General features: G+C 36.4%; 2 protein-coding genes, 2 long non-coding RNA genes and 1 pseudogene across 8 annotated transcripts; 2 read left to right on the top strand and 3 right to left on the bottom strand.

The window, feature by feature from the left end:
- The first annotated feature begins 543 nt into the window (after positions 1–543).
- LOC113344905 (UPF0481 protein At3g47200-like) lies at positions 544–2,655 on the top strand. The gene is made up of 2 exons (XM_026588789.1): positions 544–594; positions 766–2,655. The coding sequence occupies exon 2, from the start codon at positions 1,081–1,083 to the stop codon at positions 2,653–2,655; it is 1,575 nt and encodes a 524-aa protein (XP_026444574.1). The 5' UTR covers positions 544–594; positions 766–1,080.
- Positions 2,656–48,773: 46,118 nt separating this feature from the next.
- On the bottom strand, positions 48,774–51,891 carry LOC113345063 (putative methyltransferase C9orf114 homolog). 4 transcript variants are annotated; one of them, XM_026588926.1, is made up of 8 exons: positions 51,651–51,891; positions 51,425–51,501; positions 50,515–50,631; positions 50,278–50,394; positions 49,768–49,944; positions 49,583–49,657; positions 49,438–49,502; positions 48,774–49,111 (listed from the first exon to the last, which is right to left on the bottom strand). In XM_026588926.1, exons 1-7 carry the CDS (start codon positions 51,658–51,660, stop codon positions 49,443–49,445), a joined length of 633 nt encoding a protein of 210 aa, XP_026444711.1. In that variant the 5' UTR covers positions 51,661–51,891; the 3' UTR covers positions 48,774–49,111; positions 49,438–49,442. The 4 variants fall into 4 exon arrangements, with proteins under 4 accessions (XP_026444711.1, XP_026444712.1, XP_026444710.1 ...); XM_026588927.1 differs by having other exon boundaries at positions 49,592–49,657; XM_026588925.1 differs by having other exon boundaries at positions 49,621–49,657.
- A 23,777-nt stretch (positions 51,892–75,668) lies between these two features.
- Positions 75,669–81,078, bottom strand: LOC113344904 (annotated as a pseudogene).
- Positions 81,079–95,257: 14,179 nt separating this feature from the next.
- LOC113344968 lies at positions 95,258–96,115 on the top strand. The gene is made up of 4 exons (XR_003357958.1): positions 95,258–95,383; positions 95,463–95,593; positions 95,686–95,790; positions 95,885–96,115. It is a non-coding gene; the product is annotated as an uncharacterized LOC113344968 (long non-coding RNA).
- An 898-nt stretch (positions 96,116–97,013) lies between these two features.
- Positions 97,014–100,725, bottom strand: LOC113345088. Of its 2 annotated transcripts, XR_003358000.1 has the most exons (7): positions 100,345–100,725; positions 100,030–100,161; positions 99,863–99,900; positions 98,985–99,354; positions 98,324–98,365; positions 98,046–98,167; positions 97,014–97,812 (listed from the first exon to the last, which is right to left on the bottom strand). It is a non-coding gene; the product is annotated as an uncharacterized LOC113345088 (long non-coding RNA). The 2 variants fall into 2 exon arrangements; XR_003357999.1 differs by having other exon boundaries at positions 98,046–98,365.
- Positions 100,726–111,918: the final 11,193 nt, after the last annotated feature.

The following is a 111,918-nucleotide window of genomic DNA, read 5'->3' as shown; positions in this document are numbered from 1 at the left end:
AAAGTACCTCGTTGAGAGCTTGGGGTAGAGCCCTCTTGGTGGTTTCTTCCGCATAATTGATTCTTGAATGGAGAAAAGTCATTTCCTCTTTGAACCCCACCTGTAAAATATCAGACAAAAGCACCTCATTGACAGCTTGATATTAGAGCTGAATTCCTGGTGGTTTCTTCCGCGTTGTTTGATTTTTTGAAGGATCAAAGTCATTTCCTCTTCCAACCCCAACACTAAGCTAGTATTACTAGTATTCGTGTGAAGATGGCTACCATATTATTTATTTTTTCGATGCATTCTCACTATTAAAAAGAAATAAGAAAATGGACTTGACGAACAAGGAGGAGATGCAATAGGTTCACAATCAAATTGGACATTGTTTCAACCTTTCGAAATTCTGAGGTGTAAATGAGAACTTCATGTTCTGCTACCGGATCCCATGCAACAGGAAATGAATGTCCTTCCAAGAACCATTGTAAAGTAGACCTGATTTTTTATCTCACCTAGAATGTTTACTATATATATAGGGATGTTGCACTCAATGGAAAGGATATATCGATTTTCAAACGGCGGTCTGCCTCTTCTTACCTTTGCTTCTTGCGGGTTAGTAGTCTCTTAAATTATTATCATTGATTAATTTCAGAATAAATTGAGATCTTGAATTGCTTAATTTCAGCATATTAATTAGTAGTTTATTACCTAATTAATAATTATGTTGTAGTCTTTTTTTTTAATATATTTGCCGCTCTAAAAATTTATTTTAACCTTGAACAGCTGAAATGTTATATGCCGAATAAGAAACTTGAAAGATAGATTCCATCTGTGCCCACGCAATTAAATCATCTACCCAGCTGCTAAGTGTGCCACTCTGGATAGTGTGTGAGAAACTCTAAACTGTCGTTTAAAAAAAAAAATTTATATTGTATGCGAGTAGATCTTACTTTCCTATGACGATCTAATTTATTTATTTTTCTTGGTATTATATTTTTTTTCTTCAGATAACTAGTTTGATTTGCAGTTGTTTCTAGTTAGTTGCCTAATTGTGGTTTTCTATCCAAATAGCAAAACAGGTGTTAAAGAATCAACAGAATGGCGTCTTCTACGGCACCAAATGTCCTGATTCGACATGGTGGAGAACACATTTCAATTGAAATGGAGGAGCTGATAGCTAATTCCATAACCAAAAAGCTTGGGCATTGTGCAACTCATTTGCGTTCCGATGGAATTTGTTGTATTCACAGAGTTCCTGATAAATTCCATAAAATGACTGAGCCTAGTGCATACATTCCTGAGGTGTTATCAATTGGTCCGTACCACCGAGGAAAAGAAAGCTTAAAAGCAATGGAAGATCAGAAATTGAGTTATATGCATACTTTACTAGATCGTAAGGCGAAGATGAAGTTCGGGGAAGAAGAAGAAGCGGTAGTAGTAAGGGCAAAAAAAGAAAAAGACGAAGAAGAAGAACAAAGAGTACTAGAGGAAAAACAAAGAGAAGGAGAAGAAGTAGTAAGGAGGAGACAAGTACAAGGAAGAGATGTAGAGGATATAATAAAAGAAGGGGAGCTAGAAGATGTGATAACAACAGCTCGCATTATCCAATCAGAATCGCCGGGATTGACGAGTGCACCAAGTGGGTGGGTTATCATTTTGAAGGATTGTATTGAGGCTATTAAAAAGATGGAAACTGAAATTCGTGAGTGTTATTCGGATCCCATTGAACTAGCAAGCGAGGAATTCATTGAGATGATAGTAGTGGATGGGTTGTTCATTATTGAACATTTGAGAAGACTCCATATGAAAATTAATAATATTGGGACAGGTAGGCATGCGGTTGATTTATATTGGGATATCCTTCTTATGGAAAATCAACTTCCTATCTTTGTTCTTGAGCACTTGTTCATATTAACCGTAGAAGAAAATAAGGCAGGGACCGATGCCTTTTATCAACTTGTTCTTAGCTACTTCCGATTATCATTTTTGAGCGAATCATTTACTAGCTCTGTGGATTTTCAACTATATAAAGATGCCAAACACTTACTGGATCTACTTACTAAAGCACTACAACCTCGTATTCTTAGCAACCATAATGCAGGAAAAGTTATACCTATACCAGGTGCGATGGAGCTAAGTCGTGCAGGAGTCCAGTTCAAGAAGCGTTTCAGTGTTGATCATCATAATATCCTAGATATCAAATTCAACAGTGATGGAACTTTTGAAATCCCTCCTTTGATCATTGATGATTTTACTGAACGTGGGCTAAGAAATCTTGTCGCTTCTGAGCAATTTAGTAAATGTTCTACCCACATTACTTCCTATTCTATCTTGATGGATCGTCTTATAAATTCTGCTGAAGATGTTAATCTGCTTCGTAATCAAGGTATCCTCACAATTCAGTTGGGCAGCGATGAACAAGTCGCTGATATGTTTAATCAACGTTGTGCTTGTGCTCACTTTATTAGGTTTTCTTTTAACTATTATCAACTCTCTAATGAAGTTAACAAGTATTATAAGAAACGTCAGCACAGATGGAAAGCGACTTTGAAGCGTGAATACTTTAACAATCCATGGTCGATCATTTCATTCATTGCTGCAGTTCTACTAATTCTACTTACAATTATATCAACCATGTTCACAACTCTCGCTTGGATTGTTCCCAAGTCGTGAACGAATATATACGGTATATATATAGTTGATTGTTATTTAGCATGTTATCTTCAGATTGTAAACGCATTATATATAATGGTTAATGTCATGGTTTAAAAAGGCGATTGTGGGCCCCGCTTCAAGACGCTTTTTTGCGCTTCAGGTCCTAGGCACTTCTAGAGCGCCGCTTTACGAATTGGTTTATATTAGAAAGTGAAAAGTCGGCCTTTGAAGTCACGTAGGGCCTGTTTCACGTTTTCTAACTAAATACTAATGAACCTAATTTATAGGGCATGGTGATCATGATGACTATTTACACGATGATATGAATGATGCAGACTTTCGTGGCTAGTATATTTAAATAGCTCTTGGGTAGAATATACAATATCAGTATGTCATATGCTTAGTTAGTATAATTGTCCCTTTCATTATGTCTGAACTTCATAGTTTTCGTTTACTAGGTTGATAACTCCTTATTTTTGTATAGTATTATATATTTCAAAAAGCTTTACGCTTTGGTATGAGAGCGCTTCGCCCCCACGCTTTCGCTTTTTAAAACCTTGGTTAATGTGGAAGGACAATAATCCTACATCACTAGTTTCCGCGTAATGAACTTAAAATATAATATGAAAGGGCCGCTCCACTCATTGCAAATTGGTTTCGAATTGGATGCCCGTATTCTAATTTGGTATCAGAGCTAGGCCCGTGTGTGGCGTCAAAATATATCTGCCAGTATACAATACAGGTCTGGCAATCCTGCATAGTGGTTTATCGGAAACGGATAGCCTCTCAGTGACGGTTAGTGAATAACCTTTATCTTTGAAAGGACAAAAAAGGAACCAACACTGGCACTACAACAAAACAATTCAGATATTACCTGATGGTTCCCATCACCCAGGTCATTTGGAAGGATAAAACAATTCAGATATTACCTGATGGTTCCCATCACCCAGGTCATTTGGAAGGATGCCAAGCTTGGCTTTTGCGCATTTGCTCCAAAAAGTTGCGAAACAGGATAGTGAATAAAACTTTATCCGCGGAAGATGAGCAACAAAGACGGGGAATTTGAACTTTCTTCATTTCCCTGCAATTCAGTGGCAATGCATACAATAAAAAACAAGGTGCGTTATATCGAGGAACCTTGAGATGAGTAGCTCAACATCATTATAAGCTGGATTTTTAGGCTCTCGATATGGGAAAAGAAGATTGGAAAATAAATATGTGAACTTCATTTAGCTCAAATAACTGACACCAGTATCTTTTGCAGAGAATCAGCTGTTATGAATCTTAAGTTCATAAGAGCAAGGATTGCTTGTTTTAATGAACAGAAAACATAGTGACGGAACAGCAAACACTAATCAAAGCTACTGATACTAAAACATTGAACATGGATAGGATTATCCACCAATATGCTAATTTACAGGTAAGAGGCATGTGTGGTTAAAAGAGGAACTACAGCTGTTGAGACGGTTTAAAGATATGATTTTCAATAGACTGGAGAAACAGAAGCTAGAAAATCGAAAGTCCTACAAATAAACAGATGAAAAATTATCATTCTCAAGCATATAGATTCTCCTTTTCCTTTTTCCTGAATTGATCATCTGAAACACTTAAAGTACAACACATACCAAATTGCAAAAGAAAAAAGGAAAAGGAGAAATTCAGGGCCTGTATTAGTATATGTTGCGCACACTCACAATACTAAGAATGAAATAGCAGTAATCATATACCTTCTTTTCACAACCCATTTCAAGAATTCTACCACTTTCACGATGTCATACACCTTAATTTTTAGATGATCGCTTCACAGTTCTGTGCACAAATTTAAGGAAATTAAACAGACATGTGTAGAAACATACACATGATAATAAAACAAAAGTATAGATATACTCTTTGCCATAGGTAACAACTAACAATTGAATAAGTACACGCTAACAAAGGACAAGAAGAAATACTTTCTTAAAAAGACTAATTTGGAAGCAGTTCTACATTTCAAATTCATAACATTGACAAGTTCTCAATTTTAGCTTCACATTATGAGCAGACTATTAACACCTCTATTCTAACCTTCCATATCTATCATTATCTCTTCACCTAATTCTTTCACACACACTTACCATATTATGTTAGCTTCCTCCCCCTAGTGTACCCAAAAAACAACATTCTTACTGTACAGCTGAGAATCCTTAGCCCGATTACTTTCTCCATATGCTGCATTTAAAGCATATATTGACACCAGTAAGTAATATATAAAGCAGTAACTGTTTTGGTAGATTAATCAAATATTTGCGGAAATAAGACCTCTAGCATTGCATACCTTTATAATTGTGTTAGTAGATCACTTTCTACTGTAGTCTTCACTGGCTAGAGTAACTCAGTATTGCTCCCCAATCTAGTCTTGAGAATTGTAGAAAATCTCAAAATCATTTCGCAACATCTTCTTTAGGTTCTAATGTAAGATACTCAAAATCACTTTGCAATTTTTCCTTCTCCTTACTGAGTACCTCAGTATCACAACCGAATTTAGTCTTCTCATTGATGAGTGATTCAATATCTCTTCTGAGTTCCGACTTATTCTTGCCAAGTATAGCTTTCTCTTGTGAGTTTCGACTTCTCCATATTTGACCAAAGTTCAGCATTAACGGAGAAGATTGCAGATTACGAAACTGTACGGCAACAACATTAGTTTGTCCATCCATGATGTTTGTGCCACTGGTATTCCTGATTTGAGAAGACGATTGCACATCTTTCAGTAATGATGCGAAGTTACTGGAATTTCGATAGATCTGTCCCCATCCTCTTGATTGCTTCTCACCATCTTCGCAACCTTTTCTTGAACTTGATGTACCAGACGTGACTGTACTCTGGCCGTTTTCTGTTCTCCTTTTCTTTTGGTGTGGGAAAAGAACGGGAATAGTTAAGGGTGCACAGGAACCGAGCCGGACCGAACCGGAACCGATGGAACCGTACCTGATTTTGGACCGAACCGAGGTACAAGGTACAGGTACCGGTCCCAAAAATAGGAACCGAGGTATGGGAGGTACAGGTACACGGTCCAGTACAAGTACCGTGCCGTACCGGACCGAAAGTCCCGAATTATATAAACCGTTAGATTTGGGGGATAAGGATCAGTATTAGCCGTTAGATTAAAGGGGATATATAAACTAAGGGTTAGCCGGTTAGGGTTTCAGTTTCCTACTTCCCTTTCTTTCTTCTTCTGTTCTTCGCCTCTGGCGATTCTGAAAGTTTTGACAGATGAAATTAAATTATGAGATCGTGAAGGTTGAGCAGAGATCAAGGCATATTTGAGGATGAAGATTAGGGTTTCTGATTCGGGAGTTTGATTTGAGAAATTGAAGGGTTAGGGTTCATGTGTTCTTCCCCAACTTGAGATAAGGGTTTGAGAAGAATTGTTAACGATACCGAGTATCTGTTGCACGCAGAATCAATGGGTTGTTGTTTAAATTGATGTTCAGAAGCTGTTGATGTTAGGTTGAAGAGTTAGGGTTTCACAAGAGGAACTCAAATGAGATTTAGAAGTTGAATTTAAGGTTCTACATGGATTATTAGAGACTGGGTTTGGTCGAATTGAAGAGTTTGAATGCATGTTATAAACTTGAATTGGAAATTCAGCTTTTCAGAGGATTCTAACGCTTGGGTAAGATTCCTTTTTCGATTAAGTTTAGTATTTTCGTTTCAATTGGTAGATTATTGATTATCTTGAGTGTATATGAATGTATGTGAATCTGTGAGTTATAGTTAAGATAGTTGTTTGGTATAAATGGCTCTAGTTGTCAGAGTTGGAGATGATTGAATTGGTTAAGTGTTTGAGAAATTGAATTGTATTAGGTTTAGTGATTTATTGTATTGCTGAAGGTAATGAAATTGTTGAGCTGAGTTGTAGTTCGGGAAAAAGAGGAGTTGAGTATGCAGTTGAACTTTAGTTCCAGGGATGGTGGTGCAGATTATGTGAATGGAGCTGTAATTTCTTAGAGTTGCAGTGAGGTTTAGATTAATGGAATAAACTAGTGTTGGGATGATGTTGTTAGTGATGCAGAAATGGAGATAGTGGGATAAAATAGTTAAGCTGAAGCTACAGGTGGAGTTATAGTGAAGATTTGGTAGTGATTCTATTAATGGGGGCGATGATGATGTTATAGTGAAGATTGCAATTGAATTTTATCATGTTCAGAGATTAGAGGTGGTGGTGTTTGCTGTTGAAATGAAGAGATGGGGTTCGAATGTTGGTGGTGTTCGATGGGGTTGCTGATGATTTCCGATAATAATTGATGTTCTTGAGTTGCAAGGGAATGGTGTTTGCTGTAGAGAAGTTAATGGCTTTGATGGGCACATCGTATTTTCTTTCTTTTATGTGGTTTCGGTATAGATTTATCTGATTAATCTGTTCCTTCTTTTATATGCAGAAAGGCTGATTTCATGCGGTAGGCAATGTGGAAAATGTACGGCGAAACATGCTAAGAAAGGTACATAGTAGATAGTGAAAAAACTCTTATGTCAACAAGTGAAGCTGGCATCATTGACCATGTATATCCTGTTTAATTGCAATCATCCGCCATATTTAGTACAAGGGAAGTTGCCATATTGAGTTTGCAACTGAAGAAGCTGCAAAGAAGGTAGACTTCTCAGTTTGTGCTCCGTAATTTGTTGAAAGTTCTGTGTTAGCTTTTACTCTATGAATAATTTATTATTGCAGGCATTGGAGTTGGATGGCCAAAACTTGTGTAACATGGAAATTGTAATTGACTGATATGGAACCGAAACCACTGGAGCATCAAAAACACTTATTGCCAAGCACCTATCTTTGTCCATTACTAAATCAGATGTGTGCGTATATATCCTATTTTTACTTTTTAACCTTCGCCACATTTCATTGTCTCAACACTCTTTTTTCGCTGTTGTTGTAGGATCAAGTTCTTTAAAAGGGCTGGGAAAATTATCGATGTGCGTTTCTCTTCACTTGATAATGGAAAATTCAGTGGACATTGCCATATTGAGTTTGCAACTGAAGAAGGTGCGGAGAAGGTAACCTCCCCAGCTTATCACTGCCAAGCTCCAATTCCAACAGTCTCAGAAACCAAGCTCAACTTCGAAAGTCAATGACAGCAACACCACTGATACGTCACCCTCTTCATTGGCAGTAATCATCATTCTCTCAACTGTGATCATCATGATCAACAATGGCAGATGGGATCTTCCCTGTTTTGTCGAGTTGTTCTCCATTCCTCGGCTGCAACTCTCCCAACCATCTTAGTCTTCATTATCCATCATCAACATCATCATTCTCGTTTGCTACCGACGTCCATCCATCGCAACCATCACAACCACCTATCTCTATCATTCTTCATCAACGATGAGCAGAAGCATCATCAGTTCAACACACTAGTCATTATAGCAATTGCACAACTGCACTAGCATATGACTTGTTATTGTACCACAGTTTAGGAAGTTAATTACTACTCAAACTGCAGTTATAGTTTGTTTGCGAACACCACACCTCTCTGAAGTTAATTAGTACCGATAGGTACCGGTACCGTACCTGGTACCGTACGTGTACCGAATGGTACCGGAACCGAGGTACAAGGTACAGGTACCGATCCAAAATTTTGGAACCGAGGCTAAGGAGGTACAGGTACTCGGCCTCGGCAAAAACCGAGCCGAACCGTACCGTGTGCACCCTTAGGAATAGTGTCCTTTCGAAGATCCTTTCCTTTAAACACTTTTGAACACATAAGCATAGAGTTCAACTGAGACCCATTCATATTCATAGAATGAGGAGGTGTTTTGTCGACAACTTGGTAGCACTGTCTCTTTTCCCCTCTCGATTGAGGCATATGTGAATATCCGATGCCTCCTTCATAAAAACAGATATTTGCGCCCTTACTGACAGTTTTACTTCTTGAATCTTCGCAACCTTTTCTTGAACTTGATGTACCAGACGTGACTGTACCATGGCCTTTTTTGTTCTCTTCTTCTTAATTTGGTGTGCGCAAAAAATGGGAATTTTTTTATTTTTTTTTTGAAGGAAAATCTTGATTTCATTAACATAACAAGAATGGATACATCCTGTTCAAATACATCAAAGATGAAAACAATGATAAAATACATATATCTGATTTCATAGATGAAACACATATTTGCAAAGTGATCTTTTTCTTTTTCGAGATGAAAAGGGTATATTTATCTGAATATGTAACTAAAAAATGGGAAAATTGGGAATATGTCCCGTTTTCACTAATTCGTTTGGGGATCTGTCCCATAACGGAAAAAATAAAGAAATCTATCCTAACCATCCAAATTTTCTGCTAAGTAGTATATATGGCACACATGCGACTGCACACGTGCGAATAGAAGACAATTAAGCCCTTGATTCATTATATTTCAGATCGAAACTCCCTTTTGTCTCTGTCTTCTTCCTAATCCAAGTGACTCTCCCTAGTTTCCCATACCAAAATCATACTTTCGGAAATGATAAATGTAGTCATACATTAGTATTCACACGGTTGGACATTAGATATCAGAGAACAAGGATAAAGAAAGACGTGCAGCAAATCCAAAAGATAGACAAACACTTTCGATTGCTGGAATTGTATCATCAGGTATACATATAATGTGAAGATGGTTATGGAGATGACAGTTTTGGGGAGGTTTTATAAATGATTTGTGTCTTTTTCAATTTTTGCAATTGATGAATGATTTTGTTTGTAAATGGATGGATGGGTACTGATTTATCATGGTTGATTTCACCAATTCGAACGTTTAGGTCTAGATGATATTAGTTTAATTCCATCATCATCAATCATGGATTTTCCGCGACAACATGTTTAAAGTCCAAGCAATGATTGATTTATCACGAGAAGATTATATAATCGTGTTTGAGTTGTTAATTGAAGATGAACAGGGAGGATTGTGGTTTCTGCCATGGCCATGGAAAATGGTTCCGAGAAATGAAGACAGAAACTTCATGGTAAGGGTATACACGTCAATTTGTGAGAGTCTAGATGATATTTTGGCCGGTCAATAGTTCATATTGACTACTTAACAGAAAATTTAGATGGGTGGGATAGATTCCTTAATTTTTTCGGTTATGGGATAGATCCCCAAACGAATTAGTGTAAACGGGACATGTATCCAATTTTCCCCTAAAAAATAACATAAGCAATAGAAATTGTCTGAATTTGTAACTAAAAAATGACATTAAACTGAATTGTCTGAATCTTAAATAGCTTTTTATGTAAAAACTTACTTCTGAGATAATTTGTGTTGGTAAAGCAGTCTGCAGAGACACTGACTAACATGATTAGCAACCGATGAAAACCTCCATACCTTAGCCGAGAACCGAAACCCATTTTCCAGTAGCACGTACCGGGTTTGGGTAGGAGACAATGTTACCTCCATACCTTAGCCATCAGTGTAAATCTTGACTGGCCATGCTGGATAATCTAAAATATTCATCTATTTTGTTGTCATTGAATTTTCCATAAGAACTTAATCTCACAGAAGTATACCACTAAGTAGATTCCTGATATCTTCCCTACGCACAATGACTGATCCGGAACTAACATGGGGGTCTAATTCCAATACAGTCCCTTTGGAATTACTTCAGCATCACTAAGAATTACTTCAATACCAATTAGTTTCCCAAAGGGGTTATGGAAGTTTGAATCTCTAATCCATATGTATAAACACTGACGCAATACGATAATGAACATTCTTTGGCATCAAAATGAATCACACAAACAAAACTCAGAAGGTATATTTACCGATACAGTGGATACCATTATTTTCTTAACTATTAACACGGCCAAGTATCCAAATACCCAAACTCTAATTACAAAAATTTCTGGGATCCAAACTCAAAGCTGGTAACGAAGTTAGGACCCAGAGTCCAAATAGATATAGTTTTGCTTAAGAAATAGCCCCACAATATGGAACCAAAATCATGTGTATCCACTAAAGTCACGTAAAAACTAACTCATGACTGTAGCTCTCCTATGAAGTTGGCATTTGAGATCCAAATCCACTATAGTGTACAACAGTACATAAAATCAAAGTCATATAACTACAGTGTATGTGAACTCACCATTCTGGTTCTTTCTCCCTTTTCTTTATCTCTATTGCCGGCTGCTTTACTCACCCCCTGTTCGTTTTCTCTCAGTTCTTTCAGATGTTCTCTCTCTTTCCACTACTATCTCATTCTTAGCATTTTTGCCATTGGCGTGCTTTCTGGACTTGCTTACCTGCGATAATGTTATAAAAATTATACAGTCAATTTATTCATCCAAAATTGTCAATTGGAACAAAATGAGATCTCTAAATAGCTCGACAGCAGTTGAAGTTGAAGGAATGATTAGGGAAGAATATCAAGTGAAAAAGAATTCGTGAGGTTGCCTAAGTTGTGATATATTATTAATCAAGTTAAGAGAATATGCTTCTATAAATAACCCAAGTGGCATAGTATTTAGCTGACACTGGGTCAGTATTTATACATCTAATCATTCCAAAAGCAGTGCGGATCATATTTTATCTTCTTCAAAAGCCATTGCCATTTAGAACAAAGTTGTCATTTATATGCATTATGCATAAAAGAGCAAGAATGCAAGAAAACAACATGACTTTACACAATTACAATAAAAAATATAAATGGAAGAATCTGAACTTGTTTAAAAAGATCAATGGATTACCATGGGTCGTCTTTGTGGTTAAAACTATCACATCCAAAAATGTCATTAGTTCTATATGCTACTAATACTGATAGTCATATTCCAGTAAATACGATCTTAAATACAGTGTATTTGGCATATAGTCCCACCTTCAACAACTAATATAAGAGTTTGTACTGTACAACCCTTTTGGAGAGCTATCTGCCAGCATACAACTTAATATGAATATATCTCTAATGATCTTTTTAAACAGAAGCTTGTTCTTTAATAGATTCAAATGGGCAAGTAACCTGTAAATTCCAACTTTGTTTGTTGGGCATCCAACATTCGGTAATACTGGCATCCAAACAGTCCTGAAAAAAATTAACTGATCCTGCTAAAGATAAAGAATTATTCAAAAATTGTTTAACACTTTATACAGTTATAGATGGATTTTTATTAGAATAGTCACCTCAAGTCCTCAGTTATGTCTTGTTAACTTGTTTCTTTGCTTCAAGCTTGAGATGCTGGAAGTTATGTCTTGTTAACTTGTTTCTTTGCTGCAAGATTAAGATGGTGCAATGCAGTTAATCATTAAGATCACTGATATACATGCTTGGTGATGATTTTGCCTTCACCTATCTCTAAAATGATGAAGTTAAAAAATTAAACACAAATTTTTATATAAGAAGAAGAGCCATAGAAAGTGATATTGAACAGAAAGTTGAATTATTATGAAAGTTCAAACCCAAAACTATCGGAATCAACATGAAATCTTCAAATATTTTTTTTTGATCGAAAATGAGATATTATTGAAATAAGGAATGTACAAAGAGGTCTACCAGAGGTAGAAAAAACGAACAAAGAAAACAGAAACTAAATTACACAAAAATGGCTTACCAATTAGATAACAAAGTATTTGAGAAGTTTAAGTGAACCCTGTGTCCCGCAGCCGCAGCCCATAAAAGGATAGAAGTTTTGATTTCATATATAAGGTCATCATCTGTTTTGAAGATGTATTTTTCTTCGAATCTCCTACAATTTCTTTCTCTCCAAATCGAATTGACGATTGCCGCTGGGATAAGCTTCCAAATATAGATATTATAAAAGTATGAATGCCAAGTCTCTGCCAAACTCCTCATTGAACCCGGTACAACCCAACTCAAACCTGTACTTGGTGTTATTTGACACCAAATTTTATATGCAACTTTACAATGTAGAAAAAGATGATCCCGTGATTCCTCTCCACCACCACATAAAGCACAATTGTTATCGATATTCATACCTTTTTGATGAAGTCTATCTATCGTATTCAACTTGCGGTGAATCACACACCATAACAAGAAACATATTTTTGGAGGTATTTCAGGTTGCCAAATGAAATGATTGGGGAAGTTTGGGATTCCATTAGTTGCCACCGGATGTGAATATAATGACTTGACAGTAAAAATACCTGAGGGATGAAGCTTCCACCTTCGAGTGTCTGACAGGCCATCACGGGGAGGCGGAATGTCTCCAATGACAGTAAGTAAAACAGCATACTCTTGAGATTCAACATTTGTAAGTACCCTCCTGAAGTCAAACTTCCAGTTTCCCTCATAAGAAATCATATCTGCAATGTGAGCATTGTTGTTCCTGGACAACTTAAAAAGATTAGGATAAGCAATTGATAAAGGTTGCTGAACACTACAGCAATCATTCCAGAAAGACATATTTGCTCCTGAATGGAAGAAAATGGTCGAATTCTCACTAATGTGACCAGCAGAAGCAACAATAGCTTTCCAACAAGACACTCCATAAGAATGTTGAACTTTACCCGGTATCCAAATCATATTCTTCAAATATACCCGAGAAGGATTGTTAGTAATCACCAAATCATAAAACCTCGGAACTATCTCACCGTCCCTGATAAACCTCTGCAACCTGAATCTCAATTTCTTTCTTGTACTATTAATGTTTTTGATATCTTCGGTGATGTTTGCTTCGTTACAATTGGACTCCGCAATACAAAAATCATATGAATTAAACCCGAAACCCGTATACAATCATCAAATAGCGAAAGAGTGTCACAGAGATATACATAGAGAGAGAAAAGTTACACCTGGTTCGAACTGATAAAACTCACCTGCAAACACAGCCAGACCAATAAAGAAATCGGAAAGAAAAATGGAAAACCCATTCCCGTCTCACGGTAATGTTTAACGCTTCAGTTTATAAGAACAGGATTGAACAAATAATAGATGTTAAAGTAAAATAGGAAGTCTGAGATTACCTGGTTTCTTTACTTGCAGTGGAAACAGAAACAATAAACATAATAAGATAAAGAAATATCAAATCCACACCCTACGATATAACAAAAAAAGGGATAATTGATTTTGAGAAGAAACCACGAATGAAAGAGATAGACGGAGACCAGAGAAGGCGAAGAAGAAAATAAAAAGTTAGGGTTTGGGAAGAGTTTTATACAACAACGATGGGTAATCGTCACCAAATATATTTGGGTGTGCAGAAAATCGGCCATAAAAATGTAAACTCTCGATTCTTATTGGTCCGGGATCAAGAGCTATAGAATTCAAGTTTTTTGCCTCATTTTAATGTGAGGCCAGCAATTTCACCTCAAATTATATATACAATAATATTTGACTCGAAATTTGACTCGTCTCATACATCTACTTGTATCTGTTTTATATTTGATTCGTTAAGCACATATATCCTGGATCCAAAGTTATAGGATATTCGTTAAGCACATATCTACTGTTTTATATTTTTAAATTCTTCATGTAGATATGATAAGTCAGATTCCAATACAGGGAATCATATCCAGATGAGCCAAATGCAAACGAAATGAGTCAATGAAGTCAGAAGAAAAGATAACATGAGTGCGACATGTACGGTAGTATATCATCGAGGGTGGTCTTGGAATGTGATTCATTAGACATTTTATATATATGGCATCTCTTATAGTTCCTAGTTTTATGGGCTTTTTCCTAAGCACACTTAAATTCCTTAGAACATCTCCAATGTTAGGGGTCAAGGTCTTAAATTGATATAAACCAAAAAAAAAATGAACCGAACTTACCTTCATCTAGGCCAATGTTGAGATTTTGATAGGGACCATAAGATTCCCTCTTGGTGTATTCCTTAGCGTGTCTAGCACCTCTAAAAATTGAAATACTTGTTTTATTTATTTATTTTGGATCATTTATTACGTCTTAGTGATAGGATGCTAATCAACTTGCTAATAAGAAACTCTAGTAATGTTATGAAGTCCTAGACAAGAAACTCTGGCTCACAAGAAACTCTAGTAATGTTATGAAGTCCTAGACACATTGAAATGCATTAGAACCTTTAAAATCTAAATTACGGCACTTAGCTAGGTCCAGGTCTATACCAAATTAAGGATATCATTAAGATGGTCTAGTAATGTACACTTCAACAAAACTAAAGTCTTAGCTCCGACCAAATCAAAATCAATTAACCATTTCATGAACATTAGGCAAGCTGCTAAGGCCAAAAACAAAATTAATTTCATGCGTACAAGATGTAATAAACAGGAAGCTGAACCTAAAAACATTGAGTTTAGAATAAAATGGCTACCACCAACTGTATTTGCTCTGAAAATTAGTGTGGAAGTTTACTTCAATAGATTACTAAATTGTTATGAAATAGGTTTAACTTCGTATGACTTTACAGGGAAGTGCACAGGGGCCAGAGGCATAAGGCACCTTCAAAGGAGCAATCTAGAGACACATCAGATAGTTGCTCAAGGCGACAGAACTAGGGATCAGGATAGAGATTGATTCGAACTCTTGCAACCTAATAAAGCTGACCAGGAAATTTCATGATGAGCAGATTCACAGAAGATTTCAACTCAAGGCAGAAGCGGATACTTATTTTGAGATAGTTGTGTGGAATACCACAAACTCCAACCAAAACTATGTAGCTTCAAATTTAGTAAACTTTATTTCAAGTTATAATATTAATAAACAACAGGGGGATCACAAAACTTATTGCAGCAAATCACGGGAGATTTTGCAGTTTGCGGTAAACAATGGGGAAGGGGAATTAGCAACCAAAACGGTTGGATCTCAGATTAGCAGTAACAATATGTATGAGTACCATGGTTACCCAATGTTTCGGTAGAAGCTCTAGCTAGCTTCCGTTTTCTTATAAAAAAAGGGAGGGGTATACAATATAAGCTTTATAATTAGAATACTTGCAGTACAAATGAACTTTCAGCTTAATGCTTTAGTTTATTCCGTTTCACAGTGATTAATGTATGCTCAAGACACGCTGATTTTGTGGATCATTAAAACTTCATTTGACATTGTATGATCATAATTTTATTGATTTAAAAATTTTCCGGCCACTGTATCAACTTCTTGATCTTACTCTCCAGCACATTTATATGTAGGATACCGCCTGTCAGTTCTAGGTTATTTTTCCAGAGAAGAAAATTTCTTCATAACAAATGTGGTTTAGTTGAGAATTAAGTCCAAATGTAACATATATCTCCTTATTACTTTCAAATGCTTAAGGTGCTAGAGGAAACTAAGTAAAAGTGAGTACAAGTCATAGATAAATTCGAGGATCATTTGAAGAAATTTATTGCCATAAAAAGTCTGGCTAAATTGGGCCTATACCACTTAATTGAGGCCTATAGCTATATGACAAAAAATGTCACTAGAAATCACTTTACACCACCCCTTATCAAAATAATTACCAAACTACCTATTTTACCCCTGATTAATTAGCACTAGTTAATCGTATTAGGAGTTAATTTTATTTTGGATGTGAGATTAACTAATATTATAGAGTTCATCAAAACATCAAACAGTTTGATTTGTTTTTCGTAAAACAATACCCAGAATCGATTTACGTTCATTCACTTGTAAACCGATTCTGGATTGGTGTTTACTAATTAACAGAGGACATCCATAATCGGTTAACTTTGACATGTTTATAACCCGATTTTGGAAATCGGATTTTACTTATGACACATATAAACCGATTGTTTCCTTTTATTACCAATTTTCATTCATTGTATTATTGTTGTAGGATGCATTTAGCACATGCATCAAGCCTTTAAACCCTTAGGCGATCCTAGTGGACGAATTATAGTCTCGTGAGGGTTTACATAGAGGTTTACCCACAAAACCTACACTAAAACTTCTAAAGCCATCAATCTTCCTCCGACGAAGACGATACAGCATCCAAGTAGTCCGGGTTATCCTCCGGGATTCTTTCTGCCAAGAAGTGATAGCTTGCATCGAATGTGAATGTTTTCCCTTTTTCCTCCAAGTAGCACGCTTTCACATTTCGTGCTACAAAAACACAAAAACAAACTTACATTTGTTAGTGGTGTTTCATTGGAAGATAAAACAACATGGGTTACGTAAAATAAACCACAAAATTACTTACAAATTCTGCAATGGACAAGGTGAGGGGCGAGTGTTAAAAATCCGAGGTTGGAGAGATAAAAAAGCAAGTATCGCATTTTCGATGACTAGGTGCCTATCATGGACTTGTTGGACACTTCTTTCATTAGGATTCCCATACTCTTGCCTAAATGTGTTGTGTACCCTAAACCAAAAGGTTGTGAAATCCTCCCTTTCGGAGGATTGACGTCTAAGTCGATTTCCCGCATACCATATTTTGGTGATTTCCAAATCTTCCGCGGAGTCAAACGATGCCATTTCTTGTATGTATATGTATGAAATGAGTAGTTTTGAATTATATGGAGTGAGGGGGAATAAAATGATCAATTTTGGGGCAAATGGGGTCCAAGGGTGAGGTCTCTGTTTATAGAGAAAGTCCCAAACGGCTATTTGTTTTTTCAAAACGTGAAATAATCGGTCTTTTAGAAGGACTGTAAACCCCGATTGTGTTTGTATGCCACAAAGAATCGGACTTTCTTACGACCAAAGTAAACCGGTTAAAAACATTTTAATTCACCGACACTAATCGGTTTATATATATTCATATGTGAATCGATTCTAGCTTGGCATAAAAACATCCAGGAAGAATGGCTTGCACAATCGGTTTATGTTGACATATCGAGTAAACCGATTGTTGGCATGTCAGGCTAGAATCAATTTAAACATTAAGTGCATTAAGTTCAACACAATATCATCCAAAATAAAAACATCAACCACACAAATATCATCCAAAATACAAACATCAACCATCCCAAAATACTTAAAACAACCACAAAAGTTTTAGTATTTAAAAGTTAAACTTAAAAACTTAAGGAGCACCAGGAGCATTTGCAGCAACAACAACATCAGGAGCAGCACCACCACCACCAACACCAGCATCAGGAGCAGCTGCAGCACCACCAGCAGCAGCTTCTGCATCATCCATGGCTATACGTTCAGCCATTTCTTCAAACATACCTTACAACTCATGGTGGAGATCCCTCTCAGCTGAAATAATGTTTCTCCTCATCCTAGTGATCTTCATGACCTCAACAAGCTCTTCCAGTGTAAGCATATCAATCAATGCGAGGGCTTGTTCAAGACGGGTCTCAGCTCCGAAAGAAAACTTATATATGCTTCTCTCTGACACTCTTTGTGGTTTCCTCAGAACATCCTCCAAGGTTACCTCTCTAATATAAAATGCTAAGTGTGTGAAGTCCATTCTACAAAAAAATAAAAAAAAATCAAGTAAGAATTCGGTACATATGGAAACATAAGTAATCCGATTCTGAAGAGACTAAAACAATCGGGTTATGTGGTACATGTATAAAACCCGATTGTGGAAAGGAAGATGAAGAGACTACAGTTATCGGATTATACATATTACATATATAAACCGATTCTGATGATGTATTTTCATATTTCATTTTACCCCAGAATCGGGTTATGTTAATCATCATGCAAACCGATTATTGTGCATGCTCTTCATGGACGAAAATAAAACCCAGAATCGGTTTATTCGATAGGTCAATAAAAACCGATTATGGGTGTAATCAGAATTTTGATTTGTCAACAACGAAGATTTAAACATGTAAATCAACAAGATATGAAGAATCGTAGATTGGGTTGATGGAGATTTATCTTTTTCTTGTGTGGATCGAAGATTCGTTGGAAAAGAAGATGAAAATTAGGGTTTTGAGAATTTGGAAAGATTATGATGGAAATATAAAGTTTTTTTAGGTTTAGGCTTTTTTGTTTTTGGATTTACTGAAAATAGAAAGATTAGAATTTATATGAGAGAGTTTTAGGAATTAATGTGGGGGTAAATTAGTATTTTTAAGAAGTTTGGGTGCCTATATTAATTTGGTGGTGTGGAAGGAAAATTTGATAGGCCCCAATTAAGTGGTATATGCCCCAATTTAGCCAGATTTGTTAAACTGATTCACTTTGGGGTGTTATGTTGTATATTTAGATTTCTTTGTTGTAAAAAATATTTTGATTTCTTGATTGTATATTGTGGAAAAGAAAATATTTAGATTTCTTCGCTGTTAGAGTCTTTTGTTTTTTTATAGAAAAACTTAAACAGTGCCTAAGGGTGTCAAAATGCGGACTTTATAAATGAACAATATACAGTAATTTCATAATATTATTAAGATTGTGTTATTCTTATAGAAAGATTGTTCTTATATGGAGATGAATTTTGCACTGATTAAATCAAGTTAGGACCAAAAGTTCTTATTCATGTGAATTTCTAACCGCCAAAAATGGGCAGTCTGGCACCATCATTTTCCATTTTCCGATGAGCAAAATCTGGTCAATCATAAAGTTCATTTTCGTTTTAGGCAGGCAATTTTTACGTTTGACTTTATTTTATATTATCTTTTTGAAGCAAAAAAATGGAATATATTTCATGGAGTCACTTTTAACCCATATGAAGCTGGCTTGAGCCATATCTCTCACGTATGTCACTTTAGCATATAGCTAGTTATACGTGAAGGGGTTAGGTTTGGGCCTCAATATCATTCGACCTTAGACGCAAATATCTGAAAAATTTACGGAAAATGAGTCATTTGTCCGAATATTTTTAAAACACGGTTTTAATGGACAAGTAGAAATTAATATGGGTAAAATGGACACAAAAAAAATAATAAGGATGATATTGGATTCATCCTGGTTTAAACTTAAAAAATAGCGAGGATGAAACTGGATGCATCCTGTATAAATTAAAAATAAAAGAAAAATATTTAAAAATAGGCAGGATGAAACTGTTTACATCCTGGCTATTTTTACATTTTTGTCCATTTAAACAGTATCAAAATCTAGATGTCTTTTTCGCCCAAAAATTATTGATTTTGATCTTTTTAACCAATTTTGTGAAAAATCTAGCTACAAGTATATTTACTCACTTATCAAGCGGGTCATTCCATGTTTCAAATGTTTGTAGTACCAAATCATTTCGAGGTGTACAAATCCAATGCTTGTGGATGTTTTCATACTGACTTTGATACGACTAAACAATTGATGACTCCATTAGCCGCCACGTGGAAATTAACTTTTGTGTCTGTGGTTTGTAATTTTTTTCTCATTCGGTCCAAATTTAGGTGTTTAAATTGGATTTTACACGTATATTAGAAAACTGATAAAGACTGATTTTTTTTTCCACATACTCTCTTTTACCTAGCTAAATCGGATCATATCCCATTTAATTGGTGCCTATGATTGCAGGACAAAAAAGATCATTAAAAAGTAAAAATGATAACCCTTTATCCAGTTATTTTACATAATGACTGACATATCTCTGATTAATTAGTATTAATCGGGTGATTAATTGATGTTTAATCAATTAAACTAGAAAAAACTAATCTTGATTCATCATCAAAACATGAAAAAAATATTATTTTTATTTTTTTTGAAAAAAACCAAATCAGAATCGGTTTATGTTCATGCCCTCTTAGACCGATCCTAAGAATCGGTTTATAAGGTCCAGAACATAAACCGATTGTGAAATTTAAAAGTTTTTCTGTGATTTTTTTCTGCCATAATCGGTTTATGTTAATGCCCACATAAACCAATTGTAAATCTGGGCATTTCATGAGACTGTTTTGCTCACAACTTCTCAGTCCGATGTCGGAATGATCTCATTCTTTTGTCGTTCAATTCATATTTTCATGCTCTATAATATAAAGATAAAAATTTCAAGATTTATGCAAAAACGCAAACATGGTTGTTGATGTGTGCATTAGCATAAACCAATTGCGCTTGATGTTCATCACATCAACCCAGAATCAGTTTATGTAGGCGTACCATATCTACCGATTTTGGAGAACATCAATAACAATCGGTTTATGGGGACTCTTAAATAATCCGATCATGGGCATAGCGGTTAAGGAATCAAAGGTTGTACAATTGGGTTATATGAACCTACATATAATCCGATTCCAACAAGAAAAACATACAGAAAAACGGTTTATGTCTTTCATACCAGAATCGGGCTATGTGGGCGCTAACGTAGGTCGATTCTGGTTCAATTTTCTCGAATCAAAAAACACATCCAAGATAATAGGTCTTTGTGGGCATGAATATAAACCGTTTCTATATGCAATCGGTTCACAAGTACACTAACGTAAACCGATTCTGGTAAACCCAAAAAATTTTAATTTCAAAAAAATCGGATTCTGAGTGATTGCATGTTGCGATACCTAATTTAGGGGATTGTGTTTGCTAGAAAAGTACTTGGTTCGGGCCTTTTTAGGGGAGAAGAAGAGAAGAAGAATCGAATAAAAGTGGAGATGGAGATGGAAATGAATTTGAATTTGAATTTGATTCAAGTTTTTAGTTATGTGATTTTCATTTTAGTTTTTAGTTTTGTTATTAGGATTTAATGAGGATAAATTGAAAGTATCACTATTTGATAGAGGATAAATTGGTAGTTTCATCTCTTAGTAATCTTTTTTGTCCTGTAGTCATATGGCCTCAATTTAGCCAGGCTCGTTTAAGCACCTATTCCAACAAATTTGGCATACCTAGTTTTTAGTTGCAGAGAAAAACTGAATTAGGAGTAAAATCAGTTTAGTAATATATGGGGTGGCCGTGGCACTTCCATTAGGAAATTGATTTTGCACGGTTATCTAAGATACAGTGATCATAATAAGTATCAGGCTCTTCTTTCATCTTGATTTAATCACATATGCTTTCTGTTGGTGACCTAGATTTCACTAAATAGGAGGTCCCTTTATGGTGTTTTCTTTCGGTAATTATTTTAAAAATAAAATAAAATAATGATTTTTATGGTTTCAATTATTGGAACATTTCTGTCGTAACCGTTCCCCCTCCCGAGAATACTGGTTCTATTTGCTCTACTCCGGCTCAAAAAGATCAATCTGGTCTATATCCGCTACTCTTACTGAAAATAGTTAAGGGAATCCAGGTACAAAATTTCAGAAATTTTCTCTCCTATTGGGCCCGTCCTGATTATTTTTCAATTTTCTAATGCTACTACTTCCCTTATGTGTTCTAAAATCTACTCTATTAATTGATAGCTTATTGCCTGGTATTATTTTTAATTACTTGTTGTTACTTCTCATTAACCTGCATTTTAATCAAATTGGTGTGTGAATCTCTAGCAAGAAGAAATATTGAGCAAGGCATTAGCCGAGCTAAGATTCCTAAAAACCTGAGTGTAAATAGACTAAGAAAAACCTTGAGTTATAAACTTATAATGAAAATTCTATCCTGGAACACACAAGGTTGTGGGAAGAAAAAAATTAACAACATTTGAACACTAAAACCTGATATTTTATTTTTATCTGAGACCAAATCTCAAAGGAGGCTGCTGAAAACAATTCTAAACTATTTTTCTAATACCCACATTGTAGACCCAGACGGCATAGCTGGGGGACTGGCAATTGGTTGGGTTGACAGATTCCATTTTGACATAGTTCAGTGGAATCTGAATATGATAAACGTTATAGTAAAAAAAAACTTTCATTCAAAGGAATGGCTTCTTACATGTTTTTATGGCTTACCAAAACATGATATGAAACTTGGAGTAATGGGATATCTAGAAAACATTGCGCAGAGAGTAAATTTAAACTCAATGCCATGATTAGTAATAGGGAACCTTAACATAATCTTTAATAATGAGGAAAAGGAAGGTGGCTTGTCTTTCGACAGAAATAAAATTGAACCTGTAATGAACCTAATCCAGAGAACAGGTTTGGAAGATTTAGGTTTCAAAGGAAATATCTTCACTTGGAGTAACAAAAGAGAGGGTCTGGAAAATATTAGGCAAAGGCTAGACAGAGCCTTGGCCAATGCTCATTGGAGTTTAGAATTCCAAGAAGCATCTCTTGAGAATCTGGTGGCAGTTGGCTCAGACCATGGGCCAATTTGTCTATCACTAAAACCTTCTTCTTTTCATCTATCTTCTACTTTCAAGTTTTATGATACCTGGCTCAAAGAGCCTACTTGCATTTAGGTTATAAAAAATTCTTGGATATTAAATTCAGGAAACCCTGTCTTATATCTAATTGAAAATATATCTACCTTAGGTGATAATCTCGGTACTTGGAAAAGAGATGTTTTTGGAAAACCTCATAAAAGAATTAAAATTCTCTTAAAAAACATAGAAAGGTTGGCATCAAAACAAACTAATGACACTAATACCAGACTCATTAACAAACAATTACCGGAACTAGAGACAGTGTATGATACACAAGAGGAAATTGCTAAACAACAATCAAGAAATAACACTATAGCTTTGGAGGAAAGAAACACAACCTTCTTTCATGTCACTACTTTGAAAATAAGAAAAAGAAATAACATAGACTGTCTGCATGATGTAAACGATAATGTAGTGTGTTATAGATCTGAAATTGAGGAAGTTTTGACTTCTTACTTTTCTGACTTGTTCTCTGAAAACTCCCCTAGCACTGATGAAAATTTTCTCTCATATCTCTCCATGTATCTCTCTAGAGAGAAATTGTGCTTTAACAACAGTTCCATCTCCAGAAGAGATATGGGAGGTGGTTAAAAAACTCAAACCAAATAAGGCCCCGAGGCCATATGACTTTCCGGTGAGTTTCTTTAAACATAATTGGGACATAGTGGGATCACAATTAGTTGTTGTGATGCAATATTTTTTTAAAAATAAACAGCTGATTGTGGAGCTTAACAAAACTTTCTTATTTCAAATTCCTAAGACAAAAATCCAAAATCGCCTGCTGATTTTAGACCAATTTGTATGTGCGATACCCCTTACAAAATCATTGCTAAACTTATGGCTAATAGAATTAAAAAGTCTGTTGAAAAAATAATTTCTCCTTTACAGTCTTCTTTTCTTTCCTCTAGGCAAATTTCAGACAACATAGTTGTTGCTCATGAAATGATGCACTCAATGAAAAAAAGTAAAAAGAAAACAGGTAATATTGGCCTAAAAATAGACATGTCAAAGGTGTTTGATAGGGTATATTGAACTTTCTGATAAAAACTCTCAAAGCTTTTGGTTTTTCTGAACATTGGTATACATTAATTTATCAATGTTTGTCCACTTCTTTCATTGTTGTTTTACTTAATGGTAATCCCTGCACTGATTTCAAACCAACCAGGGGAATTAGGCAAGGATATCCTCTTTCTCCATACCTATTCATCCTGTGTATGGATATCTTTTCTTGTTTGCTGAGTCATTTAGAATCTACAAAAAAAAGTTCAGGGGATTAAACTATCTCCTAAATCTACTCAAATATTGCACCTTTTTTTCGCATATGATCTTCTGTTGTTCACCAAGGTAAATTTAGGAAGTTGTAAAAACTTACTAGATTCCATATAATTTTTTAGTGCTCCCTCAGGGCAAGTAATAAATTTCACTAAATCTGGTTTTTTCTTCAGTAAAAAAGTACACAGTAAACACCAAGGCATAATCTGCAGACTAATAAAAATCAAAAAAATAAACATAAAAGACACACACTTAGGGGTACCTCTGTTTATAGATAAATCAAAACTAAAAGCTTTCGATAACATAATTAAAAAAAATGGAACAAAAAATAAAAAGCTGGCTAGGAAAGGTATTGTCACAACCAAGTAAAATATTGTTAAACGAAGTTGTTTTATCTAGCATGCCTATTTTCAGTATGGGATGCTTTGTTCTTCCAAAGAAAATAACCAAAAGAATCAATAATATTCAAAGAGAATTTTGGTGGGGAAAACACACAAATTCTAAAGGTATTTACATAAAATCCTTCAATTTTCTATGTAAACCAGTAAAATAAGGAGGCTTAGGCTTTAAGGAGGCAAACAAAGTGAACCAAGCCATGATCAGTAAAATAGCTTGGAGGCTAGTCAGTAGCCCTGATGACCTGTGGGTACATATCTTAAATGGTAAATTCTTTGAGAAAACAGGAACTTTACATTCCAAGAAGAAATCACAAGCTTCTTGGGTTTGGAAATGCATCTTGCAAGGAATAGAACACATCAAAAAGTATAGCATATGGAAAGTGGGTGATGGAAAATCCATAAACATATGGGATGATAAATAGCTACCAGCTAGAGAAGAGACCTTGGCAGAGTCTGTTGTTCTTTTAGGAAACACAACAATAACACTTGTGTCTGAGTTAATCGACTCGGACACCAAAAAGTGAAAAATTGATTTGATACAATAATTATTTGACAGTTCAACAGTGCAAGACATCACCAATATTATACTTTATAACAATGACCAGGGAAGTATAAAAAGAGATAAATTAAGATGGACATTAACAAAGAGCGGCGAATTCACCGTTAAATCTTTATATGCAAAGTTACTGAATCCATCTAACACCATCCATGACAAAACAAAGAAGTTTTGGAAAGGATTATGGAGCATGGATACTTCGCAGAGATCAAACTTTTTATTTGGAAATGCTTGCAAGATGCATTACCTACGAAACAGAAGCTTAAATCAGTGGACAATAAATGCATTTTCTGTAAGACTGCTGTGGAATCTACTTTTCATTTGTTGTTTGACTGTGACTATGCTAAAGCTGTGTGGAATCTACAGCCAATGGCATTTCAGGGAGTACCTCACAACTCAACTTTTGTTAATACTTCTTTCTTGCATAATTATAATGAATGGTTAGCAGGAGATTTGAATTCCATCTCAATGGCACTAGATGCAACCAAGTGCTGGTTTATTTGGAAAGAAAGGTGTCTTAGGATATTTGAAGATAAATCTAGAACATCAATTCAGTTAGCATTAGATATATCAAGACACTATGAGTACTGGCATCCAATGACTTTGAATGTTTTGAGTTAAACACAAGACAAAACTATCTAAAAAAGACCACATTGGACCTTGCCAATCACAAATACTTTCAAACTAAATTGTGATGCTTCTTGGTTGTCCGAAAAAACTAATGCAGGCTTTGGTTTTGTTCTTCGTAATTGGACAGAAACCTTCAAAGGAGCAGAATCAGGCATCTTCAGGACTTCCACTTCTGAAGAAGCAGAAGCACTAGTTCTCGTTCAAGCAGTTAAATGGGTCAAACTACATAACACACAACATCTGATCATAGAAGGAGATAACAGGGAAACAATTAGGTATCTACAAGGAAGGGAATCAACTATCCAATGGAAAAGCATTGCAATTGTAGAAGAAGTTAAGAAGCTAGTAGAACAAATGGTATCTTTTTTGGGTTTCCAATACGTGACAGACGAGCAAACAAAGTGGCAGACCAGTTGGTAAAGAAAGGAAGAAAAAGTACCACCGCAATTTCTTGGTTAGACCAAGCTCCCTTATTTTTAATTCCAACAATTTCTTTTGCACCGTAAAAGCTTATGAATCTTGTAATATAAGTACAAACCTTGTATCAGTTCAAGGGGAGGCTAATCTTATAGACTCAGTCATCAGCATGACAACTCTATCTGAGCTCGCTCCTAATGAGACTGAATCAATGCTTAGCCAACTCTTCCAGTAATATATTTCTACTTTCAAAAAAAAAAAAAACTGATTCCAAAACTTTGGAGAAAGGTGATAAATATTAGTATTAAGGGACAAAAATACCCCGATCTATTCCAAGTTAAAGATGAACAGAAAGTCAAAAAATAAATAAATAATATAGTAATAAATGTATGTGCATCTACCGCATCAATCGTTTAATTGAGTTGTCAAATCCTTATTGTATCGGAAGTTAATGTATCACGTGACTTGGATATCTTTGGCAGAGATACTCTGAGTTACTGGTAAACTCGACTTTTGACTAATCGGGTTTACCAGTAACTCAGAGTATCTCTGCCAAAGATATCCAAACCAGGCGATACATTAACTTCCGATACAATAAGGATTTGACAACTCAATTAAACGATTGATGCGGTATATGCGCATACATTTATCACTATATATATATATATGACTTTTTTTGCATCTTTAACTTGGAATAGATCCGAGCATAGCAGTTTGTCATGATTTTGATACCTCTCTCTTTCCAAATTCATTTTCGCTCATTTTATCCAATCCGCCGTGCCCAACAAAATTTTCAGAGTCAGAAAAATACATATTCCGAAGAGGTGCATATTTCCGAAGAAAAAACCTGGCATTGAATGAGTGATAAGATTGGGAGGATCAGATATAGCAAGGCTCCTAAGGCTGAGTCTAATCGTGGTCCAAGATTCTAGCTTTTTCTTGGATCCACATCATCGAAAATCAACGCCTAGCCATAGCGGTAATCCAAGATCCTACCTTCGTACACCATTTGAAATGGCGCAGCACGCCATTAGAAATGGCGTCAACTTGGAATATGCGAATACGCCATTAGGAATGGCATATTGACTCTGTTGACCGGTCAATACGCCATTCCTAATGGCGTGCCGGGATTGTTACACAGTAAAAGCGCAACAACAAACCTTCTTCTACTTTCTTCTGTTCCTAAAAAAAAACACGAAAACCCCTATTTTGCAATGACGGATTGGTGATGATTTAGTTGGTTTTGGAGCATAATCTTACAAGGGTTCATTCTTGTTGCTGTGGAGATTATATTGATGGTATTTTGGGATATTTTCATCAACAAATCAAGACTAGGTATGAAATTTAAGTTTTGATTGATTTTGTTGATTTTGTGTTTTTGATTTTTGTCATAAACGATTGATGTCGATCCTATTGAATGCATAAACTTTATTATGTTTTCATGGAACAGTAGCAAAATGTTTGAGTCGATTTAAAATTTTTGAATATGAATTTAGGGTTTTGGATATTTGGGTTCATTTAGGTGAAACACAAATTGTTTGATGGATTCATTCTTTAATGATTGTAGTTGAATGATTTAATTGTGTTTTGGCAGGGTTCATGAATTTGTTATTTGTAATTTGATGACAATTTTTTTTTTGAGCTTTTGGTCATGAGTTTGAAGATTAAGTCTATTTAAGTTGATGTAGAGATGATTACATGGGTGAATTTGATGTTGATAATATGAAAACGCTTGATGTTTTTATATGAGCATTGTTCATACCTTACTGTAATATGAATTTGATTCTTCATAGATTAATATATGCGGATGTTTGTTTGTTATTCAAATATTGATTGTACTTATTATTTTCTTTATTAGGTAATGGAGCATATCGATTTTTCTAGGTTTGAGAAGTTTTCCGAAATAACTCAACATAATGGACGTAAACAACATAAATTGAGGACTTGTGTAAGAGATATTTTAAATTTAGGAGTAGTTGGACTATGCTAAATGATATTTACCAGATAGTTGTTGCTGATAACCCTCGTGCACTACTCCTTCTTCTTGTGTGCGGCTTTTTTTCCGTATTTTAATTTAATTTTAAGTATGCGGATAATAGATTATTTGAAGCTATACTTGAGAGGTGGTGGAAGAAGACTAAAACCTTTCATTTTCGTGAGTTTGAGATAGGTTTGACCCCTCTAGATTTCTTTCGGTTGACTGATATTCCAATCGGATGAGGTAAGCCAATCCTAGAATTACCTAACGAAACCCTCACGTCGCAGGAAATTGAAGCTATGGATGATAAGTATTTCCGTGGTGTGTTAGATCATTTGGCATATAGAAAAAATAGGGACAAGAAAAGTGGAGATTATGACTCAAAGAAATGTACCATGCGTCTTTATCACTTGCCTAATTACATTTTAAGTAGGAAACCTCCAGCTGTGAACACCAAAATTGTCGATGAATTGACTAGAATGTTTTTGTTTTGGTGTATTGGGTCTTTTTTGTTTGCAGACTGTGGTGTTAGAGTAGATAAACGATGGTTTTTAGTGTTGGATAATTTGGATGAGTTTGGTTCTTATGATTGGGGTACTCCAACTTTGGGTAATTTGTATAAACATATGGATGAATGGAGTTCATGCGTACAGGCAGATATGGGTGGGATGTGGATGATCTTAGAATTCTAGTATTATTTTTATTTCCATAATTGTCAGCCAGTTCTAAAAGACAATCAAAGAGATGATGAACTTGATGCACACCCTTCTATTTGTTTATTTGATGACTTGAACCTTAAGGGCAGGTGTCAAGTAGATCTTCACAAACACTCTTTAAGTGATTCACGCGCTCAGATAGATATGAGGATGGGAGATGCGGTTATTTGGGACCCCTGGTTCCTGGATAGCTCACAGCGGTAAACTGAACAGTTTCAAACATCACTTGAGATGTCTAAGAGGAGATTTATTTTCAAGAATGTTAAGGACGGAACAAGAGTTACTGCTTATTTGGCCGAGAGATGTATGAGGCAGGTGGTAGGAGCAATAGTTACCCCATGTAATCCCCCTAGTTTGGATATGGTATCTGATCAGACGGTGCTTGTGATTGGTGAGCACTTTTATTATGTCCCGGAAGATTTATATTCCCAGTTTTGGAGAAGTTAGAGCGTGGGAGCTCTTAGGACAGAAACAACTCACATAAATACACGTGATGATCTCGGAGTGGGGCACATTGGTGTACCCCGGACATTGATTCCCCAATACTCACCCCTACCATGGCTTCGCAGTCATACACATACCACCAAGACGGACCGTCCATGACACAACTACCAAACGTACAATGAGATATGCCATTCTACAAAGAGTCGTTTGAAGATCTAGTTCCAATCTCCAGGCAACCAAACCCATACAATTTTTCTAATATGAATGTCTCAAAGGTTAGTCCATTTATATTTCATTCTAATTTTTATTTGAATATTATACATTGTTAGATTAGTATGTTAACAAAGTTAATCTTAATTTTTTAGGAAGAGCAATCCCAGTTTGCGGCGGATACTTACTGGTGCCTCCTATCTACTAGACAGATATCGTTCGATGAGTCTCGTCGTCGAGCGATGTATAACACCCCACCACACATCGTATTCCTGAAACATCTGATGGCCTCTTCACTTCAAGTCAGGAAGAACAAACCTTTCCTAGCACTTATAACGCAGGTGTTTCATTGGAGCAAACCCAACGCCGTTGTAAGCGTCAGGCTAGAGATCCCTCTACATCGAATGCGTGTTATGTCCCTTATGGCCTTGAAAGTAACATTCATGAACAACCCCACATGAAAATGGCGCATGGTCTCCAAACTATAGTGATTTACCAAACTCTAGTGAATTCTTAGGCCTGAGCTTAGGTGGGAGTCGGAAGGGTAGTGTTCATGGTAGTGGCCAGAGAGGTGAAGACAGTGTTGATATGGAAGTAGTGCCAAATACTCAGTTTTTCCTTAGTCTAGTAAAACTAGTTAAAATGGTGTTGATTAGCTCGGGTGTAGTACATGTTTGTTAATGTGTCATTGTTTCGAATGTACTTGATTTCTATTAATCTTTGTTGGACACCGTCTTATCCATATTATGTTTTCTACATGTTTCATATTTAAGGGTATTTTATAGTATATTTTTTGAAAAAATGCACAGTTTTATTGCTATGTTATGGCGTGATTGATAAAAATTAAAATGTTCCTATTATTTTAGCTGTAAAATGGAGTCATCTATCATTAGATATATGCGACGACAGAGGGAGTCGGCATACTGGTAGGAATTTAAAGATGTAAGAAAATAAGACAAAGGATAAGAAGGCCTACATGTTAAACTGCAAGTGCACAGTTGTCATTGTAGTGTGTATGTGCAAGAACAGGTCATCTCCACAGGGACTTGGGGTGTAGTTGAAGTTTCACTATGCTGCTAATTGATGCAAAACTAAATGCAAGGTCACAAGGTTGCAGTGACAGTGAAACAGAGATGGTAAAACAACAAGGAACCAAGGCTATGAGCCAAGGGCAGGGAAGGAAGTGCACTGATTTCAGTGCACAGCAAGATGTGAAGTGCAAAAACAGTGAAGGAAATAACTGATCAGGAAGCAATGTGAGAAGTTACTAAGGCAATTGAATCCACCCTTGTGACCTAGCCAAACAATGCAATTCTAGGTTGAAATTAGGATCTTAAGCATACAAATGGAATGGAAAGAGAATTAGCTTGCTATGAGCACTAATTTCTCCCATTGCTCAATAAAAACAATGCATCCTAAGCATACAACCTAGCATTCCACTACCTAACTGTGCACTAAGGCATCATCTGAGCCTCAGCAATGCAACTTAGCTCATGCTAATCTTGTAAACATGTTAACAGTAATAAATATCATACAAGGTAATTCAAACAACACACATATGATGAGCAAATACAAAAACATGATAAACATATGAACCAACAGTGTAAGCATGAAACAAATGAGAAACTGGCTAGTCCAGTTCTCTACAAGAGTGAAGCTGGCTAATCCAGCATCCCCCTCTAACACACACTAACACCATCTATTTATACCCAATTTCAGTTTAGGGTTCATACACCCAATTTTCCCCAAATCCCCAAAATTCCGTTGAAATTAGGGTTGTTGAACCTCACCTAAATTGATGCAATTTCTTCCAATTGATGTCGACCCATACCTTGTAATCTCTTCCTGCTCCATTCCCACGCGCCAATTGCTTCATCTATCAACCTAATTCACCAAATCCAACCCTAACAGTGATGAGGATGGTGGAGTTGTTGAAATAGATTAATAGGTGATGGGGGTATTGAGGGATATGATGGATTGTGGTTGTTGTGGGGAGTTGTTGATGGAGAAGGAGGTGGCGATGGAACTGGTACGGCAGAGTAGGTGGTGGTGGTTCTGCAAACAGGGTATGGTGGTGAAGGAGAGCTCGATGGAAGAAAGAAGAAGGGGTAGTTTGTTTGGGTTATATGTTTCTGGTACTATGGTGTTAAGCGGGCGTATCGAGTTTGATGATCTGCGACGCTGAGCCGTGGGATGTGGAGTTGATAGAACAATCTGACGGGGAGATGGAGTGAAGCTTGTAGCGACCGCTGGATTATATAATACAACAAAATCAACGACGCCAGATGGAGTTAGGTGTTGTAGTGTTAAGCGGAAATATCGAGTTTGATGATCTGGCAAAGAAGCGACCGTAGGATCTAAATGTGATCTAATCTGAAGGCTTGGAATTTAGGCACTATGGTGTTTTGCAGGAGCTTCAGATTTTGATGCGCGATGAAGGAGCGACCATCGGATGATGAGATGGATCCAATCCGACGGCTGAAGATGGAGGCGGTTTTGGTTATAGAAAATGGGTTTGGGTAAGGGTTTTGGGCCTTGGGTATGCCAAGCCCATATCTTCTTTAAGAACAATTCTTCCTTCTTGAGCCCATTCCTAGCTTTTTGGACTTGTGCTCCATTCTTTGCGGCTTCCTTGCGTAATTTCTTCCGGCTTTTCACTACTCTTCAACTCTTTTCCGCTCCGCAAGTTATCCAGACTTTATTTATTACCTAAAAATGCAAAATTAAGTAAGAAAAATATTTATTCTTGAAAACAATGAAAATACAGAATATGGGATAAAATGTAGAATTAATGCACAAAAGATGAGTTAAATGCCAACAAAAAGGGATAGATATATACAATATTTGGCACTCATCACATACCCCCAACCTTCATCATACCCCCAACGGTACCACAATGATAGTCATGGAGATTACGCAATCATGTATCAGGAAGTGTTGCAGGAGGTGCATGATTTGCACCAACCAGAACCAGTGTTGGTTTTGGATAGAAGAACCATAAACAGATGTCATGTTGAAGCAGATGCTAGGATGATATAGGACTATTTAAACCCCGGTTGCAGATTTGGACCTAAGCGTTTTAAGAGCCTTCACAGTTTTCCCCGAGAACTTTTTCTTAGAATACTCCCAGAAATTTGCGCCTGTGATCATGATTTTCTACAGCGAAGAGATGTTTGTAACATCCCGGGTCATTCCCCTCATATGAAAATTCTCACCGTCATGAAACACCTGGCGAAGGGGGTAGCTGCAGATAGCCTTGACAATTACACGGGAATGGCTGCGTCTACAATATACATGTATGTTAAAAAGTTTATGGCTGCATTACTTTGGGTTTCCAACGACCGTTACATGAGGCGCCCAACAACCGAAGATACTAAGAGGTTATTAGCTGAGAACGAAGAAGGAAGACACGTCGGACATCATAAGAAACCAAGTCTAGTTTTACAGGCTGTGGCAGCATATGACAGATGGTTCTGGCACTGATACTTTGATGAGGCCGGGTCTAACAACGACTTAAATGTTTTGACGCAGTCTGGTTTGTTTGATAGAGAGATGATAGCGATGGTCCCTCCTTGTAATTTTAGCATCAACGGTCACGAGTACAAACATGAATACTATTTGGTCGACGGGATCTATAACGAAATGTCGGGGGTGGTTCATAGTTATAAGAGACGCCATACTATGCCGGTGATCCATAAGAAATATAATGAATATTACTCCTCTAAGAGGAAGGACGTGGAGCGTGATTTTGGTGGTTTAAATTCCAAATGGGGTATAATTAGGAATCCTTGTCGTTTCTGGTTTCCTCGTGATTTAAACACAATTATGAGAGATTGTTTAACAATGCATAACATGTTTGTGTAGTATGAATATCGTGATACGGTATGAGAGAGCTATGATGGACGAGAAGAAACACCTCCAGTACAAGGTAACGTGAGAGAAGCGCGTGCTTATTATAAAAGCCATGCCCGGTGGAGACACTTACAAGCAGATATAACCGAGCACATTTGGCAGCGTCATATTCAAGGACTGCGAGACGGAGAAGTCTTCCCCGTGGAGGTGCAGGATATGCCCTCCCCATTTCCGATGAGGGTACTACCGATGTGGATGACGATGCCGATGTTTATCCAATTGATGATGATAACTTTTATGAGAACGGAGAGTAGAATGCGCTTGTGTTTAATCTCCAAATACTCCAAATACGTTTTCTGCACATTTGCTTTATTTCCTAAGATTCAATCCGTACTTATATTTTATTTCCTAAGACATGTTACACATTTTTATTTTATTACCTCTAACATTATAAGTCATTCATTTTAGAATTATATTAAACTTTTAACACCAATTCAATTCATTTTGGATTACATTAAAACATTTATTATAACTTAGGCTTAGACGTTAACTAGTCTATTATGTTACTACCAAAATGAATTGCTCAGACTCCCTAATCCATTTTTATGATACAGGCTATGTACAACTAGTGAACAACACACACGGTAACAATGATTGACCTAAAGTTTTTTGAAAGAGTATTTTCTCTATTTACAAACGACCCTTTATTGACACCAAGGTTGTAACTTTTTATAAGCGGCATCGCTGTTCATAAGCGTCCCTTTTGTATTGGGGAGTGACACTGTAAAAATGTCAGTAAGGTTACCCTTCAATATTATATCCACCAAGTGTTTTACACCTCTTTCAAAAACCCCCCTCGACCTTCCTATTAAAAATGTCAGTAAGGTTACCTTATTTAATCTCTACATCTAATCTTTTGTTTGTATTCTGCAGTATGGATCCTGCATCAACCCCTCAAGAGCAAAACACATTTATAGCGTCATGGATCATAGTGACTACAATTCCAGTTGTAGAACGAGCACTTACATATAAAGAAAACTTTTGGCAACTGGTACATAACCATTTTGTTGCAAACTTTTTGAATCCCGATCAAATAACATCAGATGATATAAGACATCATGTTAAAAGAATACTGATGCATGTTAGGATGTATGCTATCATCCAAGTTAAGCTCCTCAGAAACATGACACCAGGTTCAAGTACAAATAATATCATAAGTATTGTTTCCTTTCCTTCCTTGTTTGTAAAACATTAGTTTTGAGGACGTAATTAATGGTTTTATTGTTGAGTGGATGTAGGAATGGATGACGAAAACACGGTTCCGAAAGGAAGATTATATCAAATTTGAATTTTATGAATGCTACCTTCTTTTGAAAGACGTCGTGCATGACTACAACCCGTTGTTGCTAGCAAGGCGCATGGGGTAATGTAACATCACCGTTATTATTGGTGTTGTGGGTATACCTGTTGTAAACCCTCCCGAGAGACCACTCGGCCGCTAAGGACACCTACCGATTTAAAGGCTTGTTGGTCATGTATTATTGAAATTTTATATCGTATTCCTGTACGTATACTAATTTTAAATTAATGAAATAAATTAAATTATGTTTCAAAGTGCTTAAATTCTTATTAGACGTTGTATTCTAAAAATATCTTTGGGGATAAAAAAGCAGTCATCAACGGTAAAAATTATCCTATTCTTTTTTCCTAATTAACTTATTCCGACAAAGTAATCTGGGAATGATAAATCAAGGAAGTGATTTAAATTTTCTGACATGTCGGTGTTTTATATTGGATTTCTCAACCAACTTGCAAAACAAGATAAGCCTTACACATCATCGCTACACGAAAGGACTGTTACATAAGGTCCTTTATAAAAACAATTGTTCGCCCTCCAAAATTATAATGCAAAGCATAAGATATTCAGATTCATCCAGTTACATCTTCTCCAAGAATCTTCCTTCTTCTCGACACTTCTATTCGGCAAGCACAACACACTCGGTATACCGTCGAAGAGGATGTTGCAATCACAAATTCCTGGGAAAGTTTTGTCACCCTTCTCGAGGTTGACCATCATTGGGTTCCGGCTAATATGGTTTGGAACCGCATATTCGAAATTACACACAACAATTCACAAATATTCATCAAAGGACATCGGCATCTATAAAGGGTAGGCTCGGAGTAATTAAAAAAGGGGTGAGGGTTTACGTATATTACCAAAAGAAATTTATATTGCACAGAACAGATCTCCTATATGGACAATTGAGAGGCTTGTAAGTAGATAATTTTTTTACCACTTGGTCGTAATCTTCACCAAAAAATCTAATCAACTTATGACTTTTTTTTTTTTTTTTTGTAGGAGCGATATGCAAATGGGAAATACGTTCGGGATACATGAAAAGAATTCATGTTTTACCAATGCTACTTAATCAAGAAGGATAAGTTCCCTGAACTAAACACGATACAACCACCACCAAATCCACCTCAAGATGGAGAGCAAGAATAAAAAAAACCGCATCAACGGCATGGTTTTGTGGGTATACCTCCTTGTAAACCCTCACGAGACAAAACTCATCCGTTATGGCCACATACCGGTTTAAATGCTTGCCGCACATGCTCTGTATTTCCTCGCTTTTGGCGAAATTTATCTAAGTTTAGGATTTTATAATTGTCTAGAAATATGTCATCATTCCATCCAAGTATTCCCAATCTCAATATCACTTTATTCGAAATTTTGTATGTTTAACCAACCCTCACTGTGAGAAAATATACACAAAGAAAGAGTCGTATAACATAAGAGTGTAAACGGGGTGTGATCCAAAAAGGTCAAACAAATATAAAACTGGCACGCGATTTGAAATGGCGTGTCCAGTTTATGCCGTTTGTAATCCCGTGCCACGCCATTAGAAATTGCGTACGGGAGAATATAATTTTCGAATATTCCATGGTACACCATTTCTAATGGCGTATGATGCTTTTTTGGTACGTCATTTCTAATGGCATGCCGAGATTGCATCCAGATCGCATCCAACCAAACTGAAGGAGACGCTAGGAATCAAGCAAACGGTGGTACAATACACCATGGATTTTGGTCCATATCTTGGATCTTGGGTGCCCATTAGACCCAGCCTAATGGGGGTCATATAGAAGGTGGGTTAGGTAGAGGCCTATGATGTACAATATCAAAAATGCATTTTAATTGCAACCAAAACATACTTTGTTCATACATGATCAGGATTTTCGGTGAATCCATCCACAATTAATCCAGCTACAAAATAATGATGCACAATGCACACACAAAAAAGAAAAAGCAAAACCCAAAAAAATTCCATGGTTTTAAGCCATTAGTTTTGAAATGAAACCAAAAGATAAAGTTCATCTTCTTTGAACATTTAACTTCTCAAGCTCTTCTTTCAGTTGTTTTCATCCCAAATCTGCAGGAATGGGATTCTTCGGTTTTCCTAACTCGAAATGCTAGAGATATTTTTAACACATTGGAAATATGCAACACAACCCCATCACGAGTCTGTTCCACTTAGTATTCTCTAGAATCTCAATAATTTTCTTTAAAAAAATAAATATATTTTAACTAGTTCTTGTAGAACTAAATAGTAGGTGTTGTTAACTTATTGTACAAATAGAGGAACATAATAAATCATTACAACCAATAATTAATTTATGTTTTAAAGGAATTATTTCATTATGATGACATGCCAAATGAAACTTTTATGATTGATATATATATCAGGAACATCAACAATTCATCACAACATCCATGTAAGGTCATCTCTTATTGGAGAACAAGATCAAGGGAAAAACACTCATTTCTTTTTAAAACATCTTAATAGGAAAGTCAAAAGTATTTGAATTGACTTAGCTTTGTCTTGTGAGTCAGTGTGAGTTAGTTCTGTCTGAGTTATCTGTCTGAATCAGACAGAAAAAATACTTTGTAATAAATATGTCTGAACTGAGTCTTCCAATGTATTTTTTTTATAACCTGTAATTATATTGTCTTCTTCTTCTTCTTTACAATTTGTAAATCTTGATGATCATGAGAACCTTATACTTCTCACGGTATCAGATAGGTAACGGTCTTTAGGGTTCTTTCAAACAGCTTGTAACAATTTTATCAACAATTTTTCAAAGCTTCAATTTGGGCAATATTGTATTCAAGAATTTTTCCCCATAAATCAACTTGTAGGGTTCTTGGAAGATTTTATGGTAACAACTCGAACAAATACTTACAGCAACAACGTTAATCATCAACGTATCAACAATATCAATCGTAGTATCAGTCGTACTTCAAATTCAGATATGGAAATTTTACAGAACAATCAACATCATCCTACAAAGGCTTCTGCTGGTAATTCTACTGCACTTCCCTTTACAAATATACCGAATTTTGTTTCAATGAAATAGGATCATACAAATTTTCTTCTCTGGAAAGATCAATTTGAGTGTGTGTTATTTTCTTGTGATCTTTATGGGTATGTTAGTGGTAAAATAATAGAACCATCTCAAAAAGTTACCATTGATTGTGTTGAAACTATCAACACGGAATGGGTTTCTTGGAAGAGATTAGATAGATTTGTCTCTACTTGTCTTAAAACTACTTTTACCCCAACTATTAGTGGTGATGTTCTTGTGTTATCTACTGTAAAGGAAATATGGTATTTTCTTCACATGAGTTTTAGAACTTAGTGTCTTGCTAGGAAAAGTATGCTAAGAAAACAATTTCATAGTATTAAAAAAGGTAACATGTCTATGGTTCAATATCTTCAGAAGATTAAAAGCATAACAAATTCATTGGCTGCAATTGGTGAGAAAGTAAGTGATACTGATCTAATGATGTTTGTTATGAATGGTTTGGGGAGTGATGAGTGCTAAAAAGTGCATATTTCTATATATTTTTCTTGGCATTTAACTCATCTTTTGTGCATTAATTCTACATTTTATCCCATATTCTGTATTTTCATTGTTTTCAAGAATAAATATTTTTCTTACTTAATTTTGCATTTTTAGGTAATAAATAAAGTCTGGATGACTTGCGGAGCAAAAAGAGCAGAAGAGTGGTGAAAAGCCGGAAGAAATTACGCAAGGAAGCCACAAGGAATGATGCGCACAAGACCAAAAAGACTAGAAATGGGCTCAAGAAGGAAGAATTGTGCTTAAAGAAGATATGGGCTTGGCATACCCAAGGCCCGAAACCCTTACCCAAACCCATTTTCTATATCCATACCCGCCTCCATCTTCAGCCGTCAGATTAGATTACATCTGAATCCGATGGTCGCTTCACTATAGTGCATCAAAATCTGAAGTTCTTGTCAAACATCATAGTGCCTAAATTCTAAGCCTTCAGATTAGATTGCATTTGAATCCTACGGTCGCTTCTTTGACTATGCATCAAATCTCAATACTTCCGCTGAACACCACAGTACCTAACTCCATCTTGCGCCGTCGGTTTCGTTGTATCCCACATCCAACGGTCGCTCCATACCCATCTCCATCGCGTCGTTGGATTAATCCATAATCTTCTCATCCGACGTCTTTCACAAGCAGAACATCGAGATTTGATGATTCCGTCTAACACCCAAGCATCTAATATCTATACACCCAAACCAAACGAACCCTAAGAAAATTCTATCGGGTTTTCTTTCATCTCTTCCTTCTCCTTCCTCTCCATGTCTGCAAACCCATGTCCGCACCAACAGCTCCGCCACCAACTCTCTGCCACCACCACAACCACCACCATCTCTTCTAAAACACCACCAACCCTAATCCCATCATTTTCCCTTCTCTTTAGCCACCTATTTTCCCAATTTCTACACGTTTCTCTCTAAAACCCTAGCGTGTAAAATTGGTAAACTAGGTCGAAATTGAGAGCAATTGAAGGAATGGGTAGCATCAGGAGAAGAAATAGAAGATTGGGTCGATGCACTTGAGAGTTTTCAGAGATTAGGTAAACCTAATTTCAATCTTTATGAAACCCTAATTTTATGTTTTTTGGAAAAACTTGTGCATGTATAAAGATGCTTTGGGATGTTGTAATGGGTATGCTGGGTTAGCCAGCTTCACTTCTTTAGAGAACTGGACTAGCCAGTTTCTCAAATGTTTCATATGTTGCTCTGTCATGTGTTAGCCTCTTTTGAATTCCAATGTTAGTTATGTTCTAATTTACTCTACTAGGGTGTAGATGAAACCCTGAGTCTCAGCTATGTTATTCATGTGAATTGTATTACTCTTGAATGTTTAAAATTGTTAGGATAGTTTCACTTTCAGTGCATCAATGCTTTACTCTCACATTGTATGTCAGGCATCCAGTGTAGTTAGGATAAAACTGTGTTGATAGTGCTGCAGCTCATGCCTTAGAGACTGTGATGAATCCTTTGACTAGTTGTACTTAAATAGACAATTAGTGCTTTGGGTTGATATTTTAGCTGCAATTGAGACATCCATTGGTGAAACACCTTAGGTAAGTGGTAGAATTGACACATCTCCCTTATCTGTTACAAGGACAAGAGTAGTATGATTAGCTGAATATATATAGTGTGAGTTAGTGGTGGATTTGACATTCCTAGTATCTCTATTCTCAGTGTTAACATCTCTGTAATTGCATCTTTATTTTACTGTTGTAATCTCTGCCAACGTCTTTGTCGTATCGACACAAACCCCCCCTTTTGGTTACTCTCAATTTGAATCAGTAGTAGTTAAATTGTAGCTTCAATACACACCCAAGTCCTTGTGGTTCGACCCTGCTTGCCCTGTTCTATACACTAGACCCTGTGCACTTGCAGGTATAGTTTGTGACTCTTTTAGAGAGCCACCAAGTTTTTGGCGCCGCTGCCGGGGACTATCAAGTTTTTGGCGCCGCTGCCGGGGACTTGGCGTTGTGTTTTCGAAGCATTCTTATTTGCTGTTCTCCTTGCATTTAATTCATCTAGCCTCACTTGCATATTCATCTTGCATATTCTCTGCACTGCATATCTTGCATCATGCATTGCATTCTTGCATCTTAGATTAACTTGCTGTTTTAGTAGCTGCTGTGTAGTGCAGCTGAAAGAAACTGATCTTTGCTGAGTCCAGGTCTGCTGTGAAGTGCTCCTGTGGAGCTGATGCTGCTGACTGCTGCCTTGGCTGCCAAGCTGCTGTGCTGCTGCAGCTTTCTTTCCAGCTACCTCAACTGAGCTGCTTCTCCTGATCCTGCTACTGCCTTGCTGCTGAGCTGCTATTGCTGAACTTGTGGTGCTGAACTTGTGGTGCTGCTATTGCTGCTGAGCTGCTTCTCCTGCTGCTGCTCCTGGTCTTGCTGCTGTGCCTCAGCTGTTGCTGCTGTGCAAAAGCAAGCTGCTGCAATTGAACAAGCCCACTTGCTGTTGAACAATTCTGCTGGTCCTGCTGTGTTGCTATGATCCAAAGCCCAACTGGGCTGATTCCAAGCAGCTGAAAAAGAACAAAGCCCAACTGGGCTTTGCAACTGAAAAGCCCAACTGGACCTTGAGTGTTGAAGCAAAGCTTAGGATGATCCAAAGCCCAACTGGGCTTTTGCAACCAAACTGAGCAGCTGGGCTGTGCTTAAGCAAGTAAGCCTAAACCCATTAAGAGAACCCAACCTGTGGGCTTCCATTTTTCATTTGTGGGCTTGTAATAATTTTTTCCATTTTTTTGTTGGGCTTGTAATCTTAATTACTTGTGGGCTTGTTTGTTTAATTGCTTGTGGGTTTGTGATGTTAGACTGATTTGGGCCTGTAGTTTTAAATTAGAAAAACTGAACTTTTGAAAGTCCAACTGGGCCTCCGACCAAACAAGCAACAGTTAGGCTATTTCAAAAGCTACATTGGGCTTCAGTTTGCATACACATTGAGGGCTTAGTTCACCTTCCCTTGGCAACACAATTTCTCCCACCAATGTGGGCTTGCTCCCAACACTAAAACCAAAATTCTTGCTCCCAACACTAAACCAAAATTCTTGCTCCCAACACAAAAACCAAAATTTTCTTTTTCCCATTAAAACCAAATGTCTCCCGCCAAAACCAAATTTTTCCCAACAAAACCAAATTTTTCCAAAAAGTCCAACCCTTAAAAACCAAATTTTAGAGCTTTGAGCCCAATCATGTCTAGATCTTTTTCTACAGTTGGGGAATACAAAATCCCTTAGAGAACTTGCGTGTGGACAAACTTCACGTTATGAACCTCCCACCATGATGTCAATAGTTCATAGGAATTATTATGGACATTTTCAAAGTCCCGAGCCTCAATACATGAACCCTAATGACTATTCACACATGCATCATTCGCCACAACGTGAAAATGAACATTTTGCTAGTGCCTCACTCACAATCATCACTGATCGATCAATTAGAAGCTCGAATCGCAGCTTTAGAAATGCAATCACATGAGGAATCTGTCACATCTAATTTTCTTAGGCAACCTAAAATCTATGCATGTCCTGCATGTGGTAGTTTAGACCACCCTGTTGAGAATTGTCATATTTTGCATAATTTTAGGCAATCTAGAGAAAATCCAAGGTATGAAATGCCCATAAATTGTGAGAATGGTAGTCATTGGGACCATAATCAATCCTTTGAGGGTTGCGATCAATTTTTAAACCCTAATGACCATGCACACATGTACCAATCACCACAATTTGAACATGAAGAATTTTGTACTCCCATGAATTTAGACTCCACCACAGAAGCTTTCAAACTCAGTGAGCAAAACTTCGATAGATCTACATCACGAATTCAGGCATATTTAGATCAGATTTTGCTTCACCTACAAAAGGAGGAAATTCATGAGGAAATGTATGTTGTCCCTAATGAAGTGTCTAGTCCCATTCATGTAAATGATGTTGAATATGAACCTAATTTAGAGGAACATGAATCGACTAACGACACCACCACTTTTAATGAGGACCAATATGCATGCTACCATGATGATGATTATGATGATTATGATGATGTGTTAGAAGAACATGAAAATATTGTGGAACCTGTTGGTTCAATAACATATGGCTTCTCGCCCTCGACCTTCATGAATGTTGTTTTTTCTAATACTCATTGTAATTCATATGATTTTGATATTGACATGGGATTCGTACAATTATTCTGTGAAGATGAACATGACATAGGAATAGTTGAATCTTCTGTAGACACTAATATGCATGAAAATATATTTGATGTGTCTGATTCTCTACCTAGGTCACATTGTGATATTTCTCCTGATTTGCCAATGCATGAGAATGAATCTGTTAATGATGTTGATGACTCTGATTGTGATCTTGCCAATTTATTTGATGATTGTGAGCATGATGTGACATGTGTAGATGATTAGGAGATTTTGATTTGATTAATAATGACGCACCTATTCTCCTACATGAGTCCAACCTGTTGGCCTTCCACCCAACCTAGATTTGGTTTGTACCAATATTGTAAAATCCAATTTTTGAGAGTCCCAACCTAGGTTTGGAACTGTGTGCTTCCCAAGTCCTCTTGGACTATTTTGCTTCTAAGTATAATACATCTGAGGAACCACAGTTGGAATTAGCATGTTTGCCCGTCCCTAGCACAGTTCATTTCGAGCTAGACCTTTTGCATGATGAACCCCCGAAACTGCGCGATTTTGTTTTCAAAATATCTTCTGTAAAATCCAGGTTTGGGGGTAGCTCATTTTGTTTCACAGTTTCACTTGCGTTTCTTTCCTGTTATTATGTGTGAAGCTGTTGAAATGTCTACACTTTGTCTTTTGGGTTGATCCTCAACTCTTTAGATTGTTAGTGTATGGTGAATTTTTTGTATATAATCCAGTAGATAAAATTTTAAAAACCCTTTTGTTCCTTTTGTATATATTTTGCTAATCCAATATGATCTCGGCTGAAATATGTTGGATTTTTGCCTTGAATAACGGAGTTTTAATTCTGCTTTCGCCGAAATCGGGTATTCTCTCTCCTTTTACTCTACTCAGCATGTCCCTTTCCATATGTTGCATTTTAATTCTTTCCATATTTTGAAACATTGAGGACAATGTTTAGTTTAGGTTTGGGGGTATAGAGTAGATACCATGATAATATGCTATAATTGAAAACGAACTCCTTCTTCTTTTTGAAAAAATTGAAAAATTCCAAAAAAAAAAAATTCAAAAAAAAATTCAAAAAAATTAAAAAAATGAAAAAATCATAAAAATGGAGCTCATTTACCTTGAAATGTTGACTCTTGTGCAAATATGTATTTTTATTAGGAGTCTTAGTCTAGATATTTAGGCACCCTGATTCTAGCACAATTCACATAGTGATAAGAAATTTGCACGCGCACGATCTACCAATACATGTATGGCCTCGATCTTCAAGGTGTTGGATAGGAAGTTACGATTGCCAATCACTTTAGAATACTGAACGAAACTTGACTAGCTTGTTCTTTGGTTGGTTGGGATAGAAGGTGGAGGTTACATTAAGAAAGACAACCATCGAATTTAACTGGGTGCATCAAAAAGGGCTACCTCTTGCAAAGTGTCATGTAATCTTTTGTTTCTTTTGTTATGTATCAAAAGTGTTTCCTTTAAAAAAAAAAAAAAAAAAAAAAAAAAAAAAAAAAAAAAAAAAAAAAAAAAAAACAAAAAAAAAAAAAAAAAAAATCAGAAAAATACAAAAAAATCAAGTATTTATCAATTCCATCATCTCTTGTTCCAAAAATAAAAAGAGATTGTCAATGTAAATAAGAGTCATGTAAATAGTCATCTTTGTTGTTTTTTGTAATAAGCAAGGAGGGTGTATGCCATTGATGTACAACGCGAGTAATTGTGAAATACCTCCAACTCATTCACAATTCTCGTAAAGTCCGGACAGCTAGCTAGATTTCGACCTCAGTTCTTAGCCTGAGAAACTATCTCTTGGTGATTAGTAGTCATACTTCAGATCTTTCTTTACACATGTGTAGATACACTTTACACTCTTATCACATGTCTTTTGTTATCAGTGCTAGGATTGTGCCTTCGATAGCTAGATTGACATCTCCATTTTGCTGTGAGCTTAAACTGTTTTGCACATGTCACATTTGATGGAATCTGAGCTTATATTTTGTCCTTAGGTTTTGTAGGCACACCTCTGGTAAACCTTCACGAGACTTCAACTCGTCCACTAGGGACACTTAGTGGTTTAAAAGGCTTAGTGCATACGCTAAATGCATTCGAGAGACCAGCGACAGTGGTATAGTTAGGATTTCCTTAGTTTTGTTTTACTTGAGGACAAGTAAAATTCAGGTTTGGGGGTATTTGATGAGTGCTAAAAAGTGCATATTTCTATATATTTTTTTGGCATTTAACTCATCTTTTGTGCATTAATTCTACATTTTATCCCATATTCTGTATTTTCATTGTTTTCAAGAATAAATATTTTTCTTACTTAATTTTGCATTTTTAGGTAATAAATAAGTCTGGATGACTTGCGGAGCAAAAAGAGCAGAAGAGTGGTGAAAAGCCGGAAGAAATTACGCAAGGAAGCCACAAAGAATGATGCGCACAAGACCAAAAAGACTAGAATGGGCTCAAGAAGGAAGAATTGTGCTTAAAGAAGATATGGGCTTGGCATACCCAAGGCCCGAAACCCTTACCCAAACCCATTTTCTATATCCATACCCGCCTCCATCTTCAGCCGTCAGATTAGATTACATCTGAATCCGATGGTCGCTTCACTATAGTGCATCAAAATCTGAAGTTCTTGTCAAACATCATAGTGCCTAAATTCTAAGCCTTCATATTAGATTGCATTTGAATCCTACGGTCGCTTCTTTGACTATGCATCAAATCTCAATACTTCCGCTTAACACCATAACACCTAACTCCATCTTGGACCGTCAATTTTGATGTATCCCACATCCAACGGTCGCTCCATACCCATCTCCATCGCGTCGTTGGATTAATCCATAATCTTCTCATCCGACGTCTTTCACAAGCAGAACATCGAGATTTGATGATTCCGTCTAACACCCAAGCATCTAATATCTATACACCCAAACCAAACGAACCCTAAGAAAATTCTATCGGGTTTTCTTTCATCTCTTCCTTCTCCTTCCTCTCCATGTCTGCAAACCCATGTCCGCACCAACAGCTCCGCCACCAACTCTCTGCCACCACCACAACCACCACCATCTCTTCTAAAACACCACCAACCCTAATCTCATCATTTTCCCTTCTCTTTAGCCACCTATTTTCCCAATTTCTACACGTTTTCTCTCTAAAACCCTAGCGTGTAAAATTGGTAAACTAGGTCGAAATTGAGAGCAATTGAAGGAATGGGTAGCATCAGGAGAAGAAATAGGAGATTGGGTCGATGCACTTGAGAGTTTTCAGAGATTAGGTAAACCTAATTTCAATCTTTATGAAACCCTAATTTTATGTTTTTTGGAAAAACTTGTGCATGTATAAATAGATGCTTTGGGATGTTGTAATGGGTATGCTGGGTTAGCCAGCTTCACTTCTTTAGAGAACTGGACTAGCCAGTTTCTCAAATGTTTCATATGTTGCTCTGTCATGTGTTAGCCTCTTTTGAATTCCAATGTTAGTTATGTTCTAATTTACTCTACTAGGGTGTAGATGAAACCCTGAGTCTCAGCTATGTTATTCATGTGAATTGTATTACTCTTGAATGTTTAAAATTGTTAGGATAGTTTCACTTTCAGTGCATCAATGCTTTACTCTCACATTGTATGTCAGGCATCCAGTGTAGTTAGGATAAAACTGTGTTGATAGTGCTGCAGCTCATGCCTTAGAGACTGTGATGAATCCTTTGACTAGTTGTACTTAAATAGACAATTAGTGCTTTGGGTTGATATTTTAGCTGCAATTGAGACATCCATTGGTGAAACACCTTAGGTAAGTGGTAGAATTGACACATCTCCCTTATCTGTTACAAGGACAAGAGTAGTATGATTAGCTGAATATATATAGTGTGAGTTAGTGGTGGATTTGACATTCCTAGTATCTCTATTCTCAGTGTTAACATCTCTGTAATTGCATCTTTATTTTACTGTTGTAATCTCTGCCAACGTCTTTGTCGTATCGACACAAACCCCCCCTTTTGGTTACTCTCAATTTGAATCAGTAGTAGTTAAATTGTAGCTTCAATACACACCCAAGTCCTTGTGGTTCGACCCTGCTTGCCCTGTTCTATACACTAGACCCTGTGCACTTGCAGGTATAGTTTGTGACTCTTTTAGAGAGCCACCAGGGAGTGAATATGATATTTTTGTTATCTCATCACAAAGAAGAGAGACACTTTATACTTTTGGAGAGGTTAAGGCAAAGTTACTTTCTCATGAACAGTTCTTAGCAGAAAGACAATATCAAAGTGCAAATTTATATGATGATAATCCAGCAGCCTTTTATACAAGGAATGGTTCTAATGCTTATAATACTAACAGAAGTCATGGTGGCAATAATAGAAATAATGGTAATAATGGTAGTGGCACTAGTGGAAATCAACAATTTCGCGACTGACAAAGCAAGTCATTTAACTCGTATCTATGACTTGCTTTGTCGGTCGAAGAAAGGGTCAATGTTTGAGCGTCTTTTTCAACTATGACGTGTCTCTGGGGGTCGTTGAAAATCTTATATCAACGACTGATTTTAACGTCAAAACTTTATGACTGTCTTCAATCAGTCATAGATATAAATCCTAATATAAAAAAAAATAGATTCAGATTGGCTGTCTGGCCTGACTGAATGTGACCAAATCTGAAATCAAACAGAAATGAAACCCAAATGAGAATCAAATGAAAACCAATTTCAAATGAGAATCAAATAAAATTCAAATTAGTATTCAAATGAGAATCAAATTAGTATTCAAGTGAGAATCAAATGAAAACCAAATTCAAATCAAATAAAAATGAGAATCAAATTAAATTTGCACACAAATAATCATTCAATTTAACATTCATTGATTCATTGGTTTCAAATTAGACAAAGAATTAAAATCTGTATTTCTGACCAGTGTAATCTGTAGTTCTAGAATTCGATTACAAAACGATGAACTAAAAAACTATTGATTAAACAGCAAAATTATAAACTCTGATGATGATGAAAACTTATTCCTACTTCATAATGGTGTACCTGCACAGAAAAATCCATCATCTGATTATTGTGGGGAGGTCATAGTACTCAAGAGAATGCTTATAAAAAAAACAACAGAAACACAAGAAAGGCGATGTATCAATATCATAAAGATCTACTTATAGATTGGTATTATAAAGATAAAACACCTTAGGATTCATAACCTCCATTGTATCTGTACATATTGCAGCATGCCACTGGTTTGGATCCACATGTTGCTGAACCATCCACCTGATGAATCCTAAATTTAGGCATATTAGTTTGTTACCATGCGCACAACACTTAAATAGAGCAATATTTAAGAAGAAGGGACATAACTTATCTTTCACTATCATCCCTAAGCTAAAACTGCATTTTACGTGACATGTATAGTGGTTTAGGGCATCGGAAATTACTACCTGCTATTAGAAAAGAGTTAGACGGTCCCTTATGGTTTGAGTGATCAGGGAATGGGAAACCCCAATGGAGAACTGAAGAAGAATATCAGTTTCACGATAGACATATGGTTTAACGGAGCAGATTGCAAGGATAAGATATAGTTGAGAAAGCAGAGATGTAGAAACTACACAGAAGTATGAATTAGTCAGACTGGTACCTATGTTCGAATTGTTCTTCTACCTTGATGAGGACATATATTCAAGTACTTATCGAAAATCGCTCGGGCATCTTTCCCCTTTAAAAATAGTAGAATTACCATTTATCAGTATTTAGTACATTAACGACATGATAATCTATTCAACTGATGGCACAAGAGCCTCTTAACATATCTATATGTTGAGCATTTGGGATTTTCATTTGGTTTAACATCCTTCAGGGTAAGAAGTAAGTGTCGTGAGATAATTGATTCTGTAAACCCACTTCTAGCATGCACCAACCAGTTTCATCGTCATACATATGGTAGGAAAACTTAAATGGTCTTATACGGTGAAAGAGTTACAAGGATAAGAAAACCATTGTCTTATGGCAAGTTTAAGTACCTTTAAGTTACATATTCTTCGATGCAATCTTCTAAACCAGCAAGATCACCAAAAGCAATTAAGAAGTGTCCGTGGAACCAAATTGCACTCAGTCAGCATAAAATATAATTAGATCAAGATTTCCTCTTTTCAGTGATATAATATGCAAAAACAGTAAAAGAAGCACGACTATTTTTAGTTTACCCACCATCTCAGTTAAATTTTAATAAGCACAACAAATACACAAATAGTACCTGAATGTAGGTATGGTCAGCTCTGATGAGCTAAGCACAACGCCGTGCTCAGAAGTTCCAAGCTTATGACTATATCCACATTGGGGAAGTAATTGAGGGTTAATACATGAACAGTTGTGGCTTAACAACTACACAAACATAAGAACAAGTACCTTAAAAGGGCAATCTTTAAAAACAAAATTGATATTTGGCGCGTATCGTACTTTATACCCCCAATATGACCCTTCTTCTCTGGGAGTGGAAGATGGCACAACCTTGCAAAAATAATCTAGGAGGATAAAAAGAAGAAGTTTTACAAAAAAGTGCCTTAATATAGAGTGGCCTAAAACAACTTACAGAAACTTTGGATCCAAAAAGATAAATCACAATACACAATTTGTGAGTCACAAGTTCAAATTAACATATTAAGCTGAAGCAAGTGATGCTAACAAACATATCAAGTATGGACTAAATTTGCAATATGAAAAATGAATGAGAAGAACTAAGTACTGTCGGACACATCAGAATTGTCCCATGCCGACTAATCACACTCGTCCATAAAATAAGTGAAAAGCAACTCTAAATAGGCACCATCCATCAAAAAGAAACATCAAGAGTTTACATGTTTCCAGTCAGCGATCAATTCTCATTGCTACGGTCACACGAATTCCAGGATCAAGATTCTGGTCAACGACAATATTCTGCACAATTTGGAAAATCAACAATCAGCTGGAAACCAATCATACTTCGTAAAAAAGTATCTTATGTGGTTTCATGCTCATAACAGATGCAGTTGATTTAGAACACCAAGAATAAATCTCATTTAAGAAAGATTGAAAGTATCAATAACAGGGAGATTTTATTGTCCACATTCTGCAATTCTTTCTTTTGGATTTCATGATAAAAGAGAAAATGTCATCGTCAGGGAAAAAAAGATGCATTAGGATGCAACATTGGCATATAAATTCAATAAAAATGACAATAACTCTTATCTAAAACTATTTCAAGAGGCGATTGAGAACCATACCTTCATTAAACCAGCATCGACTTGTGTACCGGTGTTATCCGGACCTCTTTCTTTCTGTGTAACACCTGCAGAGGCATTACAAGGTCAACTATTAATTCCATACGTGAGAATGTTTTCAGTTTTCACAATGAAAATAAAAACATACAAAACTAACTTTCCCGATATGGACCCATTCATGCTTACGCAAATGATGAGGATCATCAAGGGGCGGTAACAAACCCTACGAAAAAATGCAAGCAGATTTTGTAAATTCAGATCATAAGCAATTACACAAATTTATACATGTATACTACATGCATTATAGCAATTTTTTGAAGGAAGAAAACATACCACAGATCTAAAGCTTATATGCATCTGCAAAAGCGCATGTCTTAGATACCTTGGTGTCTCTAAATACTTTAGTATTCTTATAAGAAACTGCGTACCGCTCTCATTACCATTGTCATCTTCTTTTATTTCTAATCTCAAATCATAATCTGAACCATTATTATTTTCAAATATCACCACCTGTTTACACAAAACAAAATCCTTCTCATAAGCAAAATTTACTTAACTCTTCTGTCTCTGAGTTTCTTAATAAACCCACAATTCCTATTTCCTTGAACCTTCAAACTAATCATTTTTTTTATCAAAAAAATGAAGCCATATGATCAACTCTATTTATTTTCCCTCGAAGACGAATCCCTGACTGTAACAATAAACGAACCCACATACGGTACAATCTTTAAATAATCTTTGGTTTTTTCTGATAAATTTAGAGATTTAAGAACTACAAAAAAAAACAAGAAAAAATTAACAATAAGAAATATAACGAAAACCTAATTAGAATATAGCACTAACCTCATTGACTCTGAAAATTATAGCTACACGAGCTATTTGACCAGGTGAATGCAAACACTTCAGGATGTAACCATCATGTGCTTGTAGTTTATGAAGCGGCTCAAAATTTGTCATAGTCTGCATCATAATACAAATGCTTAAGATTAATGAAAAAAAGGCTCAGACTCTTATCAAAACAGGTTATGCCTTTTTTTAATAAAATTAAGAACATATATTGTTACAGAACTGATACGAAACCTGAGTCCCACGCTGCAAGCGCCAAACATAGCAAGTTTTATTATTGTTTGCAGCAACAACTAAGCTTCCATCCCACATTACTGTGAGAGATCGTACGGACGTATCCACCTCTGGCACCTGAATTACACTGTAAACTTGATAAAAGGTTCTAATGTCTACAATTACTTCTGATCATAAGGTAACAGAACTGTTACTAGAAACCAAAAATGTTCAACATAGCAATAAAATATCCAGTATATACCAACTCACAACTGCATGAATTTGCTGTCAAATCCCAAACACGAATATTTTCATTTCTACCAATGATGCATTTCCAACAATTACAAACTAAGGCTTAACACAATCAATTACAAAATCAATTTGAGCATCACCCCCAGAATTGACCACATAGTATAACTCCATTTGAGCAAAAATTCCAAAGTTTAACTACAAAAATCACATGCATGAGTCATTCACTCATGCTAACACAACATAAAGTCACTCATTTTGAAACCCCACATTAAAATCCTCTTCAAACACTAATAATTCTTTATCAAAATCAAATCAAATCAAATCCTCTAATTCGGTCAAAAATGTACATCAAAAAATCGAAAAAAAACAAAAACACTAACCAGAAAAACCCCTCAAATCAACCCTGATTTACTAGCCAAAATAACCCAAAATTAACAAAAATGGTAATAGAGATATAGATAGAAGGAGAAGAAATATCCTCACCAGGATTGCAGTGCGTGAAAAATTCTTCCACACTTACAACCACAAAAAACACAAAAAGAATCGAATTAGAACCAAAACTCATAAACCCTAAAATTAAAAAAAAAAATCAAAATTAATAAAAAAAATTGAAGATAAGATGAATACTAAGCAAAAGTAAGAGCTTTAATCTTTAATCAGGGGATTCAAAGTCATCAACCTCCATAATCTCATCATCTGCAGCAGGAACTGGTCTTCGATCTCCATTTTTGAAAATCGACAAAGACCCTTTCGAATCTGATTTAGCAAGAGAAAACTGTTTCAAATCAAGAACAAATAACATAAAACATTCTAATTCATCCAAACAATCGAGCTCTAAAAATTGTAAAATCAAAACCCTAACCCCCAAATTAAAATACAAGAGAAAACCCAAATAAAAAAATTACCCTGTATCATATTCTTTGCGAATCTCTAGTCAACAACAACACTGTGAGATTCACTGGTCTAAGATTGTTCAGATTCAACCCCATGTATTCTTCTACTTCCTGATTAACCACCTTCACTTCTATTTCTAGTAACATAGAAAATCAAATTCTGGTATTCTAGTAGACATGATTACCAAACCCTAAGAGAGATGAGTCAGAGAAGGATTTGAAGTGCGGTTGTGAGAGGGTGAAAGAGAACTGAGTTTCGTTCTCTTTTTATAGGAAAGATATAAGAAATTGAAAGAGATACGCACGAGATGGTCAAAAGAAAAAATAGGGTCCGATTAATCTAGTCGTTCACTACGGTTTGGCTAATCGTGGCCATCAAAAGGGTGGGGCCCAGGGAAATCCTACCTATAGGATAAACTAGAATCCTCGGTCACAGTGTGGGTCAAAGCACGAGGAACAAAATAATAATAAAAAATCTTATACAACGACCGTTTTTAACACTCCTAGATGTGCTCCGCATTTTTATTAAATCTAAGACGGAGTTTGACCGGTCCACAGTCAATTGACTATGAATGAGGGTTGTGGGTATGGGTCAATAAAACCCATTTTCCACTAGTGTGGAAATTACAAGAACAGTCAATATCAACATGGTTCTTCTTCTAATAGTTCAGCTGGAAATTTTCAACATGGGTCTAGCTCAAATAATGACAGAAGGCCTTATATGGATTATTCGAAGATGTTTTGTCAAATATGTAAGAAGAATGGACACATTGCAACAAGGTGTTTCTTTCGATATCATCCACCAACTGGCACTTCAAATGGACTAAAAGCAAGCAAATTTTGTTACTTCCGATGCTTCAGTGGATCATTCAGCTCCAGTTAATTATGCTGGTACTTAACAACATGCTTTCACAAGCCTGAATATCAATGATACTGCAGTCGATGATGATCCTTCTCCATCTAGCACAGTGTGGATTTCTGATAGTGGTGCTTCTACTCACATGATTAGAGATAGGAATTTGCTTCATAATACTTCTTTTTATAAGGGCAAGGATCATGTTATGCTTGGCAATGGTAAGACCTTATCTATTTCTCTTACTGGTAGTGCCAATCTTGTTACACCAAAAACCATATTTAGGCTAGATAATATCTTACATGTTCCTGACATGAAACACAACTTTCTCTCAATATCTAGATTTACCAAGGAAAATTCTTGTTATATCACTTTTGACCATTATGGGTATGAGATAAGAAGTTTACATGATCATGCTTTACTTGCATATGGTAAAATGATAAATAACTTGTATCCTATTACTTCTACTGAGCTGCAATTTGCTTTTTCTTCTCTTGTTGCTTCTTCTGGTATATGGCATAACAAATTAGGCCATCCCTCTACAAAGATTGTTCAACAACTCCAAAATGGCAAGAATATCATAGTTAAGTCTGACAATTCTCATTCTCTTTGTCATCCTTGTCAATTAGCATAAAGTAAGAGGCTTCCCTTCCATCTTTCTTCTTCTCATGCTTCATCTCCACTTGCACTAGTTCATTGTGATGAGTGGGTGATGAGTGCCAAATATTGTATATATTTATCCCTTTTTGTTGGCATTTTAACTCATCTTTTATGCATTAATTCTACAGTTTATCCCATATTCTGTATTTTCATTGTTTTCAAGAATAAATATTTTTCTTACTTAATTTTGCATTTTTAGGTAATAAATAAAGTCTGGATGACTTGCGGAGCGGAAAAGAGCAGAAAAGTAGTGAAAAGCCGGGAGAAATCACGCAAGGAAGCCGCGAAGAATGGTGCGCACAACCTCGTTTTCTACACACAAAAACGCCTCCGTTCTCAGCCATCAGATCAGTTCTCAGAAGCATCCGATGGTCGCTCCTTCATCGCGCATCAAAATCTGAAGCTCCTATCACATACCATAGCACCTAAATTCTAAGCCTTCAGATTAGATCACATTTAGATCCTAAGGTCGCTCCTATGCCTGTGCATCAACTCCCGATGATTCCGCCTTACACTACAGCACCTAACTCAATCTAGCACCGTTGACTTCGTTGTGTTCCACATCCAACGGTCGCTATAAACTGCTTCTCTCTTAACTGTCCGATCTACCTACCATCTCCATATCCAGCGGCTCAGCTTCGCAAATATCGAACTCGATGATCCCGCTTCACACAGTAGCAGCCTATACCTATACCCTGACCCGACCCATTCTTCTTCTCTTCCTTCTCCTTCTTCCCCGACAGTTGCAGGGCTCTGCAACTGCAACCCCTCTCTGCCATGTACGCCACCACCATCTCTTCCATCACCACCTCGAGCTTCACCATCATCCAGCTCCCTAGTATTTCCCTTTCTTGTTCCTAGCATCAACCCTAGGTGCTACAGATAAGAAAGAGAAAAGCTAGGGCATCAGTAGACGCAATTGGGAGCTGTGGAGCAGAGGAGGAGCAGAGGGAACATCAACAGGGCATGGGTCGAGCTTAATTCAGAAAATTGGTGAGAGAATTTGATTTTCCCCAAAATTTTAGGGTTTCGAATTAGGGTTTGTATTTTTTGTTGTAAACTATAAATAGGAACTGATGTGTAGAGAGAAAACTGTTCTTGGGCTAGCCAAGTAACCAATTAGGGTTCAAATTCAGTTTTAATCTTAATTTTAATGTTAATTTTCAAGTTCAGTCAATTTCATTTTACTGTTAATGTGTATAGTTGTTGTTTAAATGTGTGATAGTATCCTGTTTAGGTTAATGTTAGTTCACTGTTAATTGCTATGTTAAACTTGTGAATTGTTAATGTTGTCATGTTAGCTCACTGTTGTTGTCACTGTTAGTTTAAATGCTCCTGTTAAGTTTGTAGAGTTTGTTAATGTCCCTGTTGTGTTAACCTTTGATGCATTGTGCTGATTGAGTAGTGGGAAGAATCTAGTGCTCATTTGTGACAATGAGCAATCTAGTTCTCTTCCCACTCTACTAGATATGCCTTAGAATGCCACCACTGTTAGCTTCCCATCTCCACTGCCCTTGGCTAAAACAGCCTTGGTTTGTTCCATTTTCCTCCATCATCCGATGGTCGCTCCTTCATCGCGCATCAAAATCTGAAGCTCCTGCAAAACACCATAGTGCCTAAATTCCAAGCCTTCAGATTAGATCACATTTAGATCCTACGGTCGCTCCTATGCCTGTGCATCAACTCCCGATGATTCCGCCTTACACTACAGCACCTAACTCAATCTAGCACCGTTGACTTCGTTGTGTTCCACATCCAACGGTCGCTATAAACTGCTTCTCTCTTAACTGTCCGATCTACCTACCATCTCCATATCCAGCGGCTCAGCTTCGCAAATATCGAACTCGATGATCCCGCTTCACACAGTAGCAGCCTATACCTATACCCTGACCCGACCCATTCTTCTTCTCTTCCTTCTCCTTCTTCCCCGACAGTTGCAGGGCTCTGCAACTGCAACCCCTCTCTGCCATGTACGCCACCACCATCTCTTCCATCACCACCTCGAGCTTCACCATCATCCAGCTCCCTAGTATTTCCCTTTCTTGTTCCTAGCATCAACCCTAGGTGCTACAGATAAGAAAGAGAAAAGCTAGGGCATCAGTAGACGCAATTGGGAGCTGTGGAGCAGAGGAGGAGCAGAGGGAACATCAACAGGGCATGGGTCGAGCTTAATTCAGAAAATTGGTGAGAGAATTTGATTTTCCCCAAAATTTTAGGGTTTCGAATTAGGGTTTGTATTTTTTGTTGTAAACTATAAATAGGAACTGATGTGTAGAGAGAAAACTGTTCTTGGGCTAGCCAAGTAACCAATTAGGGTTCAAATTCAGTTTTAATCTTAATTTTAATGTTAATTTTCAAGTTCAGTCAATTTCATTTTACTGTTAATGTGTATAGTTGTTGTTTAAATGTGTGATAGTATCCTGTTTAGGTTAATGTTAGTTCACTGTTAATTGCTATGTTAAACTTGTGAATTGTTAATGTTGTCATGTTAGCTCACTGTTGTTGTCACTGTTAGTTTAAATGCTCCTGTTAAGTTTGTAGAGTTTGTTAATGTCCCTGTTGTGTTAACCTTTGATGCATTGTGCTGATTGAGTAGTGGGAAGAATCTAGTGCTCATTTGTGACAATGAGCAATCTAGTTCTCTTCCCACTCTACTAGATATGCCTTAGAATGCCACCACTGTTAGCTTCCCATCTCCACTGCCCTTGGCTAAAACAGCCTTGGTTTGTTCCATTTTCCTCCATTGTTTCCTTGTTACTTTAGTTTTCCTCCACTGTCATTGATGTTCTTTGTTTTGTTTTCTTTGCTAATTTGTTAGTCTACTTTACTTCATTGTCTTTGCTTCTTCCATTTTATTGCATGGTCTTTGCTCCTGCCACTACTTGCATTGTTCAGTTTCTGCTGCTACTCCTTTCCTGTTAACTGTTTTGGCCTTGTGCTGTTGTGCACTGCTTGTGCAGCTGCTACATTGCCTTCTCTTCCCACTTGCTTCACCTTCACTGCTCACTGTGGTGTCTTAACATCACAGCCTTCACTTGTTTTACCTGTGCTGTTGCTTCCTCTGCAGCTCCTGCTTCTGCTGCAGCACTTGTGCTGCTTGTTTTCTCCTGCTGCAGCATCCAAGCCACTTCTGTTGCTTTCTCTGTTGTGCCTAATTCTTCTACTGCAGTTGCTACTTCACCTGCACTGCTGTACTGCTTTTACTTCTTCTTGGTCTACTGCTGTGTTGCCAAGCCAAGTCCAGCTTCCTGCAGCCAAGCAAAGGCAAAAACCCATTGAGCCCAAAAGCCCAGAGCACAATTTGAGATCATCTGAAGACCAAAGCCAAAGCCCAGTTCATTAAGCCCAAATTCATTACTGAGGTCCATTTCACTAAGGCTTAAAGCCCAGTTTAGATTAAAGTTAAGGCCCAATCCAATTCAACTGTGGGCTTAATCAAAAGCCTGAATTTAAGGCCCAAAGCCAAGTTGCACTTCAAAGACTAACTGAGCCCAAGCTCAGTTCCTTTTATTGAGAACAAACCCAATAGTACATTAAGCCCAACATTTCCAAAGGGCTTCTAAGCCCAAAGCAAATCTAGGAACCCAATTAGCTAAGACACACTTCCGAAACACACCCAATCTCTGTGGATCGACCCGTACTTGCACGAGCTACAACTGACGACCGTGCACTTGCGGTATTACTGTAGGCCCGTTTTCATTGCATCAAATTTACACACCTTTCCGGACCTGCCAAGTTTTTGGCGCCGCTGCCGGGGATTGGTGCTGTGTTTTATCTGTGTTTTTCTTAGCTATTTTGCATTTCATTTCATAGCATTTGCATCTGCATCTGCTTCATTTCATTTGCTATTGGACCTGCTGATTCTGAACCTGTTTTTCCTCTGCTGGGACGCCACCAAGGAAAAGAACCAAAACCCAACTGGGTTTTTGCAACAATATCAGAGCAGCTGGGCTGTGCTAAAAAGGTAAGCCTAAACCCATTCAATTGAGAGAACCCAACCTGTGGGCTTCCAAATTTTTTTTAATTGTGGGCTTGTAATAATTAACCCAATTTTTTGGGCTTTTTATTTTTCTATTTTGGGTTTGTAATAATTTATTTGTGGGCTTGTTTGTTTAATTTGTGGGCTTGTATTTATTTTGTGTGGGCTTGTTTAAATTCTTTCATTGGACTTGTATTTTAGACTCTGGGTTTAAACCCAGCTGAGCTTATAACTGATTGTGGACTTGTAAGTGAACCTCGAAACCAAAGTTTTAAAACAAACGTCGGGCCTTAACCAACTGGGCCAAATCAAACTTTCAAAATTAAAACTTGGATTTTCGTAGGCCGCAGCCTTCATTCCATTAGAGGACCAACAGTGGGCGTGCTCCCAATTCAAAAACCAAATTTTATTTTCTTTTTTTGAAAAAAAAAAAAAAAAAAAATCTTTTTTTCCCATTCAAAAAAACCAAAATTTTCTTTTGTTCCCAATTTTAAACCAAATTTCTTTTATATCCCACCAAAACCAAATTTTTCCCAAAAATCCAAACCCATCAAAAACCAAATTTTTTTAAAACCCATTAAAACCAAATAGTGGGCTTTGTGTCATTTCAAAATGGGCCAACCTCGTGCTCTCCATGAATACATGTATCCATCAATACAAATTCCATTATCATGTATTGTCTTACCTCAAACTAATAACCCTTTTAAAATAAATGCAAACATGATACAAATACTGCCTATATTTCGAGGGTTCGATTCTGAGAACCCCTATACTCATGTAAGAGAGTTTGAACAAATTTGTCGGACTATGCAACCTGATCATTTGTCCGAAGACTCTCTGAAATTGCGTTTGTTTACATTTTCTTTAAAAGAAAGGGCCAAAACATGGTTTTACGGTTTGAGACCACAATCAATCACCACTTGGGAACATCTCACTAATCAATTTTTCCAAAAATTTTTTCCACGCCATAGGACCATCGCTATTCGTCAAAATATCAATTGTTTTGTCCAATTGGATGAGGAAACTGTTTTTCACTATTTTGAACGTTTTAATGATTTGTTGAGTGAATGTCCGCACCATGGAATTGAGAAGTGGAGACTTGTCGTCATCCTCTATGAGGGACTAGACTTTAAATCTCGAACCATGGTTGAATCTATGTGTAATGGTGAATTTATTGATAAATCTGTGGATGATGCATGGAATTTTTTAGCCGAGATTGCAGAAAAAAACCATCAATGGGAATCCGTTAGGGAAACAGGAACAACACCACATGATATGAGTCACCCTCATGAATTAGAGTTTTATTCTTGTAATAGCTCCGACCTTAGGATTGAAAATTATCCTAGATTGCAAAATGCCTATCATGATGATGATGATGATTATGATGTTATGTTAGAAGAACATGTCTATACTGAAAATGTTATGGAACCTTTGGGTTCAAATACATTAGGCTTCTCTGCCCCGACCTTAATGCATGATATTTCTTCTAGTATTCCATGTGATGTTTCCCCTGATGTGCCGATACATGAAAATAAATCTGTTGATGATGTTGATAATTCTGTTTGTAATCTTGCCAATTTGATTGATGATAATGAGCATGATGTGACATGTGTAGATGAGTTAGGAGATTTTGATTTGATCGATAGTGATATGCCTATTCTTCTACCTAAGTCACAATCTGATGGTCTTCCACCCAACCTAGATTTGGTTTGTACCCATATTGTCAAACCAATTTTTCTGAAAATCCCTAATCTAGGATTGGAACTGTGTGCTTCCCAAGTCCTCTTGGACTTTTTTGCTTCAAAATATAACACTTTTAAAGAGCCACAGTTGGAAATTGCATGTTTGCCCATCCCGAAAACAGTCCATTATGAGTTAGACCTTTTGAATCCTGAACCCCTAAAATTGTTAGATTTTGTGCTTAAAAGTAAACCTGTTGAACAATTTAGGTTTAGAAGTAATTCATTCGGTTTTTCACTCTCATTCCCATTTAAGTCCAATTTTAGTGTTTTGAATCTTCCTTTGTCTCTACACTTTTTCTTTTGGGTTGATCCTCAACTCTTTAGATTGTTAGTGTATGGTGAATTTTTTGTATATAATCCAGTAGATAAAATTTTAAAAACCCTTTTGTTCCTTTTGTATATATTTTACTAATCCAATATGATCTCGGCTAAAATATGTTGGATTTTTGCCTTGAATAACGGAGTTTTAATTCTGCTTTCGCCGAAATCGGGTATTCTCTCCCCTTTTACTCTACTCAGCATGTCCCTTTCCATATGTTGCATTTTAATTCTTTCCATATTTTGAAACATTGAGGACAATGTTTAGTTTAGGTTTGGGGGTATAGAGTAGATACCATGATAAAATGCTATAATTGAAAACGAACTCCTTCTTCTTTTTGAAAAAATCGAAAAAATTCAAAAAAAAAAAAATTATTAAAAAAAAAAAAAAAAAAAATGAAAAAATCATAAAAAATGGAGCTCATTTACCTTGAAATGTTGACTCTTGTGCAAATATGTATTTTATTAGGAGTCTTAGTCTAGATATTTAGGCACCCTGATTCTAGCACAATTCACATAGTGATAAGAAATTTGCACGCGCACGATCTACCAATACATGTATGGCCTCGATCTTCAAGGTGTTGGATAGGAAGTTACGATTGCCAATCACTTTAGAATACTGAACGAAACTTGACTAGCTTGTTCTTTGGTTGGTTGGGATAGAAGGTGGAGGTTACATTAAGAAAGACAACCATCGAATTTAACTGGGTGCATCAAAAAGGGCTACCTCTTGCAAAGTGTCATGTAATTTGTTTCTTTTGTTATATCAAAAGTGTTTCCTTCAAAAAAAAAAAAAAAAAAAAAAAAAAAAAAAAAAAAAAAAAAAAAAAAAAAAAAAAAAAAAAAAAAAAAAAAAAAAAAAAAAAAAAATCAGAAAAATAAAAAAAAAAAATCAAGTATTTATCAATTCCATCATCTCTTGTTCCAAAAATAAAAAGAGATTGTCAATGTAAATAAGAGTCATGTAAATAGTCATCTTTTGTTGTTTCTTTGTAATAAGCAAGGAGGGTGTATGCCATTGATGTACAACGCGAGTAATTGTGAAATACCTCCAACTCATTCACAATTCTCGTAAAGTCCGGACAGCTAGCTAGATTTCGACCTCAGTTCTTAGCCTGAGAAACTATCTCTTGGTGATTAGTAGTCATAACTTCAGATCTTTCTTTACACATGTGTAGATACACTTTACACTCTTATCACATGTCTTATTTGTTATCAGTGCTAGGATTGTGCCTTCGATAGCTAGATTGACATCTCCATTTTGCTGTGAGCTTAACTGTTTTGCACATGTCACATTTGATGGAATCTGAGCTTATATTTTGTCCTTAGGTTTTGTAGGCACACCTCTGGTAAACCTTCACGAGACTTCAACTCGTCCACTAGGGACACTTAGTGGTTTAAAAGGCTTAGTGCATACGCTAAATGCATTCGAGAGACCAGCGACAGTGGTATAGTTAGGATTTCCTTAGTTTTGTTTTACTTGAGGACAAGTAAAATTCAGGTTTGGGGGTATTTGATGAGTGCCAAATATTGTATATATTATCCCTTTTTGTTGGCATTTAACTCATCTTTTGTGCATTAATTCTACATTTTATCCCATATTCTGTATTTTCATTGTTTTCAAGAATAAATATTTTTTATTAATTTTGCATTTTTAGGTAATAAATAAAGTCTGGATGATGCGGAGCGGAAAAGAGCAGAAAAGTAGTGAAAAGCCGGGAGAAAGACGCAAGGAAGCGAAGAATGGTGCGCACAACCTCATTTTCTACACACAAAACGCCTCCGTTCTCAGCCATCAGATCAGTTCTCAGAAGCATCCGACGGTCGCTCCTTCATAGAGCATCAAAATCTGAAGTCCTATCTACCATAGCACCTGAAATTCCAAGCCTTCAGATTAGAGTTTGAATCCAACGGTCGCTCCTATGCCTGTGCATCAACTCCCGATGATTCCGCCTTACACTACAGCACCTAACTCAATCTAGCACCGTTGACTTCGTTGTGTTCCACATCCAACGGTCGCTATAAATTGCTTCTCTCTTAACTGTCCGATCTACCTACCATCTCCATATCCAGCGGCTCAGCTTCGCAAATATCGAACTCGATGATCCCGCTTCACACAGTAGCAGCCTATACCTATACCCTGACCCGACCCATTCTTCTTCTCTTCCTTCTCCTTCTTCCCCGACAGTTGCAGGGCTCTGCAACTGCAACCCCTCTCTGCCATGTACGCCACCACCATCTCTTCCATCACCACCTCGAGCTTCACCATCATCCAGCTCCCTAGTATTTCCCTTTCTTGTTCCTAGCATCAACCCTAGGTGCTACAGATAAGAAAGAGAAAAGCTAGGGCATCAGTAGACGCAATTGGGAGCTGTGGAGCAGAGGAGGAGCAGAGGGAACATCAACAGGGCATGGGTCGAGCTTAATTCAGAAAATTGGTGAGAGAATTTGATTTTCCCCAAAATTTTAGGGTTTCGAATTAGGGTTTGTATTTTTTGTTGTAAACTATAAATAGGAACTGATGTGTAGAGAGAAAACTGTTCTTGGGCTAGCCAAGTAACCAATTAGGGTTCAAATTCAGTTTTAATCTTAATTTTAATGTTAATTTTCAAGTTCAGTCAATTTCATTTTACTGTTAATGTGTATAGTTGTTGTTTAAATGTGTGATAGTATCCTGTTTAGGTTAATGTTAGTTCACTGTTAATTGCTATGTTAAACTTGTGAATTGTTAATGTTGTCATGTTAGCTCACTGTTGTTGTCACTGTTAGTTTAAATGCTCCTGTTAAGTTTGTAGAGTTTGTTAATGTCCCTGTTGTGTTAACCTTTGATGCATTGTGCTGATTGAGTAGTGGGAAGAATCTAGTGCTCATTTGTGACAATGAGCAATCTAGTTCTCTTCCCACTCTACTAGATATGCCTTAGAATGCCACCACTGTTAGCTTCCCATCTCCACTGCCCTTGGCTAAAACAGCCTTGGTTTGTTCCATTTTCCTCCATTGTTTCCTTGTTACTTTAGTTTCCTCCACTGTCATTGATGTTCTTTGTTTTGTTTTCTTTGCTAATTTGTTAGTCTACTTTACTTCATTGTCTTTGCTTCTTCCATTTTATTGCAGGTCTTTGCTCCTGCCACTACTTGCATTGTTCAGTTTCTGCTGCTACTCCTTCCTGTTAACTGTTTTGGCCTTGTGCTGTTGTGCACTGCTTGTGCAGCTGCTACATTGCCTTCTCTTCCCACTTGCTTCACCTTCACTGCTCACTGTGGTGTCTTAACATCACAGCCTTCACTTGTTTTACCTGTGCTGTTGCTTCCTCTGCAGCTCCTGCTTCTGCTGCAGCACTTGTGCTGCTTGTTTTCTCCTGCTGCAGCATCCAAGCCACTTCTGTTGCTTTCTCTGTTGTGCCTAATTCTTCTACTGCAGTTGCTACTTCACCTGCACTGCTGTACTGCTTTTACTTCTTCTTGGTCTACTGCTGTGTTGCCAAGCCAAGTCCAGCTTCCTGCAGCCAAGCAAAGGCAAAAACCCATTGAGCCCAAAAGCCCAGAGCACAATTTGAGATCATCTGAAGACCAAAGCCAAAGCCCAGTTCACTAAGCCCAAATTTATTACTGAGGCCCATTTCACTAAGGCTTAAAGCCCAGTTTAGGTTAAAGTTAAGGCCCAATCTAATTCAACTGTGGGCTTAATCAAAAGCCTGAATTTAAGGCCCAAAGCCCATTTGCACTTTCAAAGACTAACTGAGCCCAAGCTCAGTTCCTTTTATTGAGAACAAACCCAATAGTACATTAAGCCCAACATTTCCAAAAGGCTTCTAAGCCCAAAGCAAAACTAGGAACCCAATTAGCTAAAACACTTCCGAAACACACCCGATCTCTGTGGATCGACCCGTACTTGCACGAGCTACAACTGACAACCGTGCACTTGCGGTATTACTGTAGGCCCGTTTTCATTGCTTCATTTTATACACATCTCCGGGCCCACCAGTGGGGTCCTTCTCTTGTTCCTTCCATAGCAGGACATATATATTACATTTTGTTTATTGATGATTTTAGCAGATTTCATTGGATTTATCCAATGCAAGTAAAAACTGAAGCTTTACAATGTTTTCAGCATTTTAAGAATTTAACTGAAAATTTATTTCATACAAAAATTCTTGCTTTTCAAACAGATGGTGCTAGTGAACTAGTGAAAGGTGTTTTTAAAACTTTTTTAGAAAATTATGGTATTCTTCTAAGAATTTCTTGTCCTAATACACCACAACAAAACGGCCTTGCTGAACGAAAGCATAGGAACATTGTTGAAATGGGCAATACTTTGTTGTTTAATGCTTTTTGTCCAAAGGAGTACCGGTATGATGCTTTTCTAGCAGCTACTTATCTTATTAATAGAAGTCCTACTCTTATTCTTCATGATAAGTCTCCTTTTCAAGTTCTTTATAATGAGCTGCCGTATAATTCCTTTTTACGTGTTTTTGGATGCATAAGGACACTCTAGAATTTACAAACTATCTCCCAAATCTGTTATATGTATTTTTGTTGGCTATAGTACCTTACATAAGGGATACAAGTGTTTTAATCCTGTAACTAAGAAGCTTTATATATCTCGACATGTGATTTTCTCTGAAAATGAGTTTTATTTTTCTGCTCCATCCTCTCTTTCTCCTGTTTTACAAGATATTTTATTTGTTTCTACTCCTTCTCCCGCTTCTTCTACTATTGTCACTAGATCTAAAAAGGGAATTACTAAGCCAAAATCTTACTGGTCATTCTATTCCTTCTGATCTAACTTATATTACTCATACTCCTACTAAGCCTAAAAATTTCAAAGTGGAAATGAAAGATCCAAAATGACTTGTTTCTATGACAAAAGAGAATACTACACTATAGAATAATGGAACTTGGGAGTTAGTTGATCCTGAGCCTCATACGAACATACTAGGTAGTAAATGGGTATATAGAGTTAAACTGAAGTCAGATGTCACTGTTGATAAACTAAAATCAAGATTAGTTGCTCAAGGATATAATCAACAAGATGGTATTGACTATGGGGAGACCTTTAGTCCTGTAGTTAAGTCTACTACAATTAGAGTTGTTCTTTGCTTAGTTGTTACTAGAAATTGGCCTATAAGGCAATTGGATGTTTCAAATGCATTTTTGCATGGTAACTTAACAGAAAATGTCTACATGAAGCAGCCACCAGGTTTTGTCAGTTCATAGTTTCCAAATAAAGTTTGTCATCTTAAGAAAAGTTTATATGGATTGAAACAAGCACCAAGATCTTGGTCTCAAAATTTCATCTCAGCATTACTTTCTTATGGTTTTGTTAGAACAATTTCATATTTATCCATGTTTGTCTTTAATGCTGGTTCAGACATGCTGATACTTTTGTTGTATGTAGATGACATTATACTTACTGGTTCTTCTACTTCTTTGCTTAATCATCTTGTGCAATATTTAAGTTCTTTGTTTGCAATGAAGCAGTTGGGTGGTTTGCATTACTTCTTAGGTATAGAATCTACAAGAACAGACAATGAAATTTTATTGACACAGAAAAAGTATACTCTTGAGTTATTAGTTAAAGCAGGCATGACAGAGTGTAATTCTTGCATTATACTCCAGTAGCTAGGGGTCCTAGAGTTTCAGTTCATGAAGGTCAATTATTATCAGATGCTACATCTTACAGAATTTTGGTTGGCATGTCACAGTACTTATGCTTAACTAGACCTGATATTTGCTTCAGGGTCAATTATGTAAGCTAATTTATGCATGAACCTACATATGTTCATCTGTTGTTGGTCAAGAGAATTCTTAGGTACTTAAAAGGCACTACTGGATATGGTATTACCTTGAGAAAGGGTGATATTGACAGATTAACAGCTTATACAGATTCAGATTGGGGAAGTTGTCCTGAAACTGCAAGATCACCTTGTGGTTATGCTGTCTTTCTTGGTAATTCTTTAGTTTCTTGGTCCAGTAAAAAGCAACCTACAGTTACAAGATCAACAACAAAAGCAGAATACAAATGTTTATCTATAACTACAGCTGAATTGGAGTGGATTTTTTCTTTGCTTTCTGAGTTACATATTCCTGTTAAATTACCAATAACACTCTACTGTGACAATACAATTGTTATTTACTTATATTCTAATCATGTTTCTCATTACATGACAAAGTACATAAAAATTCAGTATCATGTGGTTAGAGAGCTGATTCATACTGGGTTTCTCAGTGTTCAGCACATATCTTCAAAAAGTAAGCTAGCAGACCTTTTTACTGAAGACTTATGCGCTCCAGTGTTTAGTTCACTACTTCAACAATTATTGGGATCTCATACTTCTGCATCAGTTGATTCCAGTTGTCAGAATACTTCTACTACCTTCTGTTTCAGCAGCTGGTGGTTCTTTTGATACAAATTGTTGTGTAAATGTTTCTAAAACTTCTAAACATGTTTCTTTTTTGGTCCCTTAAACATTGTTGTTGTATTTTTCAAACTGATACTTGTTCTTATTACCGGTTTGAGGGGGGCTAATAGGAAAGTCAAAAGTATTTGACTTGACTTAGCTTTGTCTTGTGAGTCAGTGTGAGTTAGCTTTGTCCGAGTTATCTGTGTGAATCAGACATAACAAATACTTTGTAATAAATATGTCTGAACTGAGTCTTCCAATGTATCTTTTTCATAACCTGTAATAATATTTTCTTCTTCTTCTTTACAATCTTTTCAATCTGTAAGTCTTGATGATCATGAGAACCTTATAATTCTCACATCTCTTGTTGATGAATGATATGGTCAAACAGATCGCAGGAACAGAGTGACACACGGTGTTTCTGCTTTTTTAAGCTGACATTGTAATGTTAATGTTTGATTCTATTCTTTTATTACCTTATAATTTTTTGGTTCTGCAGAGTTGAAACGTAAACTTACTGAAGACGCAGGGCCGGCCCTCCCCCTAAAGCAATCAAAGCCGTGCTTGAAGCCACCAATTTTGGGGGGCCACATTTTTTTTTTCTTTTTAGTATTCGTACCGCATATAAGATTTTTTAAACTTACTAAAAAGTAGTAGGTTGCATTACGTTCTCTTTGTATTGGGAAGTTTAGGGCTTCCATAGCTAAACAATATGGGCAAATCTATACAATATTCTTGCATGGTTGAACCAGAGACGTTAAACTGTTTTGAAATTTTTGTATAACCTCAGTCCTTAGTTTTGGTCGTGGCTTTTAGGTAAGTGTTTGTGTTTTGATATTAGCTATCTTAGAATATTCGTAAAACTTGTATTTGGACTTCGGATGCAGCCTCACAAAGGTTGAGTAGTATACGCACAGAGAAAAGAAAGGAAAAAGATGAGAAATAGAAACTCGTTTTTTGTACTGACAACCCATGTCATGGATGATAGTTCTATCATCTCCCAACTAAGTTCTGACTTAATTTCCGGCTCACTGTCAGTGATCATTTAGCATCAGCGGGAATACCTTTTTTTCCTTTTTCTTTTTTCCGAAGAGAAAGGTTATATTAATGGGAAAACAAAAGACAATCCAGTACAGTCACAACAACCTGAGACTGTAATTAGAAAATGGAAAAAAACCCAACGTCTGCGACTCAAGTAATTTAACTACAATAAGGACACCAAATGAATTGCATTGAACCCCTGGTTCGAAATTCAACTCAACGTCTGCGATTCACAACAAAATCACTGAGAAAAGCTAAACAAGCAGTGAACTCATATGTCCGATCATTTGGCATCAGGAATTACCTTGTCATTTGTTTCCATGTGCTCATATGTCCACAGTCCACCTATGCATTATGCATACCTTTGAACATTTTGTTCAATTCAAATTGATCTTAGTGCTATTGTAACTTTGTACGTTCTTGATTCTCTTTTGGTACTTAATCTATGGATAACAAGCTAAGAGCTCAAAGAATTTTTTTCTAGTTAACAATGTTAATGCATTTTTGTTAACAAGGGGCCACAAAGAAATTTTTTGGATTAGGCCACAGAAAATGCAGGACCGGCCCTGTGAAGACGGTTGCGGCTGGGGTTTCCCCACATTCATGCGTCTCAGTGAGCTCCATGACCCTGCTAAAGGATACATCGTGAATGCCACTTGTGTCATTAGACTTGATGTTTCGTGTAGGATCGATGAGGACCTTGTTGAGGATATGCATGAAGCAACAGAATATATGAGTTTAGGAAGTTAGATGCCCAGATGAGGATAGACTTTGTATTTGGTTTCAAAACTAAAGGGTTAAGGTGCGGTTTTTTGAAGAACGGAGAATCTATCAAGTATTCTTGTGTGTTAAATATTTTGCTTAAAACCATTGGGTTTCGTTCTTTTTTGGTTTTGCTTCTTTACTTCTGCTTATTTGTGTGAAACGCTCATTGTTTAGCTGGAATATGGAAGTCTGCATATGTACATACTATGTTTTTGTTGCAATTAGAATGCAACATTTCAAATGTCTATGATATGTATAAACGTTTGTGTTAGACCTTATTAATCATCTGACCAAGAAATCTTATTTCACCAATAATTCATTAGCATCTTGTTACTGTAAAGACTAAAGAGAGGCAACAGAACATTAAATGATGAATAAACCCTATTTTTGACTAACACCTCGATGCCTCATCACCAAGATCCATCCATGTGTGGATTTATAATGATAAGAACCCTCAATTGAAAACAATTAACACTATTGGGAGACCATTAGGCGATCTTAATCTAAGGGCATTATGACCTTGATATTTTTGGCAGAATGCACTCCATTTCCTGCCTCGGTTTTGTGAACCCCCATTTTCGTTAACTACAGGTAAGATAATCAAATAGGGCGCCAAGAAAGATAAGTTGCAGAAGGCAGTAGCTCAATAATATCATTAGACAAGGTAATCCAAACAGTTCTTCACATTTCATCCTTCCCTACTTCTAAAACTGCTAATAAAATTATGATATCTCGTGAATGACACATGTATCATTAATATAGATATTTCGTGTAGGATGAATGAGGTTCAATATCAAATTAAGATGCGAACACTGGATGAGTAGAAGAAGTTATTAGTTATATGTTCAGATGAAGTTAGAGGATCTATCTAGTTTGTGCAGCCAGTGTGTTCAGTTGTTTGCTTCAAGGTTTCAACCATGGGGTGTTTTGGTTTGCTTTTCTTATTTTATGCACATCATGTAAGAACCGATATCGTTTTGGATCATCTTTGGCTTCGTGGTTTAACTCATTCAATTCCTGGTTCACACTGATTAATATATGCTCAAGACACACTGATTATGTGAATTATCAAAATTTCAACATTATGATTTTATTGATGTTTTGGTTTGCTTTTCTTATTTTATGCGCATCATGTAAGAACCGATATCGTTTTGGATCATCTTTGGCTTCGTGGTTTAAACTCCTTCAATTCCTGGTTCACACTGATTAATATATGCTCAAGACACACTGATCATGTGAATTATCAAAATTTCAACATTATGATTTTATTGATGTTTTGGTTTGCTTTTCTTATTTTATGCGCATCATGTAAGAACCGATATCGTTTTGGATCATCTTTGGCTTCGTGGTTCAAACTCCTTCAATTCCTGGTTCACACTGATTAATATATGCTCAAGACACACTGATTATGTGAATTATCAAAATCTCAACATTATGATTTTATTGATTAAAATGAAAATTTGACTGTCATTATATATCTACTTATCATTTTACTCTCCGAGGCCCTTATATGTACAACGACAAATATTAATTTCTGGTTAGTTTTTCGAAGAAAATTTCCCCAAAATGATTTCCGAGTAAAATTGAATCGCATTTTATTTACTACCTCGTTATTTTGAAATAGATGAGATGTTAGAGGAAACTAAGCAAAGATAAATCCAAAGATATCCTTGATGCTACTTTGTGGAGCTCGGACTTTGTGTCAAAATATTTCCCTGTCTCTCTATCTCTGCTCGTAAGAGTTCCACATACGTGTCAGTCGAAACTCACCAAAATAACTAGTATTTTTGTTGTTTAGCGGTTGAAGAGACTTTTGTTGCGTTCGTAAGGAGCCAACCCTTTACCAAAGAGGCAGTATCAAATATAATACATTTCTCTCCTTGTAACATCAGCACAATTTACCATGTGTTATGCTTTTTATTTTTTGTTTTAGGACTTAGTTTATCAACAATTTCTTTCATGCATTTGGTATATATTTAGAGCATTTATTTAACAATTTCTTGCCAATTTTTATTAACTTGGCTCATGAGGAATTTTGCCCCGACCGACACTTTAAAATGCAATAAAACCATATATTCAAATCTGAATTAATACACAACACTTAGCTAGGTCTAGGTCCATATCATTATCAACTAGAGATGTGGACTCAAAAGTCAAATGGGTGAGCTTCTGCTATCCTACTACGCATTAACTCGACTTGAGTTGCCCAATCCTCCCCGTAAGGAAGCTACCACATTAAACTAGTCTGTAATCAAAATAATTCACAACACTTAGCTAGGTATAGGCATTCACTCGCTCCCTGCGAGATAAATGCTTCATCATCGAGGGGTTAACCTGAACAACACTGCTTGCCCTTTATGTAACGAAGTGCTGGAGACGTCTAATTATTTCTTGCTGCATTGTCCCTATTCTTTCCAACTGTGGGACTTCTTTATCAAGTCAAGGCGGATCTGTTGACCAACTCTGGCTCTGTGTTACACTTATTTGAAGCTTGGGGGTGTGATTCTTTGGCTGGAAAGTGTAAGTCCATATGGAATATATCACACTTCGCTATTATTTGGAACGCATGGAACGAAAGGAATCACATGGCTTTTGGTGGGAGGCCTAAAGATGTGGAAGAAGTCATTTTGTCAGGTCAAGCAAGATTTGGTCCCTTGGAGTTGCGATACAAGCATTTTTTAAGTATGCAAATAGTAGCCAAATCATCAATTGGGAGTTAACTTTGCACAACTAATCTCCTTCTGTTCTCTTCTTTATGTAGCAGTTATTTCTGTTTCAGCTCATAGGCTTCTATTTCCTTATGGAAACTTCTATTTCCTTTGGTTCCAAGCAGCTCACCCATCCTTCTTCCCTTACCTCTCTTTAGTAGAAAAAACATGGCATCAGTTGTACATCTTAGTTCATCATCTAAGTTCATCATCTAAGTTCATCTGGAAATTGGAAGATAGAGGATTTTTCATAGTTGAATCATGAAGTAGAAGTTTACTATGATGCTTTTACTGTTGGTAGCTTAAAATGGGACGGAACTATTGGGTCCCATACAACTAATAATATTTCAAAACATTTCATTCCTACTTTGTTTATAATTTAGTTTCACTATATAGAAGTATTCCGGGCGGATTAACATGTTAGTAAATTACTAGTACAAGCATTTTACCCGGTGCATAAGCACCGGGAGTTTCGGGAAAATCTATATCGACATCGGTTAAACTTGCAGTAAAAGCTTACGTGCTATCTACACGACACGACGCGGAAATTGAATGGTGTAAATTTCCGAAATAAAATAATAGGTAAGATGGCATATATCTGCGGCCGATTTTTTTCATTATTTTATGTTAAATATTGCAGCTTTAAGCCTTTAAGCGATTTGCAATTACCCTCACAAACTTTGCCTATTGTATTTCCTTTTCGCAAGTCCTTCATTAGTTGATTTAGTTTAATCTTGATGAGTCTTGATACAATATCTAGTAAATCCTCTGTTTTATTTCCCGTAATCAAATTCAGATATTCTTTATTTCTGGAGGTGCCATGCATATGGCTATTTCATCTTGATAGTGTTGTAACATGTATCTTAGCCCGAAATAAATGAAGATGGTAACTTACCATTGGTAAGCCAATCCTGTTTCCAACAGATGGTCGATGTGTCGCCTCACATTATCTCATCTTTCTAACCATCTAAAATTTGATTTTGGGTTGGTTTAATTAGGACTCTTCTATAAGTGTATTTGCATCAGCCAAATATTGTTGGAGCAGACGACCTCCTTGAATCTCCGTGAGGCCTTCGTTAGCTCTTTGTTCTGCCGCATACTCCTTCGTTGTAAGTCTCTTACGTTGTTTTCCATCTCCAACATAAAGAAATAGGAAAGGGTACTCCTTTTTAACCAGATCCATTTTTGTCGTTGCAATAAAATTTGGATGAAATTCGGGTAATTTTTTTTCCAATGATTTTCATTTTGATTTGTGCCTTTTCAGATTCTTGATGGCGATCTCTTGCTCTTTTCAACCTGTTAAGGATAATAACCCATCAGCTGAATATTCTCCACAGAAACAGTAAGCATGCCGTGAATACTGTTATAGACCGGGTATTTTGTAATAGTCTTTAGGATAATTTAAAGTTCCTTTTGAATAGCATCTGTTAGCTATTCAATAGCTAAGAAGTTGTAACGACCAACTATGTATCTCTTTTCAAAGATATAAATAATATCTCGACTCCACAACTTGAAATGTGGAAGTCATTCCTCTAAATATTGTGTTCTAAGTTGGTATTAGGAGGGTCCGATCCCCTACTCTTCCACTGTGAAAAAATAATAATATACTCCTAATCTGCTCGTCAAAATACTTTAGAGAGTTTAGAACTCTACATCATCTTTAGGTGTTTGTTTTTCACCCATATCACCAGTTCCATCACCTACTTTACTCACATCATCCATCCATTTTACCTATAACACAAATCTCTATCACCATATCATAACAGTTCACCACCGCCATTAACATCGTTTGCTGCTAAGAAACCTTGTTCAAAAGTCTCTGCTAGTGACAAGGCAACTGGACAGACTCTTTTGTTTGATGTATCAACTCTTAAGATCTTGTACTAAAAACATTCTTAAAAACCAGTTCTAAACAAATTTCAATACCTAAACAAATTAATACCATTACCAATTATATCTTTTAACCAACACAGATCAATACTACCAATTTAAGAGGTGTTTCGACTATCTCACACGACATTTTGAAGAGGTATTTTGACTATCTCATACTATGAATTTGAAGAGAAACACCAATTTTCTCATACAACAATTTGAGGAGCAATTACAAGTTTTACGAAAGGGATATCTTCACCACGGTTCCAATAAATTAGAAGCAAGTTGCACATTCTTCAACTCAAGTACAACTTGAGGGGAGGTGTTAAGGATAATGACTCATCAGCTGAATATTCTCCACGGAAACAGTAAGCATGCCGTGAATACTGTTATAAACCGGGTATTTTGCAATAGTCTTTAGGATAATTTAAAGTTCCTTTTGAATAGCATCTGTTAGCTATTCAATAGCTAAGAAGTTGTAACAACTAGGCCTGTCAATGGAAGAATATCCGTCGGATATTTAGAAATCTGATATCCGACATGTTAAGCACTACCGGATATTCGTTATCCGATAATATCATATAGGATATCAAAATCAGATATCGATTCCGATAGGCTAAGCTGTCGGATATCCGATAGTATCCGGTTATAACAAAAAAGCTTAAAAACCCTTGTAAAACATTTTCATAATTGACACTTATGGGATATTTATCTGACAATATCCGATAATATCCGATACTAGACTCGAAATTAGGATAAATTATAAATAAGTTCCTATACTATCGGATATCGGATATTAACATTTCGGATGGGGTCTAATCCGTTTCCGATATGTTAAGGAAGAAATATCCGATAAAATATCCGATTCGATATCCGATAAAACGGATAAAATCCTATAGGATCTCGAATACTCGGAAACGGATACCGGATATCGGACAAATATTGACAGGCCTAGTAACAACCAACTATGCATCTCTTTTCAAAGATATAAATAATATCTCGACTCCACAACTTGAACTGTGGAAGTCATTCCTCCAAATATCGTGTTCTAAGTGAACCCTCGTGCAAAAGGATTAGTCCGGCTCACCAATTCTCCTCAATCTTCTAGTCACTTCGTCTGTCGTATGATGCATGTAATCTTATGATGATTACATACATAAGGTCCTTACGCTCATTCTGATTGCTGCGCGAAGCGCAAACATCGGATCATTGTCACCGCCTGGTAAGAGTGTCATCTTAAAATGATTCTGAAACATGGGGTCTATTAGGAGAATATATCTTTCTATAGTTAGGAATTTGATATCTATGTAAACAGAGTTATTCTAGGAAAATAATTACTTGAGAGTCGAGGCAATGTCGACTATTGTAACCTATACAAATAGTTTGAGAAATGAGAAAAGGACATACGATCCTATTAAGAATTCAACATGGCCTCATAGACTGATTTCAACTTTAATTTTTAAAGCTTCTTTTCAGCCGAAAAAAAAACAGAAACCCTAAAACTATTTTTGAGCGATGGGAAAAGAGGATGATCCACAATCGTCAAACATGATAAAGAAAGATCCAGTTTATCACCTAGGATCAAGTGATGGCCCGGATATTATTATTACCCCGATCATATTGAAGGGAAATAACTATGATGAATGGGTTAGAGCCATTGGAAGATCTTTGAAATTAAAGCGTAAGTTTGACTTTGTTGATGGAACTATGAAGAAACCTACTGGAGATGATGATCAGGTGGAGAATGGAGTGTTTTACATTCTATGATTGTTTCATGGATTACTAATACCTTAGATTCTTCTATCAGATCAACATTGGGAGATTATGATGATGCAAGTACATTCTGGACGCACTTGAAGAATAGATTTTGTGTTGTTCGTGGAACTAGAACTTGCCAACTCAAATCTTCTCCGAGCGAGTGCAAGCAAGGAAAATCTGAACCTGTAGCTGTGTACTTTGGAAGTCTTAATAAAATATGGGATGAATTGATCATATATATGAAGAAACCAAGATGTAGCTGTGGTCTGTGTACTTGTGATATTGCAACACAAGTCACTACTTTAAGAGAAGCAGATTATCTTCATTATTTTTTAATTGGTTTAGACAATATGTATGGGTCGATTCGTGAAAAATTGTTGGCAAGAGATCCATTGCCAACGATTGATGGTGCATACTAAGCTGTAGTGAATGCTGAGCGCTTGAGAATAGGCGAGGTCTCATTGTCTAAAGAAAGACAAGATAATGTGATGGCCTTTTAAGGTTCAACCTTTCCTAAAAGGAAATACTAGTAATTCTGCTACTATTTTAAAGGTGTGTAACCACTGTCAGCAAGATGGACATACAAAAGATGGTTGTTTTGAATTAATTGGATACCCTGGTGGGGAGATAGACCACGATATAAATTACAGGTCTGGCAATCATGGATACTGGATAACTGACCTGATCTACAAATGAAAAGGAAAATATGTACCAACACTGACCTCTGACATTAAAACAACATCATTTAGATGATAATTTCACAAATAGTAACTAACTTCCAAACTGATCTCGAATTTTCTTATAAACTCACAGTACTCGTTGCTGGATCAAGGTTCGTTTGTGAATGGCACAAGGTATGAAAAACAATATGCATGTGAAGATAAAAAGACGAGTCACCTGTGAAAAGTTGATGATGCATTGGAATAAGCATTCAAATGATGCATACCTTGTAATACTGACAGGAATCGCACCAGGAGCTAATTTTACTTCTGTCATACCTTCCCTTTTCCACCTCAATTGTTTGCCAAACGTAACTTCATCTGGATGATTTGGATGCTGCATTGTCCTAAAGCCAAAATAAACAAGAGAAATTCTGAATTGATAATCTAGCAGATGGGTTCACAGTCGTGTGTGCAAATTTTCAGGAAATTAAAGAGACAAGGATTCTAGATGATAATAACACAGGAGTATAGATATAGCCACAAGTGACTATGCACGCCTCAACTTAGGACAAGATAACTCGACAGCAGTTTTACATTTCATATTCAAAACATTTACAAGTTTGAAATTCAGCTCCACATCATGAACAGACCGTGAACTTATCTACGCTATCCTTCTATATGTATCATTATTTCGTTACCTAATTCTTTCGCGCACATTTACAATCTAGTATTATGTCAGCATATATCCTCCCACTCTTGTAACCAAAAGACCTCAAAAAATAGACATTACCGCCATTCAGATGAAAATCCTTAGCCGAGTGGAGGAATACTTGCATAAGGCTCACGTTGAAATTGGTCTTTTTTACATATGTAAGCGGATCAACTGAAAACTAATCACTTCCTTCAGTGTGGCTCTCTTCTTCTCCAAAAAAATTCCAGAGCACTTTGTCTTGATCTCCCCTCATTCTCTTTACTCCAATCACCCTACTTTTGGTTGCCTTTTCTGACTCCATTTGCTGCATTTACATCGATCAAAATCTTGTGTTTAGGTCAAGCTAAAGTTCAAAAAAAGAAAACCAAGCTTCGGAAATAAAACAAAGTTACATAGATATACCTTGATAAGTTCTTGGCGAGCTTCCTGAAGCTTTTCAGTGTAAAAACGTTCCTTAGCAACCAGTGTTTGGTTCATCTCTTTAAGCTGTATGAACATTTTTTCATTCTCAGCCAATGTTTTCTCACGCTCATAAAACGATTCATTAACATCAAAAGTCAGTGATGGAATGAATTCAGCCTTCTCTTCATTGAGAAATTCTTGCAGTTTGTACTTGTCATCATTGAGAAGTTCAATATCATTTTGCAACTTATCCTTGTCCTTGTTGGTAAGTTCCAAATCAGTTCTTAGCTTAGCCTTCTCTTTGTTCAAAGATTCAATATCACTATGCAGCTTGATCTTCTCATCTTTGAGGAATTGTAGATCAGTTTCCACTTGACACTTTCCTTTCTTGAGTAGCAAAACATCCATTCCAAGTTTAGTTTTCACTTGGTTGAGAAATTCAAAAGCATTTCGCAGTTCCATCTTATTTCCCAAGTTAGTCTTCACATTGCTAAGCGATTGAATTTCTCTTTCAACAATAGTCATCTTTTCATTCAGCGAACGGATACCACTTTGCACTGTAGGAATTTCTTTGTTGAACAATTCCAAATCACTTTGCAATTTCTTCTTCTCCGTGTTGAGCAACTCAGTCTCATCTCCCAAGTTAGACTTCTCACTGCTAAGCGATTCAATCTTACTTTCCAAAATAGTCTTCTTTTCATTGAGCGAACGAATATCACCTTGTACTGTAGACTTTTCTTTGTGGTGAAACTCAATTTCACTTTGCAATTCCGTCTTCTCCTTGTTGAGCAACACAGTCTCATTTCCCAAGCTACTCTTCTCAATTCTAAGTAATTCAATATCACTTTGCAGTGTCGTTTTCTCCTTGTTGAGTAACTTAACCTCAATTCCCAGTTTAGTCTTCTCATTTGCTAAGAAAAGCTTCTCCTTTTTTAGTAACTCAACATCTCTTGCCATTACAGCCTTGTCTCTGTTCAGCAACTCAAATTCACTTGGCATTTCTTTATCGAGTAAATCGATCATAGTAGTCTCTTTGTTGAGAATCTTAATCCTAATTTGCTTTCTAGTCATCTCTTCTTTAAAGAACTCAACATCACCTTGCAGTCTAGACCTGTCTTTACGGATTAAGTCGATACTGTTTCTTGGGTTAATTTTGTGTATCTCAAGTGCTTCTAAACCACCTCCTACCTTAGACATTGATTTCCTGAGTGACTCAAAATCACTTTTCAGCTTTTCCTTCTTCTTTCTGAATGACTCAAGTTCCCTAGAAAATTCACTATCTCTTCTGACTCGCAACTTGTTATTGTCTAAAATTAGAGAATGAAGATCACTCCGTAATTTCTCCCTTTGTTTGTTGGATTGTTCCAAATCAGTTTGCACATCAATTGTCATTTGCAATATATCAACATATTCCTCATAAAATTTATCAACATCAATTCTCAGTTTCAATTCCATTTGCTCATCAAACTTCTACACAACACAAAGAGATTTTCAAACCTTTAATTTTTGAGGCTGGTTGTTTGATTTAGCCATTTAGGTATCCTTTTTATTGAGTTCATTTCTTCAATTCAATGATCTTCTTCTGATCCACATTGATTTTCTTTTTAAGTTAGGGTTTTTCAAGATTTTGGTTTGTTGAGTGAAACAAGGAAAGTACTGAGATGGAATCTTGTGAGCTGTGAAAGGAACCTAAGAGAGGTTGAAGATCTAGTTACTGCTTGGAATTATTGAGACACAAACAAAAAAACATTGAGAATCGGGTCACTCGGCAACGTTTGGATCGGACTCGGAATCTGTTTCACTTAACATCTGACTCAGCCAGAATCAGATGTTAGATAATTTCCACTTCATATTAAGGATGTCTGATTCGAGTCAGCCAGTCCATTTTGTACTTGAGTTGTTGAGCACATATCTGACTGGGATTCTAAAGAAAAATAAAAAAATACTTACATCAACTGTTTTGCGAGAGAACGTTTACAGAAGGGAATTACAGATTAATTGTGATCAAGAAGACAAGAGTGATAATTTAGCGCTAGCTACAATAAAGTGATAAACGTCTCTGGAAGATAACAACTTTACTTTTCTCATGCTTGGCCTAGACTTCGCATCATTATGTGAACATAACCATCCTAACTTCAACACCAATTCCATCTCTTCTTTTATATACTCGTTCCCTAAATTTGGATCACTTGTTTGCAATATTGCACCTCTTCTCCAACAACTTAAGACCCAATCAACAAGAATTTCACCCTCATCGCTGTCGGATTTATGTAACTGTGTTGGTCTCCTCCCGCAAGCAACTTCATGTAATAATGCACCAAATGCATAAACATCTGAGCTTGTTGTTGCTTTTCCTGTTCTAATCATTTCCGGTGTTATATAACCAAACGTGCCAGCAACATTTGTTGTCTCAGGGTTGGTTCCATGATCGTATAATCTTGCGAGACCGAAATCACCTAACCTTGCATTCATTTCACCATCCAATAAAACGTTACTAGCCTTGATGTCTCTGTGAACAACAACTTGTTCCCAATCTTCATGTAGATATATCAGTGCACAAGCTACGCCTTTGATGATTTGGAATCTTTGGTTCCAATATAAACTTGGTGATGCTGAGGTTGAATTCGATTTGCGAAATATCAACTTGTCTAGACTTCTATTAGGCATGTATTCATACACCAAGAGCAGTTCTCTGTTCCGTCTGCAATAGCCCAAGAGGTGTGCCAGGTTTCGGTGCCGAAGGTGACCAATGCTAATGATCTCCCAAATGAATTCCTGTACTCCTTGTTTTGAATTATGAGAGATCTTTTTGCCAGCAACTCTGACTTTTGAAGTCGGCAATACACCTTTGTAAACCTTACCAAAGCCGCCTATCCCAAGGAGTTCTTTCTCTTTGAAGCCCTTCGTAGCAATATGTAGATCTTTATATGAGAATCTCAACCTCCCATAATTTAGTTCCCAATCTTCAACAACTTCTGCGAGCTTAGAGTTCCTGATTATCCCTATGATGGATAAGATACCAACGGTAAACGTTAACGCAAGAACTGGGATAATTATTGGCAACTCAACTCCAAGGAATTTTGTTATTTTGCTCTTTTGTTCTTTTGCTGGAAGCTCAGGAAGTTGAGATAGCTTAATTGGTAGGGCTGTTCCATTAATCATAAAACTCCATCCCAATATGTAATGAGATGTTTGTACAAAACTTGTATCTGCTGAGAATCCAACATACATGGAATCTAATAAAATATCTGAAATATCATGGTTGTAAAACAATAGTAATGGGACCTAAGGTTCTTACTGACCCCATCATACTCTATCCAAACCTGAATAGGGTCCCCACTTATAAGGCTAAGGTTGTTAAACACTCGGTTATTATCTGTGTAGTACCCGGAAGGTTCGGGTCTAATAGATTTCAGGTCATTGATGTCGATTCCTACATGTTCCCCATTTATGTCATCAAAATCTGTATTATAGATGGTATCTAGTTCTACAGCAAGGATATGGTTTGTAGGTCGTCCGTTGTTTGTTGAATTAAACAAGCCTAGATATGTGCTTGTTCTTGCTCCTGGGAACCCTGCTTTGTTGGAATTTTGGATATAGAAACTTTGGAGATATACGAGCATGGTTATGTTGCTCGTATAGAGCTCCTAGGAAGCAAGACTAACTCTTAACTCTCAAAACTCTGTTCTTGTTATTAACTTCTTGCTTCGTTACGATTACAAATGAATGTATCACTGCCTATTTATAGGCACTACAAGACCGACCTGACAACCTCTAGATACTTCTAGAGAACACTTGTAAACCACATTACCAATTACACAACTGTTCACATTATAGAACTCTCTGGACTAAACTAACTTTAGACTTTTCTATACTTGAGTTACTGTAGCTAACTCTAGAAACTTCTAAACTATTCAAACTACCTAACTCCACAACCATCACTGTGTAGAATTCTCTACACTCCTCTAAACTAATCTAGACAACTCTAGATTACAAAATACAATTTCCAACATCCCTCCTAATTTGTAATCTCCATTTCGGTTTCGATCTTCACACAATCTCTGTGTCCTTAGCTTTCGTTGCTCCCAATGCCTGCTTCGTCATTAGCTTTCTTCGCTCGTGGTGTGGCTTCTTCATGCCTGACATTTCCTTATGTCGACATTACGTCTCTTCTCTTAGTGTCTCCATAGCTCTCTCCTTCCATCCTATTTTCTTCTAGCTAGCTCACATTTTCTGCTAGCCTCTCAGTGGGTGCGTTCCCACCGTCTCGGCCTTCACTCGGCCCGGCCTTTACGCGGCCTTCCTTTAGACTTCACTCGGCTACTTCCGCCACGAGTAGAGGAGTAGAATCTCGTGACATGGCTTTTCCCATGCCATGTCCGAAAGTGCACTCTTTTCCACATGCACTCCCTACAATTTCTCTTTTCTCTTTCTCTTTTTCTTTCATGGAGACACTTTTTACATCTTCAACAGTACTGAAAACTACTATATCTCACGAGCAACATCTTCGTTTTTTAAAATTCTTGTTAATTCTCCTTTTACGTAGAAATGGGTGATACATATGGGGATCTAAAACAAACAATCCAAACTCAAACTTTTAGATATAGTTGAGAATCATACCTTCGCTTTCTTCACTTCACTTTCGCATTTGCTTTAAACTCCACAAACATTTTGATTCGCGCAGCTTACACATCCCATATGGATCGAACCTCCGCTCTGATACCATGTTGGAATTTTGGATATAGAAACTTCGGAGATATACGAGCATGGTTATGTTTCTCGTATAGAGCTCCTAGGAAGCAAGACTAACTCTTTAACTCTCAAAACTCTGTTCTTGTTATTAACTTCTTGCTTCGTTACGATTACAAATGAATGTATCACTGCCTATTTATAGGCACTACAAAACCGACCTGACAACCTCTAGATACTTCTAGAGAACACTTGTAAACCACATTACCAATTACACAACTGTTCACATTATAGAACTCTCTGGACTAAACTAACTTTAGACTTTTCTATACTTGAGTTACTGTAGCTAACTCTAGAAACTTCTAAACTATTCAAACTACCTAACTCCACAACCATCACTGTGTAGAATTCTCTACACTCCTCTAAAATAATCTAGACAACTCTAGATTACAAAATACAATTTCTAACATGAGGTGCAATAACAAAAGCAATCCCTTGACCACTCAAACCTGGAATTTCCGGTACTATAGATAAGATGAATGAAGTAGAAAAGGAAAAAACACTGCCACCAGTACTACTATTATTACCTTTTGTTGATGAGTTTGATTGCATATTCTTGAACCTTAGTTGACGAGAATAAAAAGCTTGACCTATTCGATAAGTACCATCTGAATTGCTGGTTAACCTCAACAGTCCATTGGATGTGATGTACGCTGCGCCATTAGACCTCCAACTTGGATCTGCATCTTTAAAGCCACTGTAGAGGAAACCATCACCATAATCACTAGGAGTAACACGTTCTTCTGATAAACCTGAGAAAGTATCAATCGATAAGACTAATAGCACCACCATAAAAAGCTTCTTGATCAACTGCATGATATACTAGTACCAAAAATATACACAGAGAGAGAAGACTAGTCAGTCGAAGAAGAAGTAGAAGAAGCGGAAGAATATAATGAAATGAATTGAGAACCAAAAATATGAAGCTGCACTAGAATCTTATCATCATAGATTCATAAGGACAATATATAGTATAAACATTAGAAGCTAGATATTTTTAGGCTCTGCATGCTTGATTCGAAATTAGCACCCCTTATTATAGGGTTCATGATGGATGAAGAATAAATGTATTCCATCAAGTAAACCAACCGCTGACGGGTGTTTAAATTTTGGATGGATGTAAGAGCATCCACAGTGGGCGAGTATAACCAAAAATTTGGGATGAGATCGTGACGCAGTGGGACGGAGTAAAGATCAAATCCCAGCCAAAGATCAAATTCCAGACCATATTTGGTCGCGACCAAATACCAAATCCTAATATAGTCGGGCGTAAATTTAAAGTACGCTTGTTAACGGGCGGAGATTTAAATTATGCCCGATGAAAATTCAAATTAAAAAAAAAAAAAAAATGAGGCGTAAACTTAAAGTACGCCTGTTGACAGGCGTAAACTTAAAGTCCGCCTGGTGATTGATTGGGCGGACATTTGAGATACGTCCGATGAAATTTTTTTGGGGCGGATCTTTAAATTACGCGCGACCAAATTTTAATCGCCACCGTTACGTGACAACACGGACTAAACCCAAAATTTGATCCTTTTTTTGATCTTTGATCTTTGGTTTTGATCGCACCACTGCAGTTGCTCTAAGAGCGACTGCAATGGTACGACTAAACTCAAAGATCAAAGACTAAAAAAAAAGACTAAATATGAGTTTAATTTGTATTGTGACGTTATGGGGAGAAGACCAAATTTGGTCGCGCGTAAAACAGTTTTACGCATGAAGACGGGCGGAAGTATTAGTTACGTTTCATTTCTGGGCGGAATTATAAATTACGTTTCAAACGGGCGTAAATATAAATCACGTTTGTTATCAAGCGTAAATAAAAATTACGTTTGGTAAGGGGCGGAATCTTAAATTCCGCCCGTTGATCAGACGGATTCCAAATGACCGCTCGAAGAAACGTAAATATAAATTCCGTTCGAGTTAAACACGGTCACACAGCACGTGTGAGATCAGACGGGCGGAATTTTTGTGTCCGCGTGATGAGTTGTACGGACGGACTTCTTCTGTCCGCGTGATGAATTTGTCAGGCGTAAAAAATTATTACGCCTGAGACGGGCGTAACCAAAATTTCCGTTTCATTAGGGTTTAGGGTTATGGCGTACTCTCCTATCCGTCCGATCAAATCGGGCGTAATCTTAATGAACCGCACCTTCCACCAATACTGCCTCTCCTTCCCAACCACAACCCATCTCTTATATACGAGGCTTCTTCTTCTCATTTCATTTTCTTCCACAGTTCACAGTTCATATTCTTGTTTGCTTCACGGCTCCTCTTCAGTTCATATTCTTCTTCTCCATTCCCATCTACCAACCGTACAGATACCCTAAAAACTCCACAAAAACCCTAAAAACTCCATTATAAGGTATGTATTTTCTACTTTCTTTATTCAATTTGTGTAATAATAATATCATGTATTGTATTTTTTGTTCGAATTTATTTCAATTTGTGTAATAATATGCGCAGGTAATGTATTTTTTGTTCGAATTTATTTAGGGTTTTTACGTTGAAAATTGAATCATACTTTATTACTAATTGGATATTCATATTGGGTTAATCAAATCTTATTAAAATTGGGTTAATCGTAATTTAATTTAATTTTTGTTTTATTTAATAGTTATAAATATTAATAATTGGATAATTTTTTTTGTTAATTTAGTTACGTGATTTAATTTAATATTTTTTTGTTAATTTAATTTCGTAATTTAATTTATTTTTTGTTAATTATAAATAGTTATAAATATAGTTAATTGGATAATTATTTTTTGTTAATTTAGTTACGTGATTTAATTTAATTTATCTTTTTGTTAATTTAGTTTCGTATTTTAATTGAATTTTTTGTTAATTATAAATAGTTATAAATATAGTTAATTGGATAATTATTTTTTTGGTTAAATTTATGTTTATGGAATTTTATGATGTTGAAATTTTGTTCGGTTAAATTTATGTCTATTATGGTTCGTGGATTGGTCTTTTAATTATGAAATTGTATTTAACATGTTTGTGCGTAGAATGAACAAGTTTATATCGAGGTTTAGTGGTCGCCAAAAGACCAACAAGAGACAAAAATCTACCGAAGCTGATTACAACTTAATCTCTACCGGTCAAATTGAGGAGGTCGACGTCCCCGGGTTAGGGAGGTTTCCTATAGTGGAAGATGATAAGCCGCACGCTACTGAAGACATTACATTTTCAGACGCACCAACATTTAAGTTTAAACATCGTGGATGTCTGGCATCGGTAATTCATTATTATAAATTTATTTCAATACATTGTCCTAGAGTTAAATATTTGATTGAAAAAGCGGGGTGGGAAAAATTGTTGAACATAGAGTGTAACGTTACCCAACATGCCGTTGTTGATTATATTGTTGAGAGGTTTTGGGATACAACCAACACGTTCCATTTTCCATTTGGTGAGATGGGGTTCACGCCATTAGATTGGGTCATGTTAACTGGACTGAGTATCGGTGATGGTTATGTAGTTCCGTATGATTCGAGCCTATACCAATTTGACTATGTCCGTGAGAAGATTTTTCCGGATATCACACAGGGAACAAGAGGCGCGTCGTGGATATCAAACTCAATTACAATTACATATTTAAGCTCATACTTCAAAGAAGATAAGTTGGTGGCGGCTAATGAAGATTCTCTCCTCGCCCATAGAATAGCAATTGCCTTTTTTATGTATGTTTTGGGTCAATTTTTCTTTCCTAATGCAAAGAACTATATTGATGCTGGATGGTTAGCTGCTTTCGAAGAAATTGATAAAATACAAGACCTTGACTGGGGGGTAGTGCCTTTTCGAGATTGTATGCAGGTCTCCGACAAGCTTGTAGGAAACAACAGAAGGCACTAAGCGGGCCCTTCCAAATATTAGAGGTATTTTGGTAATCGATTTTATTTTAATTTTCAACGTAAAGTATATTTTCATTTAAGTTTATTTCCTTGGATATATTAATTTGATTCATTAATTTTATGGACTAGTTTTGGGGGTATGAATACCTAGGCATATGTCGACCAGACATCTCAATGAACGGTAATGAACAGAAATGGCCTGTAATTTCCAGATGGAATGGAAGGAGGTGTCAGAATGATATTATTCGTTGTAGGATTTTACTGAATCAGCTGACGATTGACCAAGTGACATGGCACCCATGGGAATCATACACCGACGTCCTCAGTTCTGAGATGGGAAAGTCTGCTAGGAAGCTGTCGGACTCGAGATGGATATTTTCTTGGAATGGCGTTGTGAGTTAGACATGATTTTTTATATTATATCATTAATATTAATCGTCAATAACATAGTTTTTTATTTTTCGTTATTTATCTAATTAATAACGTACTCACTACAATTATATTCCTTTTTGGTTATACAGCATAATGTTTATTTAGGAGAAAGATGTTGGAGGCAAAACCATCCCTCGTTTGCTGTTCCCATGAGACTACATGTAATTATTGGGCATTTGGGTGATGACCAAGCAAAACTCCTGCTAGCGGACGGTTTTGTTGATGCAACCGAGGTGGTGCAAGTTGTGCAGTATGAAGTATATTTAGAGTATTGGAAAAAGGTTACTAATTTCAGAAAATATGTGACACATCCTGATTGGGAGGTCCAAACATTTGGGTACAGCGGTGACTTCTATTCTACCGAACTTGGAAAACCAGATGAACATGTTCTTATTCCACCGCAACAACAATTATCGCCCGTAAGTGTTCGTTCAACTTTACATTGCTTATTTCAAAAAAAAAAAAAAATCTCATCTATCTCATTTTTTCATGACAGGGCGATAGTTATGCATTATTCCAAGAATATGCTGATTTTACTAAACAATTTCGAGATTTTACATTACGAGAAACGAAAGATAGGATGGAGTGTCTATTAGCGAAAGATGAACTTATAGGAAACCAGAATAATAAGATCACGGAATTGGAGTATCAACTGTCTCTTTTCCGAACGCCACACACCATCCAACCTTCCATTGGATTCGGCGCCTTTTCCCCCACATTGCCCCCACAAGTGTGGAGTTCTATGAGTCAAGGATCATCTTCAACGTCCTCGGTCAGGCCCATTCCGAGAACGGCTTTTATCCCACCGCGATCGGCACCTCCGGATACGGGAAATGTTTAGCCGGTGATGACTATTTATATGGTTTAGCTTTGAATTTATTATGTTATTTATCTTTGTTATGTGTAGTCATACTAGACATTTATTATGTTATTTATCTTTGTTATGTGTAGTCCGTGAGTAGTCATTTCAATAGGCAATCAAATTTCAGCGAGTAGTCATTTCAATAGGCAATCAAATTTCAGCGAGTAGTCATTTCAACGAGTAGTCATTTCAATAGGCAATCAAATTTCAGCGAGTAGTCATTTCAATAGGCAATCAAATTTCAGCGAGTAGTCAGTTCAATACTTTATCAAATTTCACCGACTAGTCATTTCAATACGACAAACACCTCACTGACAAACAGTTTACAAAATTTGTCAAATACTTTATGTTATTTTATTTATTAAAGTAAGATGTTACAAAATGGAAGCATGTGATCTCCGTCACTCACTCTATAAATACCAACACACCTCTTTTTACAATCACACACTTATTCTGATTCGCATAGAATATGGAAGCATATGAGAATACCGCTCACTATTGTTCTTCTGTTTCATCTTCTTCTTCTTCTTCTTCTAATAGTAGTTTTTATTCCTCGGATGATGATTCAATAGCAATTATGCAAAATAACATGGCCGTTAGTATGGGAGTCCTTGTTACCAATTCTAAATGGCCTCAAACTCGTATCAAAATACCAAGAGATCGTGAGACTGGTGCTGAACTTCTGTGGAACGACTATTTTTCTCCGTATCCAAACCAACCACCTAATGTTTTTCGCAGAAGATTCAGGATGCGTCGACAATTGTTTAACAGAATAGTGGAAGGTGTTACAGCCGAAGACAGATATTTTGTGCAAAGGCCCGATGCGTGTGGAGTTTTAGGATTAAACCCTCATCAAAAAGTAACTGCAGCGGTGCGAATGTTAGCTTATGGATGTGCGGCAGATGCAATAGACGAGTACTTACGCATAGGCGAAACCACGGTGTTGGAAGCAACTCGGAGGTTCTGCAAGTCGATTGTCAATGTGTATGGGAAAGAATATTTGCGTGAACCTACGGCTGGTGATGTTGAGTTGTTGCTCAACCAAAACAAAGATAGAGGATTTCCAGGGATGATAGGTAGCCTAGATTGCATGCATTGGAAATGGGATAAATGTCCGTCTGCCGAATCAGGGGCTTACACCGCGTATAAAGGGAGCGAAAGTATCGTGTTGGAGGCGGTGGTGTCGTATGATCTATGGTTTTGGCATGCATTTTTTGGTATGCCAGGCTCTAACAACGATATTAATGTGATGAACCGTTCATATGTTTTTCGAAGTCTGGTCACGGGAAAAGCACCACCGGTGAACTATGTGGTAAACGGTCATTCTTATGACATGCCGTATTATCTAGGTGATGGAATATATCCAGAAATTGCTACTATTATTATGGCGTTTAAACATCCGCTTGGTAGGAAAAAAGAGATATTTTCAGCGATGCAAGAGGGTGCAAGAAAAGACGTAGAGCGGGGATTTGGTGTACTTCAACAACAGTTTGGAATCATCAAACAACCTGCTAGAATGTGGAATCCAGATGTGCTTGCCTATATCATGAAAACGTGTATTATCTTACATAATATGATAGTCGAGGATGAGCGTCTACCCGGTGAATGGCCACATGTTTATGATCATCGTAGCAACCCGACACCGGTTAATATATTAAGAGGCAACAGTGAGGAGTTTTCCCAAATTAGAGCTGAGCAACGCCGACGTCATATGCGCAGCAAAGATAGGCATATTCGCTTGCGCGATGACTTAATCGAACATATATGGGCAGAATATGGGAATTAAAAGGTTGGAGACGAGGACAAAATATTGAATTAAATGTTGTTTCCCAAAAAAAATTATGTGATTTTATTTTAACGAATAATTTCGAAGAAATGTATTAACTCTATTTCATATACTCATCACTTGGTAAATTAAAGTAAGATGTTACAAAATAAGTTAAAGTTGATTAAATTAAATGAAGATAAAATTAAATCCCAAATATTACATAATAATACGACTAATGACAAAATTAATACATATTAAAACGTAAATAAACTACTAAAACTATTATCACTTATTATTAGACTTAATACTTAAGGTTCGAACTATCCCGTTTTGACGATTATAATTGGCTCCTTTTGTCCCGTACTATTAAAGCCTTTCGAAGTTCGAAGTACTCCTTTTGTACATGATCCAATTTGGAAAGATCCATCATCATGATGCGAAATTCATCGTCTGCGACCTCCTTGGCTATTTTAGCCGCATGCTCAGCTTGTTTTTGTGCAAACTCGGCCTTTTTTTGTTCCATCTTGAATCTTGATTGTTCCCGGTAATGAGAATTGAAATTTTCTTGCTGTGTAATAATTATTCCCATCAATTCCTCTTGGCTGTTGGATTTCTCTCGCCCGGTTTTCTTCAATCGTTTAGCTGCTTTTTTTCCCATCTGACGAAGGTATGTATTCTCTATGTCTCCTTTATCTGTGTCGTTACCGGACTCGACTTGAGTGCCATCTTCCTCGGTATTCACGCTACTATCCAAATCGTGCGTCGTATCAAAAACAAAAGTCGATCGACGATTATATTTTATATTTTCTATGACAATTGGGTAGCACTCTTCGTGCCTAAATTTTCTTCCATGATTGCATTCCTTAAACCGTTTGTTTACTTCTTCGAGCTGTTAATGTTTTTAAAAACAATTAGGTTCATGGGCATCTCAATATTAGAAAATAATTGTTTCAAAACAGAGAGAATACTCACGGTCATTTCCGGACCCCATCCCGTATGATATTCACCTTCCACTTCCGCCTGTTTTGCCGAAAACAACGCCACTTCTTTACTTATTCCCTGAAATCGTTTTTGCCAGGAACTCCAAGACCGCTCTGGTTTATCCGGTAAATGAGCTTCAATATCATCCTTGATACGAGTCCACAACGCAATCTCTGATTGATCGGCTCCAACGCCGGGATCTTGAGATATTGATAAATGAATTTTACACATCGTGACATCTTCGATTGTCGTAAAATTTGGACCTCTTGCTATTCGTGGTGTTGACATTAAAAACGATTCGATGAAAATTTTCAAAATGATTTGAAATATGGAAAACTATTTTTTCTTCCTGATACTATTTTTTTCTTGACGAATACAAATGGATGATATGAAAATGTGAAAGGAATTCATCTGGTATATATAGGTATAAAATAAACCCGTTATTAACATTCAATTTCAAACGTTCGAAAGATATAAATATCTTACCAACGGTCAAAAATCTGCTACGCAATCCAACGCCAACGTTCGAAAAATTTATCATTCTAACGTTCGAAAATTTCATTTCATGTTTCATAATTTTTCTCAGGCGTAAAAAAAAAGTCCGTTTGGGAGGGGCGGAATTTTGGTGTCCGCCCCAGACAGGCGGAAATTTCGTGTCCGCCCCAGACAGGCGGAAATCTGGTGTCCGCCCCAGACAGGCGGAAATCTGGTGTCCGCCTGGCAACGTGCGGAATTTTTCTGTCCGTCTCATCAGGCGTAAATTTATGTTACGCCCGCAACAAACGTAAATTTAAATTCCGCCCCACCAACATACGTAAATTTGGTTTACGCCCGTTAACAAGCGTAAATTTATGTTACGCCCAGTATCAAACGTACTTTAAGTTTACGCCCGATTATATCAGAATTTGGGATTTGGTCGCGACCATATTTGGTCTGGAATTTGATCTTTGGTCCAAATTTGATCTTTACTCCGTCCCACTGTGTTAGGATCTCATCCCATAAATTTGGTTATACTCGCCCACTGTGGATGCTCTAAGAGAACGAATAGTCAGGTAAGATTTCTCCCGCAAAAGATTCCTACAGGGGATCGGATGGTCTATGGATGCGTTCTTAGCATTGAAATTATCAATGGGTGAATATGGGCCCATGCTCTCAGTCGGGAGAAAGAATCGGTGAACCTATCATTTTTGTACCTCGAAAGAAAAGTCAACACTGCAACTATTATCCTTCGGAAGGTTCTGTTGACTATCCATACTTGTGAGTAGAGATCCGAAACTCCGCTCTAAAATTGGTGATCTTGTAGGAAATTCACTCACTTTTACTAGAAAATAAAAAGCCAAGACTTGGTCAATCTTCCAGACGACTGACTGCTCCAATGATTAAATAATATCACTGAAGGATGCCGGAAGTAGTGGTCCTAAGCAGTCGGACTGACTGATACGGAAGAAATCGAAACTGAAAAAGGACTTAGTAAGTTAGTATCTCTATCTCTTTTCTTATTGCAATTCAAAGACCAAATCAAATAAATGAAATGATATTTCATGCTTTTTATTCTTGAAAAGCATAAAAGAAAGATCAACAATATAGAATGTTGCATTCCTTCACCGCAAGAAAGAGAAAAGGGGTGATAGTGCAACTACTGGTACGCTCACAAATCCACACCCCAAGGGAGAATGTATTGAGTACTAAAATCGAGCACATGTAATTTTCATATCCAACTGTTTAACTTAACTTTCATTGAAAACCAGCTTGCAAGTAGAAAAATAAATGCCCAATAATCACTGTTTGTAAGTTCGAATTTCCCAATAAAAATGGATCAGTTCTCAACATAACCAACGCATATACCTGAAAAGGTGTTCTGTAAAAACATTTTTTTAAGTCATCATAAGAAGTGGTTAAGAGCAATTTCTATGAAATGAACAAACTCAGAGTTTGTTCATTTTGCTCCCATTATGAGATGAACAAACATGGAAAATGGATGTTCAAATCAACAGAGTTGAACATCGAGTCCGAAGAACGAGCGCGCGTCTGTTGTAGTGACGCGCGTCATTCCTGCAAACGCTGGCGTTCAAAAGAAAGACGCTAGCGTTCAAACCTTGAACGCGCGCTCAAAGAACAAACGCCCGCGATCAACGAACCAATGCAGGCATTCATGGGATGATCGCCCACTGCAAAAAGTTAAAAACACCTCACTTCTTATGATTTTTAATTATTAAAGAAACATTTTAATATTTATAAATTTTTAATTTATATAAATAAAATCATTTATGGACCCAACTCTTATTAATTTAAATAAATAAAATCATTAATGGGACCCAACTCTTATTAGTTTATATTAATAAAATCACTAGAAGGATCCTAAAATATCAGATTTATTCATTTTCCTTGTTTCTCATAGTGGAGAATGCAATTTGTTCGTCCACGTGGCTCAAAAGAATTCTTATACTTGTTCATTGCCATATGAACTGCTGTAAGGATCATGATCTTTGACAATTTGGAGATATTATTATCTAGTCTTGGATTCAAAGTTGAGTCATAAATGTTAAGTTAGACTAAGCAGTACATGTATTGTAATATTCAGTCTCAACCAAAGAAAAATCAGCTTTGCTACACGTACCGCCCGAAAAACAAGACACAAACCGCCTCTCTCACATGCAACCGGGCCCAACGCCGTTGGGATTCAGCAAGGAGCCACTAATGGGCCCCACCATGTCAAGTAATATGAGAGGGACGGTTTTTCTCTGTTTTTTCTCATGGTACGTTGAGAATTTTTGAAGAAAAATAAAGAAGAATGATAATTGAAGTTACACCAACTGCTTCTCACTGCTTCAGCGAGTCTCATTTTTAATTCAGTTTTTCCCTTTGCCGTCTAAAAAAAATAATTGAAGTTACCCCAACTTTTTTTTGGGAGATAACGATTAAACAACGGAATTGAAAGCAATTATCAGTAGCCAGCATAGTTACATTCTTTATCAATCTTTTTTTTTTTTTTTTTTTTTTTTTTGATCCGTAAATAAGGGTCTTATTAAAGAGTGTAGAACCCAACCGCGGATAGATACAACTTACAGATTTCCGACCAGGAAAGGATACAAAAATCACTCCAAAACTAAAAACTGCAATAACCGGGGTGATACCAAATAGAAAATTTCTTAAACACACACAAATTACTTCAGGGTGGTTCGAAAACCACTCTCTTCGGATTTATCATGAATTCTTTAAGAGAGGAATTCTGGAATTCCCGTTGGAGGTAAAGCGAGTAAGCAATTGTATGTTTTATCTTGTGTATAATCTTTGCAATTATGAGCGTCTTGTTGTTGAAACATTCATTATCAATCTTAATGACCGATTACTACCTTGGAGAAGATTCTTCAACTAATGAAGATCGACTATAGGTAGTATTACTCGTCGATAAAGAAACCATTTTTGTGCCACGTGTTCGACGCTCACAGAACTCGACGTCATCACCAAACGTTCATCATATTAGGTTTGTGCCCGTGCTACGCATTCGGCATTCTATTTCTTTTAATTTGATGTGCGTGAGGCTTCGCCCCGCCCAGTTTCGTGGGGATGCATATTTGATTTGGTGTCAGTAAGGCTTCGCCCCGTCCCGTGGAGATGCATTTTTGATTTGGTGTGCGCGGGGCTTGGCCCTGCTCCGTCCCGTGGGATGCATTTTTAATTTTGTGTGCGCGGGGCTTCGCCCCGCCCTATGGAGATGCATTTTTTAATTTGGTGTGTGCGGGGCTTCGCCTTGCCCCGCGGAGATGCATTTTTGATTTGGTGTGTGCGGGGTTTCGCCCCGCCCCGTGGAGATGCATTTTTTATTTGGTGTGTGCGGGGCTTCGCCCCGTCTCGTGGGGATGCATTTCTGATTTGGTGTGTGCGGGGCTTTGTTGCCCCGTGGGAATGCATTTTTGATTTGGTGTGCGCGGAGCTTCTCCCAGCCCCGTGACGATGTATTTTTGATTTGGTGTGGCGGGCAAACACGTTAAATAGGTGGAGAATATGTGTATATGTATATTTTATTTATTTTTTCATTTTATTTTCGCAGAAAATATGTGGATTTTTTTCCAATTGATATATTAATTTGGAAAAAAGAGTCCTTATACGGTAGATACTCGATTTCCAAATTGAATTTGGACGTCCATAAAATTCCAAACACGGTAGGTTAGATTTTCCTTTTGAGTTTGTAATTTTTAAACCAATCATACATTGCCAAGTGTCCTCGCGAATTCTAAATTGAATTTGGTTTCCTTTTTATTTATCTTTTCCTATTCTTTTCAAATCAATCATACGCTGCCAAATGTCCTTACCAAAACACTCGTTTCACAAAACTAAAAAATGCATATTTCGACCAATAGAAAATGAGGATTTCTTCACCATTCGACGTGTGAGCTTTATTTATCTAGGTCTTCAAGTCTTTAGATAAAGTCAAGAGCCCACAACTCAGATTGAGGCAGAGGCAAATCTCCATCTACATATGTTGAATACAACTTAATATCATATCCTTCCGCAACTACTTCTTCTCACATTCTGCCATAATGTATTGAGCATTAATTGAAACCCGGTGTGTAGCTTTGAATATTGGTACCCATCTAGTAGAATCACATCTGCATATATGCTGAATCCTACCAACTTATTAACTCTGTTTGAAAACTATTTTTGCAAGTATGAAATAGATGTGCAATATTCATTATTGATAAGCAGAAGGCCGAATTACTCAATAATATGTGATCGGTTCCCAACATATTGAACACAATATTCACTACATTAATCAGCTCATGAAAAAGCATTTTTATACAAGCTAGCAGGACTTGGTCTTTGATAAAAGCTCATGAAGTCATATTTATGTAGTTAGAAACTTCGAATTGGTAGTAATATACAAATTATTGTCATTATCTCAGTGTCAACCAAAGAAAAATAGAGAAAAAAAAGGTACACTGATCGATTGTACTAAAGATGACAAGCATGATAATTTGGATTATTATAAACTGCTCCGGAATATAAGGTTACAGACGGAAATCGGAATCAAATAGTAGCATACTTGCAGTTAATAATAAGTTTGGGCTGCTGGGGGAGACAAACACTACAAAACTGGTGGGATCTAAGGACGCCTAAATAGGAGTCCCAATAGCCAAAAAGCCGTACAAAATAATCAGTTAGGACGGAAGCTGTCCGTCCCATGTACCCCGTAACAACTAGTATTTCTGACGGCTTTTTTTTAGGGACGGAATAAAATCCGTCCATAATACTTTGGGTGGATTTTTACCTTATGTTTTCTCGACGGCTGTAAAACCGTCTTTAGGTTCGTACATTGTCCCACTAACTGAATTTGAATTTGAATTTGGCTCAATATGTACGGTTTTTCTAAACCGTCCCCAGTAGCTGATTGATTTAGAAGCCGTTCCGATTCGTTTGACGATATTAATTCTGCCGTCCCCTCTTTCCGGCAACACATCCATAAATCTGAGAACACAGTATAATAAGAGAAACCAGAAAGATTCTATATTCTTAAAACCAAGTTGTTTACAAAAGAAGCACTCATGAGCAAAAAATAAACAAGTTAAGAGCTGGAGGTTCTGAGACTCTTTACATTCTAAGACATTAGATGGTGTATATATACTTATCCACAACAAAAAAAAAGTGTATACATATCTACTTCGCTGCAATTAGTGGTGATTCATTTGAGTGCCCTTTTGCTTATGGTTATAAATCATATGATGCTTCCACAGCAGTCCTTTCTTGTCTCTGCATTAGTTCCATTCCATACCATCCAACTAATCCTGCAACAAATCGATCGAAATTGTTACAAAACACCATCAAATGTGGATCACTCGCAGATCAGTCTTACCAAATAACTAACAAAAAACAAAAGAACTGAGTTAAACATGAGCTTCGCTTGCAAACTCTTTCTGGTGGTCACCGCCATAACAGTTTATACAAGCTAGGTCTACAGCTTCGTAACAAACATTATTAACGTCCTACAAAGATTTACTCAACTGAATATATATATATATATATATGCTATTGCTATCATAAGATCGTGTAGTAATCTTTCTATGGTGGTAACTCAGCAGTTGCTTAATTAAAATACTAAAACTTAAATATGTGAAAGGCTATAGTAATGCATTTGTCGATCACAACTAGTGCAGTTCTTTCTCTGATTCCCACATTTCAACCAATGGAATCCACTGAATTTCCACGACACCTTCAGGTCGGTGAGCAAGATTTTCTTCCCGAGTTCTATTCATGTCAAATCCTTGTTTTTTCATGTTACTGGATAAGAAGAAAGTGAGAGGGTTCACAGAGATTGGCGATTTAGAGTGAGAAATAGGAAAAAAAAAAAAAATAGGTGAAAGTTTAAGCGCCAAAAGTGAAAAAAATGGGGGAAAACCGCGGGAGTTCTTCTTGGGGAGGGAAACTAAAAAGCTAATTTTGGCCAGGTGTTACATTTCACGCATGTGATGAACAGGTGTCATCAATACTCACACGAGTACTGCAAACCCATGGCTAAACTGTGGGGTGGATGAAGTAAAATGGTGAAACTAGCTACGGTTTGTAAAAAGCCGTCCATATAACCACTTCATTAAGGACGGAAACTTAAAAACCGTACCTATTAGTTAAAAAATTGGGCGTCCTTGGATCCCACCAGTTTTATTATGGTTGATTAACGGTTTAACACACACTATACAAAACATCAAAACTTCGTCTGGCATGTCATTACGATGAAAAGTTTGGCGATAATTGTATTCACTTATTTATCATACTCTCCACGAAATCTCCCCTACTTTAAAATAGTAAGTCATATGAACTCACACGTCGCACGGTGAATGTGACATCCCCTCAAATTAAATTAGATAAAAGCCTTGAACTAGAACAATTCTTGGGATGACAAGTGACGGAACTCTATTGAAAAGCTGGATTACACCCTGTTTACACTTTGTATTTAACTGGCCATTAGTAACACAGTTAGCAAAATTGTGGGTAAATAATACTTCTATCCATTTTTGTGGCTAATAAATTCATTACACTTTGTTTACACCCAATATTAACTGTACGTTAATTGACACAAATATATCGACGTGAGTTTTATTTTGTTCTTCTTCTCTTTCTTCTGTTTTTCATGTCAATTAAGAAGGAAATCACTAATTCGTCTTTGCAGGGAATTAGGTTTGGGACATCAAGTCTATCCAGACTTTCATTGTAGAAAACTATATCCGGGTTCGTATGTTAATTTTATTTATCGACTGATTCACCTCTTTATATAGAGTGATGGAGCTAATTTTTTTTTATTTTGCAGGATTTGTAAGGTTATTGAATCGGGAAATGACGCAGAACCAGATGATGTAGAGATAAAAGGACCTGAACTTAATGCCAAAGATGCCAAATGATTCTAACCTCCCTGGAAACTATATGAGAAAATAATTGTTGGTAAGGTGTTTGATATAATGGTTCAATGAGGATGTAAGTTTGTGGATTGATATAAATGTGGTTTTTATTTTGTTTTTGATGGTTGAGAACAGGTGGTCAGTTGGAGAAACTGAATTTAAAGTTTATTTAAGGAAAATTGGATTGGGATCAACAGTGAAGAAAAACGTTCTTATGGATCGAATTAAGAAACATCTTGGGTAATAATGAATTACATTGTATTGTATCTCATTTTTTTTTTTTATTTTGATTTGATGTTGCATTGATCTAATTTGGTTATTCACTATTTATAAGCGCATGATCATAAATGGTGGTGGAGAACAGAAGTATCTGGTATCTAGCTTTGTGTACAACTGCAAAGGTCAGTATGATTGATAGATTTTATGGTGGTCTTCTTCTCGGCTAGAAAAAAGTATTTATCTTACATAGTTAGGTTTGTTAAACATAATATTGTGATGAATATTTATGGACTGTCTGCAAAAAATACATAATGCTGTTATAATGCCAATATGGCAACTGTTGTTATTCTTCTAAATCTTATCAGTCGTGAAGTTGCTTTCATAATTAAGTTTGCCAAACCATTATTATGGAATTATCGATAATGCACTACAAAAAATAAAGGCCACTAAAATCTCGCACCTACCTCAAAATATTTGTTGCCAAATGCATCCGGAACTAGTCAATGGCAACTACTAATTCCTGTATACTTCAGCAACAAATTGATCGCAATTACTACTTTTATTAGATTCCGAATACGTTAGCATCAAACATATGACAACTACATGAAATATGTTAGTAGCCTGATGCTTTCGGAACAAGGAAAAGGCAACTCCTAGTTCCTAAATACTTTGGCAACAGGTTAATCACAACTACTGCTTGCATTAGTTTCCAAAAACGTCGGCAACAAAGATATGGCAACTAAATAAAACGCGATAGTAGCCTCATATCTAAGCAACTATAAAACAGCAAACAAGACCACATTAGTCGCCTACATTACGTTTCAGCAACTTAGCTTTGACAATTAACTGATTACCTAGTTGCTCAACCCATTGGAACTAAACGCCAGCAACCTCAAATTGCCAAAGGTTTGAGCAACACAGTAACACCAAAATACATTACATTAATTGTTAAGCCTAATCCGACCACCAAAACTCAACAATTAATAAAAGCAAGCGTGACTCAACCTTCTTCCTTTTTGTCGGGATAGGTTGGTCTAGCGGAGTACTTCAGGCAACCTCAAACAGAGAATTTCATAGCATTTCTGAAGCATTGTAAAAATATAGTATCAAATTACGATGGAAAGAATCCGGAGATCAATTTTATACAACAAAAACCAAGCCTTTAGTCCCAAGAATAATATATGAATACTCTTGTTTTATTGAATAAGAAAGATACATTTTTTTGATTATGTAATGGAAGTTACAGATCTGTTCATGTCATCCTGAATAAGATGTTCAATACATCCAGGTCTACAAGACGAAGATGAATTGTACTTATTGTATGTCCGTTTAAAAGGTGACATGTACTCCAAATTATATAATGAAGAAGTAAATATTTCCTTTTTTTAAATACACCAATCAAAACGGAGGCAATGCCAATTCCAAACAAAATAAAATTGGGAAAATTGAAAAAATGTCCTTATACGGGATGCCATGTTGGAGAACTTCCCCAACGTCAAAAGAGATGGAAAAATGCCTCACTGTTAAAAAAGCCAGTTAAGTACACGCGTGTGAATTCCAACTTGCGGTAAAACACACAGAAATACCCAGCGACGTTTAGATCGGCCAAATATGCTTATCATCCGATATACACAGAAATAACTCCTTATCGACTAGATTGATCATTTCCATATTTTGGGCGGCTACAGTTTTAGCATCTCCTCTTTTGGCTTCTCATCTATAACAGATACCTCCTGCATAACAAAATTAAAGTGCAATCGTTACTAGCAAAGCCTGGTTTTGTTTATAGTCAGAGTGTCATGCCCACATATTTCACAGTTGATCTTAAGAGAATTATACTGCCCTAGGGTTCTTTATGAACACCGTTAGACGATATCTGAACTGCCTGTTAAAGTATTCAAGGTGATTCAAACGCACACGCACGATGACACATCTCACAATATAATGTAATGACAACCCTTCCCACTACAGTTTCATACTGCTCCATGGAAGTATTAAAGGCAACAAGCAGAAGAACCACACGAAGTATTGGATTGTAATAACCTGTCATAAAGCAAATTACAAAGTCATTTCAAATAAGTAAACATGGTTACAATATCTTTCATAATGCTAGCCTATACTAATAAGATTAATATAATGAATTAGGCAACTAGTCATATATTTATAGAACAAAAACCCGTGAAAGGACTTTGTGAGTTATGAACCACAACTTTCAGTAGCAAGTCATCAAGTGAGTTAACACTAAAATAAAAACAAAATGGTTCTGAATTACAAACCTTGTTGAATGCTACGAACGCTACTGTCTGCACAAAGAGGCAGAATGGCAGGTCCTAAGTGGCTGATAGGGTATGCATTTATAACCAATGCAGCTAGCTAGTTTAGAGTATTACTTCTGCCACTGAGAACAAAAAACGTAAAACATTAGTGTTTCGAGATCTTTCAAAACAATTAGAGGCTCTAACATTAGTCCCGACTTGCACTAGGCCAGAGCTTCAAAAAGGCAACTCAACATGGTAATCTTCACCATACAACTGCTGCTAATAAAAAAATGTACCCCTTCAATATGAGACCTGCCATTCTCCCAAACTGCACATCTCTGTGCATAAAAAAAAATTGATCAACATCAACTTAGTAACCATCAACTTGAATAAAAATTGCCTCAAAAGAACGTAAACAACACTTCATCAGTTGTTAGATATAAAGATTTGTCAAAAATGTTTCTTACATATCCATTACCCACTATATTATTTTTCAACTCCCACAATCCATTTCAAATCCAATGTCTCATAAGAGAATCTACGTTTTAGGTCACTCAAGTCATACAATGTATAAGAAAACATAAGAAATTCAATCTGTCTTTACACAAATGGAATGAACCTACACATGATTCTGCATTCGCATAAAACAGAAACAAAAAAATGAACGACACATTTGAGGGTTAGTTCTAGTGCTGGTCTTTGTAAACCAACGCAATCAGATTATACCTACATTTATATCTACATAATTTCAAGTAGTCAAAGCACTTCCTAACATCTACATAATTTCAAGTAGTCAAAGCACTTCCTAACAACAGTTTGCACTGGCACAATTACACAAATCGTAATCAACAATTTATGCTAATGATAGACAATTGGAAATTTCAGTAAAAAATTCATGGCATGAGATGCCAAGTGTACATTAAAAAAATCTTTAAGCATCTAAAATTCTGAACATACCTTGGGAATTGAGCAGCTTTCCGCCAAGGCATGAAAACTTCCCTGGATGCTTGAGGTACTTCACCACTACAGTGAATTCCAATAACAGGTAACAACACCAACACCTAGAGTTCCTAGACACATAAAAATGAACTAAGTGCAACACCAACACCAAGGGATGAGCCCTGTATCCAGCGATGGATCGAATGCAACTACGGAAGAAGTTTCACACAACAATTTTGTCATGAAGACAAAAGATTGGTTTAGCAGAACACCCTTGTTCCAGTTACAACTCCCATACCAACAGCGACAAAATCTAATGCTTGAGTCACTCCTGTCCTGTCAGGGGGACACTAAGCAAAGCCATATAAACTGGTCGGTAATCCTCTTTCTGAAAATAGCAAAGGCCAAGTGTTAGTCAATCGATAGTTTTGCTCCCAATGTTAGGAAGCTACAACTAAAAAGAGGTAACAAAAGATTATATTTTAAAACTGAAAGGCAACAAGTGTGAGCACTAGTATACTCTCATAACTATTCATTTTCCCGGACTACCAGATCGACCTATATTCAACCTTTAGATAACTATTAAACCTGAGACAATAGGATCTATAATAAATACAAAAGGAACACCCCAAAAAGAAGTTATTTAACATAAAAAGCACTATAACCCCAAATACGCAATACACGTATCGATCTGATTAGTAGTTATCAAATCAGAAAATAACTTGTATAATCCACAATTCACGAATTCTGTACATTGAATCTGTAAATTTTCTGGTGGGAACCAAAAGTCAGGTTCAAATTATGAACCAAACAGGCAAACCCGCATGTAAATTAGCTAAATAATGACTCAAGATAGCAATTATAACCTAATAAAATTCTCAAGTTCATCTTCTTACCCTCTTTCAAACATCCTTGTTAAGAATCCAGACTCCATCTGAAACATAAGCATAAATCGAGTTCATCAATATCGAATTAACCAAATCTGAGAGAAACTCTTAGAGTAGTTTTGTCAAACAGATTATAAGCGATTGTAAATAAAGATATGGAATGTCAGAAAACTAACTTGATATGGAACCAATTGTCAGCAGAGAAAAGCATATTCTGTCAAATCTGAGAGAAACTCTTAAGAGTAGTTTAGTTTGAGCTACAGATAGATTCTCAAACATCGAATCCTTCAAACAACCAAAACCCACGCCTAATTCCAACAAAATAAAAATCCCAATTAACAAATCAATTTCTATCCTTCGATCATTTCTGAGAAACGGGATCCATAAGAAATTTTAGAAACAAAGATGGGAACCGGCAGTAAAGCTTCAAAAAATTCAATCCAAATAAAACGTATTTAAAGTGAATAGAGGAACGTATCAAACTTACTTACCAGGTTAATGGAATTCAACCGTTACAATTGGATAAATTCTGATTTCCTTCATTAGATAGAAAATCGTAATTTGTAAATGATTTGAATACGAAAACCTTTTATGGGGTAATTCAGAAAACAACATACGGAGCATCAATCTGAAGTCAGGTTCGGTTAAAGATTTTGACTGAGAAATCAAATTATTTTCGGGTTTTTTTTAGGGTTTTTAATGAGAAGAAACCTGGTTGTTATTGGTGATTTTTTTTGTCGAATAAAAATCATTCAGATTCAAAGTTGGGTTTCGGTTAGGGAGATTAAAAACTAAGAGAATTTTTGGGTTTTTGATTTTGGAGAGAGAAAATTATAAGCTTAAGCCGAGAAAACGAAGAATAAACAGTATAAGCAAAGATATGTCTAAGGTTCATGGGAGGGAAAAGAATTTTAGTGAAATTTTTGTTGAAAATTTCGCGGGGTTTAGTGCGCCAAAACTTTGTTATTCCCGCTAATAAAGATTGAAATTGTGAAACATCTTGATTATACGGATCAATGACGTGTCATAGTTCGTTGTCGTCGGATTTGAAAGAGACAAGACCAGATGTAGAAAAATATGCGGAGTGGATTTGATTTTCCGTGGAAAAATTTTTGGTGGGAACTTAGAGAGCCAGATTTTAGTGTTTCTACCCAAAATTATCACCCACCGTCACCCCATGATGTATCCCATATAAACCCCATCCCGACGTGATGGATCCTTACATAACCGCAGTCGATCCCGAATGGACAATAATGGACCAGTGAGAAAGCGACATGTTACGGGGAATGTTTTGGGGTAAATTACGGAATAGAATGCAGTTTTGCTAAAAATGGACCATAACCTGTTTATAGCTCAGTCGGGATAATTATATCATTTGTAACTAGTAAAATTTTGTTAATACGTCATTGGATAAGATTGATGGATATGAAACTAAGTAAGATATTTGGATATTTGGTGAAATCAATGTGGGAAATCTTTTTCCGGCAAGTCCAGATCCTCTCCCACCTATAAACCTAGTTTCACTACTGATAATAAAGAAATCGATGGAATATCCAGATAAACTTGAGGAAGTTCGAGCGACATTGGGTGAGATCGATGAATAATCGAGGAAATTGGTGGAATCCACGTGAAATCATATGAAATTGAGTAAGATTGATGGATGCACATAAGTCCAATTCAAGACAAGTTTATATAACCAAATTGTGTTCGGTCTAAATGGATGCACATAGAGTTTTACATAAGTAGGTTTTCACAAAGACTTGTACAACTATAAAATTTGTTCAAGACAAGTATAGGAATCTATAATTCGTAAAGTAGTTCCTTGGGACGCCCAACAAAATACTTATGATAGAACCCGAAAAGAAAGAGAAAATATAAACCTAGCCATCTCTTACTTTCCATACCTTTCTATTACCTTGTTATCTTGGGCTATGTTTATCTTTTAACCTCACTCAAAGAAAACTGAGAATGAGATAAAATTAAGAAAGCCTAACTTAACAAAAAAGAAACATTATATATGAACTCATCAAAATTATCGTGAAACTTAGACCGAGAAAAATAACAAGAAATATGGATTCAGTGTTAAAACCACTTTAGCATTCTCGATCGTCGAATTTCCACCGTAAGTCATCGTCTGTTTTTGAAACCGCCTCAACACTAACGTTGTCCCTTTGTTAACCTTATAATAAATATTGCTCACGAAAAAACGTTAAATTTAGATAACTTCTTTCCAAATAGCTTTACCAAAGCAACATTAAGGAACTTATTTTTTTCCCCGATCAAGAAATTTCATTCAGAAGTGGTATAATTACAAGAATTAGATGGAAGCCTGACAACAAGCTGGGATCCAATTCCTTTTGAATGAAAACACCAATCCTATGAAAAAGAAAATCCCCCACTATAACATTCACATCATGACTAGCCATATACTTGCGCAATCTTATCAGAAACTTCACTGTATCGCTCCCCAACTCTCCTAAGGTGGTAAAATCCAACACGCCAAATCTGAAACCCTGAGTTGTACACTTCTCTAAATATTTGGTTTTTTCCGACCAACAACACTATCAATTGCTTGACCTGGGACAAAAGTGCGCACCCCCCCCCCCCCCACCCCCCCCCCCACATGTGAAAGAAGAAATACCAGTGATATCCATACATACATCATGACCACTATCCCAATTGTGCATTAAAATATTAGCAGGTCTTAAAGCCAAGCCGGTGTCTGAGAGGAAACCAAAATCCACCTCTTTCCTAGCTGGGACACCCGCACGATAACAAATATCAGCAAAGGTATCACGAACCATATCGTGTCTGTATTTTAGATCAATCTCGTGAGAGCAATGTAAAGCATGGTCACCAAAAATATCCATCTCCCTGTCACGACTGGAACATGTTTCCCCTTCTTCGAAAAGAGGAATCCCAAGCCCATAACACAAGATAGCTCTAAAATGTCGAGGGCCGAGTTTTTGGTTAAGACCATCAATCTGGATGGCCATCAAATAATCTTGTGCATGCTAAAACTCGACCATCAAATAATTGAGGGCCGATTTGTTTTTTCTTTTGATCGGTAAAGAATTTGATGCTGGCAAGTTTCGGACTCAGGACACTGGTATGATCACCCAGTGATTTTACCGTTGTACTACATTGGCACCGACTATTAAGTAACTTTAACCAATTGTGATTAGAAGTAACATACTTTTCATGGACAATGTTTTTCCATAATTTATCGCCTTCAGACACATGTATATCTCCGGAGCCATTTAAGAATGAGAGCCTAATTCATAAGATTCTTTTTTTTTCTTTTTTTTTTCAATTATGTACCACAAATCTTCTTATGCTTACAAATACCTAACCGTTTTACCAAGGGTGTATTCTTATTGTCTTATACATTTCATTTAAGGGGATTTTGATAAAGTACTCCTGTTTTTTGAACCTTTATTAAAGTATCCTGTTTTATTCAGAAATCCCGAACGGGCTCGACGAACCTGAATCGATATCCTGAACCGGGGAGAGTAAATCATTGGATGATCCTGAAAGCGGTGTAATGATCCTGAACCGGATTCGACGAACCTAAAATATGTTGTGTAAGGTCAATTTTCTACCAACCAAAAAACCAAAACACTTGGGAGTGATGAACCCTCGTTGGATATGCTTAACGATTTACATAAGGCAGTTACAAGTAAAAATTCATTTGATTTTAAATTGCGTTCATATACTTTATAAGTCAATGATAGATATATGATTTCAAACTTAAGTTTTTTTTCTTGTTCATTTATTTTCACGCTGTTGCATTCTTGCAAAATGGTTACAATTTTTTTTTGATTGAAAAAGAACATAAGTTGATTCCAAGTCAAATTTATTCGACTTAAATTTACATTCTTCTCTGGTAATCAGATCACCAGTACCAAAGACCAAAGACCAAAATCCTTTTCCAGTAGAAAGTACCAGGTCGGGTAGGACCAAGATCCCGAAAGTTGAACATAGTTTTTACGCCGGCATGTCCAAGTCTTGCAGAACCCATAGTACCAGGTCAGATCACCAGTACCATCGTCTAATAATTTTACCAAAATAGTCTTTTTTGGGGATTTTTTTTTTTAACAAAAATGTATCAAATTTTACTATGTCTTCATTATAGTGTGAAGAATGTGTTAAGAAACACGTCCAAGTGAGAATTAGAATACGAAGGATCGTTTTTCTTCTTTACACGTTGTTGTTGATAACCATTGGATGTTTCTCAACCTTAATCTAACTTTGTTGATCAAGAGTTTAGTATAATCGTACAACCTGCTACACTGTATGGTACCCAAATAGATATTATCACCCAACCAACCCTAATCTCTTCACTTCCCACTTATGCTTTGCGCCGCTCTCTGCATCTTCTCTCTTCATCCTCTCTCTAGTAATCCTCTTTTTTATCGAAAGAAATGGGATCTGAAACGAATCCATTGAGAGAATTAGAAGATTCAATTTTATTGCTTCTTTGCAGAGACACATAAGTGAAATCATAGATCCACTGAGGGTTGAGAGTTTCTGTAAAAGTGAAGGTAGAGATTCATCGAGGGTCAAATGTAAGTCCAAATTCACTAAGGAAAAAGTGGAAGCTCTGGTCGAAGTGATGAAGCCGAAAGAGGTTTGAAGGTTTTTGTTGTTGTAGGGATTGTTATAAAGAACTGAAATTATTGGAGTCATTTCGTTTTGTTGTAAAATCCCTAATTCTCAATCCATCAATATGTGCACCGTGGGCATAAATTCGCACCCCCCAAGTTCAGCAATCATACTCATCTTCTTCTCTTTCCCAAGCTCATCAACCCCAATCTCATATGACCTAGAAAACCCCCAAAATCTTTTGTTGCTGCTGCGTTGGAAGAAGTCTTCAATATGATTACCCTAGATTCAAAAAAACCCAACTGTTATTCCAAAGAACCCTGCAATTCCACTACCATTAGCATCAACTCCATTTTTTTATACGGATCCATGAAGTCTCCATCTCGATTTGGCAGCGGCTCAGCTGTTTGAAGAATTATTCCCAAAATAGGAAGGAATTTAAGGATGTATAAGAGAGAACACCCTGCTTAAGCTAAGTCTCATTTACTGCTGGTCATTTGATTGGTTTTGATGGGTTATTTAGTGTTACTAACTTATTTTGGTTGGAATTCTTGATTCTGTAGATAAGAAAATGAAGAATGAGGTAGAGCCTTCTGAATCAGTTGCTGAATTTTGCGAGGGATTCCTTGTTAATTCTTGCATATCTTCAATGTGTATGTTTGAGATCTCTATTTCTCTACGAGGTAGTGTTTTAGAGATTTACTCTTACTGGTTTTATGTGAATTTTACAACTTTATAAGTATTATGTTATTAGAGTTTTATCTAAACTCACACTAGGAAGTCATGTTTAGTTGAAAGTCATGTTTCCATTCCTTGCACGTATTCCCTTAATTTCCATAATACTAACAAGTTGTTAGTAGTGCTGTTAGTAGTGTTTCTGAAAGGAAAGTGGACCATTAAAGTTGTTAGTGGGACTAGATAATGGTCATTATCTTGAATTGTTTGAAACATGTAATTGTCATTGCAACATGTAGTTAGTGGGTAGAAATCATGTACTCGAATTTCACCTATATAATGGTGTTCAGATTATGACCTTATGACATCGAATAACGTTGAAACAATGTAGTCTCTCCTAGCATTTTGAGTTTTTCTTTCTCTTTTCCATGTCTCCTAGTTTTTCAACATTGATAATGTTTTATTTATTTATTTATTTTTATTTTTTTGTTGGGTTCCACTAGATTTATTTTAGAAAATTGTTTGCAGGTTTCAAGTTTTGTTTGGTATACATTCATTTGTTTGGCTATTTACTGTGTCTAGATTTCTTCCATTTAGTTTTGGCGAAATCAGCCTGTTTATCATGTCATTGTTGGCTAGATGGTATCCGGATCTTATTGAAGAAAATCAGCTTTCACCGTGTTTGGCAAGTGCCTGGCAATTGGTGCCGTTAGCTCAAAATTACGATAGTGTTGTTGTAAGTGAAATTGAATGTTGTCTATTGACTCCCATGTAATCTGAGCAATTAATGCAGTATTGAAGTTTTGACTTTCCTTGAAAGAGCCTCCTGTAGAATGTGTAGAATGTTAAAATATCATGTTATATATATATGTTATGAATACACCGCGGAGTTGCTTAAGCTAACATATGGTGGAGTTTAAATGACAGAAAAAATCAGACAGAGGGACTGTGGCTGCTAAAGCAAAGGAAATTAATCATAGTGCAGGCAACAAAAGTTTTGCCAGCGTAGAATATGATTTGGTATGCATTAATTGTATCTCATTACATCTACTGATGTTTGTTCGAATTCGTGTTTTATATACCGTGTAGTGTTAACTTACTTGGTTTGTATGCAACTGGTTGCTGCTTCAAAGATTACGGAGAACAAGCCTTGTGATGCGGTGATTTTGTTCTCAGAAACCCATGGTTCTACAAAATTACCACCGAAATGCCAGGAGATGAAAGTAAGACACACTACAAATATACTTTGAATTTTGTGTCTTAATTAATCTCTGCAACAGTATATAATCATGTATGGTTGTCTGTAATTTATGTAGAAAATAATGGAGGACACGAAAGAAGCAACACTGTGAGGAGAATCTAGTAAAACTCCATCTGACATATATGAAATTGTCTATAATGAATAACGTGGGAGTCTTAACAAACGTCATCGCAAAGCTTCTCACACTCACAAGAGTTTGGCTGATTTAAGGGGAAAATAAATACAATTGTTGAACGGAAGAATCGAGTCTCTACAGACAGAAAAAATGCTACAGAGAAGAGAAACACGTCGGCTTACTGATCTAATGAATAGTTTTTTTTCTAAACACTATCCTTAGATGGTTGTACCAGATGTATCAGATGATGAAATGAAGGATGATACGGAGGTCTGTGGGCTAGATGAGGATCTTGATGTGGAAGGTCAAAATGATGAGGATGACTATCATGACCTAGAGGATGAAAACTACATCCGTAACTATCCTGATATGGAGCCCCGAAATGTGGAAGGTGCCATGGATGATGAATGATTTTTTTTATTTGAAAGACTGACATGGAGGATCCCAGTTCAGAGTGGGCCAGCCAGTGATGAATGAGTTTCTATTTGATTTTGTTTTGTGTTTTTTTTCTTTCTTTTTTTCTTCTGGTATCAGGATATTAAGGTAGGGAGAATGATAACGTGTAGTATGGGTTTTTGTAGTAAGGTGTTATGACTTTTTACTCTTGGTTTTGGAAATGAAATGCATATTTTATTAATTTTGTTTTGTCGATGCATATAATAATCATACAAGAAAAAACAACTACATTTATACAAAAAAATTATTAATTAGAATATGATCAAAATGGTAATTACCATATTAATTATGATAATTATTTATGAGTTTAATTACGATATTAATTACAATATTAATTAAAAAATAAATAAAGATTTTAATTACCATATTAATTACAGTAATTAATTGTGATATTAATAACGATATTAATTACAGTAATTAAGTTACGAAATGTTAGTTTTCGTCATAGTTGCGGAATGATTTGGTAACCATACGCCAACTAGTAAATTTAATTGTTTAACGATTCGGTAACTATCAACCAACTTCAACTTAATTTCCTATACCTATTGTAATTGTGAAATCATAATATTTGGCTACCACCAAATTAACTGCTAAATAATTTCACAACAAGATTTTAATTTAGTTGCCATATTATGTGGCAAGTTACTGACAACTACGATGACTATGTTGTTAATATGTTTGGCAACTCTTGAACAACTGTAAAAGTAGTGATTTTAATTAATTGCATTTAACTAAATAATTTATTTGGCTTCTATAACATAAGTTGCCAAAAAAAACCATGGCAACTAGATATTTTTAGTAGTTGCCTTTACATTTGGAAACACCCCATACAGCAACTTAGGCTCCGCAACTAGCATTAGTTGCCTATGTGTTTGGCAATTAAAAACTCATTTTCGGCAACCAAACTGGTGTGGTTGCCAATGCTTAGGTTTTTTGTAGTGATGATAAGTTGGATACTACAAAACTTTGAAAAGTTTGAAGAGGTATCTCATAATCTGCTAATAAATTTGTTTTTATGTATTTAAGTACTTTATGATGATCACTATTTTTTCAAAAAAAAATCATTTTCTTTTTTTTTCTTTGCCTGCATAAAAGATCTTTGTATTGCAGGCTGGAAATCATTTCATGCCTCATCTGAATCAGGAAAATTGAGAAAGGTATTTTAATATCAAGAAAATATCAGCCGATTACTTTGATTTTCTAGACCGTGATTTAGAAGAGGAATCACGCTTTACTCTTAGGAATTCAACATGAGATGTATCAATATATAAAGGGAATACAGTAACATGAATTGATTTATGAATTGGTTCTGATTTTTTGTTATCAAGTGAAATTTGATCATCAGATCCAAAAAGTGAAAAGTATCTTTACTCATTTTATGTAGTTGTCATGTAGGTGGAAGATAGAATACGCTGATGTTATGAATTGGAACTGAATACCTAACTGGAATCACTGCATTTTTGAAGCCTATAACCAATATTCTTCTCTATTAAGCAAGTTTGATGTTAAGATCCACAGATGCTTCGTCTATGCAAGGTACTTTTCACTCTATACAAGATGTTTTCAAATAGGTTCAGGAGTTTAATGTTGTACGGAAACAAGATCCAGAACAACATAGAGTTTTTTTGGGGTTAATTAATCAGGAAGAGGACATAACATCTGGACTTTCATGGCTCGCCATTTTTTTAATTTGTTATTGACCAACCTCTTTTAGTCTATTATTTTCTACGAAAACTTCTCATGATTGTTATTGTTATTTTTTTTTGCAGGAAACATCAAGATAATGAGCATCTCTAGAAGGTAAAGTCGACCCACTCTATGGCCTATCCCAATTAGCTTCTCCGTCTTTGGATCCTGTATAACACAACCAGAAGGAAAGAAGTGAATTTTAAATCCTTGATCACACAGTTGTCTAATAGAGATAAGATTCATGGTAATCTTAGGAACAAGAAGTACATCAGGTATACACAACTTGTTGGACGTTTTAACCAATCCAGTATGACTTGAAGTTAATGGAGATCCATCAGCAGTATGAATTTTAGGAGTTATTATTGGATTCAGACTCTCAAAGAAGTGTGGATTAAAGGTCATATGGTTGGAAGCACCTGAGTCGAGAAACCACTTAGTTGAGAATATACATGTGGGAATTTCCAGTGCAGAAGCCAATGAAGAATTATTACCAATTGACATGATCTGTTTGATCATCTCTTGAATATCAGGTAGAGATGGTTCATGCTTCTTTTCCGGTTCAGTTGAAACTGGTGCTGCAGTGAATCTTGTTGATGTATTTGAATTCAGGTTCCTCCTTTTCTCACACATATTTGATGTTGGTGATGTACAATTGTTCACCGTATGTCCAAATTCCTTGGAGTAGTTACATTGATATGGAGATAAAGCTTGAGATGTTGTTGATGATTGAACAGATGGTTGGGTACAGTTTCTGGCTAGATATCCAAGTTGCTTGCAGTTGTGACATTGAATTTGAGATATGTCACAGCTTGATGGATTCTTTTGAGTATTATAGTTTGGCCTTGAAGATGTAACAAAGACAGCTGAGATGTCTGGTTTAATTCTCTTCCTTGTTTCTTCAGTGATGAGTTCTGACAATGCAGCTTCCACTTTTGGTAGACGTGTTCTGTGTAGGATTGAAGATCTAACAGATTCAAACTCGTCTCTTAAAGCCATAAGAAGTTTAACTAACCGCGATTCTTCTCGATATTTTTCCCACAGTTGTGCATCAGTAGTCCATCTGGGTTCCATTAATGCTAATTGATTCCATATTACAGACATCTTTGAGTGAAAATCCGATATTGTCTGTTCATTCTATTGTTTTAAGGATCGGATATCTTGTTCAAGTTTATAACTTTGAGAAAAATTGATTTGAGTATATCTTTTGGAGAGAAATTCCCATGCTTCTTTGGCGACCTCGAAGTTGGTATGCTGCATACTGATGGATGTAATAATAGCATTTCCGATCCATGTAAGAATTTTGTGATTGTTGATCTCCCAGTCATTGAGACTGTCACTGGCTGAGGGTTCCTTTTTGTCTGTTTTCTCTAGAACAGTTGTTGCAGGACACTTTTCTGTACCATCTATGTATTTCCATAGTCCTTTTCCTTTGAGGAAACTTCTCATGAGAAAGGACCAATGATTATAGATAGTTCCATCGAACTTGGCTGTAATTGGTGAATAGTCTTCTCGAGACATGATGAGAAACTAGGTACTGAGATAAAGAAAATAAATAGAGTAAACACGATTTCAGAGTTTGAAAGGAATCTAATTATTGAAGGTTTGCAGCGAAAGAACTCTTGTGGCTCTGATGCCATGACAAGAGATGTCATGGAATCAAGATTGATATATTAATCGGTGTAAAGATTACAATGAAGCAAAGCTACACTTATACAAGTTACAGAGATTTAGAGAGGAAATAAAAATAATATATAATAATACATATCTTGCATGCAGAATAATATATGCGTAACATATACAAAATATATACGCCAATATCGTCATTGTAAAGATAGTGAGATATGCAAGATTTGTACTCCTCCAGGTTGTCAACACAATATTTCTTAACAAAATAAAGGTTTGGCCAAACAAAATAAAGGTTTCTTTCTCGCTTTTCATTTGTTCAGTTTTTTTCCCCCTTTTTGTTTAGGGTGGATGAAAATCAGTCTTGTTGTTGGGGGAAAAGAGATTTACATTGTATCATGTTGTTGTTACAGATGGCTCGTGGCAAGTTCTGTAGGTAATGGTGTCAGAGAAACTAATAAGACATACAGGGATTGGACTTGGAGTAAAGTGAGTGAGAGAAGTTCAAGTGTTCTGGAGTTTTAAGGAAAAGAGGAGAGCCATGCTGAGTGAAGTGATTAGTTTTCAGATGCAAATACGTAATACAGACCATTTTCAGCTCTTGTGCACAAAATTCGTTTAATCGGGCCAAAAAATTTCAACTGTACAGCAAGAATGTCATGAAGTCTCTCTTTGCGGTTTTTTGGGTACATTAGTGGGAGGATGCTGACATAATACTTGATTTTAAATGTGTGCGTAAGAATTAGGTGATGAGATAACGGTACAAAATGGAAGGATCGCATAGAGATGTTAACGGTCTGTTCATGATGTGAAACTGAATTTCGAAGTTACAATGTTTTGATTCTAGCTTTGGCTTGTAGTTGGTAATCTTGATGTAGCAGTCATGTACACAAACTTGCAGTTAATCATATAATTTTTACCTTGTCTACGCCATCGTCCCTATCAGTTACATATGAATGGTTTTCCTCAGCCTGTAGAAATATGAAATCATAAAATCATAAAATTCTTACAAGCAAGAATTTAGGAAATATGAAGGAAAAATTCTTTGTGAAAATCATAAAATCCTTTTTCAAATTAGTGTAATCACCGTGTCCCTGTCCACTTATAATCATGATTCTAAGCTCAGTTTCAATAATCAGAATGAGCTTTAACTTCATAGTTGGCTCATCTCCTCTAAAGTCTCAAACAACTGACAAGTCACTTAACCAAAACCAGTCAACTGTGGAGTCATTAAGTTTCAATATAAAACCCCTCGATAATGTGCAGTAAAAATCAGTAGTTGTGATGTACAGTAGGTACAACTAAGTTGGAATCCAAAAGTCTCTTCCTTCCTTCCTTACAGAACAAAGTCATCATCATCCAGAATGTTTTACGGCAAAAACCTGATCGCACAATTTCTAGAGTGTTTTGGAAACTTCTCTATCTTACGCTTAACATTGTCCCTCAAGATTTCCAGCTTACCTTGAACCCAAACTGAAATACCCTTCCAGTTTCGCGCGAAAGATGATGAAAATACTATGTCCATTGTCTGCAGACTAAGTGACTCTTTATAAAAGAACTTTATTACATTCCGCTCCCATCAAATTCCCGCACTTGGACTGCTTTCAACTGTGGCAACAAACACTCTGGCGCATTTTGTCT

This window comes from Papaver somniferum, unplaced genomic scaffold, assembly GCF_003573695.1.
Source record: "Papaver somniferum cultivar HN1 unplaced genomic scaffold, ASM357369v1 unplaced-scaffold_80, whole genome shotgun sequence".
Classification (NCBI taxonomy): domain Eukaryota; kingdom Viridiplantae; phylum Streptophyta; class Magnoliopsida; order Ranunculales; family Papaveraceae; genus Papaver; species Papaver somniferum.
This window is presented reverse-complemented; position numbering and strand designations above follow the sequence as displayed.

What these genes read in the sequence shown, in the direction of transcription:
- LOC113344905 (XM_026588789.1), top strand. Translation starts at nt 1,081, where the DNA reads ATGGCGTCTTCTACGGCACCAAATGTCCTGATTCGACATGGTGGAGAA.
- LOC113345063 (XM_026588925.1), bottom strand. An exon ending in CAGATGATGAGATTATGGAG is followed by an intron (nt 50,632 to 51,424) that starts GTTGATGACTTT and finishes AGTGTAATTCAG; the next exon opens with GTGCCAGAGGTGGATACGTC. An exon ending in ATATAAGCTTTAGATCTGTG is followed by an intron (nt 49,658 to 49,767) that starts GTATGTTTTCTT and finishes ATTTTTTCGTAG; the next exon opens with GGTTTGTTACCGCCCCTTGA.